The sequence below is a fragment of the Balaenoptera borealis genome (assembly GCF_965194805.1).
Source record: "Balaenoptera borealis genome assembly, chromosome: 7".
Taxonomy (NCBI): Eukaryota; Metazoa; Chordata; class Mammalia; order Artiodactyla; family Balaenopteridae; genus Balaenoptera; species Balaenoptera borealis.
In genome coordinates, this window is record NC_138864.1 from 81,061,793 (window position 1) to 81,205,971 (window position 144,179).

The window sequence follows — 144,179 nt, forward strand, 5'->3', positions numbered from 1 at the left end:
CACAAACAGGATCAGAAATTACGTTACAGAGGCTGGAGAAATAAGACATTCAGACTGCAAAGTCGCAAGCACAAAAATATTTAACCTGGAGACACTATGACTCCTACAACTCAGAAGAAGAAAGTGGTTCTGCGAAACAGCACATTAGGGCGTAACTGCACAATAAAATATATTCTTAATGAACGTTTGTACTGTTATCTATAACATGGTACACGTATTTGTGTGCAGAGGCACAGAATACAAAGACTCTCTCCTTCTCGAGCAGTTTGCTTTATCTTTCATTCCTGGGTAGTGTCTGTCTCCTGACTGGCTTGTTAACTGTTTGCATCTCCTTTGTCTAAAATATGGACTTTTCATCTCTGAGACAAAGGGTCAATTCTAGGCAAAAGTAAAAGCCAAATAAATGAGTTAGGAGTTAACTAGTAGAGCATACTTATATTAGCACAAATAAGCTATCAGGTCTCCCCTGGTCATCTTGGCTCATTAAAGGGACAAAACTAAATCAAGCAAGGAGAATGAATCATGTTTGGCACTTATAGAGAGCAGGCTTGGGGTCAGGGTTAAGGTCATTAAGAGGAGAGAGGGATTAAAGCTACATTTGCTCTTAGGGTCTCTGAGATTGGAACGCTAATGTGAAATTTCTGGAGAAAGGCTTCAAATTGTCTAAAATTACCATAGACTATTTCAAGTTCTATCCATAAATGGAATGAAAATTAAGTTCAACAGGCATAAAACAAATGTAAAAGAATAGCGAAATTGATATCATCTGAGCTCTGCTCAGAGGGGCTGAGAAGCTCCATCTGGAGGTGAGTTAACCCTTTCAGGGCACAAAGCTATCTCTTCTTGGAGTCAGGAGGAGTAATCCACCTCCAAAAGGGCCAGACCGTACATTTTTATAAGAAGAACTGGTGACAATTATGCCCAATTTCCTATGATTTAAAGGGAAAATAATGAAGGATTTTTTATTTTCTGATTTGACAATGTCAGTGAGAAGTTTTCTACTGTAGGATAGCGTTTGGTCCTGAAACAATATTTGTTCTAACCTACAATAATCCCAACTCTCAAGCATTTTAGGCATTTATCATTTTTAATGACTATAGCAAATGCCAAATTTTGTCCTTTTGAAGATAAAATGCTACACTCAAAAAGTCATGGGATTTGCATATACAGCCAAGGCTGAGAAACACACCCCAAACCTGCCCTTTGATTTTATGAGTCTGGCTGTGAGGAAGGTTTCCATAGTCTCTTCCTCTGCCAATGTCATTATTTTACAGAGAGGCCTGCCAAAATGCAGCTCGGAGCTAAGCGTGTGTGTCAGGTTTATTCAAGTGGCTCATTCTAGATGAGCTCTCTTGCCATCTCTTTACCAGGCATGACGGACTATCATTAATAAAAATGTATTGATCTCTGAATCTATTCCCAGCTATATAAAAAAAAAAAACCCTAATACATGAAATGGCTATATGAGCAATAAATAATCCCTAACCAGACAGAGTCCAAAAACTGTCAGAAGCACATGCCTCACATTTTCTTAAACCCTTAACTAAGAGGAATAAGAATTTTAAGCTAAAACAAACCTCGGAGATCAGTGCAATGTCCTCATTTTAAACAGAAGGAAACTGACCCATGATATTGGACAGGTGAGTGCTGACCCAGGGCTAGAACACAGGTCTCCTGTCTCCCAGTCAGGGGCAACTCTGGGAACCAAGACACTTGAAGTCACTCCCTACAGGCTGCTTGCAAAGTGCTTCACCTTTACTGTATTTTCCTATTAACATTCTGAGAGAGTCAAATTCTAGTCTGAATGAAGAAGTCTTCATCCCTTTTAGGTATTCTTGAATTATTAAATGATGAATACAATTAAATAGTAAAAGGTCATCTTCAATCTCTCTGCCACCGACGAGAGACGATTCCCCGTGCACATCGGCGCGATGGACGTGCTGGTTTATGGGCCTGACACCTTGCACGGAACGTTACAAATCCCTATGATGTCCTTAAGCTCCCTCTTCAATTGAACTGAAAGATGGCTAAAAACCCTACTCAGGCAGATGACTCCCCATTGGCTGGCCATCTGAGAATGCTCAAGGGGGCAGTTACTGCAGCTGAGGCTGGTGGTAACCTGTGCGCTTTTCCTGAGCAGCAGCAGGCTTCTGACAGTAGCCTGGGTAGGATTTATGCACCTGGATAACACCACCCCCCATTCTCTGCCCGGGTTTGCCTTTCTCTCCCACCCCACCCCCACCCCCCACAGGAAGCAGACAGATCGCACACATTTCTGAGTGCTTAGAAAACAAGTCAAGATCAAAATCCCTGCAATGAGAAGAATGGCCAAAGAGCAGCCCCAAACCATTTGGGGTTCACTTAAATATGGACCCAGCTGTGCCTGAGCATATGCTCCATCAACATGGTGTCAGATCACTAGGATAGCAAAAGAGTCTCTCAAACACCGAACTATTCACAGAACCCCTTGAATAAATCAAACTTGTGTTATTATGAAATTTACCTTATGCCTCAAGGCCTAGGCAGCACGGTATAAAAGATCCCATTCGGAACTGCTGTGGTCCTTAAAGGGGAAAATGTGTGCTTTATCTGCATGCAAGTTGACGTTTAAAGTACATAAAAACATGAGACTACAGCTTGCTATCAAAAATGCATATTTTCACCCCGCAAGTTTCTTCAAACAGCATAAGCTAACCTTTTGACTAAGAAACCTTTGTAAAAGATCCACACTCTGCAAGACTTCTGTGTCTAGCAAACTGCATCATTTATAACCCAAAGGAAAATAAACTTGATCTGCTAAGGAAGAATCTTTCAGGGAAAAGTTCATGCAGTTTGTAGTTGACCTAACACAAATGCAATGCCGCCGCTTCCACTCACTTGGTCGTTTATTGAGCTCTTATTCAATGCCAGGTGCTGTCCTCAACAGGGGGGACTCAAAGCTGAATAAGACACATTCCGTGCCCTCAAAGAGCTCACGGTCTGTTGTAGAAGACAGATGAACATAATGCAAACATAATGTAAGAAGTCCTATGATGCAGGCTGTATCAACAAAGAGCTATGGAAACATAGGGGAAGTGACTCAGCCTGAGGTGGCCGAAGAAGGCCTTTCAGATGATATGGTGCCTGAGCCAGTCGGCCCGGAGTGGAGGAGAAGGGCATTTCAGGTGAAGGAAGCAGCATGTGCAAAGGTCCTGAGGTGTGAGAAGCATGGCATGCTTGGGAAGTGGCAAGTGCTGTGATTCACAACCTGTTGCCCACAGGGTACCATAGAGGAAGCAAAGGGCGACAGCGTTGGTGAAGTAAAATAGGAGCCAGAGCATGAAACTGAGGGGTTCACACTGCACCCAAGGCTAAACAGTTTCATGCAGGTGAATTTCAGCCTTCCACTTCCCTTGCAGTGGGGTGAAAAATGAATTGCGGAAGAACCAGATTGGTGCCCAAGAAGCAGCTGCGAATCTACAGAGGCAGAAAGATCAGTGGTTGCCTGTAGCTTCGGGGTTGGGGGAGGGAGAGAATGCGAGTGACTAAATGAGACTTTTCAGGGAGGGGGTGGCAGTGATGGAAAACTGGATTGTGGTGATGACTGAAAGTCACTAAATCATACATTTAAAACAAGCAAATTTTACTGTATGTAAAACTATACCTCAGCGCAGCTCTTAGGAAAAAAAGAGAAGCAACAACAAAGAGACAGAAGTATTCTAGACAGGAATCCATGAGGGTGTGAAGTAGGCACCAGAGATTTAGAATTCGCTTTGGAGAGCGGGTGGAGGAGAGAGCGGAGTCAGGGATGGCTCCTGGGAACCTGGATGGGACAGGGACCAGGAGAAGCAGGTCTGCTGGGGAGGATGCAGAGCCTGGGTTCTGATACACTGAGTTTGAGATACTTGTGGAATATACACCTGAGCAAGGTTTCTCAAACTCCCTGTTATTGACATCTGGGGCAGGATTATTCTGATTGAGGGGGCCCGTCGTGTGCACTGTAGAATGTTTAGCTGCATCCCTGGCTTCTACCCACTAGATGCCAGTAGAATCCCCTCCCCCAATGTCTCCAGACATTGCTGTATGTCACCCAGGGCAAAACCTGGTTGAGAACCACTTATCAATAGAGAAGGATCTTAACTCATGACTTTTCCTTAGCTTTTCTTTTTCAAAGCTATTTCACACACCATAAAACTCACCATTTAAAGTGTACAATTCCATGGTTTTCAATGCATTCGCTAAGTTGTGCAACCATCACTACTAATTCCAGAACATTTTCATCACCCCAGAAACCCCATACCTAGTAGCAGTCACTTACATTTCCCCCTCTCCCCTAGTCCCTGGAAACCACTAATCTACTTTGTCCCTGCAGATTTGCCTTTTCCCGACAGTTCATATAGAATCACTGTGTGTGGCCTTTTGTGACTGGCTTCTTTCACTTGGCATCTGTTTTCACAGTTGATCCATGTTGTAGCGTGTATCAGTACTTCAACAGATTTATTTATCTATTTATTTTATTTTTGGCTGTGTTGGGCCTTTGTTGCTGAGCGTGGGCTTTCTCTAGTTGTGGTGAGCGGGGGCTACTCTTCGTTGCAGTGTATGGGCTTCTCATTGTGGTGGCTTCTCTTGTTGAGGAGCATGGGCTCTAGGCTAGCGGGCTTCAGTAGTTGTGGCACGCGGGCTTAGTAGTTGTGGCGCATGGGCTTAGTTGCTCCACGGCATGTGGGATCTTCCCAGACCAGGGCTCGAACCTGTGTCCCCTGCACTGGCAGGCGGATTCTTAACCACTGCGCCACCAGGGAAGTCCCTTCATTCCTTTTTATGGCCAACCTTCCATTGTATGGATATACCACAGTTTGTTTATGCAATCGTCAGTTGAGGGATGTTTGGATTGGTTTCCACTTTTTGGCTATTTTGAATAATGCTGCTATAAAAATTCATGTACAAGTTTTTGTGCAGATGTATATTTTCATTTTTCTTGAGCACTTTCTAGGAGCAGGACTGCCGGATCATATGGTAACTCCATGTTTAACCTTTCGACGAACTGCCAAACTATTTTCCAAAGTGGATGCACCGTTTTACATTCCTGGCAGCAATGTATGAGGGTTCCACTTTCTCCACATGCTTGCCAACACCTGTGATTGTCTTTGACTCATGTTTTGTTTCAAGTTTCCAAAAGAGCACTTAATATTAGGCTACACTGTTTATGATAACTTTATAGATGAGAAAACTAATGGTCAGGAGGGTGACTTACAGGGGTAAGGCTTAGAGGTCAGTAAAGTACTTTCCAGCACTAAGATTTATTATTCTCTGTTGAAAAACTGTATAATTAATTACAATACTACTCTATCCTTCATATAAGATGCTGGCAGCTTGACACATGATGTCTGTGCTGGGTTTTAGTTTTTAAAGCTCCATCCATGCTTCTACCCTTCCTCTCTCAACTACTCAAAGATACCACTTAGCAAGTATCCTCTATGTGCATCATTACTTTTTCCCTCTATGTGATCATTCCACCTCCATCAGCATAACCCCATAACATCTCCCATCCTAAAAATATAATTAAACTTCCCTTGACCCCAGGTTCCCTACCAGTATCTATCCCATTTGTCTGTTTTTTTTTTTTTTACAGCAAAACTTGAAATTTGTCTCTCTTCTCGTCTTCCAATTTCTCTCCTCCCATTCCCAATCTCATTTCTAACACTCCACCAAAGCACCTGTCAGAGTCAACGACTTCTATTTTGCCAAATCCAAATGACTAATTCTCAGCCCTTATATTACTCATCAGTAGCTTTTGATACAAATTTGCATTCCCTCCTTAAAGAGTGTCTTCATTTGGCTTCTAGGACACTGTTCCCATTTTTTTACCTACCTAACTGGTCACTGAGTCTCATCTGCTGGTTCTGCCTCATGTTCCCAACCATTAAAAGCTAGAGTAACACAGGGCTTGGTCCCTGGACCTGTTTTTCTCTACTCACATGTCTATTAGGCACCTCAAATAAACGCCTGATTTTTTTCTCCTATACCTCCCCCAATCCTCCCTCAATTCTTCTCCTACAATCTTGCTCTCACAGAAGATGGTCACGCCTTTCTTCCACCTTCTCCACCAACCTTGGAGTCATCCTTGACTCCTCCTTTTCTCTCTCTCCCCATCCATCAGTTAGTGGCTCTATTTTTTATGTTCAGAATCTGATGACTTCTTGCCTCCCCCATCTTTATCATTCTGGTCCCAGTCACCATCACGTCTCACCTAGATTATTATAACTGCCTCCTACCTGGCCTCCTTGCTTCCACCCTTGCCCCAGGGTCTATTCGCCACACCACAGCCAGAGTGATCCCTCTAAAAAGTAGCTCAGAGCACATCAATCCTCTGAACAAAATCTTCCATGGGTTGGCTGTGATATTACGGTGTTTGCAAAATGGCCCCCCTACTGCCCCTCTCTGTCCACACTCTTACGTAGTCCCTGTCCCATGCTAACTCTGGGCTTGGCTAGGTGACTTACTTTGACCAATGGGACAATACAGCCATAAAGCAAGCAGAGGCTTAAAAGCCGCTTGTTCATTTGGTCTTGTCCTATGTTGCTGCTGGGAACCTTCTGTCACCAGGTCAGCAAACTTGGGTTAGCTTCCTGAAGGATGGGTGACCATGTGGACAGAAGCCCCAACCATTCCAGCTGTCCCTGCTGAGTGAGGCCAAACTAGACCCCCCAGCTCCACATGAGTTAGCCCAGTCAGATGAATAACATAGCCCACCTTGAGAATCTTGAAAAATAATAAACATTTGTTATTTTAAACCACCAAACTTGGGGGTGGTGCTGTATCAGTTAGCTTTTGCTTTTGGTAACTGACACACTACCTGTTTCACTCAGAATAAAAGCCAACATCCTAACATGGCCTCCCTCATTTTATGACACTTCACTTACAGCCTCGTTAGTCCTCATGTCTGGTGTTATCCTACCTCAGTGCCTTTGTACTTTCTGTTCCCTATGCCTACAATGTTCTTTCCCCAGGTATCTACATGGCTTGTTCCCTCACTTCCTTCCTATCTCTGCTCAAATGCCACCTTACAAAGATAACATCCCTTACCACCCTAATAAAATACCCCAGGACTCCCCATCCATCTCCCTTACCCTGCTTTATTTCTCCTTTTAGTCCTTATTATCACCTGACATACACATTAAACATTTCTTTCTTGTGTGTCACACCTCCTCACATACACACATACGAGACACCAGAATTTATGGTCTACAAGGGCAGGATTTTATCTGTTTTGCTTATCACTGCAGCCCCAGCACTTATAATAATGCCTGGAATTTTTGATCATCAGGAAAATGATGGACGTAGCAGTCCTTCTGCTAAATCTGGTATCTAGGCCTATCGCCTGAAGTATTTCTAGGGGCTGTGGTGGGGAAAGTGGCAACTATGCTCCCTACTGGGACATACTTCATTTTTTGCAGGCCAAATTCCTATAGCACCCACAACCCAGAAAACACTCAAACAAATTCTTGTTAAGGATGCAGGCAGAGCAGCAGGATGAGGGCTGGCCACCGGTCAGTTCACACTCAGTTCCTCTTGACCTCCCCTCCCTTCCCTTTCTTCTCATCCTTTCCCCATTAGTCTGCAGCACCCGTTTGTCAGATCATTTGACTGTTCTCCAAATGGTTAGGAAGACACAAAAACTCCAAGAAAGTATTATCAGCATAGAAATTTATTTGAATTCAAAATAATATGGTTATATTTAGGATAATGTAATAATTATCTAAAGCACATATCATCGTAGGCTCTGAAACAGTTCTAAAGATGTCATTCTTTTGAAGTCAAAAAATATGTAGTAAGAATGTACAAGGAAGCAAAAATATAAAAAATAAGTTTGCTGAGTATTGGGAATTGTTACAAGAGGGGCACATCAAGGTAATGTAACAGAGTCCAAATTACACAGCATGCAGCAAGGAGTTCTCTTGCTTTATCAAGTCCTGGAAAATAAACCGGTGACCTCAGAATGCAAGAATACCACCACTGGGTTAACAGGACAAACTTTCTGAGGGACACAGGGAGTAATTCACTATACTTCCCCCTTCTCTAACTCCTTTCCTCACACCGATTTCTTTTCTTTCCTCCAGGATAGGTTTTATCCTGTGGAAAAAAAAATTTGGTTTTATTTGTGAAGTGGAGTAAATAATATCCTGATTGAAGTAGGCAATGTTTTAGCTAATGATGCTCAGGAATGAAACTTTTGAAAAAGGTCAATCAGCTAGCTACTAGCAGAGACCATCAGTGGCTTGCAGAAAAAAAAAAAAATCAGATAATATGTGTTTGCTAAATAGATAAAAAGAATAAGCAGTTAAAAATGGGTGAAAAATCCCAGGGTTTATTGTGAACTAGACAAACAAAAGCAGACAGGTGACCTTTGATTCAGCCCATTTACTTGTGGAGTGAGCTATAGGAGGCTCCAAGATAGAGTTTGGTTCCCAACAGTGTCCACAGCCAAAGGGCAAACTCAGAATGTCTCCTCCTCTCGTAGAAACTGGAACACGGACGAGAAGTCTTTTTTGGAGTAGCCCTTCGCACACATAATCCTGTAGATCTGATGGGCCTGACTGCCCAGAAGGATTGGGCTCTTCGTGCTGGTAGCAGAGTCTTGTGCTAATCCCAGATCCTAAATCAAACAAGGGCGGAGGGGATACATTGAGGTTGGTAGTTAAGGCTCGCTTCAGGACTGTGGCTCCTAATGCTTGGGTTTCAAAGAAGAAAAAATGAAGCCTGAAAAAATAAGATACTTACGAGCGCGATGTTAAGTTATATATATATATTTTATATGTGCTTTCTTATTGCTGCAAAACTGCTCCAGAGAGAAACCTTGATTTCTGAGTGGCCTCTCCACTCCTCCACAAAACCTATTTGTTTTGTTTTGACTTCGGCCAGGTGTTCCTATCCAGGTGAGATCACACAGAGAAATGCTTTTTCAAATCTACAGAAGCCTGTAAGCCTAAGACAAACCCCATTATGAAATTAAGCATGATGAAATTATCAGTGATGAAAATATCCATTCAATCTCTTAGTCAACACATATTTAACAACTGCTGTATGCTGGGCACTGTTCTAAGTCCTGGTGATACGCAGTCATGATAATAAAACCAAGTCACTGTTCTCAGGAACTTACTATCCAGTGTGGAAGACAGACAGTAAAACAAATACTAAACTTCCAGACAATGACAAGTGCTCTGAAGAAAAATAAAGCAGGGTAAGGGGTCAGAAAGTCATACATAGCAAGGGGTGGGGTAGAAGGAAGAGAGTTCTGAGAGTTCTGATTGATGGGAAGACCTCCCGAGGCAAAGACACTTGACCGAAGATCTGAATGTGAGGGGGCACTGAGTTCTTTGGAGAGCTGGGGGAAGAGAGTTTCAGGCAGGTGGAAGAGCAAGGGAAAGGCCCCCTGGTGGGGGGGCATGGCTTGGATGCTCAAGGAACAGTAAGAAGGCCAATGAGGCTGAACTAGAGTAAGCAAGGGGCTGGGGAGGGAAATGAGACTGGGGATGGGCAGAGGTGGAACACGGAAGCTTTATGATGTCTGGAGAGGAAGTTGGATTTTCTTTCAAGTGCAACAGACAATCAGCTTCACAACAACACTTTAACATCTCTGAGAGCTAACGTTTCATTCAGAGAGTTTTGGAAAACTTATGGTTGTTTAAAAATAGACAAAAGTTAACATTATAAATCTTTTATAGTTAAACTGTAGTTAATGGTATCCTCTACTATAAGAATGGAATCTTGTCCAACCTTGAAATATCTGGGGGTAGATGGAAGACAATGAAGGCATGGTTAACTGAAACAATATTCCCCACATTTCATTTTATATGTGATTAAATAAGTGCTGCAAACAAGTGGCAAAACCAAGACTTCCTTCTTACCATTACCATCTTCATTTCCTCCATCAATGGAAAAGCCAACAAGCAATGAAAGAGGAAGACAAGAAGCGAGAAGAGGACTATTTGTATTCTTTGAGGAACACCCTTGATAACGGAGCAGTTATTGATACCATCCACTCAAAGAAGGAAATGATTCAAGGAAAAAATAAGCAAAGTTTAAAGAATGGATTAAATCTCTAGCCTCTTGGATATCTATGATGCTATAGGTGTTAAGAGTATTTTGTGCTTACTTGTATAATTTTCACATGTAAACCCACAGATTTGGAAAATCTACTTAACCTTAAAGTCTTCTATAGCTTCCACTAAAAAGCAGGTTGAATTATTACCCACACACTTCACAAATGTGGACAGCTACATTATTGCTTATACCCAGACAAGAAGATAAGCCTCTTTTGTCAACATCATTTTGCTGCACATCTGCAAGATGCATTTATTTAAAAACGACAGAAAATCTACATAGAAAGACTGCCTATAATTTTTAACCTAGTAGTATAACTAGAATATAAGAACTTAGAGTAAACACAACATATCGAGGAGAAGACAACACTATTGAGAAGAAAAGGCTATTAGAGGTTTTTCAAAGGGGCAAGTAAATATCCCAAATAAGAGCTAATAAAACCAAAAAGGGGAAGCTAAAATAGCTTTGGTGGCTGCTACCTTAAATGGTGGACATTCTAAAAAGAGAAAGGTGATTTAGTCTATAAAATCCTAAGTGGCTTGTCAATCCTGAAATGTTAGAAAAGAAGGTATCATTTGAAGCTTGTAACATATAATTTAAAATAAACAAACACCCCACTTCACTAATCAAATACAAATATTTATGAATTCATGAGCTCAGTGGGTGGTTCAGGAAGAAAATATAAAACAATTGCAAAAGGTTTCAACAAATTAATGGAGGACCAAATCGTTACATATTACAAGGACACAGGTACGTTGGGTGAGTAATAAGAGTGGTCATAATTTTCCATAATTTGTTCCTTAGTGGCCTTCAGAAACAGACTTCTAGGTTGGGGGGTTTAGAAGAATGATCTAGTTTTTGTATTGATTATGTTCTGATTATATACACAAAATATATTAGAATTTTATGATGTTAAGACCTAGAAATAAATGTACAAGCCTCTACTTCAAGGACACATTAACATCATCTCCCCCAACACAATGAGATCTAATGGCAGTTGAGCAAAATATCTCCTAGTAAGTAAAGGCCTGATCTGCCCAAGCAGGTATGATTGCTTTAATCAATGTGGCACTGATGGGGACTTCTTTAATCTCTATCAATTTCTCTACACAAGTCTAATTAGTTATGGTGGGTTTTGCTAACAGCTATCTGAGGTGATAAAAGCATTTTTTAAAAGTTCCTTTCTAAATGCTTTCATTTTAAGCAAAATTCAGAAATCTTGCTCTTTATAAAGGAAATGACAACTTATAAAGAGCAAAAGAGAACAGGAATGTCCGTATGTTTTACTACTGTACTGTCTTATGCTATCTTTTATTACCAAGAAAATAATTTTAAGGGACCTCAACAGGAGCAGATTCTTCCTGGGCAGGGACACTGGAGAAAATGATGGAAGTAAAGGTGTGACGTAGAAGAGAGTCCCCAAATAAAGCCAGCACTGCTTACAGGTTACTTCTTAGCTGCTTCCTCTGTTGGAGCCATAAGCAGCATTTTAGGAACCAAATAAGCTAACAGATCACAACCCACTTCATACATGTACATAAAGCAAACTGGGCATAAACGCGATTCTTTCACTCTTCTGTGTGCCCTAATAAACGACCCTGCAGCTTTGTGAAAACAATCCACTCAAGGAGCTACTTTCTGTTTCCAATAAGAGCAACACAGCACAACTATAAAAGCCTGTGTGGAGGATATGCAAACCTAAATATAAGGTACAGATTGGCATTAAAATAAATATTTTCTTAAATGAAACACGAGGAGAAATAAAACTACAAAATAAGAAACATAGTTTCAAACATTGCTTCATCCAATAAATATTTAAAGTGAGCCAACCATGTGCCAGGGGCCCGGCTGGAGAGGCAAGGAAGAATGAGGCAGGCTGAGGGAAGAGCGGGCGTGGAGGGCTGCCAGGGAGAGGGAACAAGAGGCCGAAACGAGTTTGGTGTGGCTGAAGCAAAGGAGGGGGTAGGAAGGCAGAAATGAGCTGGTGAGGAGAGCAAAGGCCTTTAAGACAATGTGCAGAGATGGACTTTAATCTACAAGTAACTGGAAACCATGAAAGAGACTTAATAGGAGAGATGACATAATCAGGTTTTTACATTTTAGGAAGTCCACTCTTAACCACAGAAAATGAACTGGAGAAGATGATGAGAATGAAAGGCAAGGAGATCAGTTAAGGGCAGATGTGGTAGAATCTAAACAAGGTTCAGCCAAGGTACTGGTAGTGGTAGAGAGGGCAAGTGGGTGAATTCAAGGCACAGTCGAGAAGTAGAATGGACGAAACATCATGGGAATGAAGGAGAGTAAGCTGAATACGGTATACAACTGTACATAATGTTACTTTTGTCAAAAAGTAAAGGGCAGGGGTGTGGGGAGTGGGGTAGGGAACAAGCGCTACACAAGAATCTGAAAGTCTGTTTGTCTAAAAAGTATTTTCTAACGTTGAGATCGCAAATGAGAGGAGGCCAACAATTTGCTTTTCAAATGACTTTATACATAAATATATATATATATATATATATCCTTAAAGTAGTAAGATGTATTTAGAAATCTAGCATCATGCGAAAGGTCCTCTCTTCTTTTGTGACATGTATATCCAATGTCATTATATTATTAACCGTCAGAAAATGCTTGTTACTGCTTTCATTCTAAGGGCTTGGTAAATTAATGTCAATTTATGATGAAGAACAACATTTTACCGGCTCACATTACAAACAAACCCAAGCACAAAAGAAAAATCCCAGCCTATTCTTCTCATCTGAAAGGCCAGGATTAAAAGTGAACAAGATAAAAGGTTTTTATCCAAGCTAAGTTTTAAATAATTTCCAGTGACTGGGTCACTATTTTAGTAACCTTGCCTTCTAGGATAGACGTATGCTTTGTTACGAGAGGAGAGAAGTGGGAGTGGGGTGAGGTGGGGGGAGAGAGAGAAGGGAGGGAAGGAGAAGAATGAGACTAAACATTTCCCCCCCGCTCTCTTGGGTAGTCTCTGCATTTACCATACCTTAGCCATGAGTGTTGTTCCGAATCCACCCTGATAGTTATTAGCCGAGGGAACTCCATCCATCACCCCAGGTACAGGATTATAGGTGTCACTTGACCAACATCGTCCTGAGCTCATGTTTAGGATTTTAGCCAAGAGTTTTGGGTCAAGCCCTAACCTGTCAAAGAAGGTCAAAGAAAAGAAGTGTTAAATGTCAAGATGTACAAGCCACGCATGACTTATTTACGTGTGAGGATGCTCCATCTTCTCTCTCCATTTATGACATGTCTTCAAATATCTAAGCAGCCTGAGGGTGAAGAATCCAATCTTAAATTATAGGGTATTAAAAGCTAGTGATTAAACATTTCTGAGCCAGGACATTCTGCACTGAGAGAAAACCTTCTGCACTACCTTGCTTTTAAGAAATAACATACGACTGCATAAAAGTATTGTTGGTTTATCACACACATGGGTTTTCTAGTCTCCTGGACATTATTGCATTTATGTGTCGCATAAGAACCTTAAGCCAAGATGATCATCTAAATTCTACAGTCTTTACTCACAAGTGATGTATTTCAGAAAGAAATATTGACAGTTAAATTATGTACCATGGGAGTCCATGTGGATGCATTTATATGTATGTTTATTCCTTTAGCTCTTATGAGAGAATAAATGCAAGAGATGAGCCACGAGCAGTAAAACGAGCTTAAGGGAAGTTATCATTATAAAAGAAGACATTTCTTGCTGTAAACTTTTCCTTATTTATTAAATCTTCATTAGACATTCTTGCTTATGAAGCAAGTCTGCACAGAGTTGTGACATATGCTATCTATTCAGAGACATGCATTATAGTTCTGGGTCAACTGCTGATAAGGTTACTGATCCTGATAAAACAAAGCTTGCCCAAGCGGAAACATCATTTGTTCTATCACTGAGCTGATGGCATAAACGGCTGTTCAGTGTGGACCCAGAAAAAAAGTAGAATTAAAATGCTCTATTACTTTATTCCAAGTATCTTAGTGCAGCCTGGGAAGCACAGTTTTGCTATGTATCTTTGAATCAAGTTTCAAATAAAACTTTCTGCTTTTTCTTAAAACCAATCCCTTCCAGAATTAAAAAAAAAAGATTAAACAGAGACACATGTAAATATTAAATGAACTGTGCATTTTGGGGTGCTGCTTATTACTTGTGTGTTCAAAATTGTCTGTCTATTTCCAGATCAGAATATAATGACCAGTAAAACCTTTTTCCAATGCTCCAGCAGGGTCTAGGGCTAACAGCCAGGATGTGTACGGACTTACCACATAATACAAATGTTATGTAATCAGGCTTTCAAGGAGCAGCTGTGGTTCAAGGAATACTATATGGCATGCCATGAAGATGAACTCACATGGTAGCCTGTGTTATAATGAGCAGTTTTTACTAAAGATTATAACAGATAAAGATTCCATCTAAATCAGATGTCATACATTCTGTTCAATTGTACACTGCTGGAAAGAAACCTGATGGTTTCATTCATTCTTTTATAAAGATCCAAGTTTGTTACACGTATAATTTGCTACTGATGCTTCCTTTCCCCTTTCAAATATAATTAGGCTATCAGGATGCTACGGTTAACAGATGACGTAGGAAAAGATAAAGCCAATGCACTTAGGGAAAAATTGTGAAAAGTAAAATCACAAATGAACAACTAGTTAATCTGCTATAACTGCAAATATATTGTCTAAGCACAGATATGCAAGAATGTATATGTCTAATGTGCTCTATGAGCAGGGGATATTTTTAAAGACCCCAAAACACTGTCTTAACCTTCCATTTGGAATATAATTCAGGCTTCCTAATTTAGATTTTCTTTTAAAATGGCTCATCACATTCAAAGAAGCAGAGATACTCCCCCTCCTTATAACCTACCAGGTTAGACTCAACAGTGCCTCACAACACTCTTTATTGCTAAAGAACTTCATACTCTGTCTATAATACCAAAATGGGAGCAAAGCTTATTATCCTTTGTAAAATCCTACATTTCATTTTTCTTGAATGTTCAAGGAAAAATACTGGGGCTGATTTATGGAACCCTTTTTGGTGAACATATTACTATTTAGAAGCATCCTGAGGGGCACACACAAAAATGAGGTGGCAGTTGTTATGTGCTCACTTTTCAAATCTGATGCTTCCCCACCATGCTGATTCTCTTTAGGAGATAGCTACTCCCTCTCCAGTCCTCCCCAACCCCCCAACAGCAAAGTGTATCATTAAAAAGAGCAAGTTAGAAGTGTTTTGCATTTCATCTTTCTGAGGATTCTTTCACTGGCATATATATAACTGACAGTTAAAATTAGACATGATATTAAAATCAGTTACTGAAGTCCTCTGTCTTCCACTGTGCCCAAGGCTTGTAATGGTCTGAAACCAGCTAGAATACACAGTAATTGTCATTCAGGGAGTCTATCCTAGAACGTCATGCTTCACTGGAGAAGACTGAGTTTCATTTAAAATCAGCAAATTAATCCAAGACAGGTATCTGAAAGGGCAAGTTTAATAGGAAGCAGCTACTGGGCTCTCAACCATGATAAAATGTTATTGCTGTTTCCCTGTAAATTGGCTGGGAACATATGATACTTTCTGCATAAGAGCCCCATTGCTGTTCAGGAGATATACAGCTCAAGCCATCAAAAGGATGACAGTCTGTCAGTCCCCATAATAACTTGCCACTGGATGTGGTTCGAGAGTGTGCGCATGCATGCATGTGGCTTTACAATTGCTGGAATGTTCTCTGATATAAACAGAATGAATTCATTGCTCTGACCGCATATATAATACAATTCAAATAAACGTCACTGTGTCAAATCTACTCACCTTTAAAACACAAGAATTTTAAATGAACTTTTGCTTTTGGGAGAAGTAAAAATGATGCATAAACTATAAGAAAAATTAAAGAGAAGCCAAGTGTTTGCCTTCACTGTAACCAAGGCTTTTAAGGGCCAAAAAAGTATGTTCACTTTATAGTCTCTGTAAGTATCTATACTGTCTGGTTTTATGTAAGAACAAAGCAAACAATGTCCCTAAACTGAGATGTTTGTATCACAGGAACCAATCTGGAAATGAAACATCTAAGACTATGTCCACTTAAATCAATCATTCCGTTATTCACCAATGTTTACGCAGACCTGCCATCTAAGAAGAGGCTGTGCCTGCCCTCCAGCAGTGGGCCAGTTAAGGCACCGCCCAGTAACGTTTACCTGAGGCAGGGGAAGAGCCCCCCGGGCTCCCACCTCATTCGTCTGACAAATCTTCATTGAGTGCCTACTACGTGCCAGGGATGTTCTTAAGATACAGTAGTGAGGGACTTCCCTGGTGGCGCAGTGGTTAAGAATCCACCTGCCAATGCAGGGGACATGGGTTCGAGACCTGGTCCGGGAAGATCCCACATGCCATGGAGCAACTAAGCCCATGCACCACAACTACTGAGCCTGCGCTCTAGAGCCCGTGTGCCACAACTACTGAAGCCCGCACACCTAGAGCCTGTGCTCCGCAACACGAGAAGCCACCACAGTGAGAAACCTGAACACCTCAACGAAGAGCAGCCCCCATTCTCCGCAACTAGAGAAAGCCCGCGTGCAGCAAAGAAGAAGACCCAATGCAGCCAAAAATAAATAAATAAATTTATTTATTTAAAAAAAAAAAGATACAGTGGTGAGCAGACAAAGCTCATAGAGCCTGTATTCTAGTTGGGAAGACAGACAATAAACAAATAAATATATAATGTTAGCCAGTGAGAAGTGTTATAAAGAAAAAAACATTAACGTACAATTCAATTCAAATACAAACCACCACCACCATCACATCAATAACTACCATGTACTGAGCACCTACTATGTATCAGGCACTGTTTTAAAAGATTTACATAGATGACTTAATTTACTCTTCACAACAGATACTACTGCTACTGTGGATAGATACTATTATTTTTGTCATTTTACAGATGAGAAAAGCTTAAGTCTGTGGCAGAGCTGGGATGTGGTCATCAAGAGACACCCACACTCACTGCCCTGAGACTCACTGGGTCATATGGGTAGTCACTTAATCAGCCAACATGATGGCATCCTATCAGTTTAATAAGAAATTTGGCCAAACCTTTAGCCATATGTTATATCTATCAGGGTATACAACTAAGAGGTTTCAGTCATCACCTAAATGAAATGACAACACCTTCTTAGGGAAGTAACCAGGAAGCTAAAATTATGCTTGTGGGAAAGTTCTCATCTTGAACGGCCTTCCAGAAGTTTGACTGTTTTAAGCTTCTTTTGATGGAAGGAGACAATATGGCTATTGCTAGAGGGGCCTGGGCCCTGTTGGCAATGCAAATAACTTGTTATACCACCCATATTGAAAAAAAAAGCAAACAAAACAAAAAACATAATTTCCGGCAGAACAAAAATGAATACAAAAAAAACAAAACTCACATTACCAATGTTATTCTTATGTGGTGCATGGGAATAAAACCTCTCTAATGGGGCTTCCCTGGTGGTGCAGTGGTTGAGAATCCGCCTGCCAATGCAGGGAACACGGGTTCGAGCCCTGGTCTGGGAAGATCCCACATGCCGCGGAGCAACTGGGCCCGTGAGCCACAACTACTGAGCCTGCGCGTCTGGAGCCTGTGCTCCGCAACAAGAGAGGCCGCGCACCGCGATGAAGAGTGGCCCGCACTTGCCACAACTAAAGAAAGCCCTCGCACAGAAACGAAGACCCAACACAGCCATAAATAAATAATAAATAAATAAATAAATAAAGGGAAAAAGATGGTTCAATTAAAAAAAAAAAACCCTAACGCAAGTAAGGCCCTTTCAGTACCATAAAACTATGTTCTGAGTCCTAAATAGATCCCAATTAGAAGGCAGAAAGGTCTAGTAAAAAAGAATTTCCAAACATGTTATATACCAATATTTTTTATGCTTTACTTTTTTATAGCATTTAAAAATCTCACTAACATCCATACACACTCATTGTAAAAGATCATAGGGTCAACAGGAGTTTAAAACTATAAGGTTTTATTCTTCTATTTAAAAAAAGGGAAACGTCAGTGCTCAAGAAAAGACACTGACTTATGAGACTGAAATTAATCAGAAATGGTCACTTCATAGGAATAGGTAACTCAATTTGTAAATGTTGACATTAATTCTCTAAAAAAATTTTTACTTCAGAGTGAACAGAATATAAATGTGGCTGAACCACTTTGATGCTATACTACTTTGTGGGAATTTACTACTTGGGAATTTATGCTTGCTGATGCCAATTTTCTCTTTCACCTTGCAATGCTCAATAAATCGTGGCTGCTCTCTATATTCTATTAGAGAACATTCCTGTCATTTTAAACCATGTCTGTAAACCATGGAGAAAAGACAATAGCAGAAGCAATCATTTTTAGGACTTTCAAACCACTGAGAATCTCTGTAAGATAAACCGATAAAATCCTAATGTCATGAAAATAAGCAATTCATTAGTACAATGTAGAGCACCACAAACTTACAAATTATTGTAACAGTTAAGTAAAAACAATGAGCTCCTGCTTTGTGTTCAGACATATATATATATATATATATATATATATATATATATGTGTGTGTGTGTGTGTGTGTAAATATTTCATTTACACACATATACATCAGTAACAGTAATATATAGAGTTTTGGAAAAATTAAACATTGAAAGTTTCATATTTCTAAATATTGTTTTTGCCATAGTGGATCAAGGCCAACAATAAGGGAAAATCTATTTATTGCTTCTGCTCTTAATATTGCTGTTTGGAATTTTATCACTTTCTTTTCTCTTTGATAATAAACTTACTCTAGCAGCCAATGTATACATTTCATTGTATACATTTTATTCATTTGATTCAACTGATTCTCATACTATTCTTTATTAGCTGGCTTTTGGAGTTAGACTTCCATAAGCACTTATTGTATAAAAACTTCATTTTAGAATGATCTAATAAGACTTTTGCTAGGAAAATTATTTGAGGAATGCTAGAGGATGCCTAAGGAACATTCTGATCCAGTGACGTTTAAAGTAAGAAGCAGAATATAAAATAAACTGGCAATATAGAGGGAAATTTCAGTATAGTATAACCTAGGCTTTTACTTTTTTTATTATATACTCATTTATATCCAGAAAAATGAAAATAAAATTCTAAAGATGCAAATGCATACTAATGCTCTAATCCTACTGTCAACACCAATTAATTTTGTATGCAATTTTGGTTCCAGAAATTTACATTCTCCTCCTCCATAAAATTAATCTAGAGGATGAACATAAAAACAAGTTACATAAAAACAAGTTACTAGTAACCAGTTTTTCAATTATGATAAGTGACCCATAGCCTAAACTGGCTACAATACAGACATAACACTCTGAACAGCTTCTTATATACCATCAGTTTTATTAAGGCTTTGTACAAATATGCCTTACCATCTTACAGACATTCAATTTTAAAATGTAAATGGTACAGGATATTGATAAACCAATTAGCGCTGATGCAAAGCAAATTCCTCTTTTGTCTCAATTACAACATGACAACTTAATAGGTCAAGACAGTTTAACATCTGAGACAAGGGCAATTCAATAAAACAACAGCATCTTGATATGGTAATTAAGAGGAAATGTGAATCCATTACTGTGTTTTAAAAAATATCTCAAGCACTTTGGCTCTTTTTATTGCTTTCATCAAAAGCTATGGTATGAAACACTACTCTGATTTGTGATATATTTGGCAAGCAGTTTGGGGACGTGTGAAGAACACACCTCAGTAAAAGCATCTTTCTCATTAAGCATTTTCTAAAGTAAGAAATGTATGTTTATTATATTCATGAAATGCAAAACATCCAAAAAATTAATTAGGTGATTAATCATATGTAGCATTCCTAACCCAAAAGATTAAACGCTAAAATTAAGACATTAACCTTAAGCATTCTAAAGGATGATCACCATCGTAGGAAAAACTGAATTCCTGAATCACTTTCAGCAAAGTATGAATGCCATTTTATTTCAATGAAAAGATATATCCTTAATGTAAAGTAACAGAACCCTAGGGAAGTTAAAATGAAAAGAGTTATGCATACGAGTTGCAGCTTTATGAATGCCATCCAGTTTATCCTGAGAATAAACAACCAAGAACCCTTTTAGTGTAGATTTTGGGGACTATATTTAAAATAGATACATAAAACCAGTCACATGGTAGCATAACACCTGAATTCATTATACATTAAAACTGTATTTTATACAAATTTGTCCTACACTGCCAGAGATTGTTTAAATTTTATAGTAATAGTGTCTCTTGCATTTCGACACAACAGAAGAAATGGAGCTCCCATATAAAAAGGATAATGTAACTTCAAATATAAAGCACAATACATTTTATGGCTTATGGCAGAGAGCATTCATGCCCTCCAGGGTCCTATTGGTCATCCAATAAGCAAAGTCTATTAAAGTTCAATAACGAAATACTTTCAAAATGTTCCTGGATCAACTGATTTATCTCTCATGAACATTTGTTTTCAACATCAGAAAATCAAAACGGAAAGCTCATAAAAACTGTTAGTATATGAAAATGTACTGTTCAACAAACCTGATTCCCAGATTCATAGCTTCAGCAGTTCCAATCATACTAATAGCTAACAGCAAGTTGTTGCAGATCTTCGCAGCCTGAAAATAAATTGAGTACATATTAAATATCTTTATTTTCAAGCTATAACTCACAGGAAGATTTCTTCACCCTATTCCACGTTTCTAAAAGTAAGAGCATTCAACTGTTGATTCTTTCAAAGGAGGAAAGGCACTTGGTGCTGCAAGCCTCCCTCTGAGCCTAACACAAGATCCCAGAGCAGACTGGGAGGGGGTCCTCTTCCCCTAGGGAAGAGCTCTGCAGTGTGGCGACTGAGCTACTCTTATGGGCGCAAGCACAACAGGGAATACTGATTGATGTGGCACAACTGCTCCTTCAGGAATGAGGCTGACATTCTAACTGGGGAAACAGGAGTAACACACCAAATGAAAAGGCAGTGAACAAGCAAACACAACTAAGTGGTAAACTGTATGGTAGAAACTGTAAGACAGAGACAGTAGGAGTTCAGAGAAACCAGATCACTGAGGGCAGGTGCAGAGAGGAAGCAGAACCTGAAACCATCTCTCAGAAGGCCAGGCAGGACTTAAATAGGCGAGAGAGGGAAAGAAGGAGAGCAGGGAAAAAAATAAATACACAAGGGCATGAGATATTCCTGAGAACAGTAAGAAAATGGACTCAAGTGCAGTGGTTTTAAGGAATGAGGAGAAGTTTGATAGTTAAGACTGGGTCAAGAGCCACGGAAGCTAGTGTCCAAATTTGACGTGGTAGGAAATAGGAATCTATGCAAAGTGTCAGAACTGGGAAACCTATGATGATACAAGCATCTTGATGTAGTTGGTTTTGGTTACAGTGTTGGCAAAGTGGTAAACCTGGTATCCAGAGATCTACTAGGCCCTGTGAGCAGTAAACAAGGTGTGAGATAATGAAAGACTGAACCAGGTAATGCGTGGAATGAACAAGATAGCCAACAATGAGAGCCACTGAAGCAAAAATCAATAGAACCTGGAGACTGACTGGACAAGGGAATGGAGACAACAGATATATCTAAGATCATACCAAAGTCCTGAATAAGATAAAGCTGGTACCAGTGACCAGGACAAAGCATGAAGAGGAGTGAGTGATAGTGTGTGTGTTGGGTGGGAGGGGGACAACCAGTTTGATTTCAGAGTTCATTGTAGTCATTCACCTCTACCTGATTAGAGAATCGATATAACACATTTCTTAATGAAAATGATCTGGTTTTTTAAGGAAAAGATTAAAGTGCATAGGTTACTTCTACCTGACAGTACTACAAATAGAGCTGTGGCGAGCAGTTACAAAATTAGAGGGAAGATAACAGCAAATCAGATAACACGAGCACTTCATATAGAAGCCGTTTTAAGGATAATTTCTGTGGTCACTGGGATAAATATGTCAAAGTCTGAAATGATGGAACTTTTGATGTCTTTTTAAATTATTGGCTTATCTCTGCTTACTTCCAACAGGAATGATGGAAAACTAACTCATTTCAAATTAATTTAAGAAAATCTGAGCAAACAAAGAATCCATAGATTGAACAGAGTAAGGAGGAATCAAATTGTGGTCAGAAAAGAAAAATGAACATTAGCTGATTCTACATCATCAAGTCAGTGTCACTGCTGTGCAAACATTACCTGCCCAGTCCCGACGGCTCCACAGTGCACCACATTGGAGCCCATGCACCCCAGAAGCTCTTGGGCAGCAGCAAATTCTTCTTCGACTCCTCCCACCATAAACGTGAGGTTCCCAGACCGAGCAGCTCCCACACCTGAATAGTTTGGGGGGGTAAAGGGATAGAAGAAGAGGGATACATTTCTTCAAGTGTTTAAGTATATTATAAAATTAGAGAAAATCCTCAAACCAAATGAAAACACCTTGCCTCCAAGTTATATTTATATCAGGCATAAGCCTCTCTTGGAATATGTTAATTGTCAAGTATCATGCAGGTTACTTATAAGCCAAAGGGGACATACAGATTCAGTCAAACTCTGCATTCATCTCAAATATTTTGGCACGATCATGGAGTACCATGGGGATTTAAAATGTGAATTTTATTATTCCCATGCATCTCTTATTCTCTTGAGAAACCTATTCAGTAATAGAAAGTATATGAAAAAGATGACCTGTGCCCTGACCAGCATGGGAGCAGCCAGAGGGGTCAGCTGCCCGAGTCTGGATCTGGGGTCTGTGGCTCACTCGCTCGCTCTCTGCACACTATGTACAGATGAGATCTACAAAGAGAGGGACTTGCCTCTTTCTCCCATAAACAAGTAGGCATTTCAGATGGAAAGATTCTTTGTAGGTAAAGATTCTTTAAGGTAAAGAAAACAGTTGCTTAGCTAGACTGATTATTCTGATGTGCACTTTCTAATATTGTTTGATTTTTCTTTTCCCTCCTGCTATAAAGGCATGCATAGCTTGAAGATTTTGTGGGGTCAGTTCCAGACCACCCCCATAAGGTGAATACTGCAATAAGGTGAGAGTCACATGCATATTGTAGTCTATTACATGGGCAATAGCATTATGTCTATAAAAACAATGTACACACCTTAATTTAAAAATTCTTTACTGCTAAAAATGCTAAGCATCATCTGACACCTCAAGGTTACCACAATATTTGTCTTTTTAAAATAAATTATTGAAGTATAGTTGATTTACAATGTCATGTTAATTTCCGCTGTATAGCAAAGTGATTCAGTTATACATATATACATTCTTTTTAAAATTCTTTTCCATTATGGTTTATCACAGGATATTAAATATAGTTCCCTGTGCATTAAATATAGTCCCCTGTGCTATACAGTAGGACCTTGTTGTTTATCCATTCTATATACAATATAATGGAAAAACCCAATATTTGTGAAGAGCAATAAAATGAGGTATGCCTGTACACCTTTTGGGCAATTCATTCTTAGTGATATGTCAGGAAGAAGAAATAAACTTTAACATTGGTTTGGCCACTCCTTAGCAAAGGTTTGATGTATGTTCACTAACGGAAATGATTGGAGAAGCAACTTCTACTTCAGCACAGAAAATATGGCCTAGACTTGTCTTAAAAAGGAAGTGGGGGGTAACTTCACTCATCTAAATTTTTATTAACTATAAAACAAAACCGAGAGCATTATTACTACTTTTAGCATTAGAGAAATCTTCATTCATAATTTTCAAGTTAGGTTTTGTTGTTCACACCAGGAAAGTATGTGGAAGAGCTATGTAACTACAATTTTTGCCTTTACAACTTATTTATAGTACAGCTAGGAATAAAGAAACCATAATTGTACTATGTATCAAACCTGGCCATTCGAATATAGACAGCTGCAAGTAATGGCCTACTTTTGAATTTAATTTATTCAATGAAATACTCAATTTTTAATACATAAAAAGCCAAATGAGGAGATCCTTATTTCATTCAAATTGTGAATATTTTGCTACTGCCAAACCAAGTAGCCTTTCTATTTTACAGTTCATGCTATTTTGAACTAATTATTAAAAGCAAAAGAAGTCAGCATTATGTTAGCCGAACAGTGTTGGTAGAGGAAGTGCCCACATGTTATGAAAGCCTGAGATGCTTACATATGGTTAAATCACATTATTTCACAATATCTTCAGACACTGTGGAACTGATTATGTACAAAAACCCAATTATAAGAAATGCTTTTAATTAACTCATCTGTGTCATTTGAACATTCTGATAATGTTGACGTTTAAGTGACTGTCATTTCGTTAGTTTCTAATTTACTTCACCAAGATGGTGGGATCACTAATGTTTTACAATTATTTTTGCTCAGTTTCTATGGCCATTTTAATTCGAACCACATAACCAACCTTACTCTAAATCCTGTTGCTCTGACCTGGAGAAATTACGTAGACGATGTAAGTCAAAGCTTGCAAACAAATCCAGCACTATCCATCATAGGTTAATAGCTTTGTATCTAGATTACAGGCTGCCAAACAGCTTCAGAGCGTCATTTACTAAAGGAAGATTAATGCTGACAATGGTTCTCAGCTGGTTAATCTCTTGACAGGTGTACCTTCTCACGTGTTCAAACATGTACTTCAAAAAGAAGAAATAAGTTACTTAAGAGAAAGACCACAAAAGAAAGAATAATTCATCTTTTAATTCAGAAGTCTGTGGTATTTCCACTCCTTCCTCCTCTCATTACGGTGGTGTAATTATTTCCAACTTTATCATAATCTACATTCAAATGTAAGGGTCTGACTCAACTGGGTAATTCTAAAGTTTTGGCATTCCCTGGGACCAAATTCTAACTTTCCATGCATATTCAACCATATGACACTATCAAGGCTAGTCCCATTGCAAAGGCAAAATTAAGACCTAAGTTATCCCAAGATAAATGCAACAATTTTGAGTCTTGAAATAACATATAGAAAGCTAGAACTCTAAAGCTGTGTAAGACATCTCATGGATTTCAGAAGACAATGTATATAAATATTTTGATGTCTATGAATAAGAAACAATAAATTACATTGCCATGCCATTTTAATTCAGGTCCACTCCCCAAAACAGGAAAATATGGAATATATAATTAGGCAGCTGAAAGAATATTGGGAGAAGTACTTATTTTACCTTATATTTTAGTAATTGTACATACAAAACCAAATATGTGCTTAATTTTATTACAACATTTATACACCTTATTAAATTAAAATCTTTGACTTTCTTACCCAATTCCTGTGTGACACCATAAAGCACTCACAAGGTGAGCACTGGGTCGTGTTTATGTCAGCATTCCCTTATCTGTCACAGTGCGTGATACATTCAATAAATAGTTGTTCAGTAAATTAATTTATGAGCATGGAACAAACAGTAAAGGATCTGGAGATGAAATATCTGGTCTTGGGATGTGCTGGCTATGTTATTTGTTATTATAAACAAATTATATTATAAACAAATTACATAACTTCTCTGAGTTTCGGTGCATAAAATAGGAAAAGCATTAATAACTTCTTCATAGAGTGGCTGTGAATATATGATGCTGTAAAATATAAAATGCTATTTAAATGTAAGGCCTTACTACTTTATAACCTGAATCTGCAAAGTGGGAGTTTTATCCTCACCTATATAATGCCTTGAGTCCTTTTCTATTTGGTTACCTAAGCCACTTGTCTTTTCTAGGATAATTTCAGCCTCTCTGGCTAAACATTGGCTGGCTTGAGCCAATCCTATAAATAATGGAAGCAGGCTGGTCCAGATTAAGAAATACGGGACTTCCCTGGTGGCGCAGTGGTTAAGAATCCGCCTGCCAATGAAGGGGACATGGGTTCTAGCCCTGGTCCGGAAGGATCCCACATGCCGCGGAGCAACTAAGCCCGTGCACCACAACTACTGAGCCTGCGCTCTAGAGCCCACGAGCCACATCTACTGAGCTCGCGTGCCATAACTACTGAAGCTCACATGCCTAGAGCCCGTGCTCCGAAACAAGAGAAGCCACTGTAATGAGAAGCCCGCACACCACAACAAAGAGTAGACCCCGCTCAACACAACTAGAGAAAGCCTGAGTGCAGCAGTGAAGACCCAGTGCAGCCAAAAATAAATAAATAAATCTTAAAAAAAAAAAAGAAATACTAAAGTGGTCCATAGCCAGTGGTATTAAGATTACAGTGAAGACCTCTTGTAAAACCTTTCAAAAGCATCACAGCGTGGGAAAATGACAAGAATGCTGCATTTGTTTGGTTTTATTCATTCAGCAAAATTAATCTGCTAAGAATCAAGCCCATGGTAAGCCCTAGGGTTACAGATGAATAACATATGTCCCTGATCCTTAAGTTACACATCTGTGATCCAGCCCCTTCTCTCCTTAGCCATCACTACCACCTGGGCTGAGCCATCACCATCTCTCACCTGAATTACTGCAATAGCCTCCTACCTGATCTCCCTTTAGCTCTTGCCTCCAAAGTCTATTCTCCATACAGCAGCCAGAAGGATCCTTTTAAAATACAGCTGACCCTTGAACAATGCAAGGGTGAGGGGCACTGACCCCCCACACACACACAGGTGAAAATCTGAGTCTATTTATGGTCAGCCCTCTGCAGCTGCAGATTCAACCAACCATGGATCGTGTAGTACAGTAATATTTACTATTGAAAAAAATCTGCACGTAAGTGGATCTCCTGTTGTTCAAGGGTCAACTGTATAAATCATGTTCCTTCCCTACTCTCCAGACTCCAAAGTGTCCCATCACTCTCATATAAAATCCAAAGCCCTACACAGCGGTGCATGATGTGGCCCTTGGCTACCTCTCCTATCTCATTTCATACTATTCTCTTCATTGCTCTCTGCTTTCCAGCCACCCTGGCCTCCTTGCTGTTCCTGAAACAGGTCAAGTAAGTTCCCATCTCAAAGCCTTGCACTTGCTATTCCTTCTGCCTGGAATGTTCTTCTCCTAGATATTTATGACTTGTTTCCTTTATTTCATTCAGGTTTCTTCTCAGAATTCACCTCTTTAGAGAGGCCTTCCCTGACCCCTCAACCTAACAATCTAAAATGGCATCCTGCCACTCTCTATCCCCTTTTCCTGATTTAATTTTATTCACAGCATTGATTACCACCTGTTTATATTAACACCTCTATTTATTTGTTTCTGGTCTGTACTCCCTACATGAAAATTAGCTCCATGAGAGCAGTGACTCTGGCTTATTCACCCCATATTCCCAGTGTCAGGTACATAAGAGATGCTCAGTAAATACAGTATGCATTCCAAGAGAGAAGAGGAGGCAATGGTGAAGGGAAGAGCAAGGAAATGAGTGACTGCAGTATGTGCGAGAGCTGCTCTCCTAGAGACACGAACAAAGCATTTGTCGTTCTAGCAAGTTTTTTCACCTATAAAGTGAGATGATTAGACAAGATTATCACTGAGCTACTTTTAACCTTTTGAAATTCTGTAATTTGGGATTCTCAAGTTCACATACATACACTTTCCCACATCATATTAATACACAAAACTGCAGCATGTTTCATTTTATGCAAATAATATATATAAAAAGTTCCAGATTAGAGAAAAGAGATAGAAAATGAATTTTCTCATATAACGACGGTAATTAAATCTGACAAGCCTAAAGACTTGTGGTTGCCTTTAATGTTTTATCTAACACTTTCCTGTGATGATGTCTCCTGTGTTTCTCTCCCATGACCCTAGAATCAGAAAAACTGAACTCATTTGTACAGACAAGTGAAAAGGCAAATGCCCAAACCATTCAAAATGGGTGGCGGACTACCCTGCTTTTAAAGTGATAGACAACTATCACTTCCCTTGGTAGCAGTTTGATTTCAATCAACCTTACAGTGGAGAAGCACTTTAAATCTAATCCAAGTCTCTAAGTCTCTCCTCCCCTTTATAGAAAAGATATCACAGGGAGCCTCCATTATCTAAACTACCTTCCTTCTTTCTTTCCCACCACTCCTACTAATAGTTGACATAAAAAATGTTGACCATTCGAAATCCATTCCTTAGTGGTTCTCAACCCTGAGAATGACAAAGAAACAGTCCTTGCCCTCAAGGACGTTGACAACTAGTGTTTGTGGTGGTGGCAGTGTGTGGGTGTGTGGGTGTGTGTGTATGGAGATGGGAAAAGAGATAAGGAAAACACACAAATATGATGAATAATAAAAGACTGTTAATGCATGCTACAGGAGAGGTATATACATAGTTGTAAGGAGGTTCAAAGAAGAAAATAGCAGCAGCAAGTATCTACTCAGTGCCTTTAACAACCTGCTAGATCTTTGTGCTAGGTACAATGATTCAGGGGATAAGCATATTTTCTAAATCAAAAATTAGGACCTGTTTTCTGGTATTAGGAGACTATCTGAAATACAACTATTCCAGAAAGTCCAAAATGTAAGGTCATGATAGGTATAAAACATAGTCTTTGCCCTCAAAAAGTCTAACATATAATTAGGAAAAAGAGACATATACTCAGAAATAAATGCCAAAAGGTAGTGTCGTATACCAAGTGTCAGGTGGATGAGGACAATCACCACCATATCTCGATTCCCCCTTTCCTTCTATTTTTCAAACTCTACATCAAAAGAATAATGATTTTCAGAAAGAGAAAGGGTGAAGAAGCAAATAAGAAATTGTTCTCAGACAGTAATGGTCTTCCTGTTAACTGTCGGTAGGTTTGTGAAAACTTTGATAAGAATACAGGTATTATGAATCCACTTGTAAATTGTGTTCACAGCAGTTTCAAATAACATGAACTGAGCAAATAATTTTGTCTATTTATACAGACACTGAGTTCTGCCTGTTATCTAAATGTACATAATACCCTACCTCTCTTTACAACAGATTTGAGTTTGCTTACTAGAACAAAACAATCAGAAAACTGAAAATCAGAATTAAGAACAAATACCAAAATGAAACCATAAGATTTCACAATGAATTTCAAATACAGATCTCAGTTTTTTGGCAAAGCCTATTTGGGAGAGAAATAAAGCAGTCTCAAGGAAAACATAACTTATCCTTGAACTAAATTACATGCTTAAAATATTATTTGGAACTTTATGCAGGAGATAGTAAATGAAGTAATGGACAACGTTCTTCATATTTTTACATCAAAAGCAGTGATAATTTTTTCAAGTTAAACTGAGCTAAAACTCAGTTCCCACTTTACATCATTTTCTAGCTAATCTTAGCCTTGTACCTGTAATATAAGTCAATATTAATATTAATAATCTCATTCTAATATTTATGTTTTTCCTAATCTTTGGCATTTTTATTTGACAGAAGAACCAAAACAGGCCTAAGTCTTAAGTTATGCATTAACATGACTGTAACCAGCTGCTGAAGACATTATTCATTATTCCTCACCATTTCTATATAGTCTCACAGTTTCTATTTTTTCCATTAAGTAAAAGTTATTTTTTCTGAACTATTTAAATGTTTATGTTCGGCAAAAAAGAGAACTACATAATTCACTGTATCTTCCCCCCTTTTCTTGAGTTGCAGGAAGCAATAACTTTCTCTTCTTTTTCCTTAAATGGTTTCTGATATTTTCATTTTTAATATTGTTCTCAATGAACTCCAACCACTTCTCTGGTTTCCTCATCTACCCCCTGCAACAAAACCCACTATGCAACACATACTGGAAACCCTTTACAGTGGCTGTCATGTGCAATGACTTTTCATGCATCCATGCCTTTCCTGGGCTGTTCCCTTGTAAGAAATTCCCTTCCCCTTCTTCTTTGCCTAACTCCTGCTTATCTTTCAAGACTCAACTCACGTCAACTCTGAGAAGCAGTGCATGACCATGACCCCCTTCTTCTATTCTTATAACATTCCTAGTGATATCTCTAATAAAGCACTGATACTAATCAATGATTTTTCTGGTGTCTTGATAAGATCCTTATAGGCATGAGCTGTTTGAATCTTAGCATCCAGCATGTGTCTGATAAACATTCATTGTCTTCTTAGGAGGTAGGCAGAGAAGAAATCAATGATTAATAAAATGACCAAGAATAGTAAGACAATGTTTTCTAGCTTATCAAAAAAGCTCAACTTTGGAGCAACATGATTCTCTACATGTGATAACGGCATTTTCACTTATTGCTGAATAAACATGCATGAGCATAAGTGCACATGTATGGAGACATTATCATGAAGACTTAAAAAATGAACTTGCGATCTGAGTTAAGTGACCTGGAGTGAAGGTCACACCACTTGGACCAGTTACAACACCTCTCAATCTTGGTTGCTCCATCTGAAAATGGTGATATAAAAACACTTGCCATACTTCATTTGAAGCTCAAATGAAAGAATACATTGGAAAGATACTTTACACAGTTATTACCCTGGTGTTATAAAAAACTTAAATATAACAAAAAGTAGATCTACTCAGCTTGAACATGTCGAAGTCTTTAGCCTAGCAGTAGCAAAGAACTGAAATATGGAATTTAGCCTTACTGAGAAGCTGAACCAAGGGTTTTGACAGAAAAACTATTATGCAAGTGCAGGTAACTTAGAATAACCATTTATAAGTCACAAATAAGGAGATCATTTTTGATCCTATGACTCTTGAAAGAAGTCTTCAAATCCAGAGAAGGAAGAGATGGAAATCTGAAAAGTACAATCGAGTTAGATTTGTCTTTAATACTGTAAAATTCCTGCCACCAAAGCACTCTCATTGATATATAGCAAAACGTAGTAAATCACTTAATTTACTCAAAAGAACTTAAATGTTTTAACCAGTCTGCCATCAAAAGAGATCAAGAAGAGGGCCAATGGGACTTGGGCTGCAATGTGAGCCGTCTTTAAAATGCAATTGTTCTAATCATTTTCTACAGATGCAGCCTCACAAGGGGCTGCTGTCACAGGGACCATTTACGACTTGTTATGGTGTCTCTATTGTTTACCAGCGACATTCGCTGAAAAAGGCGACAGCTGGGACAGAAAGCTGCTACTCAACGAACAATATAATCCCGTGAAAGTAATCAACAAATTTAAGGGTGTTAATTAACTTTACACTTTATCATGTTCAATTAGTTGTCCTTTCTAGAAAAGATTGCCGTGCACAATCAGTTTAGAGCGTGCCATGTTTGATTTGTAAGTGATCACTGTTTCTGTTTCAGAGTCCATGTCAGATGTTCTCTTGGGTTTTGGTGACACAGATGAATGGCTCTGCACATGTTAGGGGGTGATCTGGTTTAACATAAGCCAGCATAACATAACCCCTTGTTAACACTATTTCTGGCATTATCCAAGCTGGAAACAGAAAAGCAAAAACGTTCACTGCACTATTCTGGAGCCAGATAAACAAAGTTCAGTTAGTTTTTCCTGAAATAAACATGGACACAAATACATGGAGAAACAATCAATTTTTCATCATTATTTTTCAAAATAAGACTTCTTTCGGGGGCATGTTTGAGATCATTTCCTCTCAGCAAGATCTCGAAGCTCTGCTGCATTATGCACAAAGCACCACTGTATCCTCAGCCTTTACATAATGCAGATAGCCTTTTCCATGGCAGGTGAACAAATGCTAGGGATGTGTTGTTAAGTACTAGCTGGTGTTAAATTCTAGAATGTGACTTTTAAATCCAGATGCTCTATTTTATAAGTGTGGGAAATCTGCAAGGGAGTATATTAATCTATGAATGCAATGTGTTTTTCTCTTACCTTTAATACACCTGTTCCTACTTGCTAATAGCATAAGGAAAAGTTCATGATGCAGTGACAATATATTCAGTACTGCATTTTAATGAAAGTCACTGCAGTTCCTCTGAACTGATAAATAGAGCTTTGTATCAAAATATTTCATAAGTCACTGATGCAGTGAACAAAACCCAAATCTGAGGTTTGGCAAAAGGTGTCCATCTATAAGAAAACAGAAGCAACGGACATGCATCTATCTCCTTAAAAAGAAACAAAACACCCATCTACATAGGATGTTGAAACATCTTCATAAAGCTGCACTTTGCTCTTTCAGGCTAGCTGTTTCCCACATAATACAAATTAAATGCATACACATAAACTACAGCTGGTTAGCTAGTTATAGCACACACAAGGACAAAGCTGAACTTCTTCAAAATAGAAAAGTTGTTAACTCTGAAAGCTAATAATGTCCTAAGTTAAATATTAAAGAAGGAAATTATAGGCTCTATCTGAAACAGCTGAAACCACAATACACAGCAGCAGAAAACATTAGTTTTCTGCAGAAGATCTGCAGGGAGAAGGGAAGTGGTCGATAGATCCTTAAATTGGAAGCAATAGCCATTCTTCTATCCCAAGTTGGCAGCTGCTACATTTGCAGACCTGGTTCATTATTTACCCATAATGACCATCAAGCTGCAGTCAAAGTCAGATCACAACAACTGTCAGCAGCTCTTTTAATTAGCCTTGTTTGAATTCAGATAAATATCACAATAGACCTGCTTATGCTGAAAGAGCAACAGAATGTTCCGCATGGAGCTGGGCTGGTTTGAGAAGGACCAGCGCAGAAGAGAAACCATCAGAGTGGGGTTTTTAAAGGGTGGGGTAAATCAGAGAATGAAACGGTTTGCTTTTATTTTGAAAATCACTTTAGAAACCAATTCTCTGACATCCACCCCAGATCAAGATGGTACATAACATTGGATTTGCTATGAAACTCTAGCCTCCTAAAAGCTACATATCTGGAGCCCAAGGAGAAAGTTAATGATGTCTTGGGAGAATGTAATTTTTAAAACTCCATCTTGCAGATAATGTATCTTTCAGCTGTAAAAAAATCATTTTTAAAAGCCAAATAAGAAATCTGGTATTAAACAGCTTGCAGCCCTTACGTCCTTCTATTTTACTTTCTTTACCAGTTGCATAATTTGCAACATTTTTCTGTGATAGGAGTCAGATACTTCCCTGTACATTTTCCATACATTCCTTGCATTCAACATTAACAATCACAAAGTAGAGCAAGGCTAATAAACCAAATTGAGTAATCCAGTCACTGCCATATTCCACAAACCTCTGGGGTTCCCCTCCATCTCCAGTTTGTTTGAGAAGAACATAAGCATAATGATCATCCGCCCTCTATTTTATAGAGAACTGATTGTTCACATGAGTTCTGTTATAACTTTGGGGGAAGGTAAAAGAAGTGATGGCTGACAAAGAAGGGAGGGTAGACAATAAGGAGGAATAAGCAAAAGGCCAGGTGATAACCTGGTAGCAAATCAGAGTAAACTCAGGATAGCAAGAAACTAAAGATTATGAAGGCTGTGCTAACAAGCTACACTCAGCTAACTGGGAATTATCATCTCCAAAACCCACTGGGGAATCCCTTGAGAATCTGGACTCTGGAATTGTGGGGCAGGCATAGTTGAAGAGGTGGCACTTCCAAATGTAAGCCAGACTTAGTCCACTCTGCCATTCTTTCCAGCCCCTTAGTTATTCAGTACCCTTTTGCCACCATTTCTATGTTGCATGATATCATATTAAGAAAGGGTAATTATCAGATCTGCACGAGGATCAAGGACACATTACTGTTTATACAGAGTTTAGATCTCACTTACTATTTCCTTTTTGAGTAGAGAAACAATCCTATAGGAAGTAATAAAAAATTATTATATTTGTGGTCAACTTCAAGTACTAAAACCTACAGAACAAAACTTTTACTGAATGCTGTGAGACCAAATATGTGGTAAAGGCAACTACTGAATGTTGACGATGTAAGTGGTATGAGAACTCTTCACCTGGTTTCATGAGAATGAATCATGGCAGAAAGGAATGTTTCTTGCCCTACCTTTTTTTTCCCTGAAAGTAAAGAATAAGCCATATACATCATCCTATCACAGATGACAGCCTTCTCCCTCCTCACCTCTTAATACAAACTACCTCCTGACTACACTCACAGCCAGCAGCTTCATTTTGTTCAGGATGCTGAGTACAAAGTCAACTTGTCAGTTCCAAGTCTGGCTCAGTGTACTTGAACCAGGATCTATCTATTCTGTAATAATACCAAAGAAAACCTCACATCCGTTAGGATGGCAACTCTAAAACAAAACAGAAATATAACAAGCAATGGCAAGAATGTGAGAAATTAGAACCCCTATGCATTGTTGGTGGGTATGTAAAATGGTGCAGAAGTACAATGGAGTATTATTCAGCCTTAAAAAGGAAAGAAATTCTAACACATGCTACAACATGGATGAAACTTGAGGACATTGTGCTAAGTGAAATAGGCCAGTCCCCAAAAGACAAATGCTGTATGAGGTACCCAGAGTAGTCAAATTCATACAGACAGAAAGTAGATGGGCTTTCCAGGGGAGAGGGGAAGAGGGAAATAGGGAGCTACTGTTTAATGGGTACAGAGTTCCAGTTTTGCAAGATGAAAAGAGTTCTGGAGATCGATGATGGTTTAGTATTTGCAACCACTGTACGTTTAAATTAAATAAGTAAATTAATTAGAATACCAAAGAAAATTAAGTTTTTAATTGGTGGCATTCTGATTCTCACATACTCCAAAAGATCAGAGTATTTCAATGAGATGCTATTAACTTCAATATAATGAATTTTACAAATCATTAATGCAGTTAGGTAGAGAAAATTGAAGACTAGACTTTTATAACCTCCATTTAAAAAATACATAACAGTTAACGGGAAATAAGTAAGTGTACGCAGTTGAGCCAAATGGCTCAAAACTAGGATCCTCTAATTTTCAATATTACGCTCATTCCACTAGGCCAAGTTGCCTCCCCAAAGAAAAATGCACAAATTCTGATGAGAGGTCAGCTAGGAGTTAAGGTGTAAAAGGAGACTGATCAAAGCACAAGGTCTAGGATCAAGAACTAGTTAAACTAAAAGCATAGGCTAAAGAGAGAAGCAAATGATTTTAAGTCCATGCAGATTGGTACTTAAATTTAAACCACAAACATGGGAGCAGGGGGAAAAATCCCAATATGTTCCACATGCCATCATACATAAAAATAACACCTAGTGGCTTGACATAGTTGGGGTGAAGGGCAGGCATGTGGAACACGAGAAAATATAAAACAAAGTGAAATGGCTTCAAGATTCAAGAGAAGGCAATAATCCCAAGATAATACTACTTGGAAACAGAGTGACGGTTGTCTGATTTGCCTAATTATGAAGCCAGATTTAGGCCAATGGGTTAGGGTTATTTAATCTTCTTCTAACCCAAAGGCATGAGACATGATGGTGCCTTTGTGTGAACTGTAAAAAGGTACCCTTCAGGGCAGATGACCCAGAAAAAGGCAGCCCCTTTGGGTGACCAAATCAGAAAAAAGGCTTTACCTTAAACAGACAGAAGAAGGTGAGAACACCAAGTCTGGCATTTGGAGAGTAAACTGAATTTCACCCCCAATTCAGGTCTCCTCAGCGGGGCACAACCTGCAGAGCGTCACACCTTGAGAAGGCACACCAGACCTATGTTCTGGCTCCAGTCCTGACAGGGCAGTGTTATTTTGGGCAAATCAACTGCTTTGAGCCTTAGAGCCCTCTCCTATACAATGAATCTCATCGCCAACTGTACTAATCTGTGGAAACGACAAGTTAATCACAGGTGATCCACACGTCCATTCAGCATTACTGAAACTCCTACTACGCTACGCAGCACTAGGCTAGGCAACTTCAAGACAGGGTTAGGGTCCCTTGGCCCCCAAATCTTCCAATCCAAAAATGTCCAATCTAACGAGCTCAGCACGTTTTGTCCTCCCAACCCTCCTCTCACACAGACCCCCAACTGGTTCTTCCTTCTGCACATCTTTTCTCAGTTAAGACATTACTACTACCCGCATACACTAGAAACCCCACGGCAACATTTCTCAAGGCCAGTTCCTCAGAACACTACTTCTACAGGATGTTCTTGGATGTTTACAGTGATGTGGTAGCTGTGTTTTGTTTGTTTCTGGCCAGTAAGGTTTCCCATTCTCCTTCTGCTAACGAATCCTGCCTCTCTGGCCAAAGGGTTGCACTCACAGACAATAAGGGTACCCCATCCACAGGAAAACAGCACCTAGTCCATGGGGCCAAGGAAATCCAACAAAACCAAGAGTTCTGTCCTGGGTTGCTAAGCTAAGGTGAACAGTGTCTGCAGTAAAAGATAATGAGGTTGACAAGCAAAAGCACAGCAGAAACTAGCAGATAATAAAGACAAAAAAAGAGTGTTTTAGCAGCATCAGGTGCTCAATTCTAGTCACTAAAACCCTGGTTCTTGAAGCTCTTCTTTCAATTTGAGAGCAACCCCAGTAATTTCCTACCCTCCTGCCCCCAGTCTGTCAAACTGATTAAAGGTTCTGTGGTCAAATACATACTGGGTTAAACAAAGTTAAACAGATATCTAAGAATTTAAGGGCTTACTTTAATATGCAAATATGCACTTTGAATAGTTCCAAAAGGGGGATAAAGAATGCATCATTTCTCAAATTTATTTGGATACAAAAAAAGAAACCTCCTCAGAATTAGTTTTCTCAGGAGCTATGTCTCAGGAAATGCTACTTCAGTCATCTGACTTCTTTTTAACTGTCTATATCCAGCTACTAATCTGTAGATTCTGATCTGAAATTTCTATTTTGGTTAATATTTTCTCAGTGTGCTTTCTCTCCCCTTATGTTTAATCTTTTTGTGTAGCTTTTTCTTCTTACTTTCTTTCCTTTTTTTTTTTTTTGGCCACGCAGCACAGCTTACGGGATCTTAGTTCTCCGACCAGGGACTGAACCTGGGCCCTTGGCAGTGAGAGCACGGATTCCTGACCACTGGACGCCAGGGAATTACCTCTTTTCTTTTCTTAAAAGATGTTTGTTTGGTACATGACTCTTTTTGAATTATGGTTTTCTCAGGGTATATGCCCAGTAGTGGGATTGCTGGGTCGTATGGTAGTTCTATTTTTAGTTATGTAAGGAACCTCCATACTGTTCTCCATAGTGGCTGTATCAATTTACATTCCCACCAACAGTGCAAGAGGGTTTCCTTTTCTCCACACCCTCTCCAGCATTTATTGTTTTTAGATTTTTTGATGATGGCCATTCTGACTGGTATGAGATGATATCTCATTGTAGTTTTGATTTGCATTTCTCTAATGATTAATGATGTTGAGCATTCTTTCATGTGTTTGCTGCCAATCTGTATATCTTCTTTGGAGAAATGTCTATTTAGGTCTTCTGCCCATTTTTGGATTGGGTTGTTTGTTTTTTTTTTGATGTTGAGCTGCACGAGCTGTTTGTAAATTTTGGAGATTAATCCTTTGTCAGTTGCTTCATTTGCAAAATGTTCATTGCAGCTCTATTTACAATAGCCAGGACATGGAAGCAACCTAAGTGTCCATCAACAGATGAATGGATAAAGAAGATGTGGCACGTATATACAATGGAATATTCCTCAGCCATAAAAAGAAATGAAATTGAGTTATTTGTAGTGAGGTGGATGGACCTAGAGTCTGTCATACAGAGTGAAGTAAGTCAGAAAGAGAAAAATAAATACCGTATGCTAACACATATATATGGAATCTAAAAAAAAAAAAAGGCATGAAGAACCTAGGGGCAAGACAGGAATAAAGACACAGACCTACTAGAGAGTGGACTTGAGGATATGGGGAGGGGGAAGGGTAAGCTAGGACAAAGGGTAAGCTGGGACTGTTTGCTTACACTACCAAACATAAAATAGATAGCTAGTGGGAAGCAGCCGCATAGCATGGGAGCATGGGAGATCAGCTCCGGTGCTTTGTGACCACCTAGAGGGGTGGGATAGGGAGGGTGGGAGGGAGGGAGATGCAAGAGGGAAGAGATATGGGGACATATGTATAACTGATTCACTTTGTTATAAAGCAGAAACTAACACACCATTGTAAAGCAATTATACTCCAGTAACGATGTTAAAAAAAAAAAAAGATGTTTTGGTATGTCTCTTATAGGGGGTAGATAGCTGAATTTTTAAATTACAATCTCATGAGAAATGAATTTGCTTATATTTATTGTAATTAGATTTATTCCTAACACATTTTTTGTATTCACTTTCATTTCTCCTTAAGTTTTTTTTTCCTCTTCTCTTCCCTTCTGTTGGATTGAAAAATGTTTTCTAAGATCCTTTTCTTCCCCCCTGTGGGGTTTGGAAGCTATGAATCACTTTTCTATTCTTCTGATGATAGTCCTCAAAAATTTTACAGATACAAAAGTAACTATAAAATTTTCTAATAATATCTGAAGGTTTTCAGTGTTTCTATTCTCTTCTCAATTGTGAACCTTAGCATGCTTTAAGCCAGAGGACACCACTGTACTCCCCCACCACACTCATGCCTCAAATCTTAGTGTTGTCCAGTTTTAGTTTTATCTTTTTTTTAACACACAAAAACAGGTTTTTTAAAGTCAGTACTTAAAGTTTGTGATTCGATTTATAAAATCATTTCGTGTTCATGGTTGTTTCTTTTTTTAAAATTAATTTTTATTGGAGTATAGTTGCTTTACAATGTTGTGTTAGTTTCTGCTGCACAGCAACGTGAATCAGCTATACGTATACATACATCCTTATATCCCCTCTTTTTTGGATTTCCTTCCCATTTAGGTCACCACAGAGCACTGAGTAGGGTTCCCTGTACTATACAGTAGGTTCTTGTTAGTTACCTATTTTATAGATAGTGGTGTATACATGTCAATCCCAATCTCCCAATTCACCCCACCCCCAACCCTTCCATCTCTGGTATCCATACGTCCATTCTCTATGTCTGTGTCTCTATTCCTGCTCTGTAAATAAGTTCATCTGTATCATTTTTCTAGATTCCACATATAAGCGATATTATACGATATTTGTTTTTCTCTTTCTGACGTACTTCATTCTGTATGACAGTCTCTAGGTCCAATCCACGTCTCTGAAAATTGCAGCTTCGTTCCTTTTTATGGCTGAGGGTTGTTTCTTATATTTTGTGCCTTTCTCCTTAGATTCATTTTTAATTCTTACTGAAGAATATTTAAAAATAATTTCTTAGGTAAGGTTATTATTATTTTTTTTCTTTCTTTACATGTGTAGAATTCCACTTTGCAGGCTCACAAGAATGAGAGCTTTTTGTTTAATCCCTACTCCCCACCCTCCCACCTCTCCCTCTGGCCATCTGTGCTCACTTCTCCCTGTATATTTTATAGTTGACTCTTTTGGCCTCCCAGGCCCCCAGTTTAAGACCAGTTCTTACACAGATGGGGGTTGGAGCTCCTGCTCTATGGGATATTAGGGACATTCCAGAACCAGGCATGGAGTCAGCAGGTAGCTTGGTTCAGTGCCTGGGCTTACCATTGTCATTGTGTCTTCCCATGTCCTAGGTTCAGAACTTGCTTCTGGACTCAGAGCTTAGCTGGCTGACGGCTTTAGTGCCCCCTCAATGCACTATATTTCCACTCTATTTTTGGTCCATGGAGACATGTATCTTATCTTAAAGCACAACTATGTCTTACTGACTTTCTCATATATTTGATTACAGTATTCTATTATTTTCATGCACTTAGAACTGGTACATCAAAACATGAAGTTATTCTACCATATTAACAAAATACATTTTATTTTTCTCTAATTGCTCTTTTCTTTCCATTATCATCTACTACGCTGGCTATGACTCTGTTCATCTCTCACCTAGAATATTGCAAAACTTAGCTGGTCTTCCTCGGTCTGCAAACACTCCCTTGAACCCAATTCTCACCAATTCCGTGAGAACCATTCATCTTATTTGTCTCCTTGAAATCTTTCAATCTCTCTAACTTACCTCAAAATTGGAGTTTTCTTAGCATGGCATGCTAGCTCCTTCAAGGTCTGGTCTCGCTCACCTTTCTAGATTAATTTCTCAGCCTCTGACACCCAACGCCTGACACTCTAGCCAAACCAGATGACTCTTTCTTTTCCCCACTAGAAAAGATGAACATCTTTCTTGCCTCCCACACTCATGCTGTCTCCTCTTCCTGGTATGTTGTATCCACATGCACTCCCTAATCCAGCACCCATCTCAGGTTCTGCTTAGCCAGCAAAACTCTACTTACTCCTCAAGTTCAGCTCAAGGGCCATATCCAACCACCATCCCCTAAAGTACTCAGTAAGCCTGTCTATGCATCCTCCCCAAGCGCTTTATTCATCCCTCTGTTCTCAATCACATCACTCTGTTATACTTGTTTACCTGTTTGCTTGCCCTAGACCATGAGCTCTTTACATAATGGCCGCTTAACAAACTGACAGAAATTTTCAGCAAAGAGAGGTAGAGGAGGCCTTATAATGTAGAAAATAATGACTAAGAGAAATAATGAAGAGCATTTTATTAAAAATTTTTTTTCTTGATTTGTCAATGAAAACAGAAGGTGAGGAAAGCCATGGAAATCTGTATGATACAATGTATAAAATACTATTGAGTTCTGGTCACTGTAATATCAGAAAGAAAGTCATTACATTACTTAAAAAGAATAAAAAAAGAGGGTTTGCTCTAGCACTGTTGGTGGGAATGTAAATTGATACAGCCACTATGGAGAACAGTATGGAGGTTCCTTAAAAAACTAAAAATAGAACTACCATACGACCCAGCAATCCCACTACTGGGCAGATACCCTGAGAAAACCATAATTCAAAAAAATCATGTGCCACAATGTTCATTGCAGCTCTATTTACAGTAGCCAGGACATGGAAGCAACCTAAGTGTCCATCGACAGATGAATGGATAAAGAAGATGTGGCACATATATACAATGGAATATTACTCAGCCATAAAAAGAAACGAAATTGAGTTATTCGTAGTGAGGTGGATGGACCTAGAGTCTGTCATACGGAGTGAAGTAAGTCAGAAAGAGAAAAACAAATACTGTATGCTAACACATATATATGGAATCTAAAAAAAAAAAAAAAAAAGGTTATGAAGAACCTAGGGGCAGGACAGGAATAAAGACGAAGACATAGAGAATGGACTTGAGGACACAGGGAGGGGGAAGGGTAAACTGGGATAAAGTGAGAAAGTGGCATGGACCTAAATATACTACCAAATGTAAAACAGATAGCTAGTGGGAAGCAGTCGCATAGCACAGGGAGATCAGCTCAGTGCTTTGTGACCACCTAGAGGGGTGGGATAGGGAGGGTGGGAGGGAGACACAAGAGGGAGGAGATATGGGGGTATATGTATATGTATAACTGATTCACTTTGTTATAAAGCAGAAACTAACACACCATTGTAAAGCAATTATACTACAATAAAGATGTTTAAAAAAAAAAAAGAGGGTTTGGTGTTCAAAAACCAACAAACAGAATTTAACTGAATAAATTTTAAAGAACTTATTGGATTTATCCAATGCTTCATCAATCAGACAGCAACCAATCTAAAAGACAAAAAGGAGTTCTAAGGAGCTATACAAAATGAAAGACTTTTACAGAAGGAAGGGAGTGGGAACAAGGAACTTATACTAGACAAAACAGCACATTGGTTTTTGGAAGGTCATTTTCCTTTAGGTGATATCAGGGGTGTACTGGGCAGATTACCTAACTAGTGCTGATTAGGCAATTCCTGATGGACTGGTTTAAGATTACATTTCTGGGAGAGCTGAAACTGTAATTAAGGTAAGCCTCAGTTTGGAGATGTGGGGCTTCGCATAAGTGACTCCATTTTTGGGCCTGTTGTCTTGTTTTTAACAATTGTTAATCGAAGGATTAAAAAAAAATAAAGAAAAAAAAATTTTACTGACTAAATTTAAAAATACATACACACACACACAAACACACATATATAAATATATACAACAAGAATTAAGTACACTGTTCAGGAAAATATTTTTTACCAAAGAAAAATGATAAAGAAGCCATATGTCATAAAATAATCAATTGCATGACTCCCCATCAAGCTTCCAGAAACAAAAACAAACAAACAAACAAAACACTGGATCATCAACTGAAAGGCAATTCAATAAATATTATATACCAGGAAGTATCCACTATGCCCAAATCTAGAGACTAGATTTAAGCAGTATTCACCAAAATAAAATATAAATACATCCTTGCAAAACTCATGTTTATCTTCTCAAGTCAAATACATGTGTGTATGTGTTTGTATGTCTTGAAAGCTTGACTAGAGGGTGATACCAAGAGTCACATGATCAAAGGTGTAAACTGCATTTCTTTCCTTGCCCTCTTCAGGGACTATACTAAATTAACACCAAAAATGTATTCTGAAAATAAAATTTATATTAAAGATAATCATAAATTAGAGAATATATAGTTTCAATTCAATGGAGAAAACAGTCCACTCTCCTTCTATAAGCTGCAGTATTGGAAGAAATGTCCATCAGTAAGTTAGTTCACTAATCCTAAGACTCAGTTTTCTCTTTTGTTTCTTTTTTTTTTAATTGGAGTATAGTTGATTTACAATGTTTTTACTTTCTGCTATACAGCAAAGTGAATCAGTTATATATATATATATATATATATATACATATACATATACATATATATATATATATATATATATATATATATATATACACATACATACACACACACATATACATATATCCACTCTTTTTTACATTCTTTTTGCATATAGGTTATTACAGAGTATTAAGTAGGGTTCCCTGTGCTATACATAGGTTCTTATTAGTTATCTATTTTATATATAGTAGTGTGTATATGTCAATCCCAATCTCCCACTAACACTTGTCATTTTGTTTTGTTTTTTCCATAGTAGCCATTATAATGAGTGTGAAGTGGTATCTCATTGTGATTTTTATTTGTATTTCCCTAATGATTAGTGATGTTGAGCATCTTTTCATGTGCTTATTGGCAATTTGTATACCTTCTTTGGAGAAATGTCCACTCAAGTCCTTTGCCCAATTTTAAATTGGGTTGTTTTCTATTATTGTTGTTGACTTTATTTTTCAAAATGTGTTTTATTTTTGTTTTGAAAATTAAAAAAGAATTTAGGAGCTCTTTCCTATACTCAGCTTGCTTCCTTATAATCTACTTTCAAAATCTATTCAAAATTTGCATTTGCATTCTCCCAGAAGTCTTACTTTAGCTGCATCCCAGTTGAATATGTATTTTTTCCATTATTGTTGAGTACTATTCTTTTTCTCTCACATGACTTCTTTGAGTAAAGAATATGAACTCTTTAGAAATGTGATTTTAAATTTCAAATGTATAGAAGGTTGTAATTGTAATTAAATTGCATTGTTGTTAGACAATGCAGTCTATAAGATATAGATTCTTTGGAGTTAGAGACTTGCTTTATAGCCCACTACGTGGTCACTTTTTAGTACTTTTTCCATATGTCTTGAGAAATACATTTCTTCTTCAATTTCTGGGTATGAGGTTCTATACACGTCCTCCAGATCAAGCTTGTTAATTGTGTTACTCAAGTCTATTGCATCTTTTTTTTTTAATTGATCATCAATTGCTTAAGAGAGGTATACTGAAATCCACTCTTATGGTGGACTTTTACCAATTTCTCCCTGTGGTTCTATTCTTTTTTGCTTCATAAATTTTGGACGTTATTTTATTACGTGCAGTACATAATGTTTTTAAAGTAGGTCTGCTGGAGATAAATTCTTAGTTTTCCTTTAGCTGAGAATGTCTCTATTTCATCTTCATTCATGAAGGATATTTTGCCATATATAGAATTCTGGTTTCAGCACTCTAAAAATGTTGTTCTACTGCCTTCTGGGCTTCATGGTTTCTCTGAAGTCATTCAAATCATTGTTCCTCTGTAATGCATCATTTTTCTCTGGCTGCTTTCAAGATAATTTTCTTTTTCTCTGATTTTCGGCAGTTTGTTTATGATATATCTGGGCATGAATCTCTTTGAGTTTCTTCTGTTTCAGGCTCACTGAGCTTACTGGATTTATAAGTTTGTCTTTTGTCAAATTGGGCGCACTTTCAGTCATTTTTTCAGTCATTTTTTTCTTCAAATATTTTTTTCTGCACCACACTCTCTCATCTCCTTCTGGAACACCAATGGCAAAAACATTAGACCTTTTGATGTTATTTCACAGGATCCTGAGGCTCTGTTCATTGTTTTAAAGTCTTTTTTCTCTCTGTTGTTCAGAACAAATAATTTGTATTCGTGTCATTTCTATCTTTGAATTCACTGACTCTTACCTTTGTCATATCCACTCTGCTTTTGAACACTTAGTGATTTTTTTCAAATTTCTAGTTACTGGTTTTTTCAGTTATAAAATTTCAATTTGGTTCTTTTTTATACCTTCTATTTCTTTACTTCTTGGAACATGGTTATGATAGCTATTTTTAAGTCACTGCTTGATATGAAACATCTGGGTAATCTCAGAGTTGGCATCTTGATTGTCTTTTCACTTGAGAATTTATCAGACTTCCCTGGTTCTTTCCATGTCATGTAATTTTTCATCATATCACAGACATTTGGAATATTATATGCTATGGGACTTTGGGTCTTGCTCAAATTCTATGAATACTGTGTTTTGGTTTTTGTCTGTCTGTTTGCTTTACCAGACAATTGGCCAGGTTAGGGTCAAGATGCAAACTGCAAACCTTTTGTGGGTTGTAGTTTCAATGTCAGTTCAGCTTTCAAAGTCTCAGTGGTGCTATCTGAATTGTACTACATATGCATTAGCAGGAGCCAGTCTGATACTTAGGAGACTGTCTACTCCACAGTTAAGTTCTTAAAGCTTTTGGTATGTTGTTTAGGGTGAGATCCATGCTGTATGGCTCTGGGATGGACCCAACAGAACAGAAAGGTAGAGATTCTTGGCAGAGAAATATAGACTATTAAAAAGGACTAAAAGGGGGGCTTCCCTGGTGGCACAGTGGTTGAGAATCCGCCTGCCAATGCGGAGGACACGGGTTCGAGCCCTGGTCTGGGAAGATCCCACATGCTGTGGAGCAACTAAGCCCATGCACCACATCTACTGAGCCTGTGCTCTAGAGCCTGCGAGCCACAACTACTGAGCCCATGTGCCACAACTACTGAACCTCATGCGCCTAGAGCCCGTGCTCTGCAACAAGAGAAGCCACCGCAATGAGAAGCCCGCGCACCACAACGAAGAGTAGCCCCTGCTCACCGCAACTAGAGAAAGCCCGTGCACAGCAACAAAGACCTAACGCAGCGAGAAAAAAAAAAAAATTCCACATATAAGTGAGATCATATGGTATTTGTCTTTCTGTCTGACTTATTTCACTTATGATACTGCCCTCAAGGTCCATCCATGTTGTCACAATGGCAAGATTTCCTTCTTTTCTTCAGCTGAATAGTATTCCACTGTATGTATGTATGTGTGTATGTACATATGATTAGATAGATAGATGACAGATAGAGAGAGAGAGAGAGAGAGAGATCTCCACATCTACTTAATCCATTCATCCATCCATGGACACTTAGGTTACTTCCATATCTTGGTTATTGAAAATACTGTTGAAATGAACACAGGGGTACATGTATCTTTTTGAATTAGTGTTTTCATTTTCTCTGGATAAATACCCAGGAGTGGAACTGCTAAGTCATACAGGAGTTCTATTTTTAACTTTCTGAAGAACCTCCGTACTGCTCTCCATAGTGGCTGAACCAACTTACATTCCCACCAGCAGTGCACGAGGGTTCCCTTTCTCCACACCCTCCCCAACACTTGTTATTTCTTGTCTTTTTTACATTAGCCATACTAACAGGCATGAAGTGATGTTCTTGTGGTTTTGATTTCCATTTCCCTGATGATTAGTGATGTTCAGCATCTTTTTATTTGCCTGTTGGCCATCTGTATGTCTTCTTTGGGAAAATGTCTATTCAGATCCTCTGCCTACTTTTTAATAGGACTGTTTGGTTTTTTTGCTACTGAGGTATGTGAGTTCTTTATATATATTGCATATTAGCCCCTTATTAGATATATGATTTATAAATATTTTCTCCCATTCAGTAGGTTGCCTTTTCATTTTGTTGATGATTTCCTTCGCTGTGAAGAAACTTTTTAGTTTGATGTAGTCCCACTTATTTATTTTTACTTTCATTGCCTTTGCTTTTGGAGTCAGATCCAGAAAATCACCAAGACCAATGTCAAGGAGCTTACCGCCTGTGTTTTCTTCTAGGAATTTTATGGTTTCAGATCTTATATTCAAGCCTTTGATCCATTTTGAGTTGATTTTTGTGTATGGCGTAAGACAGTAGTCTAGTTTCATTCTTATGCATGTGGCTGTACAGTTCTCAACACCATTTATTGAAGAGACTGTCCTTTCCCCATTGTATATTCTTGCCTCCTTTGTCATATATTAATTGACCATGGGTTTATTTCTGGGCTCTCTATTCTGTTCCATGGATCTAAGTGTCTGTTTTTATGCCAATACCATACTGTTTCGATTACTGTGGCTTTGTAATAGTTTGAAATCAGGGAGTGTGATGTCTCCAGCTTTGTTCTTCTCAAGATTGCTGTCGCTATTTGGGGTCTTCTGTGGTTCCATACAAGTTTTAAGATTATTTGTTCTATTTCTGTGGAAAATGCCGTTGGAATTTTGACTGGAATTGAACTTAATCTATAGATTGCTTTGGGTAATATGGATATTTTAACAATATTAATTCTTGCAATCCATGAACATGAAATATTGTTGCATTTATTTGTATCTTCTTCAATTTCTTTCATTAATGCGTTAATAGTTTTCAGTGTACAGGTCTTTCACCTCCTTGATTAAATTTATTCATAGGTATTTTATTCTTTTCAAAACAATTTTAAATGGGATTGTTTTCTTAATGTGCTTTAGGTGTAAAATGAACACCAGATTTTAAAGACTTAATACTTCCATAATTTTTATATTGATTACATGTTAAAATGATAATATTTTAGGTACACTGGGTTAAATATTATTAAATTATGTTCCCATGTTTTTAATGTGACTACTAGAAAAATTTTAATTACCTATATGGCTTGCATTATATTTCTGTTGGACAGTGCTGTTCTCAGAGTTTAAACCTAAAAGTTAAAAAATTTGAAACTGTAGCACACTATAAATAGAGAATCAAGAGGAAGAACTTGTTTTATAGAAAAGATGAGCTTGACTGAGAAAATGAGTTTAATTTAAGGAGTCCAATAGATTAAAATGCAGGTCTAGAAAGTAAAAAATCTGTGATGGAAATATAGAATTAGGAAACACTTCAGAGATGAGCTACTTAAACTTTGGAAGAGTAAATAAATGCTCATAGGAAAATTTAGAGCCCACAGCTTAGAAAGAAGAGGAAGAAGCAGTAGGTAGATTTTCTCAAAGAACAGGAAGGGCTGGCATCCTGGCTGGCATTCCAAGCTGGATCTCTGAAATCACTTCCCACAGAAACATGATACTAATCGTAACTTAGGAATATTCTGTGTTGACTACATTTGAGGTAGAAAATAGGGACCTAAATATATTAGAAAATGTTTCCAAAGAAAAGTATATTCCAAATTCAAACGGGTAACACTTTACCTTTTTATAAATACTCTGCAAGTTAGTGTCTATCATAATAAAGTACATACTTTATTCCTCTAATAATATGGAATTTACATATGTATTCAGTCACTGGAAATAATAATTGAAAAGAGCTGGAGAATACAGTTCAAGTTCAAAATGCACATATCCTCCAACTTTTTAAAATTTTGATAAAAACACAAGAAATTTGTAGCTGTTATAAGCAAGAGGTTATGTTTAACTAAACTCTCAATCTCTTTATAAATAGAGCTATGCAAATATGAGAAACATCATTTCAAAGAATAAAATACATTTTCCTCTCCCCTAGGTGATTTAATAAATAACTATTTGTACTTAATAAGAACTATTTGTATTTTAGTACTTTTTATTTATTTGCCAAGAATCCTTGGACTCAATGGATCTGCAGTGTAGTTGAGGAGAGAACACAGGTACACAAGCCATTACAATGCAAGATGGGATAGTAAGTGCCCTATTATGTTATGGTGGTTCACAGGAAGGGTGACCTCTACCTAAGGAGAGTATCACAGGAGGTGGCATCTATGTTGGGCTTAGAATTTGACAGATAGGAAATGAGGAAGAGATTAAAATCCCAGTAAAGGAAAAGTATAAACAAGAACCCGAGACTTGAGTAAATGAAGTATACATTTAAGAAATAGTGAAGGGTCCAGTTTGGCTAGAAGTTAAGGCATGTGAAGAGAAGTAGTAAGAAACAAGCGTAGAAGAGTTAGTTGGCTCCAGACTGTGGAGGACCTTGAATGGCAGGCTGAGAAGACTGGGCTGGCCTGGGTGAACAATGTATCAGGTGCAGACAGAAGCAACCCTGACAACACTGAGTGGATACAGGTGGCACCTCCTACCTGTGAATGCGGAAACTCGGGTACCGAGGACCGACTGTTCCATGCCTTTTATATGAGACTTGGGCACAGGTGGATTATGGTAACCTCAGGGGGTCCTGGAACAAATCCCCTGTGGATACTGAGGGCTGACTGTATAAGCACCCAGCAGTTGCCTAGGAGCAGGGATAGTAAAGGCAACAAGAAGCAGAGGAAGTCTGAGCAGCAAAGCGCTGAGGTACCTGCTTTCTGAGCAGAATGCACAGAATTGTTTTCAAGAAAAGGAAACACGTGTGCACGTGTTCCGTTTTCTTCCCTGTGATTAGGAGGCCTCCTCTTGGGCAACCAGCCTAGTCTTTAAGGAAGAAAACAAATTTTTATCACATGAGCAGGGAAATCTGCCTTTTCCTTAATGGATTCCGAGCTGGACAGGCTGAGGAGAGACATCTGCTTGGAGCAGCGGCGGCGGTGGCGGCGGCAGCAGCAACACAGCACACTTGCTCACACGCATACAGTCTTCCCTTTGCTGGTTGGCTCAGTCCAAGTCGCCCACCCTGGGATGCCTTTAACATATGCAGTAAGAGTCGCATTCTACTACTCACTGAATCAAGGCTGGAAAGCTTGAGGATAAACAGTCACTGAGTAAATAAACCAGCTGATTCATATTAAAGTAGAAAAGGAGCCCAAAGGAGGGAAGAAAGAAACCAGGTGAGACAAAACAGAGAGCAGAGATGGGATCAAGAGAAACCAAGAATGAAGCATGAAGATTTGAGACAGGGGAAAGAGGGTGGAATGGATCAGAACCACTACATCTATGATCACATAAAGGGATCTTTCATTTACAGAGAAACTTTAAGTTCAAAAGAACTTTTGGTCCATGAAAGGGCTGAAGGTGATAACAAAGTTAATTACATCTCATAATTAGTAATTAAGACTAGATAACAAAGCCTTTGGCAATACTACTCTAATGATGGAGGACCAGCATCTCAGAAATAGTATATTAGCATAAGCACATATGCAAAATACATAGAATCACTGCCACAGTTAACTTGTCATTGAATGATTAAATATGAATTCATAATTAGAAAAACCCACACTGTAATTTATTGGCTTTCCTGACTGTTCTGGTTCATTAAACGTTGATTACTAAACAGTGACCTCTAGTGGCCTGTAATTTTCTAACGCTGTGTTTCTCTTTGAGTCAGCATAGTTTCCAAGAACGTATTTATTCTAAATAAGGCTGTTACTTTAAAGATGTTAATATTCCTTTTCCCTATAAAGGGAAATATTTCTTTTACCGTCCCTCCTTAAAATACATTCTGTGTGACAAATACAAAGTGCTAAATAACTTTTTCTGCTTCTGCCCAAGTGTCACATATTCATTAACAAATCGTTACTGAGCACCCATCTATATATGACCCTGAGCTGGGTGTTTGGGGTATTTTATTAATACTTGGAAACTGACTTCATTCATTCTATACTGTCCAATCAGAAACTAAATCAACATTAATACAATAGTAATGCTACTATTCATTGCCTATACACACATGGGACATGCTGAAAACACATTTTAATTTAAAACTCAAAGAGACTAGTAACTTCAGATTCACTGCATACTGAACTACTGAAGTTTATCTTAAAAGGTAGTTGATTAGCAGCTGTTCTTTAAAAATCTAGCCCATTTCTTAAGATTTTCTTTAAAAAGAGGTTTTTCTATCAATGACACTTCTCAAGAAATCTACTTCCATAGTACATAAGTGAACTTTCCAAGTATCATCTCTCCCTTAAAATGAATACATCTTTTAAAAATATCCATATGCCTAAAATTTAAAATTAAACCCAACTAACAAGACTGTAAACATACTTGCTTTTATTAGTTGCTACCCAGGTATACTCATTCTTCAGACAAGTTTTCAGAAAGGTTCACAATATGAAGAGAAGACTTTGGGTATGTTATTAAAAGAATTCTACATCCCTTTGTCCCCTCAGATCAAAGTATTGATCCCAGTTCTCTAAAGTAGTGGCAATGCTGCAGCTTCTTTAGAGAACATGATTAAGCCTCCAATAAATTTAAGATGTATCAATAAACAAAAGAAATACATACTTCCTCATCTACTATTTCTACAGAACACATTGGTGTGGGATACCAGTTGTTTTCCATGATGATTTAATATAGTAGCTGGATAATGAGTTGTACCTTCTGCAACAACCGAATCACCATTTAATGCTATTATCAACAGTTCATGACCCACCAGCAAGAAATGTCAACCTGATTAATCTAAACACTGCTGACCTCAATAAAAAAAAAAAAAGGAAAAAAACTTACTCCCCACTGTTATTAACATCTACTGTTCCTCAGTATGAAAATACAGAAAACAAATCTTTAGACGAAAATAGTATTTTTAGAGAATGTGGTATGCAAGTTTTGCTAAGTGAAAGTTAATAAGAGTTCTGAAAAGGTAGAGCTGAAGACAATACTTAAATATAAACATTTGTTACAACTAAGGGAACTATTTTTTTGGAGATACCTGTTTTTATAAGTTCAATATGTTATTTAAAATATTTGCTTTACTTTCTTTAAACAGAGAACATCATAAACCAGGGTTAGAGTAAGATGTCATTTTGGTTTTAAAGTTCACTGTTTAACTCTTACTTCTTATACACAAGTTTCAAAATTAACCAGAGATAAACTCAGAATAATCTAAAAACACCGATTTTGGAATGCCATTTGCTCCCATGAGCATAAGGTATAAGAGTGCTGGTATGAAATACTCATTTTCTTGGTATTATTGTAGTATATCCGCTTGCATTTCAGCCTGTTTGTTTTACACAATGGGCATTTTTGATGGGATGTAAACCTGAAAAGCTTGCATTTCAGAAGAATTTAATGCTGCTGTTTTAAGATTTCTATGAGGTAACAGAAAAGTACACACCCTACCATGAGGTTTCAGAAAGGCTCATTAGATCACAAATTGGACAGCTGATTTTTGCTTAAAAAAAAAAAAAAACTTTCTTCTTTACAGTATGCCAGGTTTTCAGTATCTACAAAAAAACAAATTCAACTGCTGCTTCCTTGTACCTGATTAAGACTCTAAGGAAAGCATCTGAGAACAGGCAGAACAAGTCAAGATTCTCTACAATTGAATGCCAACTTTTTTTTTTTCAAATCAAGCTCTGTATGGTAACTAAAAAGGTTTAACCTGAAACCAATAATAAAGAAATAATCAGACAAATCCAGAATGAGAAAAATTTCCATAAGATGACTTATCTGGACTCCAAAAATGTCATCATGAACGTTTTTTTAAAGGAAGAATATGGGAACTGTTCTAGATTAAAGAAGGCTGACGAAACATGACAATCAAATGTAATACATGAACCTTTATTAGAAAGTGGATCACAGAAAAGGAAAAGCCAAGTTATTTGCGGGAGTAATTGAGAAAATTTGAATATGGGCTACATATTAGATGACACTGAATCAATGTTAAATTTCTTGGATATGATAGCAGTCTTGGATTTATACAGGAGAATGTCCTCATTCTCAGGAGATTTATGCTAATGGTTTTTAGATGGGAGTGAATGCTTCAGCCAAAAAGAACAAAGTATGGAGGGAAGAGTCTACAAATTGAAATTAAAAACAACAAACACAACGTCGTAAATCAACTATACTCCAATAAAATAAAAAAACTGAACAATAGCACCGATCCACATATAAATGGCATCTCTGTATACCTATAATTTAGAAATGTTTCACAAATTCTACTTTTACTGTGTCTTTTAAAAAGGCAGGGGGTGAAGGAGGAAAAATTCTGACCGAAAGACCAATGGAGGTAAATACTTGCATCTTGATTTACAAAAGATACCTTCCTAAAACATCTGAGTCAAATTTCTACAAATGGAGTAATTCTTCATTAATTTACATTATTATATTGCTGAGTTACTCTGTATCTCCATTTTTACAATCAGGTTTACATATGTGCTTTCTGTCCCTAGTAGCTCTGAGTCTGCCCTGGCAATAGCTTCCCAAGTAAATGACTAACCACACTAATGGTATTTGTTCTAGGCTATCTACCATGGCATACATATAGAAATTACCTGAGTTCCATTTTATGTTTGTTTTACAAATAAAAATTCAACTGCCAAAAAACAAGCTAGTATCTTTATCCTAATATTATCTGACTGACATCAGTAAGTAAACAGGGCTCAGGGGCGATTTCTGTAACATAGTGCCATGCTGTTGAATTACAGTCCGTGAAAATCCATAATGCTTACTTCTGTACTAAACCACACACATGTACATTGCACATGTACATTTTCAAAATACACAGAAGTCCGAATAGCCACATTTCTATAAATTAGGATTTAGGGAAAAGAGATATAGAACAAATTGAAATATGTGTGGCTGTTTTTCCTATGACTTTTCATGAAACAGAGGTGTCAGGAAAATAAACACTCTTCTTCTGATTTAAATCAAAGAAATTCAATCAATTAGATTATGGCCACAATAGAATCTGCCTCCTTAACAGGAGAGAAAAAGGATGGAGCAGGCATTTGAACCCAGGTCTTCTGAGCAGCAGATTTATACAGATCCACTCATTTGTGAAACTGCCACCAATGAAATCCATTTGAAAAGGCTTGAGCACTTAGTTATCAGAAAAACCTCAGCTCTCAGTAACCAAAAAATATCCAAATAACTAGAATTATCTGCAAACAAATTCTAGGAAAAAATTTCAGATAAGCATATTTGTAGGAACTCAGTAGAAAACTCTTTAAAACAATTATTTTTTGGTGAACAGATCTGAACTTCTAATTATAAAACATAGGGAAAGACCATTTATTAGGTATGTATGTTTTGTCCTTTTCAGAGCTTATAATTTATCTTTTTTCTTTCTAGAAAGATTCATTCATTCACTCATTTATCCATTCAACACAAGTCTGGGTGCATAACTATTATGTGTTATGTACTGTTATAAGCACTGAACAGAACTGAACAAATCTCTGCTCTCATGGAGCTTATATTCTAATAGAGTAGTTCTTAACTGCAACTGCAAAGAACAACTGCTCGAGATTCTGATTTAATTGGGGAGAAAGCAAGAGGGGGAGAAATCAGAGCAGAAGTACAGAGGTAAACTTTAGATAGAGCCCTCAAGGTCCATCCACTGCGACAGGAGGGAAGGCAGAATATATGCATAATATGTATGTAGGTTAGTAGACGTGGTGCTGGGATCACGTGGAAGTTCTTTCAGGATTGTCTATTTTCTCAGTGAAAGTTAAGAAGGAAGCTCACGAGCTGACACTGGGGAAGGCTCCCAGAAGTCTGAAGAGAGAAGAGAAGGTATGAAAGAATTGTTTAGGTAATGGAAAGGGTGGATGAACTAAGGAAATGAAGAACTGTCAAGCAGCCTTAAGGGCCCACTTGAGATTAGTGATAATTACTCAATAATTTAAAAGTGAAACCAGGCCAACATGGGTATCCATTTACTCCAACCATGTTCAGCTCCTCAAGGGCAAGTGAAGGGCAGAACAGTTGGATTTGGCCAGGGATGGGGTAAATTCAACAGAGGGAAAGAGGAGCAAGGGAGCTGATTGTGTAAAATGTATCATGGCACATGAACTGAGTAGGAAAAGAAGTGAGACTTGAGGAGGACAGGGATAAAGAATAGGCTGTTTGGGCTTCCCTGGGGGCGCAGTGGTTAAGAATCCGCCTGCCAATGCAGGGGACACGGGTTCGAGCCCTGGTCTGGGAGGATCCCACATGCCACGGAGCAACTAAGCCCACGCGCCACAACTACTGACGCTGGAGCCCGCGAGCCACAACTACTGAAGCCCACGCGCCTAGAGCCTGTGCTCCGCAACAAGAGAGGCCACTGCAATGAGAAGCCCACGCACTGCAACGAGGAGTCGTCCCCACTCGCTGCAACTAGAGAAAGTCCACGCACAGCAATGAAGACTCAACACAGCCAAAAATAAATAAATAAAATAAATTTAAAGAATAGGCTGTTTTACTATTCTGCTTCAGTTCTTGGTTCCACCAGGCACAGCCAGCAACTATATTGTTGTCTTCTCAACATCTGAAACTCCCTTCTTTTAAAATTACTCAACTCTTTTTCTTTTACAAAAGGTAAATTTCTTGAATACTACTGTTCAGGAATAACCAAACATAGCCTATAATCTTAGTCTTTTTTACAGTTCAGGAGAATTTAGTATTTGCAGGTCTTTCAGTATTTAAAGACCAAGACACAGAATATCATTCTTCCATTCTCACCAAAAAAAGACAGAGGGAGACATTTTTTTAAGGGAGACATTCTTTTAATCATCCCAGTGTGGAAAAGGTCTTTCCAACTATGACACAAAACCCAGAAGCCACAAAAATTTATTTTACTACACTAAAAAATCTGCATAGCAAAGTTAAAATGATAAACCAAAGAAAATACTTACAATTTACATCTTGAAAGGCTATTTTTCCTTATATGTGAGTCAGGTATCAAAAATGAAATGGGGGCTTCCCTGGTGGCGCAGTGGTTAAGAAGCTGCCTGCCAATGCAGGGGACACGGGTTCGAGCCCTGGTCCGGGAAGATCCCACATGCCACGGAGCAACTAAGCCCATGAGCCACAACTGCTGAGCCTGCGCTCTAGAGCCCGCGAGCCACAACTACTGAAGCCTGCGTGCCTAGAGCCCGTGCTCCGCAACAAGAGAAGCCACCACAATGAGAAGCCCACACACCACAAAGAAGAGTAGCCCCTGCTCACCGCAACTAGAGAAAGCCCGCGCATAGCAACCGACCCAATGCAACCAAAAATAATTAATTAATTTTTTTAAAAAAATGAAATGGGCAAAGACAAGGACAGTTCACAAAAGAAGACAAAGAGCTCTTAAACGTATGAAACAATGCTTGAGCTCTTTTGAAAGAAAAAGAAATACAAATTAAGCCTTCACCAAGACACCATTTTCTACTTAGCAGTTTGGCAAACATAAAACAATCTGGTACCTCACTGATTGGTGAGTGTTCTGGAGAACAGCCTTCACATGCCCTGCGGGAGGTTGGGGGGAAGGGCAGTACAGGCATAGCCCCAACAGAGGGACATTTGTCAAAGTTCCTCAAGATGACAATTTTGACTTGACCTTTCTTTGGCTGAACAATTCTTCTAGGAATTCACTCTGCAGGTATCTTTTCATATTTGCATAATGCTGTTCTTACAAAGTCTTAGTGACTCTCTGTAGCACTGTTTGGAATAGCAGAAGTGTGGAAACAAATGCCAATCAATAAGAAAAAAGATACATTATAGTACATCCACACAGAGAAATACCATACAGCTGTCAAAAGGAATGTGCAGACAAGGAACCATGGGGGGGAGAGGGGGAGGGAGAGAGGGGGGAGGGAGAGGGGGTAGGGAGAGAGAGAGGGAGAGAGAGATTCTATTATAAGAAGAAATCTGGGGCTTCCCTGGTGGTGCAGTGGTTGAGAATCTGCCTGCCAATGCAGGGGACACGGGTTCGAGCCCTGGTCTGGGAGGATCCCACATGCCGCGGAGCAACTAGGCCCGTGAACCACAATTACTGAGCCTGCGCGTCTGGAGCCTGTGCTCTGCAACAAGAGAGGCCGCGATAATGACAGGCCCGCGCACCGCGATGAAGAGTGGCCCCCACTTGCCGCAACAAGAGAAAGCCCTCGCACAGAAACGAAGACCCAACACAGCCATAAATAAAATAAATAAATAAATAAATAAACCCAAAGTTAAAAAAAAAAAAAAAAAGCCAAATATTTAAAAAAAAAAAAAAAAGAAGAAATCTGGAAAGAAGAGACCAATCCAAATGGGTTTGGTTTCTTGTGGTCTTTTGATAAAGGCAGATCCTCTACATGAAATACTGTACTTGAAGCATATTTATATGAGAGAAGATAAAAGAAGTGGTGTTTGTTTTCTTCTCTTTGGATACAACTAGTATCTGAGATTAGGGGCAAAAAAGACTTACTGCCTTTGACTTAAGATGTAGGGTCTCTTTTGAACAGAACAACCACTTGACTGTTGCTCAGTTGGTAAGGAAATCTATGCTTCTTTATTCTCCTTGAAACATTATATTGTATGCTTTGAGTCCACAATCCCATCCCTACAACTCTGTTCTACAAAACCTCTAAAAGCAAAAGGTTTTTTCTTCACTCATTTGACAGCAAAACTTTACCTGAACTGACGTGAGGTTATTTATATATTTATAGTCTTTATTTATATCTCTATATATTAATGGCACATATTATGCTTAGTGTGAATATTCATATATTTCACTGCAGAAATAATTAATGTGTTTGATTACAGAGGGTGGCCCTGCCCTGCTAGGGATGTTACGTAATATATGGTTAAGTATATAGTATTATCTTCCTAAAAATTTTAAAACAAAACTCACGGTTCCAAGAGTTTCAAGTAAGGGATTATGAACTTAAAGTGATATTATTTTCTTTTCCTATTTTATGACCAGGAACCCAAATTCTGGCTTGGCCATGGAGTTATATCAATAATAATTCACTTCCATTTACTGAATGATTATTATGTACCAGGCACTGTGTTTTATCTATGTTATTTTAATTTAATTGAACACTGGGGAATAAGTCTTTAAGACCCAGAGATCTTGAAGTTTATGAACCTTAATCCAGGTTCTCCCCACCTCAGAATCTCCCAGAGTGAGGAGCTAGGCTAGCTGTTGCTTGTGTTCATCCGGTGGTTTTCATTTCTCTTTTATCAGAGGCAGCATATTATAGGGTTCAAAGCACAAACCTTATAGGTCTGAATTTACTCCACCTCCACAAACGACTGAAGACATGTTCTGTAACTTCTTTGTTCGACCATTTCCACATCAGTAAAATGGGGGTAACAACAGTCCTTACTTCACAGAGTTGTCGTGAGGATTAAATGTGATAATGTCTGTAAAGCATCCGGCTATTTTACAAAAAAGTACCTGGCTGAGGACTTACGTAACTGCAGCTCATTAAATACTAGTTTCACTTACCTATCTTTACCAAAGGCATGTGTATGATGCTATTATAGCTATTAGTCCACAGGGTTTTTTTCCCACAAAAATAAGATGACAGTCACCTGATATGCTCTTCTTGTTTTCAAAGGACCCTTATTTTGACTTCAAAGGAAGATTTACTTGCCACTGAATGTCACAGATACGCTGCTGGCATACAGAATTTTAGAGCTCAGAGAAATGTTAGAGGGAAGTAAATACATGGGACAACTATCATATACCAGGCATTATTACCTCACTTAATTCTTTCAACAAACTTGAGAGGTAGCTATTATTGTCCTGATTTTTAAAATAAGGGGAAAAAATTTCAGGTTAGGTAACTTGGTCAGTAAAGAACAAGATGTTTTCATCAAAAGCCAGGAGGAGGGCTTCCCTGGTGGCGCAGTGGTTGAGAATCTGCCTGCCAATGCAGGGGACACGGGTTGGAGCCCTGGTCTGGGAGGATCCCACATGCCGCGGAGCAACTAGGCCCGTGTGCCACAACTACTGAGCCTGCGCGTCTGGAGCCTGTGCTCTGCGACAAGAGAGGCCGCGATAGTGAGAGGCCTGCGCACCGCGATGAAGAGTGGCCCCCGCTTGCCGCAACTAGAGAAAGCCCTCGTACAGAAACGGAGACCCAACACAGCCATAAATAAATAAATAAAATAAAATATGTATGTTATCTCTTAAAATAAATAAATAAATAAATGGAGAGCAACAATAAATGTTAAAAAAAAAAAAAAAAAAGCCAGGAGGAAACAGTATCTCATGATGCAGCCTAACATTCTTACAACTTTTTTAGACTTTTTCTACCTTCTTTCAACTGCTTAATACGTTAGTGTTACAGAATACATTTGAAATAAACATATTATATATTCATAATAATTTTTAAATGGAATATTGTATACATTGTTTTATAGCCTGCTTTTCTTACCTAACAAAATACTGTAACATTTTTTCATGTCAAATATTTAACATTTTGATTCATATTATGTAATCTCATCAATTCTCCCCTACTGGACATCTGGGTTATTTCCAAGTAATCATTATTTTAAACCAGTGATTCTTAAACTTTCTGGCCTTAAATATTATTGAGGACCCCAAAGCTTTTGCTTACGTGGATTATATCTATCAGTATTTACTACATTAGAAATTAAAATTGAGAAAATTTAAAAATATTTATTCCTTAATTCACTTAAAAACAATAAACCCATTACATGTTAACTATTTTTATGAAAAATAACAAGACTTTCTAAAGCAAACAGTGAGAAGAGTAGCACCATTTTACAATTTTGCAAATTTCTTTAAATCTGCCTTATTAGAAAGCAGCTGAATTTTCATACCAGATTGAATGCAGAAGCATACATATGTTGTTTTGGTTGATGAATATAAAGAAAAGTGGGTTTCATATAGGTATGAAGTTAAAAAAGGGAGGAGTATTTTAAGAACCTTGTCAGATAATTGTGGACATTTTTCTTTGATAGTAAACCAAAACTTTGAAAAACATTGGCAACAAATACTTGAAGTAACAGGCTCACTTTGTTCTTTTTCTGTAAAATGTCTTATCAGTCATTCTTTTAAATAAAAACGATATTCCATGGAAAAACAGATAGTTCAGCTGGCAACTCAATCACAAAAGTACTTTTCCTTAAGACAATCACAGTACCTATAATAGCAGAAGTGTTTTATATATGCTTTCCATTTTATCACATGGAATATTAAAAAAAACACATGTATTCAAAGATCAAGATTTAACAAAATTAATAATTTGTATTGCTTCATCAAGGCCATTCTTATGTGAAATTGCATGCAGGTGGCAGCGAAGAACATAATGCCAGTGTCTCGATTCATGCTGAGGGCCAGTACTTCTACCCACCATTCCTTTTGCACTGTAATATTAGTATTACTACGAAAATAATTTTGACCTCATGGGCCCCCTTGGGGTCCACGGATGGCACAATGGGAACCAGTGTTCTGAACAACACTAAACGTGCATTCTCACAGCTAAATCTTTACATACATTCTGAATTCAGGGGGATATATTCTTAGAAGCAGAATAACTAGATAAATTACTTTACATAATTTTTTTAAGCTTTTGATGCATCCAGGCAAACTGTTCTCAGAATTGGTTGAAATAATTCACATCCCCAGTAGCAGTCAGTGAGGCTACATATTTCCCCTGTCTTAGCTAAGAACAGACTTTTCTATCTTTGCTAATTTGAAGGTTAAAATGGTAACCTTCTGGACTGTTTTTACTGCCATAAAGTCCAAGTTGCTCCAGTATGAACTGTGTTGTTTCACTAGAATTCGGTTGTACTGAAAGTAAATGAACTTGGGGCTAGTAACAGCAAAGTTCTCATTTTACTGAAAAATGCTTCTAAGTAGAGCTTTCCTGCCCTTAAAAAAAAAATTGTATTGTCTAGTTACATGATTTTTTAGAGCAGAAGTGTTATAAGACGGCAAAATTCTCAACTTAAGAACACAGATGTAAGCTTTATTAACAGCAAGCACAGAGCTGGCCTTCCTCCATGCTTGTTCTAATCTGAGAAGACGGGTGGTTATATACTTCTCCCACATAAATGCAGTCCACCTGGACACAGGACGGGGGGGTGGTGTGAACAAACTAACTTCATACCAGTTCACTCACTCTCTCTGCAGCTTATTCTTGAAACATATGGTTTTTTCCTATGAGCAATAAATCCAAGATAAATCATTAAAGTATCACCAATTTCCCCCCAAACAAATATGCCCTTGTTGCAAGTATGCAAAGACAGAGGGAAAACATAAAAAATCATATTTTCTTCCATCTCAACTGACAGTCAACACGTGCTCCCAGGAAGGTGGCCAACTTGGTTTCAAGGTTTTAAGAATACAACATAATCCAGAATGACTGCAGTCTAGAGCAAATGTGTTTTTTAAAAAAGCCTGTCCTCTTTGAAAAGGAGGGGAATCGCCCTGGGAGGCGTTAGCTTTGTGGCTGCGATGGTGACCACCTCTACTTCCCTGGGACAGATTTCTTCCGCTTAACAACCCTCACTGGTGACTTGTGTGTGACATTCTCCTGCCAGTCCCTGCAGGTCCCGTACCCTGACAGGCCATTATGAAAAGGCTCTCTAACAGGGCCACTGGCTGTCAGAAGCCACCAGCTGGCCTGCCACAGCCCTGCAGTCGCCAGGGTCCAGCTGCCAGTCTGGGCGGTGCTGTCCATGCTGAGCAGCGTGCCGCCCAGCTGCCGCGTGGTCACGTCCATCTGGAGCTCGCTAGCTAGACAAATCTCTATGCCTGTCAGATCTCCTCCGCAAGCCTTATTATGCAAATTCAATTACTCAAGTGTGCCCTATTACTGCTGGCTAACTGCTCCTAGAACCAAGCTCACACTGACAGTCAGTTCACATTTTTTGCTCACCAGAAAGTACCTCATTTATTCTTGCTTTGCTATTCCCTTGTATCATTAAAGCTGAACAGCCAAAGTCCACAGTATTCTAACCTCTCTGCAGTGGGCTACCGTTCTCCACAAAAAGCTCAGAGGAAAATTAATTACAAAAGGAAACCTTCTAATCAGACATGAAGTGGTGTTAAAGCTATAGCCTCCCTACGCTTGACAAGGATGATTTTACTACTAGAAATGTGAAATTTAAATCTTAACGACCGAAAGAAAAATCTAGTATAACAAGTTATACTGGGCCAAAAAAAAAAAAAGAATTATTAGGAGAAAAATGTTGTAGTAGTACTTTTACTAATATCCACTTTCAAATAAAAAGGAAAGAAGTGACAAGAAATTTCATCAGGTATAGTTCATGTTGATGGCTCACTGCCTTGTCTGCATTCCTCCCTCCCCAGCCAGGCACCCCCCAGACATGCACACCCTCCCTCCTTTGCCTGCACCCTCTTCACCTCCCCTTTCAATTAGGTTTCTTTCTCTTTTAACAGCTCTTTTTAACCAACCAATAATTTGAAGATCATTTGGGATGTGAGTATTCAAGGGCATTTAACTATTTCTAACCCTTTCAAAAAGCACCTGAGAAAATATTCCACCAGGCTAAAGCTATAGTTCAAAGAGTCTCACCCAAGTAATGTCATGATAAAATTAGACATTTTAAACAAGTGAGAAGCTAAGAGGAAAAGATGAGTGTATCAAGTAGTTGTACTTCCAAACTAGTGGTTTCTATGCTCTGAGTATAGCAGTTTAGGAGGCAGAGGGTCTAAGTAAATGTTTGTTCATGAATCATTCAATGGTACAAATACCAACAGAAACTTAGCTAAAACAGATATTGCAGAGAGACAGAATGATATTTGGACCTCAGTCCCCAAGGAATGTTTCTGGTACAGGAATGTTTAGGGTCTTTACTCTGAAAATAACAATTTACTGTTGACTGCAAAACTGAAAGAATGAAGACACTGCTGGCCAGGCACAAGCCACATTTAAAACGTATTTCAGGTTTAAAGCCTAAAGACAAGGGAGGGAGGGTTACTGGTTTTTTTTTTTTTGATTTTGGGTGGGGTTTTTGCTTCATTTTCTAGCTAAGTAAGGAAATAAGGAAAGATAGTCCAAGATAAATGCAAGGCAATATTTTGGTAACTATTGATACATATATAGTATTTTTAATATCAGTTATACAGTATTTTTACATCGGTATATACATTATTTTAAATATATATAATAAAATATATAGTACTTTAAAATATATCTCAAAACTATCTTGTTATCTGATAAGATGATTTAATTCATAATACTCTAGTTTTGCTTCTAGAAATTACTAACATTTCCTTAATTATATCTGAAGAATAAACACTCTGAAAGCATATAATAGGGAATTCCCTGGTGGTCCAGTGGTTAGTCCTCCTCGCTTTCACTGCCAAGGGCCCGGGTTCAATCCTGGCTAGGAAAACTAATTCCGCAAGCCATGTGGCATGGTCAAAAAATAAAAAAAAATTTTAAATTAAAAAATAAAAGCATATTATATTCTCTAATTATTTTTACTGCTTTACCTGTTCTTGATCAAATGGGGAAAGCACAGTGCCTATATGCTTGGCCTTAAACCCCTAAAAATGTACTGCTTAAGAATCGCTTCTCAAATGCTTCATTTGTCATGATTTTAAAAATCAAGTATCTTTTAACTTTTGAGAGACAAATTTCAAAAGAAATTTACACAAGTTAAAATTGAAATGGAAAACAAATGATTTCACTGAAGTATATAAAAGTATAAATATATTATGTATGCAAATTAGAAACCATTTGTATTTGTAAGAACAAATAGCTATCCCATAGTCATGACGTTAAAAATAAACACTGTAATGGCAATATTAGGAAATAAAGGTAATACTGAAAATGTGTATTTTTATCTTATGAAATGTTTTTAACAACATGCTATATTTCTACTTATAAATTCAAATTAATAAAAAAGGGTAAGTGTATTTCTGTTATATTTAGAAATCATTAAAATGTATATACTTTGATTAGGAGAAACCTAAGATTTATTTTAGTTGTTTTAATTTTTATGGTGGTGATGGGATTCGGAACACGCTATCCCAAAATATGGCACCTTGACACACTGAATATTTTAAACTGGAGGAATATGAGAACAGCAGGTATAGGAAGGACTCTCTGACCTTCCCTCTTCCCTAAAACAGATTGTAAGACCCTCATGTGAGAGGTGCCCTCCCTATATCCAGAGGAAAGGAGCATCCTCATCTCCAAAGACAAAGACACAGAGGAAACAGAGCGAACAGGCTTTGCTACATTTACCCCAGCTTACTATCCTTAACTCACACCCTTGTGTCCTATCATGTTTCTCTACGATTTTCCACTCTTCATGAAACTTAGTATAAAAACAATCAGGTTTAAACACTTCTTCAGGTCTTCATTTCCTTATGAAGGTTCTCTATTTCACAAAACTGATATTAAAGAAATGTTTGGGACTTCCCTGGTGGCCCTGTGGTTAAGAACCCACCTTCCAATGCAGGGGACGTGGGTTCGATCCCTGGCTGGGGAACCAAGATCCCACATGCCACGGGGCAACTAAGCCCGTGTGCCACAACTAGAGAGAAGTCCGCGCACTGCAACGAAGAGCCCACGCACCTCATCGAAAGATCCCACGTGCCACAACTAAGAACGGAGACAGCCAAAATAAGTAAATAAATATTTTTTAAAACAAATAAAGAAAGAAATGCTTATGTTTTTCTCTTGCTAATCTGTCTTCTTCAGTCTCATTTACAGGGCCCCAGCCAGAAAACCTAGGAGGGTAAAAGGGGAAAAAAAGACATTTTTTCCCTCCTCTATAAAACCATTTCCCCCAAATCTTTGTATACAAAGTAGAAAATCAGTAACTTGGATTCACCCTTAAACTACTCTGCTCAAATTCTTATTGACTAAATGAGAACTTCACCTTTTTCTCCTTAATACAGAAAGTTCCCAGCTTAGTATGGTCCGACTTAATATTTTTCAACTTTACGATGGTGTGAAAGCAATATGCATTCAGTAGAAATCATACTTCAAATTTTGAATTTCTATCTTCTCCCTGGCTAGCGATATGCAGTATAACACTCTCGTGGTGCTGGGCAGGGCAGCAAGCCACAGCTCCCAGTGAGCCACTCGATCACGAAGGTACCCAAACCACAACTGTTTTTTTACTTTTGGTATAGTATTCAATAAATTACATGAGATATCCAACACCTTATTATAAAATAGATGATTCTGCCAACTGTAGGCTAATGTAAGTGTTCTGGGGACATTTAAGGTAGGCAAGGCTAAGCCATGATGTTGGGTAGGTTAGGTGTATTAAATGCATTTCAACTTATACTTTCAACTTACAATGGGTTTAACGGGATGTAACTCCATGTAAGAAAGATGTGTGAAAGATCTATAATTCCAATGTGATTTTAATGATAATAGGAGTAACTAACACTATTGAGCGCAACTATGGACCAGGCACCTTTCTCTAGAAGCAACCCTATGTGGTAGGTATTATTTACAACATCCATTTTATACACGAAGAAACCGAGGCACAGAGATATTAAATAACTTGCTCAAGGTCATATGGCTAGTCCGCAGCAGAGAAACTGACCCTAAACTTCACTGCCTCCAATTTATTGTAGAAACTAAGAGAAAAACAGAAATCAACCACTTGGTGTAAGACAATCCTAAAAACGTGATCTGGGGAAATACTCCTCAGCACATAAATTAAATTGAAAACAGTTATGTTCTCTGAGCAGTTTTCTCTATGGCAGAGATTCTATGGTTCACTTCTGGAAATGTGTGAACTTGAAGTCCAGACATCTAGTAAGCAACCTGAACTTGAATCCTGAATCCAAATCCCATGAAATTTCCATCGCACCATGCTCCCTCTTCTCAAAGCTCTAGAAGTCCTGTTTTGTGAATCGGAGTCAGATATCTGATTTAGGATACAACACACCCAAATAAATAGTAATGTGTATCCTTCCTTCCACTCTGATTACATTAGAACATTCTGGTAAACTTGACCCTGAAGTTGGAGTTTTGGTGAGGAAAAAAAAAGGAAAGATTTTTATATATACCCAGAAAAGCCGAGGCTCAGAGAAGTCAAGTTATTTTCCCAAAGCTACACTACAGGTGGTGGAAACAATGGAACTTAAACCTGTCTTCAGATTCCTCCTAATATGTGTTCTTTTCACTATACCCAACTCGCTTTCATACTGTATGTAATTAAATACTCTGCCGCCCCACTATAGTAAATCAGAATTTCCTTTCTATGCAAATCTGTCTACTTTACAAAGCAAAAATACTGGTCTGCAATCATCTGAATAGTTTCTTCTGATTCTTTCATAAGCATAAAGGTTTCCCATAGAATCAAGTCAGCAAAAAACAAGCACCATTCTTAACAGACCTCTGGTTTGAAGATTTTAAAAGGAACATCTGCTATTACTTAACTACCACCCATCTGATCCCTTTAGAGCTTTACCTCTATCTATACCTCAGTTGTAGAGCATTCTGAAAGTATCTGTTAATTCCTTCAGAGTCCTAGATAAGGATCTCACTTAATTCTGTAAACTAACAATATCACTTTCCTCAAAGTCTGGGCATAATACTAGCACCTGGAATTAGAAAAGTATTTTCTTATCACATTTAGAAGATACTACCAGAAACAGTTAAGTGAACTTATATTTCCAGCCTTTCAGTGAAGCGCTCTGCTAGTATCAGTGCTTGAAGAGCTCTTTCAAGGAACAGAGAAATGGTTAACAGGAGAAAATAGCTCAGGAAAAGTGCTAATACTGCAAGAGAACTGCCTTAGTTTTCCTTTTCATAAGTGACGTACATGATAACACCATCATATTTTGGTATCAAATGGTCTCATCTAAGGTTAAATTTTTTTTTTATAAGCTTAGCTTTCATCTTTTCTGAATAGAGGCATTATCCAATTCGATTAACTGAGTAGAGTCAAAATTATCATTTAAAAGACTCTCCACAAACCTCAAGTCTCTCCAGGCCCTGAGCCCTCTCAGCTCACTCAGATATCCCTGAGCCCACTGCAAGTTCTGACTGTGTCCAGTCAACGACACAGGCACTCTCATTATTTAGTTTTATTACCTGCAAGCATATATAGTTAACACAGCATAAGGCATTTACAAAGATGATATTTTCTACAAAATACAACGAAATGTGCCTTCTTGAAACTCAGTTTAACAACTTACTTGTTAACTAAGTAAAAAGACATTTTTAAAAATGAAATCATGAGCTTCTAAAAACAAAATATTTTGTTATGTTAATTTCTCAGCTAGCCTTTTCTACTCCCCAGTCAACACAAATGCTTTTCTGAATGCAGTGATTCTGGAAGAACCTTCAGGGTGAATGTCTTGTCAATCCGGCCCATTTCATCTCTTGCCAATTCCCCCTCCATTTACAACCAGAAATGCCCAAATCCAGAAATATCAAACTGCCATATTTCAGTAAAAACACTGTGCTATTTCAAGTTTCTGTGTCCTTGCACATGCTATATTTCCTTTGCCTGTTCTCCCCTGGCAAATTTCTATTTATCTTTCAAAATGTAATTTAGACCTCACCTATTCCAAAAAGCCAACCATGAGATCCTCCCCCCCGAAAAGGATCAATAACTTCATTTTGCATGTTTTATGTTACATTTAGTACAATGTGTTGTTTTATGAATATGCATCTGCCTCATCTAATACATTATGATGACTCTGAGGGCCCACTCATCTCTTTTCCCAGCACCCAGCAGAGAACACAGCACATGAGGTGCTCAATAAATGTTTGCCGGATGAAGAATGCTGAAGAATAAAGGAGAGAAATCTGATGAAAAGAGACTGGATTTTCAAGTCAGGAAACAAAAAGAGTAAAGATGAGAAGCAATAGAAGACAAGGATAGCAACAAAACAAACCACTGGGATGAACATGGATATTTTTTATTCAAAAGCTGCACCTCCACCTGGCTTCCCCCATCCTGAGTTATTCTTGGTGAATTTTATACACTGACTTCTTGTAATGCCTAAATCTAAGATACTTTTAGGAATGCAACCAAATAAACAATCAATTAGCTTACCATTTTCTCTAACTCCACAACCACAACTCTAGCTCAAACTGCAATCCCCCTGTGCCTGGCCTATTGCAACAGCCTCCCAATTAGTCTCCCAGCTTTTACCCTCACCCTGCCTCTAAAATATTTTCCACACTGTAGCTATTGTGATCCTTTAGAAATCCAAATCCGATCGTGCTGCCTCCCTGCTTAAAACTTTCAATGGGAAAACTTTCCCATTCTCCTTAGCATAGAGAACAAAATGAGTAGCATGACTGAAAAGGTCTTGATAGTCCAACCTAACTCCTCTCTTCAGCAGTGTCCAACACCATGCTTCCTTGCAAATGTGCCACCCTCTGCTTGTAATGTTCTTCCCCTATGCCTAGTTAATTCATTCCCTTATCGAAGATCACAAATCAGTGGCTACTTTCTCCAACAAGAAAATCTCCCTATTTATATAGTCCTATAGCCCAATGTATCCCCACTGCACCACAGGAGTAAAAATACTGTACAGCTTTTTGTGATCATATGACTAACATTCGACTCCCCTCAACTAGATTATAAATTTCGTGAGGGCAGGAACTGTGCCTATCTGACTGCTTACTTTCCAGTACCAACGTACTATCTGACCCACACTAGAAACATAATAAATATCTGTTGAGGAAATGAATAACAAAAGCACACATTAAAATAAGAATAATGGAATACTTCCCTAACATAAGTTTTTCAATCTCCCTCAAACCAAAAGCTACCATTGTATTTACGATCAAATCCATAAAAGCATTCTCATTAACGTCAGAAACATGACAAGGGCACCTGTTACCACTACTGTTATTCAAAACTGTTCTGGAAGTATTAACCACTGTAATTAGTCAAGAAAGAAATAAGAGATCTGAAATTTGGAAAAGAAGCAAAATTATTATTTTAGAATTGGAAAACCCAAAAGAACCAACTGAAAAACCACTAGAAACAGTAAGAGAATTCAAAAGGGAAGTGGAATTCAAATTAATATATAGAAATCAATACTTCTCATATTTATAAACAAGTTAGAATTATACAAAAAGAAAGGGCTCCATGTTTGCCAACAATAACAAAGATAAAAAGACTTTGGAGGGACTTCCCTGGTGGTGCAGTGGTCAAGAATCCGCCTGCCAATGCAGGGGACACAGGTTTGAGCCCAGGTCCGGGAAGATCCCACATGCCGTGGAGCAACTAAGCCCGTGTGCCACAACTACTGAGCCTGCGCTCTAGAGCCCGCGCCTAGAGCCCGTGCTCTGCAACTATTGAGCCTGCTCTCTAGAGCCCGTGCTCCGCAACTATTGAGCCTGCTCTCTAGAGCCCGTGCTCCGCAACAAGAGAAGCCACCGCAATGAGAAGCCCGCGCACCGCAATGACGAGTAGCCCCCGCTCACCACAACTAAAGAAAGCCCGCTCGCAGCAACGAAGACCCAACGCAGTGAGAAAAATAAAAAAAGACTTTGGAATAAACTGTACGAGAAACATTTGGTGCACAAATAGAAAACTTTAAAATCCTAATAAGAGACATAAAAGAAGAAATCAATAATGTGTAAATCTTACTCTTCAATAGTTTTGTAACTATGTCAATTTTTCATAAATTCATCCATAAACTCAGCGCAATCCCAATCAAAATATTAACAGAATGTTTTGGGAGGAACATGATAAAATGCCTCTCATGTCTATTTGGAACAATAAACAGGCAAAAGTAGTCTGGAAAATTCTGAGAGGGGGAAAAAAAAGACTAATGAAAGAAGACTAACCTCCTAGACAGGAAAATAAAGCAACAGAAAGTTAAAATGTCCTACCTAGGAAAGAATCAACAATAAGGTATCAACAGAAGAGTACAGAGAGCTCGGAATAGACTCAAATACATATGGGAATTTAGTGCATGAAATTAAGAGTATTTGAAATTAATAGGGAAAGATGGATTTTTCATTAAGTGAATTAAAAAAAAAAAGTAATTTGGATCTCTACCCTCATTCCCTCCACCATAAATTCCAAATGAATCACAGATTTAAATTTTTTTAAAATGAAATCATAAAATAACTAAAAGAAAAATGTGAAATTTTAAAAAAAATTTTATAATCTTGGAGAGGGTAAGGCTTTTTTAAATAGGACATAGGGAATTCCCTGGCAGTCCAGTGGTTAGGACTCCACACTTTCACTGCCAAGGGCCCGGGTTCAATCCCTGGTCGGGGAACTAAGATCCCACAAGTCACGCAGTGCAGCCAAGAGAAAAGAAAAAAGAAAAAGAAAAAGAACTAGGACATAAAACTCAGAAGCCATAAAAGGTAAGACTGACAAATTCAACTACATATAAATTCAAAACTTCCATATTTCAAAAAGTACTATAAACAAAATGAATAAAGAAAGGACAAACTGGCAGAAGATATTTGCAGAATATGTATCTCCCTACACATATTCACACTCATTAAAAATATAGCCTAAGAGCATGTGTGTGTGCACACGCATGTGTGTGTGCACACGCATGTGTGTGTTTTCTCATTTATGTATTCCCAGGCCTGGACTAGTACTTAATATATGGTAGATGGTCAATAAACATTTGCTGAATAAATGACTGAGCATCTGACATTCATACGTATCAATTAGAAAAGATCAATGCCTAGCACAGTGCCCCACACCCTCTAAGTACTCAACAAATAGCTGCTGAAGGAATGAATCCAATAAAAACATGCCTAAAGGACAGGAAGAAGCAATTACTGGAAAAAAGAAAAACAAATAAATGGTCAATAAACATTCTTAAAATGCTCAAACAAACTCATAATTAAAAAAAAAAAGAAGAAAGAAAATCAAGGCCACACTATGACATTTTTAAACAGATTAAAACAGAAATGTAAAGCTAGTGTCGACAAGAGTGTGAATAAATACTTTCCTACATTGTTGGTGGAAGTACAAACTTTGGTGGAAAAACTGGCAATGTCTGGCAAAATTGAAAAGACACATACTCTTTGACCTAGCTATTCCATTTCTTAGAATTTCTCTGATAAATTTGCATATACAGGAAAAGACCTATGTTCAAGAATATTCAGAGTAGCTTTTTTGTAATAGGAGAAGTCTGTCCACGTAATAGAATACTTTGTAGTAATTAAAGTGTAAAATAAATCTATTACATATTAAAAGATATTAAATTACATTAAATAAAAAAAATAAGTTGCAAAAAAAGAATCCCATTTTTGTTTTTTTAACAAGTGTGCATATGCATATACATGCACTAAAATATTTTTAAAATATTAAGATGCAGTCTTCAATTACAATATACAGAAGCTTTAAGAAGAAACGGGAGAGAGCCTTCACTTTGTTTTAAAAAACTGAGGGGTAGGGGATTAGGAGGTACAAACTATTATGTATAAAATAAACTGTAAGGATAAATTGTACAACACAGGAAATACAGCCAATATTTCATAATAACTGTAAATGGAGTATAACTTTCAAAAATTGTGGGTCACTGCATTGTATACCTATAACCTATATAATACTGTACATCAACTATATAACTCAGTAAAAAAAAGAATAAGAAAAATAAACATTTTAATTTCACCTTTAAATAAATAAATAAATAAATAAATAAATAAATAAATAAATAAATAAATAACTGAAGAACAAAATAAGCAAAAACTAGAAAAGAGGGCAGGAATAAAAGTACACAGAGGAAGATTTTAAAAAGGGAGTGAGAGAAGTGATAAGAAAGCCTTATGGCCCCGAGTCCACATTTATGACTCATATCCTTACTTCCAAAAAAGATTTTGAGATAGTTGATAAAATGACACAAACACATAGATCATAAGTACTAAGAGTAGGGAAAGCAGGTCTCTCATGTTCACCATTGTATTCCCAGCGCCTAGCAGCACACAGTACGGACTAAATAAATAAATATGCATTAAGCTAAAGCTACAAGTGAGAATGGAAACCATACGGAAGAAGGGAACATTGGGGAAAATAATGATTACTACTGGGTACCTTAGCTCTGAGTCTCCTAGCAACCTCAGTAAAAGGAAAAATATGCTGCTGCGTGTCAATAATCTTCCAACAGGTACATCACGGTGGGAAGTACTGCCAGGATCCCCCAAACCAGACTCTTTTGCATCCTATACCTCAGATGCAGTAACCATAGTCAAAGACCTGTGTGCACTCCAGACACCACTGAGACCACCTAGTATTCTTATTCTTTCCCCCAATACCAGCAAAAAGAGGGGCTTAAGACTGTGGACACCCTTACTATTATGCTTTGATATGTTGCTCCGGACTATTGAAGCTATCAATACGTTAAGAGGTAGAACATGAAAGATAAAGGAGCTGTAAGAGGGAGTTTCAGATCAAAAACTACAATCTATTTTTAACTTCCTATATTAATGTAAGGAAGGAAGTATTAATGCAAATAACTGAAATGTGAAGATAATAAAAATTTGCAAATTGCCCCCACAGACTCAGTTCAGGCTCCAACTTTACTCCCAGATGTGTCACAGCCGATCTAGAGTAAGAATCACCCAAGAAAGAAATAAGCTGTCTTCATTTTTTTTTTTTTTTTTGGCCAGGCCACACAGCTTGAGGGATCTTAGTTCCTGACCAGGGATCTAACTCGTGCCCTTGGCAGTGAAACTGTCTTCAAATGCCAGGTAACTTGGTTAGAATCGCCTATGTGTTTTTAGTTACAAGTTTATTTGTAAGGAGGATTCAATCAATCAAAATTTACTTCAATACAGTAGCTAGGTGGTAGACAATATCTTTCAATTCCAGTGTAGATAAACCACAGATTTGCATAAAAGCTAGAACTACACAATTTCTAAAAATACTACTAGTCTAATTAACCAGAATTAAACTAAAAAAGTTGTGGCCAAAGAGGGAAATAAATGCCTCTTAGAATATTAGAAACATGCACCAGGAAGTCTTTTTAGCCATAAAACTAAGGATAGCTATGCTATAAAGACTTCAACACTGTGTCCCATGAATAAACTTTCTGTGAACACAAGAGAACTGCATAACTGCTTTGCATTCATTCTTCTTTTATAAAACAGGGACATTCCTTCATTACAGCCATCTCTCCCTGTAGGCTCTGAGAAAAAAGGTTTGACTATTTTTACCACTTATTTTACTTCAGACAAAACTGATCATCATGTCTAGCTTTTATTCCTAAACCTTCTTTTTTAAAGGAGGGGGAAAAGTCACAAGCATCAATGAGAAGTACACATTATTACTGTTGATCTGCTGATGGGCTTGTTTGCTCAAGAGTTTGAATACTCTGATTCCATTTTCTTCAGGAAACTGAAAGAAATAGTAATCTTTCCAGATCAAACTTCCACCAAGCGGTTTTAGTACAACATTTATCATACCTAGCAAAACCACCAGAGGACAACTCCATCTGCTACAACAAAACAGAGAAAGATAAAGGTCTCCCAACACTTAATAGCACTTTCCAAAAAAAGGGCCATAAACCTAACACCACTGAAAGAGAAATGCAATCTGCACTTTGCAGACCTAGACAGGAATTGCTTCAATACTATCTTTTTCCCTCTTCCTCACCATAAAAACTACCCACCCCTAGTTGTGATGTACAAATCTACATCCCAAGGCTTTTAGGAGATTAGGAACCCGCAAGCACCAACAAAGACAGGAAACAAGGACTTCTTTCCCACACAAGCTTTATCACCATTTCATTTCAATAATTACGTAGAGTGAACATTGACAAGAAAAGCAAAAACTATGCCCACTTAGAAGCATAGCCAAGACAAAGTGGGTACAACTCAAACTGGACATACAACATAATCACCCCTGTCAAACAAAGGTTAGATGCAGAACACCTTAAGAGAATATGAGATTGATCCCATCCAGTTTAGATCATTACTGAGAAGGAATCATTAAGGAGCCCTTCAGAATCCAAACACTGTATCAAAGATGTGTGTTCAGATATGAGTATATATACACCAATAAGTCAATGTTTGGGGTCCAGAGGAAAAAAGTTAATGAAATACCTTCCTTGGGTTTAATTTAAAGCACAGTTAAAAGGAAGGAAGTTTAAGAAATTTCAGTAGAAAACACAGAAAAAAACAGATGCAATTAGATAAATTTTTCATCCTAAACTTTATTTTGAATCCTTTACATTTACACTTTTAATTAGTTTTTTAAATTATGATTAAAATTAAGCAGGAGAAAGGATAATAATGCAAATAAAATTAAATAGCAATGACTCAAAAGATCAGGTGTTTTTTTTGGGTTTTTTTAGGGAAGGTTTTAGAAAAGTTTTTCCTCAAAAAAGGTTTGCATGAAAAACTCATACATAAAAAAAACAAAAACAAAAACATACATAGATGCTTGTTCCTTTCTTTGTAATTGTGTACATTGTGGTATCATCATACAAAAAAATTCAAGAACATTTAAAATTCAGACATAAGTAAAAGGAAGGTATATCACCTTCATTTTTGTTGCCAAGGGGAAAATATTCAGAGTTTAAGTTACTAAAAGATGTGGAGGACATAACAGAGAAAAATAACCTCTTATTTCTTGGACATTAGGAAATAATGTCTTAATTGTATTTTTTTGGCCAGATAGGGGAGAAGAACCAGATGAAGATGCACATCCACACAGATGCACATCTATGATTCTCAATGGAAAGTAAGTGGGAAACAGTAAATGGTTAGGGCGTGAAACCACAAACAGCTCATTTTCACAGTACCTTTTCCCGAAACTCATTCCCCAGTTGTGACTCTCATATCCACATGACACATACTACAAATTAAAAGTCAACAACTCCTTATTTTGGAATTTATTTGAAGTTTATTCTGGTGTTCAACTGTACTGCAAATATACTTAATAAGAGGCAGACATCAAAGTTACCATTACAAAGCTGTTTTTCTCCTACTGTTAACTTTACATCTACATATAATTGATAATATATACAAATTCCCTAGTTCTCTCCCTTCAACAACAAAACAGAATAGGTATTGTTCTTTTAGGTTCCATATTATTCTTTACCTCATTACTAGAGTTTTCCCATATCACCTCCCTTTCATGAAAACACTGTCATATGTTCACATTAGCATACTTCCTGAAATATCACAGTTCACTCTTTTAAAGTCACAACCTCCATCTTCAAAAAACACATCACCACTTAAAACTGATGCATAGATAAAAAACAAGAATTCCTCATTTTTTTTCCATGAAGAATCTCATTATCATAGGCCGCTTTGGTTAGAAAACATAACATCACTGAAGTCAGGCAAAGCTAATCTTGACCTTACCATGATCAGATGATCCACTAAAGGTCCCTTCCAATACAACCAACAACAGGAAAAGAGAGCAAAACCACACAAAAGTTACATTTGACTAACTTCCAGTTTTCATCACTATCCAGTTGGACAATTTTCTGACCAGCAATAATCATTATTCCCTGGAACTTCAGCCCAGTAAAGATCAGGGTCAAAATATCCTTAAGAAAAAATTTTTTCCAGAGATTTCTTGCCAGTATTCTCTACTCTGCCTTTTCTATCCTTGCTTTTCACAGCAATCCATCTAGTATGCATTTCTGGAGACAACTGGGTAATCCTTAGAATAAGAACAAACTGAAATGAGAGAAGCTTCCCATATGGCTTCCAAAATAACCTGGGAGCTGGTACAAGGCTCTCTTTAGTGTTCTGAGCTACAGTAACAAGAATGGTGGTTTGTTTTTTCCCTGTTTAACACACCAATATAAGGGGAAGAAGGGCCTACTCATCACTCTTCCTTCCAAACTACTGCCAATCATGCTTGAAGCTAGAAATCTATGCGGATGAAACCAGACATATCACACTTGAAATTCTCACTCTTAGCATATGCAAAGTAAGAGGTTAGGCGAGGTTCAGTTTGTTTTCCAAATATATACTACCATTTCACACTTCAGCACACTTGATCTTTACAAAATTCAGAGAAAAACTGGCAAAGCAAAATGTCATAAACATCGTATTTTCTTATGGTTTTCAATGAAACCTATGTTTTATACTCAAGCTATGAGGAGTACGGGTTTGTTCATTTTTTTTTTAAACTAATCTGAATTAGGTATAGAGTTAACTTTAGAATAAAACTATCAAAAGACACAGACAAACACACACCCGACACTAATCCTAAAGGCCTTCTATAAAAGCTGTTGGGACAGATTTCTTTTAATAATATGACTGAAGAATTGTGCATATTGAGAGGGGTTAAAAATATGACAAGATAAAAACCATTAACTCCCGATACGTTATAACTCTTTCAGTAAAACACATAATGATAGTCATAATGTCAAATCAGACTAAATACTGTACTTTATTATTATTGAGCAATAAACTTTGATACACTGTTAGTCATTAAGTCTTAATGTTGAATAATATAAACATACTAAAAAAAAGTATACATGAACACTGAAACTCATTTTTGTAAAGGCCAATATTTGGTATTTAAAAAGTTGTAAAAGTGCATTTAAATAATTTATTTTTGAAAATAAAAAATTTTAAACACAAGTTAAAAGAGTAAACATATGTGAAACTCTCCTGTGTACTCATACTTCAACTACATAGCTAAAAAGATACCCTCTGGCTCCTTTTAATCTTCCAAGGAAGTTATTTTAGAGGGTTTATAACTTCTGGTTTTCACTTCTGGTTCTGCATTTTCTTGTCCCTTTTATTCTTGTGTTGACTAGATTCAAAGCATACAAGACCAAAATCAAAATTGGTTTAAATTACCTAAGTTGGGGCTTCCCTGGTGGCGCAGTGGTTGAGAGTCTGCCTGCCAATGCAGGGGACATGGGTTCGAGCCCTGGTCTGGGAAGATCCCACATGCCACGGAGCAGCTGGGCCCGTGAGCCACAACTACTGAGCCTGCGCGTCTGGAGCCTGTGCTCCGCAACAAGAGAGGCCGCGGTAATGAGAGGCCCGCGCACTGCGATGAAGAGTGGCCCCCGCTTGCCACAACTAGAGAAAGCCCTCGCACAGAAACGAAGACCCAACACAGCCAAAAATAAAATAAATAAATAAATTACCTAAGTTGACTTTTCAGTTGGTTAATGATTCCTCCTATATTTGGGGAGGTGGTGGTGGGGGTCACTGAATGGTGATAGCAATGGAGCATGAAAAAGTATTTCTGTTGATTTTGTTTTTAAATTACAAAAAAAAAGAAGAAAAAAATTCAAAGCCTTCGTTATTCTAGCAACCAAAGAAATTCCAAACTTGAAGGTACTGCTCCTTTCATAATATCTTAAAATCCTCTACCTAAAATGTTTTCTTTTTTGCTACGTATCAGGCTAATTCTTATAATAATTCCATGTTGTCATATCGTCCCTTCCTAAATGAGCCTCAACTTCCACACTAAAAAAATGAGGACAATCTGCATTTCATGAAGTTGCTATAAGGATTAAATGGTTTAAAATACACAAATCACCTAGCATGACAGCCTGACACACCAAAGGTACTTAATAAATATTAGTTGCCTTCTTCTAAAAATTTCTGTACTATGAATTTTAAGGTGATTAAAGATATTTTGAATCCACTTATGGATAAGGCTATGGGCACTTTTATGCCTTCCACTCCATTAAGATTGTCAGGTTTTTTCTAAGGAAGGGGAGGAGGGGAAGCAGCAGACAAAAACTGAAACAGAAAAACAACACAGATGTTGCTGCCCTTACTTTCATTCTCATTTATTTATAAACTTGACTTTTTATCCCTCTTGTCTATTTTTTCAAGAAATAAAATTTTTCTTTGTCTTTTTGTTAAGAAATCAAGTCTACAACTAAGCTGACATTCTATGTCAAAAGTACACCTAAAAGTGAGCATGGTATATCTTGGTTGCTGAACATTTTATACTGTAAGGGCCTCATGCAGTCTCTTTAAAAAAAAAGGACACTGAAGATTACTGACGACTAAGCATTCTCTCACAGTTATGAATTATTTCACACCACTTGAAGGTTTCAGTTGATTAATTTTATATGAAACATACTTCCTCCTTCTTTACTCTCAATCCCGTTGTTTTTTAAGCCACAGAATCCACTGATGACTAAACTCTTTGCATTCCAGTTCATTTCTCAACACCCACCCGCCCCAGGAGATGCCAGCATTGTTTGTGAGGAGTTGGAAACAATACACTTCCACTGCTGGTTAATTTACATCAGATTCAGCCAGGCCTGGGGAGCAGTGTGCGGTCTTTTCCCCCTCTTCCTCCTCCCGTTCCCCCCTTCTTTTTTTTAAATTTAAATTACTCTTTTTAATTTAAAAACTTCCGGATGTTTTACTACCTTGGCAGCTTTACTTTCTCTCTGGATAGACTAAAAAGGTAAGCTTAAACAGTTTTTGTCAGGTTAATGTCTTTTCTTTTTTTTACACATGTATCTGACATCCAGAATCCGTAGTGTATAAAAATGCGATAATGATGTTGCATTTTCCACACTAACTCATGTTTGGCACAATTTCATTGGTTTTTATAACATAAATATCAGCAGCCTCTTTTTCAGCAGCTACACATGTGCTCCTAAAGGATATAAAAGGATCTGATGCTTGCTTTTGCTATTTTCATTCTTTATTTTAGAAAACCATACAATATTATACATGCAAATACAGTAAGTCATTGTTTCCTTGACCAATATTTATAGAAAAGTACAAACTTCTTTGATTTTAAAAATCTAATATTAGAAATACTATGAAGTCTAAAAGCCAGCTTTTCTTTGAAAGCCACATTAACTGTCTCCTTGTCAGCAAAGTTACGGTTTTAAAAAAATTTTTTTTCAGATATCTGGAAAAAAATTATGTTAAACTCTTTAATAAAATTTATAATTAAAGCCATCTCAGAGACTGAAATCCTAACTTTCCAACCAAAAAATTCCACTGAATTAAATATTTTGTCTAAAATCAAGTAAGTTAAACATGTTCCATCAACACAGTTTAAAAATAAGGTATGCAAAGACTCCCCAACATATGCAAATGATACAAATAATTAAGAATCACATTTCATCCATTTAAATTTTAAAATACTTCCACCTATGAGACTCCAAAAGTATGAGTACATGGCTTTAACTCTTAATATTTACTTTCTGCACTACTTTCTCTTCCCTTCTCATCCTAGCTCCCCCTAAACCCCCAGCACATACAGAAAATAGATCATTTAGGCCAGTGGTATTTGAGTACATTGCCCCTCCTCCTCTACTTAGACAGTCTTGCCTTTTATATCTATGTGGAGGTTCCCATGGCAACACTCACTTACACCAATACTATTTCCAACTGAAATGAGAGAAGCCAAAATCTTAATGCTTCATTACTAAATTACACACACCCTAACTAGCGAGGATTTTTTTTCTATTATTTTTAATAAAAAAGCAGATTTCTAGAATTTCAGCAAAAAAAGTCATTTAATATTTTAGAAATAAGTAGAAAAATAGTCACTGTAGGCAATTACAAATATATATGTATATTATTACATGAGATTTGCATGTGCTTATTCTTATTACATAAAAGCTGACTCAATTATAATTATAAATGGTAAGTATAATTTTTACTAATCCAGCCTACTCTATCAAATTCTTTTTTTTTCCCCTTAATGTTGGCTACATAGCTCACAAAAACCCTGGTGAGAAATTCTAACAAAAAAAGCCAAGAAGCAATTCATGGACAGCAGGAGGCAATTCCAGAACACAGGCACAATCTTTAAAGAAAAACCACTACAGCTTTTTGATGTTAAATAAGTAGAAATATCAGCATACAACAAAGCTAAGAAGCAGACTGTTGTATCAAGTTTAAAAGTAAAATATTCAGTGTCAAATGTCACGAGCACCTTTGTCTAGACTACTTTCAAATGTGAAATTTTCCTAATTTTTAAAATGAAGTTTTCTTTGTAATACCAAAGGTTCGAATGTATTTAGTTTTAGTACAACACACATTACAATCGAGTTATTAAAAATATAGGGAAGGGGAGGGTCCTGCGTCTGTGTGTACAAAAGCGGGAACAACAAGGTGGGAGGTCAAACAGTTACTTTGAAAACATATACATTTCTTAATCAGGTTGTACACACAAAGAAGCCTCAGAGGAAGAGGTGAGAGTATAAAATGAGCAACATTTCATAAAGCTTTTTGATAAATAATCAAAGCTAATCAAAGCTAAGCATTAAACATCTCTCTGTACAGTGAACACATTTTTTAAAAGGATAAAAATCAATAGAATGTACACTGAACCTTATTTATTCTGACAAATACTGCAGCACCTGAATACTTGTATTAAACAATTTTTTCTGTACAGAGTTTATTAACTTATATATGAGTTCATAAAATAGAACATTAATATGTATTTTAATGAAAAAAATCTTTTTTATTAAAATTTATAATGAGCCTTTTTTTCCTGCTTTTACATTATCACTTTCTTAAAATGAGCTGATTCAAAAGACTATAAAGACTTCCTCAAAACCAGTACAGGAAACTGCAAGAATTTACTTTCCCAAAAACAGCTTTTAAGACATGAACATGAATTGCCTAATGAATCTCATAGTTAGGCTTGTGAAAAGGACCAACTTGCACCTTTCAGAGCTCTTTCCCTCTTTTTAAAAATTCCCATACAGTGAAACCTGCTGACACTTTTTTTTATAAGGACTGGGGCGGGTGTCGAGGGGAGTAGGGCAGTGATTTGCTGCACTGGGGAGTTTCTGCAACATTTGTGAGGGCTTTATAGGCAGGATCCTCTCTCGAGTGTTTAGACAAGTAACACAAAACCAAAAAAATAACCAACTGTTAAATGTTCATTTTATTTAAAAAAAAAAAAAAAAAAGGCAATCCTCTGCAAATGTTTCAATATTTTAATTTACTTTCATTTCAGTATTAACCACCTAAAAGCAAACACTTGCAGAGTTCAGAAATCTTTTCCAGCTCTTTGGAGAGAGACATTTAATCAACCTTGATATTAGATGTATTTTTAAGCTAACTTCAAAAGCAAAAATCTAGAAAAAGTATTATGACCTCTCCTGAACAAAAAAAGAATGTATTTTAAAATCCTCCCTTTATCACAAGCAGGTTTGGATGCAATGCCACCTGGTGGCACAGAAAAAACAAATTTTAACAAGGCGTCGGTTTGTAGAAACTGAGCTGTTCTATGAAACACGAACCACCCCTTTTGACTACTCTGCCTTCCTCCTCAACAAGTTATTCATCCGGTAGTTTAACAATAACAGCTAATTTTTATTTTAAAACTTTAAAAATTTTAAGCAATTAACTGCATGCGACAATTTCCTTAGTGTTTAAATATCATAAAGGAAGCAAAACATTTTTTTCAAAGACCTAAATTGTACGAAAGCTTTAATTTTTAAAAGATGAAATGCTTAAGAATTGGGGATATAGGGATGGAGTAACCGAACTGCTTTGTAAAATTACACTGTATAATTAATTCCATGGTAAGAACGTTTTTATGGTGTGTTTTGGTGACCTTTTATTACCATCAAGTTCACAATGCTGGTGGGCTGCCTTTTAATCCCCCGGCAGACAAAGACCCTAAATAAACACAGATCCCTTCCTGGGAAAAAGTCCACTCTGGTTAAATGGTAAGGAAATGAGTAAATCATTAGTAATCTTTAAAGCCAAAGCTATAAACTCAAGTTACCTTAAGTTGAAATGAAAGTGTCCTGCAAGAGTTTCAAAGTTCTGTCACAGATAGAAATCTCCAGCTCTTGACTCCAGACTAGGCGCCAGCTGATAAACAAACAATTTAAGTCAAGAGCTGGAGAATTCCCAGCTTTTTCATTTAATGGCTTTGGCCCAGAGTATTTACTGCCTCCAGTTTTATTCTCACTTAGCTCTAAGAGGAAATTTAAACTCATCATTATCTTAAAGCCCCATATGGGTAGCAGTCAGCTCACCTGATAGAGCTCCTCTTACTCAGAAGAAGTTTGAGTCTCAACTAGAAGTGATGTCATAATGTAAACTAATTAACTAGAGTTTTAGGTTGACTTTTTAACAGGCTAAATAAATTTTGTTCAATATAGTTTATATTCCCACTTGGGGTAGTAACAATTCCAAAAAATTTAATTCTGCAGTTTTAATCCAAACTACCAGCTAAAATGGAGGACAGTGTAATGGCTCTCTCACTCCCCGACAGGCGCCCACCCTGCCTCCCTCTACCGCCACTCTCACCCTTGTCCACTAGCCCTTGAGTATTATATAAAGCAACTTTTCTGCATAAAATATAGACTATTCCTATTAACTTCAAAATACCCGGTGTTGTTGGGTGTATTTCCTAACAGAGCAGTGTGTAAGATTTAAGATGTAAATGCTCGATCATGAAAAGCTGTTGATTTTATACGAGTACTAATAAGAATATAAAAGTACAGCCCAATTAAAGCCCATGAGATACCATCAAATATTTCTAAATGCTGTTTTTAAAAGTTTGCTACTAAAGATTATAGATCTCAAAGTCAGAACTATACTGTTGCTCCTATTCCTTTCTCAAAATTATCATTTACTTTTAGAGAAAAATCTCATCTCTACTCAGGATTTTATGTCAAAATAATTCTTTCGGCTATCTGAGTGTTTGCAGATATTTGACAATTACAATAAATCAACTATCCTTCCGCTAGCTGCTTATCTAAAGAAAAAATGCTGCAAGAAAATTTTTATAGCCTAAGGTAAAGGGTTAATGTGGCATTAATGCAAAGAAAAATTCTTTCCCTCTTCTTAATTTTCAGAAAGTTTTATAAACCTATCTTGGCTGGAAAAGCAAATTAACTATTTCAGTGTCTGCCAAGACTATTTTTCTACTCTTTAATATATGTACATAGTACATTAACAATGTTGGCTACTTGAGAACAAGTATTACCCTCACACATAAGACTTAGTGGAAATGAAATATAATTAATGATAAAATCACTTGTATGCCTGGCCTCATAGTATATTTCACTTTATAAAAACTCCTTAAGAACAATGCTATCTTAGAGACTGTAGTGGATAAACATTCTGATGACCACAACTAATAGTCAATAACTCAATAAAAAAAGATGTCAGATACAAATCTTAAAATTCTTAATACTCTTCTAAAAGAGTCCACATTTCTCCATCGCTGGAGGTAACCTGAGCTAAATACAAAACAATAACAAAAACCCTCTACCTTCAGGTCAAGTTAAATTACTTAAGGCAGAAGGGAGATGGTGAGTCGGTTATCATACCTTCATTGGCCATGTGGGGAGGATAGCTGCTATGAAATGTGCACGTATATTTAAGTTTTTCACAACTAAAACACCCCAAGTAAAATAGAATTGTATGGCAAATATACACAGAGAAGGACCTAACCTCAACATACTTTTCAACTGCTAACATTATCAAACTTTCTTTAAGAAAATCAGACATCTAAAACTCTGCAAGTAAGTCTGATAATGGTTTGATTGTGATGACAAGGCCCTTGTCAAATGCTTAATTCCACTGCATCCTCCCACTTCACCCCCAATAGCTATCCAGGGATCACAAACAAAACACAATAAAGACAAGGGATACTGGAACTAATTTCACACTGCTTAGGAATCAATAGATGTTAATGAAAAATAAATTATACACAATTAATCTACTTCACCTTTATATAAATACTGCTAGGCAGTCCTGAACTATGTGACCAGACCCAGTTGTGTCTGGTCTGACTTACATCCTGAATGGCAATTAAAGGACATTAAAAATACCCTGGGATTACTTGAGGCAGGACCCCTGCCTTATCCACGCACTTTCCAACAGACCCACGTGAGGAGAACCCTCCACCACAGGACAGAGCCTGGCAAGAGCAACTCTGCTAATGGTTACTTGACTGGAAATTGCAATGCAGTTAAAATCTGGCCTGCAGATTTGGAGATGAGGGAATCGCAAACTGCAAGAGAGTAAATTCTTAGAAATAAACTAGGTTCTTGTTAGCAATAATAATTATTACTAACAATAATTGATAGCAATAATACAAACACTGAGTGAAGTGATCACTTTGCCTTCTCTAACCCACTCTTCTACTATTTTCTGAGGAGACAAATTATTAAAGCTGCCTCAACCATGGTATCTTGGGCAGTGAGTCAGCAGTCTTCTCTAAACATGCTAAGAACTCATTAACACCTTACATAGGGACTCTTGTCCCTGACAACTGTTGTAAGGGAGTCTCAGGCACGCCAAAGAATGTAAAAAGAGGTTTTTATGAGCACCTCTTCTTTGGGACTAATTTCAAAGAAATCCTTGGAATTTATTTACCAAACTTTTCTGAACCACTTTGTGCAAACTGGAGAAAATCCCAGGTGAAAATGTATTCTCCAGAGACAGAAAGGATACTTAATGGATCAGGGTGATAAGTAAAATTATGGTTAAATGTAAGTGGATATCATAACTAACCCATTTCTGGGTGTACTGGTACTGATGAAATCTTATGTCATTTCTGAGGAAATGGATTTGTCCATTAAATTAAGTTAAAGAAAATTTTAATTACTTGAGCTACTAACGCTTTAAATACCACAAATCAGACCAAGCAGAAGCTCACTTTAATATTTTTCAAGATAGAATAATCCAAGTCTCTGAGACAGAAGTCAATGCCACAAAGTACTTTTAAATTTTATAATAAATAATAGAATTGATCATTTTAAAAGAACTAAAAAGCATCATAGTAGTACAATTCTTTAAAGGGAAGAACCCATGAAAATGAATTATCTTAATCATGTTAAATCAACTTATTTCAAAACATTAAAAAAAATAAAATGTTACTGAGGTAAGACTAAACTCTAAGAATAAATACTGCACACAATACTACTGTGTAATCAAACAGCTTGTGAGAGCATCAAAGACCTATGGTGATAGCCCTTTCCCCTCCACACATTCTAAACTATGGCAAATTCAGTTATATGAAATTTGATAAAAGAATCTGCTTTTGGACAGAACTAGCAATGTTTCAGCCCAAAGCTAAGTAAAATTGCCAAGTTATAAACCTCTCTAAGAAAATGTTTTAATGGAAATGCCAACAGACCTTTAACCATAATGGTGTTAGGTGCCAAAATATAAATAATTGTTGTTTTTGTGCTCCCTTTACCATAAATTAGGTACAGGTCAAGTGGAAAAACAGTAGGTATCCAGTTCCAGTTCAGGTATCCAGCAGTAAAGGCCAAGACTTGCACACTTGATTTTAAAAACTATAATGGAGTCTATATGAGACTTTCATTGAAGAATTTAGCAAGCAAGTCTAGCTCTCTAAGAGAAACTCCTTAATAGGTTTTGTGCTTACTATTCCATATTCTAAGAATACCTCAAACAAATTACTAAAACTTAACCCAGCCAAGTAAGTAGAGTATTAAATCTGGTTTCCTGGTAGGGAACTGTTATACAAACACATAACACAACTTCAATTATTTAATTTTGACATTAATCCCTAACCAGAGCAATATTTTAGCAAATCTATGAGGCTTGCCAGCACAGGAAGCCTTGGGCTAACTACAAGGGCCACTTCAGAGTCTCTTCAGCTCAAGGTTTCTATGCAAACCTACAGACATACTAGGCAATCAGTGAGTTTATTCTTCAATTATTCAAGCACAGTTAAGTGCTGTAATTATGCCCTTGGAGCAGACTGAACAGTACTTAGTCATTAGTCGCAAACAATAGTTTTTAATTTGCTTTATGTCTAGCATTCATTATACAAGAGAGCTAATCAAATTGGAACTAATACTGTGGTAGCAGACCCATTCCATACTAAAAAAAATGCACGTGTCCAAATTGGTGTGACTAAACAACATTTCACATTAAAGGATTACAACTTTCATAAAGATGTGATTTACACAAGACAGATAAACAGATTAGGGCATCATACTTATGAGGCCAGTGTCATGGGCTACTAGAGAGCCTGGTTAGCTTTAGTTTGATAACCACAAACGGTTAAACAAAGGCACGGTATTAGACATATGGGGAGTCAGTGTAAAGATCATTCAGTTTAACTAACTCTGAGTGAAACTACCTGCTAAATCCTAGGGATAGGAAGATAAATGTTCCACAAACATACCAAGCTTGTTCATGCCTCAGAGCCCTCACAGAGCACCTCCCTCTACTGAGAACACTCTTTCCCTTGACCTGCACATTCAGATCTCTGCTTAAATGTCACTTCCCCAGAGAAGGCATCCTGTCCACTCTATGTAAAAGGGCCCTCCCCTTAGTCTCTGTCTCCTTAACTGTTTACTCTGTGTTTTTTCCTTCATAGTACTTATCATTGAAATTATTCTTGTTCACTTGTTTATTCTCTCTATTCCTACCAAATCATAAGCTCCATGAGGCAAAAGATGTTGACTATCTTTAAAGCTCTAACTCTAGTACCTAGAACATACCTAGTATTTAAGTACTCAATAAATGTTTATTATATGAAATCAGCAATCAAGGTGCTGTCAGCGTAATAGGATTAGAATGTATAATCAGAAAACAGTATATAATCTTGTAAGAATTATATAAATACAAAAATTTAAGTATAAGACATTTCATTAAAGAAAAAATGAAGACCTTCATTTTTAGAGTTACTTTTAAAGTTCCAGGCTCTCCCTAATATCCAAGTAAACTTCTTTTAACTTATTAACAGAAGTACAGCAGAAAATGAAACTAAAGGTGGTAGGAGAATTATAGGAACTAACCAATTTCATTTCTTCCTTGCATAAAGAATATTTACTAAAGAACCATCAAATCTAATTCCAAATTCCATTGGTTCCCCCTCGGATATAATCGGGAATCATCTATAAGTTTTCTAGTTGATCTTCAAGGTAAATTTTCCATTTCTAGAACTAAAAATCCTTCTCTAGCCCTAGAATCAGCTGTATAAATCAGATCTGGTGTTACTCTCTCTCTTTAAATATCCATAGAGGTGAATATAAGATAAAAGTCAAATTAAGTATTAATAGAGTAGAAGAAACACACAAGGTAACAGTAAGGCTCTATTTCTTAAACTGGGAGGAGAGTACACATGGGCCTGATGTATATTTATACTTGGTACCTTTATAATTTTATAAATATTTTGTATATAAATTCAATATTTAACAAAAATTGAAAGAAAAAAGTGTTACTCCCTGTACTCAAAAAGCTTAAACTCTACAGGAGGAAGTGAATCAATGCCTATAAATATAATGTAATGAGGGCTTTGATAAAAGCATGTACAGTTTGACAGCTTCAAAAGGAAGCACCAAATCGGTTGAGGCATGCCAAAGTACTTTATAAAGTAATATCTATGCTACAAAGTGTTAACTCTGCAAGTATAAAAGTTACATTGGTTTTGGATGATAATTATAGCAGTTTAAGCATCACTTGCTTTTGATTTTTTTAAAAAGTCACATGGAACTTAAATAAAATTATATTATTTGTAATAAGGATGATGTATAAAAAAGCTGCAATAATGCAACCTGAGGAAAACCTTCAATATATTACTCCATAGGCTGGTAAAATGATACAGTAAAGATTCTTTTCATTGCATTCACCAGAATAAAAGTTAGCAGAAAGCAGAGGAAGGGGCTGGACTAAAGAAATGAATCACTATCTCAAAAATCTATATAACTTCAAATTCATCTAGGTTAAAAACAAGCTTCTCTTTAAAATGCTAACCACAGAATAAGGAGTATAATATGTTCCTATTTTAATTTTTAGAATACTACTGTATTTGTAGGTAATAGCTCTATATAAATACACAAAAATGCATTTTTTTAAGTCTAAGATAAGGAACAAACAAGGGGTGAGGGAAAAGGGATAAACATGGGGGAAATTTTTTAAGGTTTTATTCAAATTACCTCAAATAATCCATGTTTAAGACTGACAAATATAGAACCTCTATAAAATTGTGGTCCCATCTTGGGTATCTAACTTGGGTATCTATGCTTTTTCCAGGTCCCTTTTCCTTAATTTTATTTAGTTAAAATATAATGATTTTTAAACCAGCCAACTCTAACTTACAGAAAGTTTCCTCTATTTTATTTTAACTGAGGAAGTGGAGACATTTTTAATCCATCATATTAAAAATAGAAAGATAATAACTATGAGAAGACAAACATAAGCTTCTATTATATACTGGCTAATCTCATAATGATCATGTCAACCAATAAATTATCACAAACCATCTCTACTCAAAGCTTCCAGTCTATACTATAGCACAGATTCAAGTGTATTCACTATTACAAATTAACATTTTTGCATTCTTAAACTACAAAAGTGGGTTTAAAAACAGCTTGGTAAGAACAAGGAGTAATTTCAAAGTTTTATCCCAGGGGCTTCCCTGATGGCGCAGTGGTTAGGAATCCGCCTGCCAATGCAGGGGACACGGGTTCGTGCCCCGGGCCGGGAAGATCCCACATGCCGCGGAGCAACTGGGCCCGTGAGCCACAACTACTGAGCCTGCGCGTCTGGAGCCTGTGCTCCGCAACGGGAGAGGCCGCGACAGTGAGAGTCCCGCGCGCTGCGATGAAGAGTGGCCCCTGCTTGCCACAACTGGAGAAAGCCCTCGCACAGAAACGAAGACCCAACACAGCCAAAAATAAATAAATAAATAAATAAATTTATAAAAAAAAAAAAAAAGTTTTATCCCAAAGAAGACTATATTATTTTTAAAAGTTAAAATAACACTTAAAAATCAAGTTGGTATTCTTCATTATCAAATGATAATTTCAGGCTATACTCTTGAAGCAAAAGAACATCAACCAACAGCAAGATCTTATGTACCAAGTATCAATTCTTTAATTAAATCACAGAACCACTCAAAGAAGAAAGAATTGTTCAGTTTATTAAATCCATTCTATAAAAAAAATACCAACACCAAGCTTAAAACTGCTTATTAGTATTTTATGATCAAAGATACCACATTATAAATCTTTACACCCAAAATCCTACTTAACCAAGTCAATATAACAATTATAGGGGCTAAAAATTATTTATACCTCCACCTATACTCAAAAGTGGTTTGGGATATAAGATACCTTTACAAGACCATTAGGTTCTTTATGAAAAAAAGAAACTGATTTAAATTATTATATTTTATTATTTTTTAATCCCAAAGCCAACAATCAAGTTTAATATAATAGGAATAAAATTGCTACTCCATTGTCTATTGCTATATTGCTGTAATTACATATGTATGTATGTGTATATGTATGCAAATACATATGTGTGTATGTGCATGTATATTATATTCGATTACACAGTAATGCTGGAAAATTTGGAAATTATGGAAAGTCATAATACCCATAATCCTGCCATTCCAAAATACCCAGATACCCGCTATTAGTATTTTATATACTATTAAGCTTTTAGAATTTTATTAGTGGGTCTCCTTGTCCTCTGATTGAGATGATGATGATTTCTAAGTATGTCAATGTGGTGAATTTTATTTATTTATAGACCTTCTAATATAAAGCCATCTGTACATACATGAGATAAACCAAACTTGGTTGTAGTGTTTGATCTCTTTCATACGCAGTTGGATTTAGTTTGCTAATATACTTCATAAAGTTTTTACTTCTATATTCATGACTGATGTAGACCTACAGTTTTTCTCTCTCATAATGTTTCCGTCTGGTTTAATTATCAGAGTTATACACATCTTACAGAATGAGTTGGGGAAGCATTTCCTCTTTTTGTATTGTCTGGAAAAGTTTGTATAAAATTGAGATGGGGACTTCCCTGGTGGCACAGTGGTTAAGAATCCGCCTGCCAATGCAGGGGTCACAACTTCGAGCCCTGGTCCGGGGAGATCCCACATGCTGCGGAGCAACTAAGCCCATGCGCCACATCTACTGAGCCTGCGCTCTAGAGCCCGTGAGCCACAACTACTGACCCTGCGTGCCACAACTACTGAAGCCTGAGCGCCTAGAGCCAGTGCTCCGCAACAAGAGAAGCCACTGCAATGAGAAGCCCATGCGCTGCAACGAAGAGTAGCCCCCGCTTGCCACAACTAGAGAAAGCCCACGCACAGCAACGAAGACCCCATGCAGCCAAAAATAAATAAATTAAAAAACAAAAATTGAGACCATCTGCTCCTTGAAATTCTGGTAACACTCACCTGTAAAATCACCTGGGCCTAATGTTTCCTGTATGAAATTATTTTTTCTTTTGTGCCACTTCTTCAGTTTCTTTAATAGTTACAAGATTATTCAGGCTAATTATTTCTTGAATCTGTTCTGAAAAGTTAAAATTTTCTTGGAATTGATCTATCCCTACCCACAGTAATTTGGACCAAAAATTCATAGCTCTTCAAAGTTGTAACATCCTATTATCTGAATTTAGAAAAAGCATTGTATTTTGAGAGTACTAAATAACATAAGTCAGTTTTGCTTTGTTTTTATTTTTAATGAGGAAATTGAGAATCTGCAATAGCTCTAAAAATATCTGGATATATCTTGGGTACCACAAAATCATAACTGTTACTTATGACAAACAGAATAGATGTGCATATATTTTAGCTACCACTTACCACCAGAAACAGGGGCATCCATGAAAACTGCTCCCATTTTCTCAACTTCTTTCGCCAATTCTTTTGAAACCATAGGATCAATAGTACTGGAATCTATTAATAGTGAGCCTTTCTTCACTTTTCTAAGTAAATGAACAGAAATATAGTTTTAAAAAACTATAGTTTTATAATTTAAAAAATATAGTTTACAACTCTGAATAAGCATTTCATGCAACTACCTATATCAGAATCTGCTAAAATTCACCAGATATCAAGGAGGTCTTTGGTTTAATATTAAAAACATTATTAGAACTGGTTCAAAATCTCAAATGCATTTTCAGATCAATTATAGTTCAAAGTAAACTCGAACTATTTCAAAGAAATCAAAATAATCTAATAATCTATATGGTATAAATTCTGGTTTCAGGTGAAATACACACAAACCATAATAATATAGGTAGGCTAAGATGTAAGCAATTTAAAACACCTATTAACTTTAAAAGGGCTATTTAGTAGGATTTAAATTTTTGTTTGTAAAGTAGCTGGGTCTCTTTAAAAAGTAATTTACTTGTCTTTAACAAGCCATATTGCAAATTTCACATATCCATTTCATTTCCACTAGGTAGAATAAACATAAGCAGTTAAAATTTAGCCATTTGCTTTAGGATGGCATATTCTTTAATAATTGCAACTTTGTAAAGACAAAATAAAACATCAAACAGGCAGAAAGGAAAATACAGGAATGGACCTATAAATCTCACAGAGACTTTTTGTTCTTTACGGTAAATTTATATACAAACATTGGTAAAAGGGGGAAGCAGTCTTTTCATATATCATATTTTACATCAATATTTAAATGGCATTCTTAAAGTAAAACAGTTCTGTTTGCACTGTAAGTGCAGACTATATACCTATATAGTTCCCTTACAGTCTATAATCTATGCCTATCTTCACTGGCTTGGAAACCGACCTAAATTACAATTTAGTTAAAGGGCTATGGCTAACCTTGAATTCAAACTTCCCAAAATTCTTACTACAGATAAACTAACCCAGAGGACATTTAATCATAACCATGATTGGAAAGTTAGAACTGAATAAATTAAAATATTGAAGGGGAAATAGAAAATCATTGCTAAAAACTATAAAAAAGAAATTTTTTTCTACAGAAAAAAACAGCATGCAAAATGCTTTAAACAACAATTTTAGACATATGAATTGATCTGGTCCAAATGCAACAGCTGGGTATGTTCCATAGAAAAGAAATGGCACACTCTGTTATAGATCACCTCAGTATGTGGAATTCCACTTTACATACCCTAAAATATAAGAATTAAGTTTACCAGTCTTCTGTGATATTAATATTTTTAAGATCTTAAAGCTTTAAGCAAATGGGAAATGGTCTCAAAAATTATACATGCACAGGGTGTGGGGAAATGATCCTGACCCAGAAGAAAATAAAGAACTACCCATGAGAAGCAAATTACAGTTCAATGTAAAGCCAAAATCTTTCAAAGCACTCCCTAAACAAAACTGCCCTGGTTGCTGGCCACCGTATTCCTAGTAAAGGATATTAATAAACGTAGGATTTTGTCTCCACAAAGTTTTTAGTAACTTTTCCTTCAGAGGTAAAACAGGGCCATAATTGGAACAGACTAGGTAATGAGACAGCTAGGTCACCTCAGGACCACACACACACCGTGGGCCTGAGGGCTCCATCCAAAATGAGAGTCTTTCAACTTTCCCTGAAATCTAAACATTTATCTTATCAGTTTTCTGCCTAACATTCAAGTGTCTGTTGCTTCTAAGTTTGCTAGTTTTCCAAAGCAATTCAATTTCCCAAAACCTCAAATTTCATGTATTACAGCTTCATGAAATTAAACCCTTTCTTTTAGCCCTTCATGTGTCTACAAAGCCTACCAGTTTGCTCTAGCTCTCTGCTGAACTTCAACAACAAAACAAGTTAGGAACAGGAATCAGTAAGACCAGCAAACTAAATTCAACCACTGTCATCCTAATGTAACCACAAGGGTTTGGCAATAGGTAGCAATTAACCAAAAGGTTCTCAAAGCCAGGGAAGCTAGTTACTGGGTAGGAAACTCTGACCTAAATTATATATTATTTAAAGAGCTACTGCTAATCTTTAATTCCACCTTCTCAAAGTTCTTACTATAGATGTACCAACCCAAAGGACATACAATAACTTTTTATTTTATAATAAATTTTAAATAATGGTGTTCTTTCCAACGCTTCGTTTTATTTTTCATAGAAATCTTTTCCTGAATTTCTATAAACCGTAAGAAAATTATGCTTGTAACATTTGTACAGTTTAAAATGCAAGCTTTAAAAATCTCTTAAACAGGTTACCAATGTAAGTTTAATGCAAGATTAAAGGAAAGAAACAGAAAGCAAAAAAAATTTATTCCCAAAAGTCACATACTTGACTTCAGCGAAAAAATAAACCCTTTACAATGAGAGAAACCACACCATTCACTTTTAAGACATAAGAAAACAGTACAAGAAGGTTTAACAAACATAATTGTAATTTCACAATAGTTCTAACAAATGTGAAATTCATAAACTATCATAACAAGAACATATCTACAGTTGAGAAATACATACTTTAGAATTCCATTTGCTCCAGAATAAGCTTCTATTGCATTGATGCTGGTGGGCAACATTGTAATAATTCTGTCAGCTTTTTCAGCTACATCTGCTGGGGAAGACACTACCTTTAAAAAAAAAATTGCAAAGGCACATTATTTAAATTAAATGCAAGCAGCTTCTACAGTACAAGTAGTATCCACTTTTTATGCATGCCCATAATAGTGACAGTGAATAAAAACTAATCCTTGTTTTCAAATGACAAAAACAAAAAACAAAAAACGAGCAAAAAAACCCTTACTGCCTAAAATAGAGTCCATTCCTTCACACATACAGATGCAGTTTCTATGGAATCACATCCACTGTTTACTTTAAAAAGTGTGAAGTGAGTTGAGGGGGAAAAGGGCAAAACCCAACAGTCCTGGGAACAGACACACTTCTCATGGATTCCTCTAAGTTGGATTCTTAAACAGCATACTTTTTGGGAGATGCTTTAAGAAAAACATTCTAGTATATCAGACTTGGTAGCTGAACTACAGGATACACCAATTATTTTATGGGCAGCAAAATCCACAAGTAAATTCTCAAGCCCCCGTTACCTCTATCTTTCAGCCTCTATTTTCAAGGAAAAAAAAAAAATTAAGCCTGTTTCATAAAAAGTCAGGACAAGGACATAAGCATGTACTGCACTGAATGTGAGTACCACCATGAAACCTGAGAGCATGAGCTGTCAGGACTCCTGTGGAAACCATATATACAACAACGACATACGAACAGGCATCAAGGTACGCCCTCTCTGCAACCCTGACTTCTGCTTTAATGATGACCATGAACATACTGTACGGGAAAGCTGCTCTGCCCATCCTCTGTACATATGTTTACAAGTATGGGTGTACATACCCTCACTCACATTTCCCCCACCTCCTGCTCTCTCGAATATAGACACCATGATACACCTGGCCAGCTGGTCAGCAACCAAAGAGGCCAGAAGAGACCAGGAGATCACTTCTTGACTGAAACTCTCCTTTAACAAAAAGAATCTATCACCCCAATTATCACGAAAGCTCCTTTCCAAAGCCTTTTCTCTCTTTAAAGAAAAGACAAAGAACTATCAGGAGGATAATCAAAAATTTCTCCATAGGAATATTTACATATGTATTAGAAACTGACATCTTTTCTACTAGGAAATGTGAACTGGCACATAAGCATCTTAGGAATGGGAATGGCTCTGCTTTTCATGTGGTGGAAGTATACGAAACATTTTCTTTCTGTCTTTGATGTACAGCTGATGAAAGAATGAGAAACCAAACACAGTGTGCAATCTAAATATTATGAGCTAGAAGCAATTACATTTCATTCTTCCATAAGAGACTACCAGCTTCTAAATCAAATTCTACATAAAGGCAGTTTTAACATAATTTCTTAAGTTGTATTCTAAAATTTCAGATAATCAAGTATCCTGGCACTTTGTATACTTAGTGATAATATTAAACACCTCAGACTCTAAAGCCAAAAAAAAAAAAAAAAAAAGACAGTCTCTCTCATCTAAAGGCAATACAGCATTTTAGAGCCTACAATGTGTCACATTCAACAACATGTATATTTTGATATATAATGGGGATCAGCCACAAATAATCCTGGAAAAAATTTTTTTTCCATCAAATTACAAAGCAATACTTAAGTTAGGTGAAAACCTTTCCTACACTCAAACAAATACTGAGATTTGAAAAGAGGCAACTATTTCCTGGCAAACAATTCAAGTTTCCTCAAGAAAAAAAACAGCTCAGTAAGATGAGAAGAAAAGGAAAGGCTATAGGAGTCATAATTCTCTACTCTTGGACTGTGTCAAGAATATGGGTTACATAGAGAGCCCCATCTGTTCATCCTATTTAAATGAAGTAATAAAGGCATGCAAAATGGTGGCATACCTTTCAGTTGCCTTTCCTTCTATCTCAGCTCCATCTCTCTTGATCTTTCAGGGACTGTAGTAAGGCAGCCCTGAGGTCTAAGAGTCAACTTCAGACTTTCTCTTAGGAATTGAGAGTCTCTTCCACTGAAGGAAATTCAATTCCAACTAGATAACTCCTTGAGACATGCCCTCAGGGGCACCAACAATTAGCTCACAGATCTAGGAATACTTCACACCTCCAAGCTTCTTGTGCCCATGAATTGGCAGTGCCAATTCATGCAACTGCCAGGTGCATGGGGTGGCCAATCAGCCCCCTGCATCCCTAGCATCTGCTTCTTGCGATGCCTGAGTTGCCAGAGTGCTGCTAACCCCTCAAATATATAGGAAAGTAGTGTCAAAGCTCACAGGTCCGGAAAAAAACACACAATGATAGTGATAGCTGGAATGTCACCACTGTACTGGCCACAACTGCTCCATATGTAACAACTATATACATTTGGTACATTATAATAACAGTCTCTAATTTGCACTACAGAAGGCATGTTTATTAGACAGACACGTGTGTCCAGTTATTCAAATCATCTTGCCTTCCATGTGATGACTTCAAGACTCTGAAATAACTGACTAACAAAATTTGGCCACGACTCAAAAGCTGGCAGGAAAAAAACAAACCTTATTGCCAGTCTGACACTCACCACAAAAGCCTTTAGGAGCCAACCTAATTAGAGGCCCTTCAGTTACATTTGCTAATTGAATGGATAAGCAAAGACAGCATGGATCAGGGAAAGGAACACTAATTTGGGAAGTCAGAGACCAGGTTTAGCTCAGACACTAAATCATCTGTGCTTTTGTGCAAATCACTTAACCTCTCTGGCTTCAGTTTACGAATCTACAAAATAAGAATACTGATTTGGATTATCTTTAAGTGTTTCTATCTCCAAAGTAGAAAGGAAACTTAGGCAAGGGAATTTTTCACATTTAGTAACCTTAAATTCTAGGAAGGTACAGACTCTGTGAAAAAGGGCTGACGGTATAGGAAGCATCTGCAATGACTCAGTACAAATGTAAAGCATTAGCAGGACTCTTCTACACCTCCACAGGTGTGAACGGTCACTGACCTGGCTGACTCTGGACCATGGCTCTGCTCTGATTGTCATGGCCATCCCAGAAAAATCTCTTGATAATTCCAACTGCCTCATTCTTACACCACTGTGAATTAAGGTGACCCTACTTTTCCATTATTTTAATTTTGATTACAGGAGATTGGTTCCCTTCACAATATCTACAGTCTTTAAGAATTTCTGCAAGAAATTAGATTCTGCAATGAAACTAGATTCATCTGTATGCTAGTAAGCACCAATGGCAGGTGTACAATATAAAGATTAGACAACTGGACAGATTAAAGACAAAATCTGCTTTGCTGGGTGGGTGGCGGAAGGAATGATGGGGGCATCAGGGCCCACAGTAATCTGAAGTAACTGCACTTCCTTTTTACGTATCCAATGGAAGGAGACAACAGTTAACCTAGTTGTTTTACATAAAGAGAAAAATCTCGCTGTCTCTGCGAGACAAAACAGTCACATAAGTGAAGCTCAGCATTGCTTCCACACAAACCAAATGGGTAAGAGAAACTTGCAAAGAAACAAGATGAACATGACCTTGGTTAAATCTGCCACTCAGTGTATTTTAATCTTTCCAAGTAGAAAAGCATACTGTTGCTTCAAAATTGCACTACCCTTAAAAAACTGACCAAAACGGTTTTTGCCTACATCTTGAAACATTTGGTCAACAATGATGAAGCCCACTCAGCAAGAGACTTTTAAAGTTCTCATCTAACAAAACCTGAGTGGATGCCAGATTAGATCTCAATAGAATTACTTAACCAAACATCTTCAGCCTTATAACCCAGGAACAACAAGAGGTTCCCTTTTTAGAGAGAAAACAAGAGAATCCAATTAAGCCTAGTTCAACCAGAAAACTCACACAGAAATGGTGCATAAGTCAAGACTTTTGGCACCAATCAGAGGCATCTCCAAGGAAATTCCCAGACAATGAAAATGAAAACGAAGCACAAGTCACATGCCCTTGATGCTACCGCTTAAAAAGAGAAATTGGTATCTTCTGTAAAACAAAAGGAGGACACAAGGGACTCTGGAGAATATATTCTTAAGCAGGGATGCAGTCAAATCACTTTATCTCCTAATTTGGTTTTAACTTTTATCATCATTCTTTCATTTAAAAATATGTCTACAATTCTATTCCAAACAACTCTGGACTCAGTGACTCAGCCAACACAGTGGTGCGTTTATATGTGTGGTGTTGGGGAATGAAGATTTGGGAGAAATATGGTATAGATACTAAAGGAACAACCATAACAGTAGTAACAGTAGTGGTAGTAGTAACAGCACTTTCTATGTGCCAGGTTCTCTAGGACTAAGAGGAAGGTACTATTACTACTGCCATTTTATAAGATGAGAAAATTTAAGTAGAAAGAAGTTAAATAATCTGTCTAAACGTCACACGGCCAGCACATGACAGAGCTGAGATCTGAGCCCAGGCAGCCAGGTTCCTCCTGGGTTTATGCTTTTAAACCACTACATTCAAAATTTATTGATTCATGATTTCTAATACCCAAAGTCCTGATAATGATCATGGGTTACATTCTTAGAATAGATGCTAGAAGTTGAAATGATGCATTGTATGTTAAACCCGAGTTTCCAACAGAAATAAATAATAAATAATAAAGGGATACGGAGAGAGGAAATCGTAAATTTTTTATGGGAATGACCACAAGTAACATATTAAACCAATTATAAATGCCCTAATAGAATTGGTTAACGTGTAAAGGTATAAATAAGTTCATTAAATACAGTCAGGCACGTGAAGCATTTTAACATGTCCAAGTTTTTATTTCCTTCATAACCCATGTAGTATTTTTTACTACTAGGTACAGCTGGAAGGAAAACCTCCAGGGTGGTAACATCCTAAAGCACTTCACCTGGAACTGCAGGTGGACCTTGCACCTTGAGGGGAGGGAAGAGCCGGCCGGTGGAAAGCAGAGCCAAAAAGCAGACAGAAACGGATCTAATTACACCTGTGCCCAAAATTCGGCTGTGCCTGGGTTCAGGCCACTCCCCAACTCTTCAGTTACATGAAACAATAAATCCCCAGTTTTTGCTTTTAAAAAAACGAAAAAGCACTTCTTCAAGGAGATGTCCAAAGATCTTTAGAACTAGCTGATTGCTTTTTGATCCAGATATGTCTAGTTTGGTACTCTCTCTCCCTGCAAATTTCCCACTAAAAGCACAGTTGACATTTGAAATCAACTAGCCATGTTTTCTGCAAACTTTGAGGGGAAAAAATTCTGCTTTCTTTGGCTGCCATCTCATCGACTTCACTTAAGATAGTAACATTAGGGAAAGGAAGGGACACCTGTCCTTAAAATGTAAGCGTCAACTCAAAAATACTCTGAATTTTTGAACGCTTAATCCATTCACTGCACTATTGTGCACAATGGCAAGAAGTTTCAAAGTCTTCACCTATATTTTTCCATCTCATCCTAAGTCTTCTCTGTCTTTTAGTAGTAAAATGAAACTCACTCTTTCCTTTATCAAACATTTTAAAACTAAATATAGCTATGAATTAGTACTACTGACATTTTAACACATCAGAAGTCACACGTCCAAATTAACATTACCTTTTAAAGTAGGGGTCTTAGGAAATTACACTTGTTCAAATGACACTGCCGCTGTTCAAAACGGTTTTTAAGCTGCCAGCATAAATCATTTATCAACAAATGTTTTCATTTTATTATGACAGAATATTTCCCCTCAGGCCCAAAGCTTTTTTACCCTTTACCCTTCTCCTGTCATTTATCTCAATTTCACATTCTCCTGCCCTCCACTGCTGTTATAATCAATACTCAGAGGACCTCTTAGAGTCAAGACTCTGAGAGGAAGCAGAGCTGTGAGGGAGATGGGACGTGGGAAAAGAGGATTCTGCCTTCCAGGCTTTGCCGTCCCAGTGTGAACCACCCACACAACTTTCCCACCGTGTGCTGGGAGTCGGGCAGGGCTGGGAGCTGCGGGCAGAAGCTAAGAGAGTCTCACGCTTCACTAATCTGGGACGGGCAGCCACCCAGAACCCATCCTCTTTCCTTCCCCACACCCACTTACGTATCTCAAGGAAGAAGAAAAGAAGGAAAATCTAATAACTGAGTCTGTGTCCTAGAACCCTCTGATTTCTATCCAGGAATCCAAGAGATCTCGTCTCCATGACTTTCATTTCAGGCTACAACATTTCTGTTTGTAGTTGAGTGAAGATTAAGCACAATATTTATGTAGCTCTCTATCAGAAATGAAATGACTCTTAAGAGTTACTTATTATTTTTCCCCTCAAAACCTGCTTCAGCACTTTATTACTGTCAAAATACAATTTTAATAAAAACTCCCTTCTATTTAGTCTCGCCCCCTGAGACACATCTACTACATTGCCACATCCAACTCAACCTGCTTTATTCTCCACAGCACTAGGTGGACTGCTAGACACATGGGAGGTACTCAACCTGTACCGGTCGACCTAAAGTAGAAATCTCTAGAAACCGGGAGAGAGAGGCTTCCACTTTTAAGGAAAATTGCTCCTTTGTCCCCACTCTTCACCTGGATAAACCCTGCTTATTCTTGTGCTATCTACCTAAACGTCTAGTCTTCAGAGAACAACCCTAACTGCCCTCTCAGCCAACGTAATGCAGATTTTACTGAAAACTGAGGAGACTCTACTTTTTCTTTCCACATCACAATGTGGAATCACATATTTGTGTGATTTGATAATCTAACACCTCCTGTTGGTCCCCAAAGACAAAGACTGTAACTGTTTTGTTCTGGGCTATATTCCCAGTACCTAGCACATAGAAAGTACTCAATAAACATCAGTCAAATTAGTAAATTAATGAATGTCCTATCCCTTGTTTTGCTAAGAGATTCTAAGGTAGCCTTAACCCACAGTGATCAAAACAATAAAAAGTAACTTTTCTTCACTAAGAAGTGAGAGACTCTGACACTGTCATGTGAATAGAAAGCATTAGAAAAGGAGTAACAGCTCTGTAGAGCAAAGGTGAAACCAAGACTTATGGGAACTTACTTAGAGCTAACACACACACTCCTTACTGTGCCAAACACGATTTTAAGTTCTTTACACATATGAATTCATTTAATCCTCGTAACAACTCCCTGAGAAAGGTTATTATTATTATCCTTATTTCACACATGAGGAAACAGATATAGAGACACTAAATAACTTGCCTGAGATTGCAGATACTAAGTGGAAAGGGCAGGTTCTAAACCCATTTTGTAGATTCTTGCTGTACTGGTTTCCAGTGGCTGCCGCAATGTTACCCCAAGCATGGTGGCTTAAAACACAGAAATGTATTCTCACAGCTCTGGGGGCCACAAGTATGAAAGCAAGGTGTAGGCAGCACCACGCTGCCTCCAAAGGAAGATCCTCCTTTGCCTCTACTAGCTTCTGGTTGCCCCGGTGTTCCTTGGCTTGCCACAGTATAACTCTGAAGTCTGCCTACGACTTCCCACGGCCTTCCCCTTGTGGCTCTCTGTAAGGACACTCATCATTGCCTTTAGGGCCCACCTGAAATCCAGGATGACCTCATCTCAAGATCTTAAACCTAATTACATCTGCCAAGACCCTGTTTCCAAATAAGGTCACTTTCACAAGGGTAAGAACTTGCACATTTATCTTTTTTTTAAATAGCTTTATTGAGATATAATTCACATAACATATAATTTGCCCACCTAAAGTATATAATTTGATGGTTTTTAGTGTATTCACAGATATGTGCAACCATCACAATTGTAGAACTTTTCATCACTTCAAGAAAAAAATCCCATATCCATTAGCTATCTCTCCCCTATGCCTGCCTCCCTCTTTCCCCTCCTCTCCCAGCCAGCACTAAACAGCCACTAATCTACTTTCTGTCTCTACAGATTTCTCTGTTCTGGGCTTTCATGTGTGAGTGCTTCATTCCTTTTTATGGCTGAATAATATACCACTGTATGGATATACCACATTTTGCTTACCAATGATGGGACATTTAGGTTGTTTCTATCTTTTGGCTATAATGAATAATGCTGCCATTTATATACAAGTTTCTGTGTGGGTATGTGTTTTCATTTCTCTTTCATACATACCTAGGAGTAGAATTACAATCTCATCAGCAGTGTGTGATAGTTCAATTTCTCCATACTTCTTATTATCTGACTTTGTAATTCTACCCAACCCAGTGGGTGTGGAAATCTCATTGTGGTTTTGATTGCATTTATCTGATAACTAATGATATTGGCATCTTTTCATGTGTTTATAGGTCATTTGTACCTTCTTTGGAGAAATGTCTATTCAGATCCTTTGTCCATTTAATTGAGTCACTTGTCTTTCTGTTTGAATTGTATGACTTCTTTATACATGCTAGATACAAGTCCTTATCAGATATATGATTTGCAAATATTTTATCCCGTTCTGTGGGTTACCTTTTCACTTTCTTGCTGGTGTTCTTTGGAGCACAAAAGTTTTCAATTTTGATGAAGTCTTATTTTTAATTTTGTTGCTCATGATCTTGGGTGTCATATTTAAGAATCCTTTGCCAAATTCAAGGTCATGAAGATTTACCCCTATGTTTTCTTCTAAGAATTTTGTAGGACATCTTTTGGGGGGCCACTATTCAACCCACTGTATACCCACTCACTATACAATCCATCATAATAGATAACTATTATTTAATTCCAACAAATTTCATTGGTGCAGAACAACATATTAAATAAGGGTGTGGTATATAATCATTACTGGCCTGACATTAACTGATCCAAGAGAAATCTAGGCACTTTATTTTCTAGTAGTCTAGTTTATAAATAGGTAACAGGTAGCTACATTTCAGAATCATCAAGGAAGATGCCACACATACACTTAAAAATGTCTCATACATAAATTTCATTAATTAGTGACTACACATCATGTAATTAAAAGAGCTAGGGCTTCCCTGGTGGCGCAGTGGTTGGGGGTCCGCTTGCCAATGCGGGGGACGCGGGTTCAGGCCCTGGTCCGGGAGGATCCCACATGCCGTGGAGCAGCTGGGCCCGTGCGCTACGGCTGCTGAGCCCGCGCTCTAGAGCCCACAAACCACAACTGCTGAGCCCGCGCTCTAGAGCCCATGAGCCACAGCTGCTGAGCCCACGTGCTGCAACTGCTGAGGCCCGTGTGCCTAGAGCCCGTGCTCCGCAACAAGAGAGGCCACTGCAATGAGAAGCCCGTGCACTGCAACGAGGACCCACGCAGCCAAAGATAAAAAATAAAATTAAAAAAAAAAAAAAAAAAAAAAAAAAAAAAAAAAAAAGAGCTAAAGTTCCAAAGTCAAAGACAGACCTTTGTTCAGATCCTGGCTCTTGCCATTCACTCACTGTGTAACCTTGGGGATGTTATTTAACTTCTCCAAGCATCAGTTCCCTGAAAATACTTCTGTTACAAAGATAAAATTAGATAATATGTACAAAATATTTAGTAAAAGACCTGACACGTAGTAGGTACTCATTAAATATTAGTTTCTTTTCTGTCTCTTTTAAAATGTAAATGTCTCCTTCACTCATGTATAAGTCTTATTCTTAAGGTAGCCTTCCTTCACACCTACCTAAAATTAGCAACACTAAAAAAATAAGAATTTTGTTGGGAAATGGAGGTAAAAGGATAACTTCAGAGTATGAGGCAATTCAGGCAGAGCATCAGAAAGCTCCAGAAATCTGGCAAGCAGCAGAAAAGAGATTCACAAAGGGGTGATGACCATTTCAGTTCTCCATAGGCAAGTTGTTAAGTGCTACAGGAATAGAGGGAAGAGTAATGGCTTTGGTCACAATTTGAAAGGCCCTAAGCTTCTGCTTTGCCAGTCCAGGGTAAATCAGTTTCCATTCAATTTCCACCTCTGTATTACTAGAAGGGATAGAAAGAGGAAGAGAAATTCATGTGATCTTTCATAAACACACACACACATGAAAACTTCGGGAACATTCTTCTCCAAAATGCCAGAAGAATATGCTGTTATTACTTTGATTGAATTCTGTATTTAATTGAAGATATTTCCTCTGTTTAGAGACCAAGTACCATTGTTACTCTTACAAATAAATATATAAACCATTGTAAAGTGCCAACATCAAATAGATGTGTTATCCCAAAAAGTAATATCTTTCTCCTCAAAAAAAACAATTCAAGCCAGACTGAATATCAACTTGGAACTCCTTACCATCCTTGAAGATGGTAAAGCCACCTTTCCCAGAACAAAGAACTGATCAAACCTCTCCAACAAGTCGAAGTCCCTAAGCTACTTACGGTCATCGGTAAACCTGCTGCACTGGTGGTACAGTGTCAATATTCAGAGACTATATGGGCATAAGCAGTCACAACCCTACCCTGAAAAGTTCCAAGATTATACTCACACATCCTCAAACAACACTGCTGCCACGCCCAGATGGCACACAAACCATGATGCAGAAGGAGATGGAGGATATCCAGGTCTGCAAGTAGCCTCTAAGTTGCTTAAACCTGTTCTTTATGTACGCATTGCATTTTCTCAGTATTTATTTCAAGTCTATTATCTAGAAGTTGACTATTCATTTGTTCTCTAACCTTTTTCTATATTTCTCAGGAATTTTTTAGTATTCACCCAGTTCTGGGATTACATTCAGCCCTCAGTTACCACTCTACAACTTGTACAAGAAGAATTTCCTTCATATCTTGAAAAAAAACTCTAAATTCAGTTACTAGTACATGGTCTCGTGTGTGTGTGTGTGTGTGTATACATATTTTACATTTCATATAATATATACATATATAATATTACATATAGAGAAATAAAATTAACAAGTTAACTTTACAAATCCATTGTGTATACTTCTAAGAAGATGTCACTCATTTGAATGTGGAACATCAAAATCTAAAAAACATTTTTAAACATCAAAATCTAAAAAAATCTTAAGAAAAGGTCTTACCTGTTCACCTGCATCTAGAAACTCTTTGCATGCATCAGGGAACACATCATAAATAATGAGTGGATAGCCATGTTTCATGAGATTTTTTGCCATTGGATTCCCCATGTTGCCTACTCCAATGAATCCAACTGGAGTCTTAGAAGCCATTGACCTAGAACACACTGATTTCAATACATTATTTTTAACAGGAGCAGATAACATGTTTTATTGTAAATATTCACTCAATATTAAGAAGTCATTGTTATTTTGATATTTTCTATTTAAAAAAAAACTTTTTAAAGATTAGTTTTAAACTAATGATCATTTAAAGATATCAACAATGTATAGGCAGACTAACTTCTGAGTATATAGTTCTCCAGGAAGCAATCATAAAATTTTAAGCATTCTCTCTTCTGCTTTCTATCTCTATAACATCCCTTTACTATTTTTAACAATAAACTTAATGTTATCATTTATTAAATACCTATTATATACTTTACCTGTTAAGTGAAGTATCCTAGATTCTCTTATCTATATTACCTTCTTTAATAATGTGTATTAAAAACTGGAAGTATTCAATAAAAACCTGTATCTTGGACAAGGTCCAAGAATGGGAAAACGTTTTACCTTCCCACTTCCACATTTATAGAAACCATCCCCTCCAATGGTATAAAAAACAATCTTAATAAAAATGTTAAACCCAGAAGAATGTATTTCAACCAAAAGTCACCAGTTTATATAAATGGGGTCCTAGGAGAGAGCAGGGGGACACTTCCATGGGCTTTCCATGGCCAGGGTAACAGTCTCAGGACCCTAAGATAACAACTCCGTGCACTTTCAGAGAAGAGGCATCTCCATTTACAGAAAAAGAAAATTGTTCTTAAAAAGCTGTATGCAGGGCTTCCCTGGTGGCACAGTGGTTAAGAATCCGCCTGCCAATGCAGGGGACATGGGTTCAAGCCCCGGTCCGGGAAGATCCCACATGCCTGCCGCAGAGCAACTAAGCCCATGAGCCACAACTACTGAGCCTGCGCTCTAGAGCCCGCAAGCCACAACTACTGAAGCCCGCATGCCTAGAGCTCGTGCTCCGCAACAAGAGAAGCCACCACAATGAGAAGCCCACGCACTGCAATGAAGAGTAGTCCCCGCTTGCCGCAACTAGAGAAAGCCCACGCACAGCAACAAAGAACCAACACAGCCAAAAAAAATAAATAAATTCACACACACACACACACACAAAAAGCTGTATGCAGGTTCTGTTTGATTTTCTTCCTTTTTACAAAAGGCTTTTTGAAATCACACTGGGGCATACAATTCAAGGTAATGCTTTTTGCAAGAGAGCAGACAGCATTCGCATCACCATGAAAATAATATTAGACACGATTTCTCTATTTCTAGATTTAGAACTCCACTCAAGTATTTACTGCATGAAGTACTATGACACAAGCAAGACGTGGTCCTTGCCCTCCAAAAGTTCACAGTCTAGTGAGAGAACAAAGAGAAATAACTCCACTTGCCCTTTTCCCTATCATTTCCCAGCTTTATTTTTCCTTTTTCTTTCAAGGACTCCAGTTTTAAAACTGTGTAGTGCACCAACTAATCACAGTCACCCTTTTTCAGATCCTCTCAACTAACGGATCCCTGCTCTTCCTTCAACTTAATCTCAGTGTAATGAGATTTCCTAAAAGCAAATTATTTGAAGCCCTAATGCTTAAGCAATAGAGGTCTTCTTGGGTCAGAAGCACATTTAATTCCTATGAACTCCATGACTGTCTCTAACATTTAAAGATGGGTGTCATTCCTGTGCATCATCGCCTTACCAGTGCTGAGTTTAACATGCTGGGTATGATAGGAGTCCTGCACCTAACTTTCTGGTTCACAAGGGGTTTAATGACAGAGAAATGACACCTCACTGAATTTTTATTTTGATATTAAGCAGAATGAGAAGTATACTTTGTAAGAGAACTCTAATACTAACAACTGGTGTGCCTGACTACTGTGTTAAGCTTGAAAAGGTATAATTTAACTAAGAACATTAGAAACTAGGAATATCATTATTTAAATGCAGTTAATTTTAACAGGCAACTCACTCTAAGTCAAACACTTAATAACTATAGCAAGGTAGAACCATAATTCATTCACACATTCAACAAACATGAAGCAACTATCATATGTACCATGGCAGATGCCATTAAAGACACAAATGACATACAGTCCTTGCTTTCAACCAGCTTAAAACACAAGAGGACAACTATGTACACAGACACTAAAACATGAAAGTAAAGGATAGGGGCTTCCCTGGTGGCGCAGTGGTTGAGAATCTGCCTGCCAATGCAGGGAACACGGGTTCGAGCCCTGGTCTGGGAAGATCCCACATGCCGCGGAGCAACTAGGCCCGTGAGCCACAACTACTGAGCCTGCACGTCTGGAGCCTGTGCTCCGCAACAAGAGAGGCCACGATAGTGAGAGGCCCGCGCACCGCGATGAAGAGCGGCCCCCGCTTGCCGCAACTAGAGAAAGCCCTCGCACAGAAATGAAGGCCCAACACAGCCAAATAAATAAATAAATAAATAAATAAATAATTAAAAAAAAAAAAAAGAAAGTAAAGGATAAAGTATGAAAAATAATGCTGATACTAAAGAACTCATCTGATTTGGGAACTTGAAAAAGCTAGCATTTGACCTGAGTATTCTAGGATGGGTAGGCTTTCAAATGGAATTAGAGTAGGAACAAAGGGAGCTCCATATAGAAAAGGAATGAGTATGCACATGAGCATATGCAAGGAAATAGGAAAGCCAAGAAAAAATGAATAATAATAAAAGTTAATATTTGTGGCAATTTTACTACATGCCAGACACTATACTCAGTACTTTATAAATAGCACTGTCATCCCATCCCATCATTAAGCCTATCTTCCAGCTCAGGTCCCTGACACTTGGTTAGTTTAAATAAAATGCCCAAGACTTTATAAGGTTGTAATGCCAAAATTCATATTCAGCCAATCTGACTCTAGGTTCTTCATTTTTAACTGCCCTCCACTCTTCCTACAGGACGCACAAAGAAACAAAACAGCAAGATTAAGATTGAAAGAAAAAATGCAACCATAATGTGGAAGGCTGGGAAGTATGCTCTAAACAACTTGAGTGTATTTTGTAAGCAAGTGGTGGTACCACAGACCGAATGTTTGGTTCTCCCAAAATTTCTATGTTGAAAAAATAATTCCCAGTGTGAGGGTATCTGGAGGTGGGGCCTTTGGGCAGTGATTAGATCATGAGGGGAGAACCCTCACGAACAGGACTAATGCCTTTACAAAAGAGGCCGCAGAGAGCTCCCTCATCCCCTTCTACCATGTGAGGACACAGTGAAAAGACGGCCGTCTTTGAACCAAGAAGTAGGCCCTCACCTGACACTAAATATGCCAGTACCTTTATTTTCGAACTCCCAGCCTCCAGAACTGTGAGAAATAGTTCTCTGTTGTTTATAAGCCACCCAGTCTATGGTATTTTGTTATAGCAGCCCAAACAGACTAAGACAGGTAGTTACTGAAAGGTTTGGGCAAGAGAAATGACTTGACCAAACCCATGCTTTAGGACAGAAATGAGGCAGCAGTGTACAATGGATGAACTAAAGGAAGAGCCTGGAGGCAAAAAGATCAACATAAAAGTGACTGTCTAGGTCTGTCTTAGTCCATTCCAGCTGCTATAACAAATATACCATAGTATATTTGTTATGATGACTTAAACAACAAGCATTTATTTCTTACAGTTCCGGAGGCTGGGAAGACCAAGATCAAGTAGGCAACAGATCCAGTATCTGGTGAGGGCCCACTTCCTGGCTTGTAGATGACCATCTTCTTGTATCTCTGGAGAGCAGAGAGAGAGGACAAGCTCTCCTTCCTGTTTTTAGGCCACTAATCCCATTCATGAGGGCTCCACCCTCATAACCCAATTATTCCCAAAGGCCCCACCTCCTAATACTACCACAGTGGGAATTAGGATTTCAACACATGAATTTTGGAGGGTTACAAACATTCAGTCCACAGTAAGGGCAGAGTTAATAAAGAGTGGTGGCTATAGAAAAGACAGATATGGAAAATATTTCAAATACAGTAGTAAAAGGACACAGCAATAGGTTGGATTATAATATAATTACAGAAGAAAAGGATAGTGACCTTAAAAACAAAGCAACAGAAACTATCCAAAACAAACCACAGAAAAAAGAATTTAAAAAATAAAAAGAACATTAGTGAGCAGTGAGACAGCTTCAACCAGCCAAATACATAGCAAAATTGGAGTCCTCAAATGAGAGGAGAGCAAAGTGGGGACAAGAAAAATATGTGAAGAACTAATGGGAAAAACTTCCAAATTTGATGAAAACCATAAACCCCATGCATCCAAGCTCAATGAACCCCAACACAAGAAACATGAAGAAAACTATACCAAGACACATCATAATCAAAATGCTCAAAAGCAACCGGCAGAAAAAAGACATATGTACAGAGGAACAAAGATAAGATTGAAGGCAGATTTCCTGTCAGAAACAAAGCCAGTGAGAAAACAGGAGAGCATCACCTTTAAAGAACTGAAACAAAAAACAACTGTCAAGATATCAAGATAGGAATCTATCTAGCCAGTGGAACTGTACAATTATAGATGTATGAGTATGTAGAGAGGCATGAGGAAACTGATGGGGGAGGGGTGAATGGGTACATTCACTGTCTCGATTGTGATGATGGTTTGATGGTTTCACAGGTATATACACATCAAAACTCATCAAACTGTACATGTTAAACAGGTGCAGTTTATTGTAAGTCAACTATATTGCAATAAAGTTGTTTTTAAAGAGTCAACATGTTTACAGAAAAAACAAACAAGAGAAGACATTTCTCAATCTAAAGATACTAAAGTGATATATCAACCGAATGCAACGTGTGAAGTCTGAATGGATCTGGATTTGGGGGGGAAAAAGTCTTAAGACATTCTAAGGAAAATTATGAAATTTTAAATACGAGCTGTATATTAGGATGATACCAGGGAAGTGCTAATTGTCTTAGGTAAATGGTAATTTGGTTAGGTAGGAGACAGTCCTTCTTAGGAGATTCACGCTGAATCATTTAGGGTTGAAAGTGTCATAGTGTCTGCATTTTAATTTCAAATGATACAGGTGGGATATGAATATACTTGGAAAGAAATAAAGCAAATATGGCAAAAGGTTGGTTAACAACCGTTGACACCGAGCAAAGAGTACACAGATGTTCATGGCATTATTCTTTCAATACTTTGTTTGAAATTGTTCATAATAAAACAAGGGGGAAAAACTTAGCACATCTCAAAAAAAAATCACAAACATGACAAAATACAAATAACTAGGAAGATTACTTGCAACACACAATAGAAATAGGGCTACTTTACTGTATATGCAAATAACTTTAAAATCTGGAAGAAAAATGTAAATAATCCATTGTTTTAAAGTACGCCAAAATCACAAAATGACAGTTAACAGAAAATATTAAAAAAAAACTTTGAAAAAATGCTCAACTTCTGTCATAACTAGAGTAATGAAAAACAAAGCAATGTAATACCATTTTCACCTATCAGCTGGACAAATGTGTTTCTTTGATAAAACTCACACCTGGTTAGAAAGGACTGATAAAACATATACTCTCATACACTGTAGAACTGTATTTTATGTCATCCTTTTAGACAGCAATCTGAAAAAAGATCTACATTTGAATTTTATTATAAAATTTAAATTTAAAATGTACATACTCTTTGACCCAGTAATTCCATTTCCAGGAATTTATACTATACGTAAGGGGTCAGCACACTTTTTCTTAAAGGGTGAGGGGGTAAACAATTTCAGTTTGGGGCCATGAGGCCTCTGTCACAACTATTCAACTCATCCACTATAGTTTTAAAACAGCCATACACAATATAAAAACAAGTGGCTGTGCTTGTTTTCCAATATAATTTTATTTACAAAAACAGGGACCCAGCTATTGGGCCACAGTTTGCTGACCTCTACTATATATAAACTCTGAACGACACAAAAATATAGTTTACTATAGGAATGTTTGTAACAACAGAAACATTATAAATAACTAAATACACATTAACAGGGCACTTAATTTATAATAACTAAATATACATTAACAAGGTACTTGATATTTCATAGAAAATCAATACAATGAAATAGTATGTAATGTTCAAAAGAATGTGATAGGGCTTCCCTGGTGGCGCAGTGGTTGAGAATCTGCCTGCCAATGCAGGAGACACGGGTTCGAGCCCTGGTCTGGGAAGATCCCACATGCCGTGGAGCAACTAGGCCTGTGAGCCACAATTACTGAGCCTGCGCATCTGGAGCCTGTGCTCCGCAACAAGAGAGGCCACGATAGTGAGAGGCCCGCGCACCGCGATGAAGAGTGGTCCCCACTTGCTGCAACTGGAGAAAGCCCTCGCACAGAAACGAAGACCCAACACAGCCAGAAATATAAAAATAAATAAATAAAAGAATGTGATATATCTATCTAAAAGTATAAGGAAAAAAATCTCCAGGACATGTTATTAAGTGAAAAAAAGCAAGATGCAGAGCATTATATATAGTAACATACAGTATATGAGAAAAAAGAATACATATGCATTAAATGTTTTCAAATTTCTGTAAGATGCTTAAGAAACAGCAGTTACAGCTAGAAAGTTGGACTGATGAGTCAGAGTTAGAGAAAAGACTCTTTTACTTTTCATTTTATAAACTTTTGAGTTTTTACCATGTGCATGTAACTTTTATAACTACTTTTATAATGAAATGAAATAAATAAATTGGCACACAGTGAGTGTTTAATAACGTTATATGAATGAATTACTAACTAGAGAGAGTTTTCATCAAATGAGGATAAAAGTCAGTGCTGAAGCAAGAGTAAAGATAGTGATAAAGTGGATCCAGCAAAGATAATCTATATTGCAGCAACCATTAAGCAAACGCTGCAGGTTGACTCTCCAATATCCTTTCCTCCCAGACCTATGGTCAAGTTCCAAATTACCTAAACCAATTATGGTACCTCCATCTCTCTGCAGATGACTGTTCACAGATTGGCAGCCCTAAGTAAAAGATTTAGGAATAGCTGTGAAAAATCGGAGTATGTAATAGGAAATGAACTAGAGATTAAAGAAAAGATTGTATCTAATCAGCAAACTCCTGTGACTCTCAGTAGCACTACTTAAGCAGCAGCCAGGAGGAGGAAGAAACTAGCCAGAAAATTTGGCAAAGTTAGTTTCTAAATTTATAGATGTAAATTTACAGATTATGACCTTTTTCTCCAATGGGACATGGACAAAGTTATCCATATCTTGGTAACATGAAGTGCCACCAAAAATCAGGCGACTCTTAAGTTTCAAAATGCAAAAATTGGTAATAGGTTATTTTACATTTCTAAAAGTTTTTTTCTCTCATCAGAGTAATTCATTGTAGAAAACTGAAAAATACGGAAAAGTATAAAGTCATAAGGGAAAAAGTTAATCTCACTACACAAAAATAATCAGTTAGCATTTTGTATAGCCCTTCTAGTCTTCTGAATGCATTTTTTCATTATGAGACTCTATATTGTATATACAACTTTGTGTCCTACTTTATCACATATTACGTCATAAGCATTCTTTTTGCTTTAATGCTAAGAGTTACTAAACTAAGGGTAGTGACTTACTCTATAAAGGCCTTTATTATTTGGGTCAAGTTATTTTAGAAATACAGTTGACCCTTGAACAATGAGTGGGGTTGGGGCACTGACGCTCCTCACAAAATCCAAGTATAATTTACAGTTGGCCCTCCACACCCATGACTCCAAATCTGCAGGTTAAACCAACTGTAGTACAAATTTATTGAAAAAAATCCACGCATAAGCTGACCCATGCAGTTCAAACCCATTTTGTTCAAAGGTCAACTGTATTCTCCTTATGCAATTTCACAAGTTTAAGGTCAACTTTTGGTCCCCAGGGTCATGTGCAGCTTTTCAGAGTTTCATGTGCAACCCTAGAAGCTAATGTAAAGAGGAAAAAAATGGCATTATATATTTTATTTATACAACGAGTTATGCTGTTTTGAAGGCAGATTTCGTACACACACAAAGAGCCAATAATAAAAAAGAACTGTATTCCCATTTCTGTCTATAATGCTGGCTAATTTTCCCATTCCACTTTTGGTCAGATGGTCGCTTTAAGATGATCTGCTACAAATTATTTTTCCTTGTACTTGTTAGTGAATCAAATGACTGTAGAGGGTCAACATCTGTCATTTTTTTGGCTGTACAAAGAAGTCTGAAACTAAATTTAATTATCTTTTAAGATAAAACATAAAACTTACTTTTATTAAATGGTGATGAAATAGTAATGTATGAAAAAATAGTAATGTATGTCTAGTTTAATATTTCTCATTTTTCTATTTCCTTTTCTATGCTTTAAATATTTTAAAAGTAAGGCATGCTATTACCAGCAACTTTTAGATTTCATTTTTTTCAAACTGTAAATAACTGTATAGATCTTTATAATATTACCCTCCATATGATATAAACATCTTAAACATACCATGGAGACAAACATCCCACAGAATTCAGAACACTAAATAATGTTACTATTTGAACACAGTTCTTTTTCTTAATGTCCCTAGACTCCAAACTGGCACATAATTTTTCTTTTAAGACTCCAACATCAAAAAAGTTAACACTTTTGTAGTAAATTAAAATTAACAAAAATGTTTAAAACAATTCCACAGAGTAAAAACAATTACTGAAGCATTTTAAACAATCATCTCACACACACACACACACACAAATTCTTAACTTGTCATAAATCTATATTCTTACAATGTCTTTGGGTCAAAGAACAAGATTATATGCCAAAGTAGTCTACCAGCATTTCAAGGTAGGCCTTTCCAGTCTACAGAAGCATTTATTATAGTCACAGGCCTCAGACTCTTCTTCCATGAATTTTAAGAACTTTCCTGTAACTCTAAAAGGTACTTCAAGGGTTCATTAAAATACGGTTAGAACACCTTGTAAAACCACTAAACAGCACGTATGTCTTCCTTGACTAATCAAAACTGAAAGAATTGTGCATTCATGTGAAAACTGGTGCTACATTTACTACTGCAGAAGAGTGATCTTTTTTTTTTAAGTATCTCCAATGTAGGAGGCATTTTTTGTAGTTCAATACATGTAGCTCAAACAGTGGTTACACTCAAGTTTGGCAATTTCTGTGAGTTTGTATCTCATTTCTGTGATTCTGTATCAGACATCTGTTCTCTCCCATCATATGAAGCTTTCCCTTTTCAAGCCAGAGGAAATTCACTCTTCTGCTTAGATTTTTACTGAGGGGGAGGAAGGAAGGCTGTTAAGAACTCAATTCCCAGCCTTTTTTTTTTTTTTTAAGTAAAGATCAGAAAAAATTAATACCAAGGCTTTTTCAATCTCCCAAGTATGAGAGTGCTAAATAGTGCATTTTCAAAACTAAAAATTTTACAGGAAGACAATGGCAGTTTCCCCACAAATCAACCAATTTTTCAATTGAAGAGGAATCCTGCTGTAGAAGAACAGTGCAGGAATCATAAAGAATCAAGGACCACTTTCTAGATCCTGCTGTAATATCCTAATTCACTTATCCAAGGAGCTTTAGGTTCTTCCATCTGTAAAATGAAAGATTAGTTCTCTGTGGGTCTAAAAACTGCCTCTTCCTAAATCGATGGTTAGCTTCCATAACTTATAATGATATGAGGGGTGGGAGGGGACGGAAGCAGGATAGGTTCAGGCCACAATTTTGAGAACGTTGAAAGTATTCTGGTTAATAATTTGACAGAAGTGCCATCTTCAGGTAGCACAGTTACAGAGAAGCGGTGGAAGCCCGCCTGGCCGGTCAAGGGTGACTTAAAACTGCTGGAAAGACTGATCACCTGATTTGTAAGACTTCACTTGTGTAAAAACATCAGAAACAATTAAGGTGATTAAAACAAAAATCAGGGCTGCGGCCGGAGAGCGCGCCCACCCGGGGCGCTGCAAGGCCAGGGGTCGCTGGGGTGGGTAGGGGGTAGCCCCTGGGGCTGGGCCCTCCAATTGTCCTCAAAGCCCTAACTCCAAAGAAGCACGACTCGGACCCAAATACTCCTCTCTCTACCCCAAGCTCTTCCCATTCCTTCCTAAGTCCCAAAAGGACGCCAAACCCCATTCATCTAGATCTGGGTGGGGAGAATGGGGGGAAGCACTAGTGGCGCGAGCCCAGAAGAGGCCAGGCCTTGGAACCAGTCAAAATGTTGGGTTTTAAGCCCCGATCCAACCGCAGCGCCTCCGGTGAAAAGACCTCTTCAGCAGTCAGGGCACGCGAAGCGGGCGGCCGGAGGAGGGACGGGGGAAGAAGGCGCGAGGTCCTTACCCGCTGCAAGGCTGGCCACTGCCGGTTGCTGCCGGCGGCTCCAGTACCGGAGGCCGGAGGCGGCTCCACGGAGCCGTAAGGAGGCTGCCATGCTGCCCCCGCCCCGCCTCCCCACAGTGACCTCCGCGGCTCCCAGCTCACCCACTGACTGCTAGGGTGCGTGGTGCGGCGGGCGGGATCGGCTGCGGCGTAGGGCCGCAAGCGCACGCGCTCTGCTGCTCGGGGCGGGCACCTACCCGCGAGGGGAGGAGCGCGGAGCCGAGAGGCGCGGCCCGGTGGGACATGGGACGTCAATCCCCTTACGGACAGGGAAGCAGACCAATCAGAATTCCCATATCCTTCTCCCTTTGCGAACCACGAATAGGAGGCCTTCTCGTACTAGCACATCCGGAGCCCTGGCCCCGCCCCCAAGCTCCTCCCTCATTTGCAGACTGCGGGCTGGAGTCTCCTTGTTTACCAAAACGCCAAGGGTGTGTGGGAGGCGGCGGCTGTCACTCACGACCGCCTCCTTGGAGCATCTGACCCTCAGAACCGCCCCCTTGGAGTGTTGTAACTGCATGTGTTGCTTCCTTGCAGTCAAGGGCATAACTTTGACTCGCGGCAGCTGCTGCAATAGTTAAGCAAGAGCAGAAATTCCCAGTCTTTCCAAGTACAGGGATCCACTTTTAACCTCAATAAAACGTGGGTCTCTTGATGTTAGCATTTGTATTTTTAGTGTCTGTTCGTTGAGAAACATTCACAGAAATCTACCATGAATGCAATAACTGTTTAAAATTATTTGATTTTATTTTACCCAACGGTTTCTCCATAAACTTGAAAAATTGTAGGAAAACAACTTAATATTGTTTTCTTTGAAGGATAGAATTGCTAGAAACTTGCACTCTCTATTCCAGTATATATTTCTCTAATGTTTGAAAATCCTGCATCCATTTCATAAGTAAAAACTAAAGGTAAATGAAAATGCAGAAGGTAATGTATATGTATGTGTGTCAGAGAGAAGGAGATTTATTCATTTCTTGTATCTGTGCTTGGTGTACATATTTGAATCTTTGAACCCTTGGGCGATAATTAGCAGGGTTCTCATCCTCTCTGAGCTCATGAAAGGGTTGGGAGCCATGGGCACACCAAAGAAAGACTTGCAGGTTTTACGGAAAGGTAGTACAGGAGGAAAGAGTGAGGAGTGGCTAGGGCAATAGGAACCACTCCCCTGAATTCATTTTATTTATTCACGTGCCTAGGTTGTTCTTAACCTTTTAATCTGAGTAGCAGAATCAACAGAGTTGACTTTAACCTTTTTTAACCTCTGCCCAGTCACTCACAGGTGTTGAAAGTACCTTAAGGAATTGGATAATTTCCAAGGAGCCTCTCTCAGTGTTCTTGACATGCTAGCAATGTTTCCAAAAACTGGTACAGAGTGCAAGATCCACATTTGTAACTGATAGAGAAACAATTCCCGTCTTTGCCTTTCTCTCCACCCTAATCCTCTACTCCACACAAACCAAAACCCGAGGAAAGGAGGAAGACAACGAAGAAAAAATTATTTCAGCTATTGGGGACAGTCTCCTAGGTTTGGGTCCCCGCCCAAATCTATTTATTGCTTTCTGGAGCATTTCCTACCTGATCCTCTCTTCCTGGTTTATTGGGTTTTAGCTGGAATAGACCTCCTGCAACCAATAAATGTAGCCCTACAGGTTTCTATAATTAACTGCTGAAATGCTGTCTGCCTTTCAACTATGTGAACCTACATAGCAGAGCTATTTACAACACAGGCCGACATACCAATTAATCTCCCAGCTCCTAAGGTTTATATCCCTATCCTCTTGAGATTTTATATCCAATCAGATGGTTTTTGTCATTTTTATTGTGAGCTACTGTTTTTGTTTCTCTAGGTTGTTTATAGGGCTCTCCTCTCGAAAATGAATATTTCTTTACAAAATCTGCCTCTAATGGACAGCATTCTCCTAGGACTGGAAGGGGAGAGAAGAAGGAACTCAGAAAGAAGAGGAAGCAGAGATAAAGCTGCACATGAGGCCTTTTTAATTTGCTTTTTTAAAAAAACAAAACGGATGTGCTGGCTTTGAAAAGGGAGTGAGCAGCATTGAAAGTTTGATGATTTTGGCTCAACTAGGACCAGGGGATAAGTTACAATTTCTCCATACTCCTACATCATGTGTTTTAAATATCTCCTCGTGGTAGCCCTATATTGATTCATAAATTAAGGCTCTAAGATTTTCATAGAAGTTTTCTCATAAGCATTATGATTTTTTTAAGTAACTGTTACTATTTGAAGATGCTTACAGATCTTATTGGACCTGAAAAGGCAGTTACTCCTTATGGCTGGCTTTATTTGATTGCCTTCCTGATGTCTTTGTTGGAAAGACCCTGTAACTTCTCCCGAAGTCACTGCCAAGTAGTTTTGCTTGAAATTGTGTTTCAGTGCATTATAGGCTCTTCACTTCTGCTTCTGGGAAGATGTAGTGGATATATTTTTCTCTGTTCCTCCCACTAAGTACAACTGAAAACTCTGGACATTATATCTAAAATAAACATAATGAAACCGAGTCCCTCTAAAACCAAATTACCTTAGTAAGTCTATGATTAATCTCTCTACCCAAAACTTTATTCCCTTTCTTGCCCCACCCCTGTACCCCTCAAGATTGAGGAGTATCAAAGAAAAAAGGGGGGTTGAAACTGATCAGGACCCTGAGGGGCCTTCCCAGGTACAAAAGCCCCTCTATGTCTTCCATTTCTTGTTTGTAGGAAAAAAAGACTTTAGTATCCTAGGCTTTTCCTGTGTTCCAAAGAGCAGGCTCAAGCAGTTAATGATTAGGACTGTAGAATCACAGGACTCCCTCCTAAAGGGATATAGATAACAATCTGATGCATATATTTTTTAAAATAAATTTATTTATTTTATTTATTTATTTTTGGCTGCGTTGGGTCTTCGTTGCTGCATGCTGGCTTTCTCTAGTTGTGGCGAGCGGGGGCTACTCTTCGTTGCGGTGCACGGGCTTCTCATGGCGGTGGCTTCTCTTGTTGCAGAGCACGGGCTCTAGGCATGCAGGCTTCAGTAGTTGTGGCACACGGGCTCAGTAGTTGTGTCTCGCGGGCTCTAGAGCGCAGGCTCAGTAGTTGTGGCGCACAGGCTTCATTGCTCCATGGCATGTGGGATCTTCCCGGACCAGGGCTCGAACCCGTGTCCCCTGCATTGGCAGGCGGATTCTTAACCACTGCGCCACCAGGGAAGCCCCTGATGCATATCTTTAAGTTGCTCTACAGACACTAAGACCTTCACCCAGCTGGAGGATGGTGACTACAGGCTGACGGCAAGCAGGTAGACCCCAGACTGGTTGGGATCCGAAAGTTGAGATTCCCAAAACATCATCTTGTTATTTCACCACCAACTGATCAGAAGAAGCTGATCATGCATTCTACAGCCCTCTACCCTAACTGTCTTTAAAAACCCTTGCCTGAAAGCCATCGAGAAGCTCAAGTCTTTCTGAGCATGAGCTGCCCGTTCTACTTGCTTGGCACACTGCAAATAAACCCTTACTTTTGCTGCAAACACCCACCCAAGTCAGAGTTTGGCTTTCCACGCTGTGGGCACACAAGCCCTTGCTCTGTAACTGTAAGAAGATTCTGAAAGGTGGAGAAAAGAAGGCATACCAGCTAGAGACCACAGGGTCCAAAGAGGAACACAGAGGTAAGTTCTTGGGTTTTCATTTAGCCTTTTATATCACATACTAGGTACTGGAGAACCCCAAAACCATAAACCCAAAATTGCTAAGAGGCACAAACCAAAATGCCCCAGTAAAAGGCTACTCTCTTTAGCCAAAGGACCAAAAAGGGGGCAGCCTAGCAAGACAGATAACCTTTAGAAAATAATCACACTACTGTAGACAAACACCGCATAATAAAAACCTGTGGCCGGGACTTCCCTGGTGGCACAGCGGTTAAGAATCCGCCTGCCAATGCAGGGGACACGGGTTCGAGCCCTGGTTCGGGAAGATCCCACATGCCACAGAGCAACTAAGCCTGTGCACTGCAACTACTGAGCCTGCGCTCTAGAGCCCGCGAGCCACAACTACTGAGCCCACATGCCACAACTACTGAAGCCCACGCGCCTAGAGCCCGTGCTCTGCAACAAGAGAAGCCACCGCAATGAGAAGCCCGCGCACCACAAGGAAGAGTAGCCCCCTCTCGCCGCAACTAGAGAAAGCCCGTGCACAGCAGTGAAGACCCAATGCAGCCAAAAATAAATAAAATAAAATAAATTAATTAAAAAAAAAAAAACCTATGGCCCCACTCCCACCCATGCCGGCAAAGGCCAGGTGAGGAGCCCCCTTCCACACGCTAAAGGCCATAATGAGACACCTCAACATTCTAACGTCCTAACGCCTCAGTCCCCCTACACCTCAGTCCCACTGGTGTGGTGTCAGAGAAGGCCATGTAAAGAGCCAGGACTTTTCCCATTTCTGGATGGTAACAAGTACCTATCCACACATACTCCCCCCACCCCTGTCCCCAAGGTGTCACTGGAGACCACATGGGGAGCCTGGACTTCCACCCCCAACTGACAGTAATGAGGCACCCCTCCCTCTCCTGGCTAGGGTGGAGTCAGAGTGGCCTAGCGGAGAGGCTGGACTTCCTCCACTACCCTCCCCACCGTGGTGTCAGTGGAGGCCACATGGGGAATGCTCCTACCCCTCTTAGCTAGGGATGCATCAGTGGAAGCCCAGTGGGGAGTTGAAACTGCCACTCCCACCCACCAGTAATGAGGAGGCCCACCCCCACCCCATAGGTGTAAAAAGAGGCAAAATAGGGAGCCTAGACTTCTATCCCCACCTGACATTAACAAAGACAATGCCCTGGGACTTCCCTGGTGGTCCAGTGAGTAAGACTCCACTCTGCCAATGCAGGGGGCCCAGGTTCGATCCCTGGTCGGGGAACTAGATGCCTCATGCGTGCCGCAACTAAGAGTCCACAGGCTGCAACTAAGAAGTCTGCGTGCAGCAACTAAGAAGCCCGCATGCCGCAGCTAAAGATCCCACATGCCGCAACTAAGACCCAGTGCAGCCTAAATAAATAAATAAATAAAGACAATGCCCTCCTCCATGCTCTTGCCAGAGCAGTGTCAGAAAAAGCCAGCTAAAAGAGGAGATTAAAATAAGATCCAGGGACTTCCCTGGTGGTGCAGTGGTTAAGAATCCGCCTGCCAATGCAGGGGACATGGGTTCGAGCCCTGGTCCGGGAAGATTCCACATGCCACGGAACAACTAAGCCCGTGTGGCACAACTACTGAGGCTGCGCTCTAGAGCCCGCAAACCACAGCTACTGAGCCCGCGTGCCACAATTACTGAAGCCCGCGTGCCTAGAGCCTGCACTCCGCAACAAGAGAAGCCACCTCAACGAGAAGCCTGTGCACTGCAATGAAGACCCAACACAGACAAATAAATAAATACATAATTAAATTTAAAAAATAAATAAATAAAATAAAATAAGATCCAGAGTGCCATAATATCTAAAACATCCAGGTTTCAATCAAAATCATTTATCATACCAAGAACCAGGAATTGTGTAAACTAATGAAAAGGAAAATGTCAATACAAAGGTGACAGAAAAGTTAAAATTATCTGACAAATATTTTAAAGCAGCCATCAGAAAAATATTGTGATGAGCGGTTAGAACACACTTAAAACAAATGGAAAAAAAAATAGTCTCAGCAAAGAAATAGAGGACATAACAAAGAAATAAATGGAAATTTTAGAATTGAAGAATGTAATAACTGAAAAAAAAAAAAAACCCTCGAAGAATGAGCTCTACAGCAGAATGGAGGAAAGAACCAGTGAACAGGAAGCTAGAACAATAGAAATTACCCAATCTCAACAACAGAGAGAAAATAGACTAAAAAAAACCAACAAAACAAAACAAACAAAAAACATGGCCTCAGGGGTGCACATGACAACAAAAGATCTAACATTCATGTCCTCAGAATCTGGGAAAGAGAGAAAGAAAGACTTTGTCAACAAAGCCCATGCTATCTAATCATTTTTACATCTGTCCCCAAGCTATTATTCTTTTTCACTCACCTCCACGATAAAATGATACTATCTCCCTTGCCAGATCGCTCTGAACTCCCAGGTTCTCTCTCTCTCTCTCTTTCTCTCCCTTTCTTTTCCACCACAAGTTCTGATATCCATTCTCTACCCCCTACTCTTTAGGACTCAGTTCTAAATGACTTTTCTCGTACAAACTCCCAGTTATAAAATATTTCACAGGTATGAAATGTGCAGTGTGGGGAATATAGTCAATAACAGACCTTATGGGGACAGATGGTAACTAGATTTATCATGGTGATCATTTTGAAATGTATAGAAACATAGGATCACCATACTGTGCACCAGAAACTAACATAGTGTTGTAGGTCAATTACGCTTCTCAAACAAAGTCATAGAAAAAAAGATCAGATTCGTGGTTACCAGAGGCAGGGGTGGGGGGTCAGGGGAACTGGATGAAGGTAGTCAAAGGCACAAACTTCCAGTTATAAGATAAATAAATGCTAGGGATGTAATGCACATCTTGATAACTATAATTAACCCTGCTGTATGATATATATGAAAGTTATTGAGAGTTAATCCTGAGTTCTCCTCACAAGGAAAAAAAATTTTTTTCTTTTTCTTTTATTTTGTATCTATATTAGATGATGGATGTTCACTAAACTTACTGTGGTCATCATTTCATGATTTATATAAGTCAAATCATTATGCTGTACACCTTAACCTTATACAGTGCTGTATGTCAATTATATCTCAATAAAACTGGAAGGAAAAAAATAAACAAATGACCTTATTCAAGAAATTTTTTTTGGGGGGGTGGGGGAACGGACAATAAACAAGCAGTCAAGAAAATGATCAAGGGACTTCCCTGGTGGTCCAGTGGTTAAGAATCCATCTTGCAATGCAGGGGACGCAGGTTTAATCCCTGGTCAGGGAACTACGATCCCACATGCCTTGGGGCAACTAAGCCCTCGGGACACAACTACTGAGCTCCTGCGCCACAACTAGAGAGAAGCCCATGCACCACAAGGAAGAGCCCACATGCCGCAACAAAAAGATCCCGTGTGCCGCAACTAAGACCCGATGCAGCCAAAAAATAAAATAAACATTAAAAGAAAAAGAAAATGATAAAGTTTGCTTAAGAAACTATATCTAAAGGTACTTTCAAAAATTGTACCGGTTAGCATCAGGTTTAGCTGAATGAAACAGAAAGGCAAATGATAGCAGCATGGTTTATCGTCACATAAAAGAAGTCTACATGTAGACAAACCAGGGTCATTACGGCAGCTCTGAGTTATCAAAAACCCAGGCTCCTCTTTTTGTTTTACTATCTAGCACTGGTTTCTAGCTTCATGATTACTTCACCATCCAAGGTGGCTGCTGGTGATCACAGATAACAGAAAAGGAGGAGAAAAGGTAAAGGAAAGGGATATACCAGTGGACTGTCCTCATTTTCAGAATTCTTCCTTGTAAGTCCCACCCAACAATTTCCCTTCCCCACTGGCCAGAACTTAGTCACTTAGCCATTCTTAGCTGCAAAGAAAGATTAGAAATGTAGTCTTTTAGCTGAGTGGCGCAGGGCAGGGGGTCGGGGGTGGAGGGAGGTGGAAGGAGAATGGATTTGGAAAGACAATGACCAATCTTTGCCACAGGCAGTTTCAAAAATATTTTGGAATATAAAACATTGATAAAATAATCGAATTGTGTCCCAAATTGAGAGCATATCTAAGTACATACTGTTACATTTGTTTAAATGGATTAGAGGGGCTTCCCTGGTGGCGCAATGGTTAAGAATCCTCCTGCCAATGCAGGGGACATGGGTTCCATCCCTGGTCTGGGAAGATCCCACATGCCACGGAGCAACTAAGCCCGTGCACCACAACTACTGAGCCTGCGCTCTAGAGCCCGGGAGCCACAACTACTGAAGCCCGCGTGCCTAGAGCCCGTACTCCACAACAAGAGAAGCCACTGCAATTAGGGGCCCGCGCACCGCAACAAAGAGTAACCCCTGCTCACCACAGCTAGAGAAAACCTGTGTGCAGCAGTAGAGACCCAATGCAGCCAAAAATAAATAAATTTATAAAAAATAAATAAGTAAATAAATGGATTAGGGTTTGTTACATATATACATATTTATCAATATGTATATATATACACAGGTTAGTACATATATATATATAACTCCTTGCTCTGGCATCTGAGAAGGCCTAGAAACAATGATATTCCAGTAGCAAAGAGCATACCTAGTATTTTGTGTTTTCCAGCTACATGTCTACCTTTGACTGTGGTGGTCAATAACTATCAAACCTTATAAATATGGACTACACAAGGTTATTGAATAAATTTAATTATAAAGGTAGGTACTATTTTTTTTTTAACCCAAAGAAGGATGAAAAGCTACAGAGTAACAACAATGTCTGTCAACCTCAGACAGTGACCGAGCAAATTAATACATGAACACCACTCTAGACAAGTTATTAAACTGCAGCTCCAAGCAAAATATGGTCCCTAAAATGTACTACAGTGCTTTTTTTTTTTAATTTAGTTTTTAAATGAAGTATAGTTGATTTACAATTTTGTGTTAATTTCTGCTGTACAGCATAGTGACTCAGTTATACACATATATACATTCTTTTTTATATTCTTTTCCATTATGGTTTACCCCAGGATATTGAATATAGTTCCCTGTGCTACCAGTAGGACCTTGCTGTTTATCCATTCTATGTGTAATAGTTTGCATCTACTAACCCCAAACTCCCAGTCCATCCCTCCCCCACACCCCTCCCCCTTGGCAACCACAAGTCTGTTCTCTATGTCTGTGAGTCTGATTCTGTACAGTGCTTTTAAAAACTGGCATCAGAATGCCTTTGAACAAGTCATGCATTCGCCAATATTCACGTCATATGCTTATATAACCTATTGGCCCTTTTGTGATTGAGGATGCAGCGCATCACCTTTGTTCTGTATCCAATATATCAATTATAACAAAAATAACAGAGGTTTTTGGTTTTACTTTTATTTAGTTTTGCTTAAGGCTATAATTACCAGAGACCCATGACATAATTTTGGTAGCCTTGGGTCACTCTGTTTCCTAGTCAGATTATTTCTGTATGGTCCAATTCATCTACAAAGATCATAAAGCCATGGTTTGGAGTCCCAAATGCATGTTAGAACTTTTCCAAAATACCAAAGCCCAGGCCTCACCCGAAAGCAATTTCTGGGGTGAGTCATTGGGCAATTGGATCTAGTTTTTTAATTTTCTCAAATAATTCTGCTGCAGAATGAGTAGTGAGAGTGGCTGCCATATAAGGTAAAACTATCTTAAGACATGAGAGATGCTCAGGAACTAGTCATGCTGGCAATGACAGTGGGCATACAGAGAAAGAGACAGGTAGGAGACATATCTGGGAGGCAAAATTGATAGTACCAGTTACTTCTGGAAGCTGAAGGAGACTTGAAAGAGAAGAAATAATCGATGTAGACTCCTAGGTTTTTGGCTTGGGTGACTGGGTAGATGAAAGTGTCATTTCCCAAAACAGAGAACTGGGTTATGTTGAGTTTGAAATGGACGTGTCTGGGGCAGTTGGCCAGATGGAGAGTTGAAGTTAGGCATATATATTTGGAAGTCATGGGCTAATAGATGATAATGAAAGTCATGGGTGTAGATGGGGTCCCTCCGAACATTTCTACAGTGGATAAAACTCCAGAGAACACTCTAGGGTATGGGTGGAAGAATTAGAGCATATAAAGACCAAGAGGGAGAGTCCAGAGAAGGAGGGAAATGAGGACAGAGTGATGTCAGAGAAGTTAAAGCAGGAGAACAGTTCAAAGAAGGAATATTTCCAGTGCCAGTTCTTATCAAGTGAGGGGTATGATAAGCACAGAAAAGTCTTTGAAGGCTTTTGCAACTAAGAATTACTGTTGCCTTTAGTAAAGGAGAGCAGTTGCAGTGAAATGGTGGGACCAGATCACAATAGATCGAGGAGAGAATGACAAATGGCAAAATGGACAAACAGAGACAATGAATATTGTCTTTTTTTTTCCCCCCCCAGGAAACTTGGCCTGTGAAGGAAAGGAGAAATTAGCAGGAAGTAAATTCAAGGGAGTTTTTAATTTGTTTTCATTTTTTTTCTTTTATTGAAGTATAGTTGCTGTACAATATTATATAAGTTTCAGGTATACAACATAGTGATTTACAATTTTTACAGGTTATACTCCATTTATAGTTATTATAAAATATTGGCTATATTCCCTGTGTTATATGATATATCCTTGTAGCTTATTTTAGACCTAGTAGTTTGTATCTCGTGATTCCCTACCCTTAAAATGGCCCTCCCCCCTTCCCTCACCCCACTGGTAACCACTAGTTTGTTCTCTATATCTGTGAGTCTGCTTTTTTGTTATATTCACTAGTGTGTTGCATTTTTTAGATTCCACATATAAGTGATATCATAACGTTTTGTCTTTCTCCGTCTGACTTAGCATAATGCCCTCCAAAGCCATCCATGTTGCTGCAAATGGCAAACTTTCGTTCTTTTATATGGCTGTGTTTTTGGTTTCATTTTAAAGAGAAAAGAGATTTGAGTATATTTAAATGCTAAGGGGGAAGTCAATAGTGAGGCTGAGTTGAAGGAGGGGAGCTGAAGCAAGACAGCTTTGGGGGTTATTACTGAATAATCCCCAGGATTCTTCCTCCTTAATTCATTTAACTTAAAAGAAAAATACTTCCCCATTTAGTTTGTACATGTAAGACCTATAATCAGAGAGAAAGCACATAGAGAGCCTCAGTTAATAAAGCTGTGGGTTTTCTTTCCAGCAACCACACAAATTTGGAGTGATACCAAAATATAAGCATAGTTACATATAATAATTTTTAAAGTACAGATCAAGGCAGGAACACACAAACATCCAAGGTGACTATTTGGCAGCAAGAATTTTAGAGAAAGAAAGTTGCTGTAACCTTTTCTCTTATTATTGAGTCAGACTTCCTCTGTATATGGGTTAACAGTTCACTTATAGTTCGAATCAGAGGGAGAAACTAGTTAATAGGTCTTGTTATCTCATGGTTCCCCTTTTCTAGTACCAGATGATATGGAAATAACCAGTAAGTGCAACTGAAGCCCTGGATTAATTAATGACCTTCTGCTCCAAGTACTCATCCCTTAGAGAAATGAATCTTGACGTGCAGTAGCATTCTGTGTGCTCTTAAGCATGTTTCTTCTTCAGATCTCTGTATAACTTTGATCAAAGCACATATTGAGAATATATTTATCCATTGCTCCAATTTTTTTGAAAAGCACTTTGAAAAACTTTTTAAAAAACCACACCCTTTGACCCAAAGGATACAACCCTAAAAATCGATCAAAAAGAAATAATGGTAGATATAGAGAGAGGTGTTCACAGAAGTGCTATGCATAAAAGAGGAGAATAATTCAAATGTACAAAAGGAAGGACTAGATTAATGCATTCTGTTACCTATACACTGCAGAACACTGGCCCCCAATGTCTCTTCTTCCCTTCTTCCAGAATAATAGAATTTCTAGCTAAAAATATGGTTAGTCAGCATAAAAACTAAATTGCCCAGCTTCTTTTGCAGTTAAGTGTGGCAATACAACTAAGTTCTGGACATTGGGACATAAGCAGAATAGAAGCCACCTTTAGTAGGCACTTGGCATACACTCTGTCCCTTCTTCCTTCATCCCGCTAATTGAAACTTTGATGTGACGGCTGGCATGCTATCCTAGACTATGAGCACAGGCCTATGACAAGGAATAGCAGAGCAAAGAGATAAAAGGAGTGCCCAAGTATACCCAAGTACTGCATGGAGAAGAGCTCGCATACCAGCCTGAGTTGCCCACATCCAGATTTATACAGGAGAGAGAAATGAACTACTATCTTTTTTTAAATAGAACTATAGTTTATTTATAATATTCTGTTAGTTTCACGTGTACAGCATAGTGATTCAATTTTTTTTCAGATTATATTCCATTATAGGTTATTACAAGATATTGAAAATAATTCCCTGTCCTATACAGTATATCCTCGTTGCTTATCTATTTTATCTATAGTAGTTTGTATCTGTTAATCCCACACTCCTAATTTGTCCCCTCTTTCTCTTCCTCTCCCCTTCGGTAACCATAAGTTTGTTTTCTACATCTGTGAGTCTGTTTCTATTTTGTATATAGAATCATTTGTATTATTTTTTAGATTCCACATATAAGTGATAACACAAAGCGTTTGACTAGTTTCACTAAGCATAATATTCTCTAGGTCCATCCATGTTGCTGCAACTTCTGTCTTTTTCAAAGTCACTGTTATTTTGAGATTTGGGTCGCTCACAGACAAACCTAATTCTAACTAGAATAACATCTAGTGATAACTAGAATACATCTATGAATGTTTATGAAAACATTTAAAATATTGTTTCCTAAGAATTTTTAGTAGTATAGTATAAGAAAAGTCTCATAATATAATGTTAAGTGAAAAAATCAGGACACAAAACTGTTATTGCAATATTTTATAATTTTGTATTTTATTAAATGTATACATATATGCATAGGGGAAAAAAAGTAGGATTATAGATATTTTTTCTTCTCTCTGCTTTTCTTCACCTTCTCTACCTCATTGTACACAAAACTCAATTCCAGACAAACCAAAGGCTTATATATGGAAGGCAAAACTTTAAAGTTATTAGAAGAAAATATGAAGGAGTTCCCTGGTTGTCTAGTGGTTAGGGCTCTGTGCTTTCAGCACGGCCATAAAGAAAAAACAAGAAAATATGGAAGGATATCTTTGTGACTTTGGGATAAGGAAGAATTTTTAAACAAGTCACAGAAGCACAAACAATAAAGAAAAGTATTAATATACTCAACAGCATTATAATTAAGAACATCTGTTCATCAAAAGATACCAGAAAGAAAATGAAAAAACAAGCCACTGGGAAAAGATATTTGCAACATGTAAAACCATCAAAATACATTTTTAGAAATCCCACAAGGCAACATGAAACATAAGCAACCAATAGAACAGAAAAAGGTGAAAATTATAAACAGGCATTTTATTAATAATCATGGAATGCATATTAAATCATAATGAAGAGAGGAACAACAGGAACTTTCTTACACAGCTAGAAGGAGTGTAAATTAGTCAATGACATTGGAAAATTATTTGATATTACTTAGTAAAGTTGCACAAACTCGGTACTTCCACTCTTAAATATTTAGTTTAGAGAAAAGCATTTATATGTTCATTAGGAGCCCTCCTAAGACCACAGCACCATTGTTCCAAATGGCAAAAAACTGGAAACAACCCAACAGAACAGGTAAATATACTGTGGTCTGGGCATAAAATGGAAAGTCATTACAGCGGTGAGATAGCTGTTCTTGTCAACATGCGTGACCCTCAAAAGCAATGTTGAGAGAGTCACAAAAGAATAAATAACTTTATAAAGAGCTCAAAACAGGCAGAACAAAAAGTGTTTCTTTTTATGAATATATACACAGGTAGTAAAACTATATGAAAGCAAAAGAATGATTAACACAGATTTCAGGGTAGAGGTTACCTCTGATTGGGAGGAAGGGGAGGCAGAGGTGACTGGGAGGAGGTACACATGGACTGGCCAAACTATTAGCAAAGTTCTATTTATTAAGATTCATGACAGGGCTTCCCTGGTGGTGCAGTGGTTGAGAATCTGCCTGCCAATGCAGGGGACACGGGTTCGAGCCCTGGTCTGGGAAGATCCCACATGCCGCGGAGCAACTAGGCCCGTGAGCCACAATTACTGAGCCTGAGCGTCTGGAGCCTGTGCTGCGCAACAAGAGAGGCCGTGATAATGAGAGGCCCGCGCACCGCGATGAAGAGTGGCCCCCGCTCGCCACAACTAGAGAAAGCCCTCGCACAGAAACGAAGACCCAACACAGCCAAAAATAAATTAATTAATTAATTAAAAAAAAAGATAAAGGCATTCTCATATTCTCTTGGTGGAATACAAACTAGTACAATCTTAAAAAAAAAAAAAAAAAAGGAACAACTTGAAGTTAATTTTTAAAAACTAAGCCACAAGCCCATAGTGTGTCCCAGCAATGTAAATTTTTAACAAATTAACAGGTAGGACACATTTCACAGGGATCATTTACAGATTCTGACAAATTATTCAAAGAAATCAAAGTGTTTTGTATGTTTTTGGTCACAGGGCATAAACCTGAGCAGAACATTCTCAGTCCCGTTTGCAGCCATTTATGGCTGTGTAACTAAATTGGGGCCAACAGGATACGAGTGCAAGTGACATGTGCATTTCTAGGGGCTTTCCTTAAAGTTGTAGTCCTTTGCCCTGGACGTTTTCTTTCTCATTTCCTCAGACATGGAGGGGGCTGGTTTCCACCATGCAGATAAAGACAAACTGCCAAGGGGATGGTGAAATGGTAAGATGGAATGAACCTGGGTCTCTACATGAAACCTGGGCCTCTGCTGTCGTGGAGCAGGACCACGAGGCCAGCCCTGGACTTCTTACCCTAGACTATTGAAGTGACTATATTCTGGAATGTCTTTATTGCAGCAGCTTAGTTTGTACCTTGACTCATAAATCCCCTGTCATTCTTTACGTGCTCCTTGTAAACATCAGTAAAGAGACATGACTCTGAAAATGGAACAGTAATATATGGTATTATCTACAAGAAAACCAGATGCCTCCACAGCCTAGAAATTTCCTTTTCTCAGTGTCTAGCAGTGATCAGGCCCTGAGACACTGGGACAAGTCTAAAATGCACAAGAGACCAAAGTAGACACCTGAATGCAAATTTATTAATTTACTGGGAGAAATAAAACAGCAATAGCCCTGTAAGCATAATTAACACATTCTCTCCCCTGTGATGAAACTTCATAGAAATCCAAGTTATCAGAAGCCATTTCAGTGGCTTGCCAGAAATGTTTAAACTTCACGGAATCAACTCATTCTCTCTCCGTAGGCAGACCTACATGGAACTTAGAAGGTTGCTTTATGAGCATGAAATCAAAACAAGGAGAAACCAACAAATCAAATGTATAGTGAATGTCCTTTCAACTTTGTGACCATAGTGACAGGAAGTACTCAAAATCAGATGCCTAAGTCTCCTATATTTACCTTCGCATTAGAAACGGTGTTGCGGACTTCCCTGGTGGCGCAGTGGTTAAGAATCTGCCTGCCAATGCAGGGAACACGGGTTCGAGCCCTGGTCTGGGAAGATTCCACATGCCACAGAGCAACTAAGCCCGTGCGCCACAACTACTGAGCCCATGTGCCACAACTACTGATTCCCGCGCGCCTGGAGCCCATGCTCTGCAACAAGAGAAGCCACCACAATGAGAAGCCCACACACCACAACGAAGAGTAGCCCCTGCTCGCCACAACTAGAGAAAGCCCGCACGCAGCAACAAAGACCCAACGCAGCCAAAAATTAATTAATTAATTAATTAATTTAAAAAAAAAAAAAAAGAAATGGTGTTGCAACTGGGACAAGGAAAAGGTCAGAGACTATCAGTAAGGCTTCCTTTTCCCTGGAGAACAGGCACTACCAATGTTTCCCTCTGTGATCCTTCTTTTCTTATCCCAAGGGCTGGTCCAAGAGAGTGTTGCTTGTCTTTAATGAGATTTTCACCTGTTTTGGAAGAAAAGAAAAAAATATCTCCCTGGATTAGTGGACTTTCTGGGAACAATCATGTTAGTTCTGAGAATATGGTATTTATTAATTTTTGGTGATAAACTTCTTTTCTTTTATGCCATGATGGTGGCAGCAGACTGGTGGATCTTTTTCATGCCTGTCTTTCGTAAATTGAAAAGTTGGCAGCACTTCATCAGATCCTCCTTTTTTTTTAAAACTGAGTCATAAAGCCTAAAGGCCTGGAACTACTGTTCTATCCTCCCACAGATGAACAAACACTTTTTTTGACTGACACATTCTTAAGATATGGTAATGACTTCAAACTGGTTATACTGAAATTTTCTGAGCCTTCAAGCTATCCTTCGGGTGATTCATTTTTTATTCATTTTATGGCTCTAAATTCTTAGAGGTTTTATTTTATCTCATTTACAAGTTAGCAGGGCGTATCTTTATAGCCCTCAAGTATTTAGAACATCCTATAAACTCACTTTCTAAGAGCACAAGAAGTATGTCGTATTACAATAATAACATCTACCATTTCTTGAGCATATACTATATGCCAGGCCCTGTGAATTCTTTTCTTCATATGGATTAATTTAAGTAACCCTTTCACAACACTATGAAGTAATTATAATTATTACTTGCATTTTAAGATGAGATGATTAGGGCGTAAAGAGTTTATTAATCTGTCCAAGATCACAGAGCTAGCAGCAAGACCTAGAACTAAAAACAGGCTTCTGATTCCAAAGTCCATTTTCATATTATGTCTCTCAAAAAATCAGGGTCCACCTTCTCATTAGGAAATTAAACCTTGGTTTCCTGTGAGATAGTAAAACTAATGAGGCCTAGTATATTTTCGAATATTTGATAATTTAAAAATATTCAGTGCTAAACCTAATTCACCCTATTCATAGAAATACATAAACAACTTGCATTTTCTAGGGAAAAAAATGAAAATACTTCTTAATAACTCCCTCTATCCTTTTTTAATCTTCTATTTGTGAACATTTTGTCCCTAAAATAACTTCTGACTGCAGCTTTACCAAGAACAGTATTTCTTTTTTCTTTTTTATAAATTTATTTATTTATTTATTTATTTATTTATGGCTGCATTTGGGTCTTCATTGCTGCTCATGGGCTACTCTTCGTTGCGGTGTGCGGGCTTCTTATTGCGGTGGCTTCTCTTGTTGTGGAGCATGGGCGCTAGGCACGTGGGCTTCAGTAGTTGTAGCACACAGGCTTAGTAGCTGTGGCTCGCAGGCTCTGGAGCGCAGGCTCAATAGTTGTGGTGCATGGGCTTAGTTGCTCTGCGGCATGTGGGATCTTCCTGGACGAGGGCTCGAACCCGTGTCCCCTGTATTGGCAGGCGGATTCTTAACCACTGCGCCACCAGCAAAGTCCCAAGAACAGTATTTCTTAAGAAAGAAGTTTTTCCTTGTGCTGATACTAGTTTTTTGTTTTGTTTTGTTTCAACAGAATTCCTGGTTTTAACCTACTCTGTCATTGTGACTGGGACAAGACCAGCCCTTGTCCCTCTATTTCCTTTTCTAGGACATGGCCTTGGATTCTGTTCAAGGAGGGTCCTGCCTCTGATTTGTGTGTCTTTCTGCCATGCTGAATCCTCCAAAACTTCCTTGGCCTTCCTCCACTGACCTCTCTTGAGTGTACCTTTCCTAGCAGGTGTATTTTGAGAAGTTTACATCATCTGCCAATTTTCAACATACTGTTAGTCTCAGTTTTAGTGCTTTGGGTCTCCCAACCACATTCTGAAATGTTAGGTGTATCGAAGAGTTCCAACTTCTAACTCTTTTTTTCTTTTTTTTTATAATCTTCTTTTTCTTATTTTTGAATTTTATTTTATTTATTTTTTATACAGCAGGTTCTTATTAGTTATCTATTTTATACATATTAGTGTATATATGCCAATCCCAATCTCCCAATTCATCACACCACCACCCTCCCTCCCTGCCACTTTCCCCTCTTGGTGTCCATACGTTTGTTCTCTACATCTGTGTCCCTACCAACTTCTAACTCTTTAAGAGAGAAAATCAAACCAAAAATCATTTACATTCAAGTCTTCCTCTAGTGGGTTCAGTATATTACCTCATGTGTCAAGGGATCTCCAAAACCACCTCTAGGTTTAGGGATTCGCTAGAAGGACAGGACTAAACATACAGTCATACTCATGGCTATGATTCATTTCTGCAAAAAAGATACAAAGCAAAATAGCAAGAGTAAAAGGCACATGGGGCAAAGTCCAGAGGAAACCAAGAACAAGCTTCTAAGAATCCTCTGCTGGTAGAGTTGCATAGGCCATGCTTAATTCCCCAGCATTTAACACATATAGAATGTTATCTACCAGGGATGCTCATTAGAGACTCTGTGCCCAGAGTTTTCATTGGGAGCTGGTCACAAAGGTGCTCTCTGCCTAACATAAAATTCCAGACTCTAGAAGGTGTTCAACATAAACTACATTGTTCGGCTTCCCTGGTGGTGCAGTAGTTAAGAATCTGCCTGCCAATGCAGGGGACACGGGTTCAAGCCCTGGTCCCAGAAGATCCCACACGCCATGGAGCAACTTAGTCTGTGTGCCACAACTACTGAGCCCACATGCCACAAATACTGAAGCTCACGTGCCTAAAGCCCGTGCTCCGCAACAAAAGAAGCCACCACAATGAGAAGTCCGCGCACCGCAACAAAGAGTAGCCCCCGCTCGCCGCAACTAGAGAAAGCCTGCGCACAGCAACGAAGACCCAACGCTGCCAAAAATAAATAAATAAATAGATAAATAAATAAAATTTAAAAAAATAAACAAATAAATAACTGATGACATACAAATAAAGGAGATCTGGTAGAACAGGTCTAAGGCAAAGTCCTTGAGGGAGAGCCAAGAGCCTGAAGCTGGAGCTTCCAGACATAATTGTCAAGTCCAAAGGTCTACGCTGGACAGTGAATGAGAAGGAAAACCAGAAATGGGAAACCAAGCTGGAACCTGATTGAAGTAAAGTCCACTGAGGGTTTTGATCCGAGGTGATTGATCCCAAATGCTGCCGGTCGCCCAAGGGTACCCCTCCTGGTCCATAGCTGAATTAAATGCTTGAAGATACAGAGCCAAGGCTGGCAAGTGCTCTCCAGATGCCCCCACAGCATGGCAAGGATATTTCAGGGAAGAAAGGCTGAGACTGGTCATTGAAGTGTGTGCTTGTCTTGGAAAGCCGGTGCCATGACAGTTTTCTGGGCCTCACTTTAGCCATTACCCCAGCTTCTTTGGTGCCAGCCAAAGTCTAATGTCTCCTAAGTGACTGACACAGACCCAAGCAACCTTTCAGAAGTGCATCTGTGGCTGAGGCTGGCTTCTGTGGATAGGGTTCCCATGACACACAGCCAGCTGTTCTTGAAGAAGGGCCCCCTCCTCAATTCAAATCAGACTGTCGGTGTCCCATGCTCCTTGGGAAGAATGAGACCGTATTTCAGGAATTCTGTGACTGCACACAGTGACCATAGGGCACCTTTATCCACTAACCTCCTTCTCAGCCAGTATTAATGGGCCCCGAAAGGCTCATCGGAGAGTTGGATCTCCAAGGAGGATAGAGCCTTGGGCATGTCTCTCATGCCCAAATAAAAACATTTTTCCAAACCCAATTCAAGCTGTTTGAGTACTGGTTACAAATATTACTACTGTTTTCTTGCATTAATTAAGAATATGTTTACGACTCTCTGGATTAATAAACTTCTTTGCTCCCTGGATCTTGCCTCGCATGAGCTGTGGTGCTGAAATTCCTGGAATGAAATGGAGGCAGAATATTCATCTCTGGGCCATTCCTGAGAAATTCACTTGTAGATGCCTTGAATGCCGAGAGAACGTCCTCAGACATGAGAAAGAGTCATAGATTTCAGATTTTCTAGGCTCTGGACACACTTTCAATAGTCTAACCATCTCCCTGACTTTCCTCAAGAGCAGTACCATGCAAAAGAAATATGATGTGAGCCACATGTCATTGTAAATTTTCTAGGAGCCACATTTTAAAAGAGTAAAAGAAACAAGTGAAATTAATTTTAATAATAAATGTTATATAACCAATATTAAAAATCATTTCCTCATAGAATCAATATTAAAAAATATTAATGAGATATTTCCATTCTTTTTTCATGCAAAATCATTGAAATTTGGGGTCTATTTTAAACTTACAGCACATCTCAGTTTGGATCAGTCTCATTTTAAGTGCTCAATAGCCACACATGACAAGGACCTACTGGATAGCACAGGGATCTATACTCAATATCTTGTAATAACCTATAATGGAAAAGAATCTAAAAAAAAAAAAGAATCACTTTACTGCATACCTGAAACTAACACAACATTGTAAATCAATGATATTTCAATAAAAATTTTTAAAAAATTAGCCACGTGTGGCCAGTGGCTACTGTATTGGACAGTGCAACTCAAGAGAAAGGCCAAGAGGTCACTCAGAATCTAGCTACTGCCAGAACAGTCAGGAGGCTGGAGATACTGTAATGTACTCTACCCCTTGGTAGGGGTAATAGAGACTGATGCTTCCAATGCCGCTGTCCCAGGAAAATGCCTGGGCAGGTGCCCGGATATATGTTCAGTACTTTCACACAGTCTAATGCCACGTGAACTTAATTACTAGGATAGAAAAGTAGCTCCTCACCTTGAAGTTCACCTTTAACCCCTAAAGACATACTTCATGTTAGTATGTTAGAATGACATACTTAGTAAGTTCAGAATGAAACCCTGAACAGCTATTGCCCTTAGAAATTAAGGGCAAGGCTTAATTCTTCCAATGGTTAATTTTAGGTTTGAATGTGCTTTGAGACCAAGAAGTCAGAAAGCTATCCCATCCCAGATCAGCCATTCAAAAACCTCTGTAGTCCTGAGAACTCAAAAGGACTGGCAAACCTCATCCAGTGCCACCAAAAGAAAATTCCTACATCTGTCCATGCTCGGCAGGACTCTGGGAACACCCTGACAGTTAGCACTGTGAACTGGGGATAAGGAAGGCCTCCTGTGCGACTACAGCCAGTTACATGTCCCAGCAGACAAGCTTGGATCCAGGCCTTTCTTCTCTGCCAGGATGCAAACTGATAGGGCCACTGGGGACTTTTCAAGAGAACTAATTTGACTCATTAGGGACTCTAATAGTCCCATATGCAACATAACTTCTTTCGTTAATCAGACAAATGCAAAGGATACTCTCAGCCAAAAGATAAGTCAGTGATCCCCAAGGAGCTATTTTGTTTCTTTTCCTGCCCCCTAAGCCTGTTAGTCATGCAATTTAATCGTAAACCTTCCTTTTTCGCTGTGCCCATCTCAGGGTGATGGGGCTATTGGTGAAGAGAGTTTATATATCACCTGTGTCTGTTCACACAGCCCTGGACACTCAACCATGTGCCTGCAAGATGCCCCTGCATCACGCACCTGCAAAATGTGGTGGAACAGTACAGACTACCAAATACACTCCTTTTCTACAGAACCCTTGGGGGGCACCAGACTTGTAACCCCTCCATAGGCATTTCAAATACAGGTCCAAGTCTACTTCTCATCACCTCTAAACTCATGGCCAAGAATCCATGAACCAAATACCAGACTATTTCAGATTTAGGCCATCTTATTAATAGGGCAGTTATCCCTAATAGAGCAGCCTTCACACTATGGAATTTTTCTATGACTCTGTTTAACCAGTATTTAAATATCCACTACAGTTATGGGTTTCACTCATTATTCACTTCAATTACCTCTCCAGCAACCTACCTATAAGAATTCCATGCAGTTCTGGAGAAACTTCAGGCTTTTTGAGACCTACACAATTGGACTCTGAAGTCTGAAATATGGCAAAACAATAACTGTTTTGTAGATGGTGCCCATGAAATTTTCAGCTTTACTTGCACTCTGCAGTCATTCAGGAATATCATCTTTTGCTAGGCATACTATGAGAAACAGATAAGCCAGAATGTTCAGGATTGCTGTTCCTTCCCTTGAGAATACCAATATTTACTCTAAATTGGTTTAGATCTGGAAGAAACAGAATGTCCATAGTATTTTAACTTGATTCTATTATTAGCAAGGAAATATTCTGTTGCTTATTTGTCAGGCTTTTTGTGGGTTTCTTACTGTAACTTTTACATTGTTTCTTTTCAGCCAATCATTAGTGAGGGAAAGTTAAGCCTAATGAATTCCACTTTGGGGTTTATAAATATTGTACATACATCATGATGAGCATTATTCTATATTCTCTCCAAGCCTGACATTCTTGAAGGATATAGTCCTATTCTCCCGAGGATTGTATTCTAACTAATAGGATAATCTAACAAATGACCTATTCTATATCAAATGGGAGAGCTTCCTATAAATTACATCTTTTTTTTTTTTTTTTTTGGCCATGCAGCATGTGGAACTTCCCCAACCAGGGATTGAACCCATGCCCGCTGCTTGAAAGCATGGAGTCTTAACCACTGGACCAGCAGGGAAGTCCTAAATTATATCTTTTCAAAGGATATATCATGATCATTATGGCCAGGCTTTACTGCATTGCTGTAGAAGACTAATTTATTTTCCTTGACAATAATTTTATGAGTTAGAATAATTTTGGGAAGGCAATAGTAAAAAGGCTTTTGTGATAGCACTGAGGAAGATTAGGGTGGGAGTAATGGTCATTGTTGTTTTCCTGCAAGACACCCATTTCCATTTCCTTCTCTCCCCTTCCTAACAGCATCCTAATTTGGGTACCAGTACAACAATTTTCATGTACGTCAGGGGAAACCGTCACACCCAACTCCAGAGAAAAACTGTTTTGAATTAAGGATAATACTATGTCCCTTGTTATAGTTACTAGTAGTGGAACCCAGGCCTAAGCTGATCTGCACATGGCATACCTCTGGCCCCAGGGACTGGTTCAGGAAGAACATAGTAAACCTGTTTGGGCTGATAAGAAATGAGAAGAGACATGCAGAAACTTCTGAGAAAGAGTTTTCCTTGTTCTTGCAAGAGAAGCACAGGAAAAAATACTCTTTCTTTGGACATTGAGGAGAGCATATGTGAAGGCAGCATTTTGCCATAAGAAAAGCCAGTGTGGGGCTTCCCTGGTGGCGCAGTGGTTGAGAGTCTGCCTGCCGATGCAGGGGACACGGGTTTGAGCCCTGGTCTCGGAGGATCCCACATGCCGCGCAGCAACTAGGCCCGTGAGCCACAATTACTGAGCCTGCGCTCCGCAACAAGAGAGGCCGCGATAGTGAGAGGCCCGCGCACCGCGATGAAGAGCGGGCCCCGCTTGCCGCAACTAGAGAAAGCCCTCGCACAGAAACGAAGACCCAACACAGCCATAAATAAATAAATAAATAATTAAAAAAAAAAAAAAAGAAAAGCCAGTGTGAAGATGAATCCGACAAACAGTCCTAACAGGCTGAACATGAAGCCCACCCTTCTCCAGACTTCCATTATGTGAACCAATGAATTCCCAGTTACATGAGCCAATAAAAACTAAGTGGAATCTGGTTTTCTGTTACTTTTGGGCAAAAGTATCCTAAGTGAAAAGGTGAGTTAGTTTTAATTTTGTTTCACTTTCCAAATGTTTTAAAGCTCAAAAACAATTTTTACAAGCAAGCATATGGCAAAATTCAAGCAGTGTAAAAAGACAAAGAAAATGTCCATCTCGTTTCAGACATCATTCAACCTCTCCAGAGTCAACCACAGAATAAGTTTCACGGATGTAAATGTGTGTGTGTTCTTGTTTCTACTCAAGCAGAAGCACAATGTACACATTTTTCTAACATCTTGTTTTTTGTACTTTCTATATCTTGGAGATTATTTCAAATCATACTTATAGATTTACCTCATTCTTCGTAAAGCCTGTGTGGTATTCTATTGTATAGATGTACCACAATTCCTTTAACCAATTCTAATTTTTTGCCACTATAAATAATGATGAAATGAACATCTATAAATTTAACTATTTGAACAAAGATATGAATATAAATCTGAGGATAAATTCCTAGAGTGGAATACCTGGGTCAAAAAGTGTATACATTTTATATCTTAATAGTTATTGCCAAAATTGATAGAACCTCTTTAGAAGGGATTTTGGTAATAGCTATTAAAATATAAAGTGCATACACATTTGTATAGTCAAATATATTTTTTTCCCTTGTACTCTACCAATTGCTCAAAATTATAGTGCGTTTTTTTTTTTTTATAGTGCATTTTAGATTGATTACTATTTGGACCACAACTATTTGTTTTCTCTATTTTTCTGGAGTTTTTAATTGCCTTTATTTTCTCTTGGGAAAAGGAACATGCCTTCTTCACCATATCCAAATAACTTCCAACACCTTATTTATTCTATCTATAGCATGGAATTTATTCTTTTCGTATTACAGACATTCTTTTTGGTCCCCACTGAGTTCTTGTTCTAATTTGGAAAGACATTTCTAGGCCTTCAGTGCTAGCAGTCATTTGGGATTTCTGTTCATTGAACCCTGGGTTAGGTCTGTGTTTTCTGTACTCCAGGTCATTTTCTTTCTAATTTCCCTCGCTCCTGTTTTTTCTCAAGTACATCAAGTAACTTCCTAAGAAAAGTTTCTGAGTCCTTCAATTTCTTTACAGTGGGCCCTCCCTATCCGTGGTTTTGGCATCCACCATTATGGGGGGCCAACTGTAAGGGACTTGAGCATCTGTGGATTTGGTATCCATGGGGGTCCTGGAATGAATTCTCTGAAAACCGAGGGATGACTGTATCTTGTTCTATTGCTTACTTGACAGTTTGACTCCAAGTTTCCAACCTCAGAAAATCTCTGAGGTTTTACTGGACAGATTCACTCCTACTGCCACTGCAGCCCCTCCTGATTTTATCTGGGTTGTGGCTTCTTTCTCTCTGTTTAATCCATCACATGATTCCATCTCTTTTCTGACTTCCATAAAATTTTAAAAATCTTTCATCTCTTGGTGATTCTCTTCCTATTCTCTTCATTCATGTAATTTTATTTCCTTTTTTTGATTTTTGTTCCTCTAGTATCATTTTAATTGCATCCAGACCAAATACATGTGTACAATTTGCCATTCAAGTGGGAAGCCTCTCCCTAGTCCTTCTTATTTTTCAGAGTCTCAAAATAATTTTGCTGGTTGTCATCATACATAAGAATTTACCTGTCTACTTTTTCCATGAAAAAGGAAAAAGTAGCTCATGATAAGATCTAATCTCTTATATAATTGTATAAATTTGAACTTCCAGAAATATTAGTCACTTAGAACTTCAGGATGGTTTTAAAGTAGCACCATAGATGTCATAGGAATTCACTTGTCTCTTTACCAACAAAGTACTTAAGGAAACAACTGAATGGGTGGGTATTCCTATTAAGTATTGGTAACAGCCTGAACTTTTTTGTAGCATTGATGGAGTATGACTCAGGATGGAATCGTATTGCTCTGGAACTAAGTGGGTGTGAGTGGGATGATGTGATGCATTATTTATATTTTGTGATTATTAGCAATTCATTATAAACACATAACCTATAAGCAGTAGTGTGCTAGTAAATAATAGTCAACTCTTCAGGGAAAAAGAGTGTGCATATATATATGTGTGTTTATTGTAAATTTTTATAAAATAAAGAATGTGTAGCATAAATTTACAAATAATAATAAAAGATACAATACTTTTCTTGTAACTGCCACATAGCCAATGGATTCTTACACACTGCTTTTGCCAAACTTTTGTATCTGTGGCCAAAATACCATTGCAATTGAATTACGATTTGACAAATGGAGTTGCATCCTAGTCTGCTAACTCTTTTCTTGATAAACCTATTGTCATTAAATCTGACATATGTAGTCAATTTTTCACGACATTTTTGCTTAACAACGAGCTTGCAAAATTCCTAAAAATTTAATAATCAGCTCTGGCAAACTGGCACAAGCAAACTCCAGGACATCTATAAACTCCCCTTCGGGGGATCAAAATGAGGACCCACCTATTTTTGTTATCCAAACAATACTTCTCTGATATCGTGAAAACATCCTTCTTCTCAGTAATCCCCACTCTCTAACCATTCCTCATCTCCCACCATATGAAATCCATACACCTCAGTGACTGAGAGGTTAGCCCTACTTAGGTCACCTATGGAAGAGGAAACTAGAAATTCAGCTGTTCAACCAAGGTGGCATATTAGGCTGGGGCTAGGCTGTTGCTGGTGTCACAGCCACATGGTGGCACTATTGAAACACAGGTATTGCAGCTGCCTCAGTACCCCTCCACACACCACCCCCACCTCAGCTTGCTCCCAGTTATGCAAAGCTTTACAGCGCGCCAGCCTACACCTCCTCTGAAAACCTAGCATCCCTCTCCCCTTTCACACACAGCTCCTTTCATGCAGGAAATTCCATCAATGCAAACAAGCTGATGCACATTCTGCTTGTTAAAAGTTATATAACAGGATCTTCTGGTGGCATCTGTCCCAGCAAGTTCTACTTGTTGACCTCTGGTTTTTAGACCCTGTCATCCATATGTCACTGGGAGCCGCCCTGTCTCAGATTTACCCGTGATGCAGGTAAATGTTTGAATACCAGTTCAGGGCCTGGGGAAGCCCAAGCCCTTTTTATAATGTATCTGTCCTTAACTTATTTGTGTCTTTCTGTCTTTTGCTGTCCACTGTATCTACATGGCCTGCTAGGTTTCATTCCACATTAAACCCCAATGGAAAAGCTCCATTATTTATCATCTTCCATAAGAAATTCAACAAAACTCAGCATTTTTGTGTTTGGGCAAATTGCCCCCAATTTCATGTAAATATCCCAGGGAGGGACTCTAATTGGCCCAGCTTGAGTCATGTGCCTACCACTGGGCCAGTGTATGGTCAGGAGGTTGGGATAGTATGACCGACCAGACCTGTATCACATGCCAGCTTCTATGATGGGGCCAGTATGAGTGGCAGCCCAGAACTGCATGGAATGAAGAAAGGAGAACACTCCAAAGGAAATGGAGAAATCTTACCTGAAGATGAAAGACAGAAATGCTGAAAGAACAAAAGCAACAAACATCCACTCCTGGTAGAGGTTCGACCCTTCCTCGTGGCTAGTTTTTCCTTTTTGGGGTGTTTTAACAATTCCTAGAGAAAAACAGGGAAAGGTATTCTTTGTAGGAAACAATTGTAAAATGAAAACATATTTAACACAAAGGATGAAGGATGTCCTTTGAAGCATTCCTTTGAAATATTAGCTTATCTATTATGAAGTTTAGATTTTTATATTATTGGTGTTCTCACAGTGGGGCACAAGTTTGCATGCTTTCCAACTCTCTGATGTGTGGAATTACTTTAAATTTTCACTTAATGTGACACAATAATTTGGAACCTTCAGTGGTAACATTAAGTCAGAAGATGCCTTATGCTACTTAGGCAGAGGCAAAAAAGGCAAATAATCTCACTGCTATTTACTCACCACGATTCTAGTTTTATGATTTTGTATCTTATAGGCTTTTTCATCTCTTAAATGTTCTGTATTAAAATATGATTGTATTCTGTATCAAAATATGATTGGAATGTGAGCTGTTCTGATGATAGGAAGCATTAACAAAGTAGTTCCCTTTGTCCTACTGAGTTTCTGGTATGCCTGCTGCCGTCGGAGTGTCTCACCATTGGAAGGCTATCTTGTATCTTGAATCTTTGTACCACATGTGCTCTTCCAAATAGGGTTTAGAGCAGCCAACTTCAAACTGGGTACTCATGCTCCTAGGGTATGAGAAGACTTTCCCGAAACACATGGTGATTTGATAGTTTTAATGCAACCAATTTCCTAGTTCTCAATTTCCACAGGTCCCTTTCCTGAGAGTCCCCTCCCTAGGCCTGCCAATGTCTCCTTTTACACATTCACCCTTCACCCCCCTCAGAGAAGACGGACACATCTCTCTCCCTACCTGAATCTTACCTTGCTGCATTGCTCCTTGCTGCATTGGTGCATTGCTCCAGGCTACAAAAATTTCGAAGGCAACTCAAAAGGGGAAAATTAGGCATGCTCTGCACTTGAGGGGGCATCCTCCCATTCCCTACCTTCCCCCCCAAAAAAGCAAAGAAAGCCTCAGTAAAAAGTACTAAAGTCTTATTTTATCTAGGTAACAACTCTTGGCAAGTCTTCATGCCTTCTCTATCTCCTGTCTCTGTTACGTGGAATTAGGCTTCAGAAGGATATCATCTCAACTGTTTAAATTTTAAAATGATAGACAGTAAGGCTGATTTAACTGATTGGTTTGACAATGAAGACTGGCTTCAAAAGTGTTATATTCATATATTGGACTTATTCTATAACCTGAATGAGCTAAACCTACAACTCCAAGGATTTGATAAAAACAAAGTTAAAATATATGTTCAAATTACAATACACCTGAAAGTACGTTCTTTGCAATGATTTAAACTTAAGATATTATAAAACATTTTTAGATGTCAATGTAAAATGTTCAAGGGGCCTTATGTTTTTCAAAATTCTTTCAGGATTACATATGCAAAGAATTTTGAAGATCCCCATGTAAGAACCGACAAACCACCTCAAGCAAATTAAACTCTTCATTAGGGAAACACAACTATACATACAACTTACAGCTATAATTAACTATGAAAAACATCCCATTTAAAAGAAGGTTGTAAAAGAACATAACATCTTAGTAAAAATTCATACTTAACTGAACTAACATTTTTCTTCTGTTGATTTAATTACTCTTGAGTCTAATCAACTGTGGGTTTCTCCCTGTTAAATATAGAATTTGGCCTGAGGGCATACTAAAGCTTTCCATCCCGGTCTTTCAGCTTGTTTGTTTATGTTGAAGGTGGGAAGAGGTTGGTGTTTAAACTCCATTTTTCCCATATTTAAGCCAATGAAGTCTATATTTGCATCCCCACAAGACCAAAACTTTCTGATTACATTTCTTCTGGTGGTGGTTTTTCCCTCCTCCACTAAATATCAAAGAAGAAAGTAGCCATTTTTCCAGACTCTGGTGGATCCCATGACTGTTTCAACTCTATGAAAAACAAAATTACAAAAGCACTACTAACTCTTACCTTCCACCTCTGCTGCTTAGATATCTTTAGGGTCTTTTACCACGATAAGATGCAAAATTCATTACTAAGGTTTGATTCTATTAAATTGCCAGACAGGTTTACTGACCCAGAGCCAAACTGGTTTTTCTGCTACCAAAATTTTCCTCCCTGTTTCTAATAACTGAAAAATCTCGAAACATATAAAGAAGTTGTAAATACTTAGAACCACAGTTTTCTCCACAGACGTACCCTCTTACTCATTAATTAGCTGCCAACTGAGAGCAAAATTTAGCCAGGGACAGAGAGACCCCTGAGAGCAAGAGGGAAAGAGAAGAGGTGGCCACCAAGGGCAAAGGGAGCTGTTTGGAGAGTGTACCAGTGACAAACTTCCTATTGCACAAGCTTGCCTCTGGCCAGCCCAGTCATTGAGGACAAGGTCCTCTTTAGTCACCACATTTAGCCTGGCATAGCCTTGGCTTGGAGAGAAATAGTAATTTCTTGATATGCATTTGGAGAGAAATAGTAATTTCTTGATATGCATTTGGAATAGAGGGTTCATTTTAATTTCATTTTTCTGTGCTGAATTTTTTTTTTTTAAAGTTTTAATTTATTGATTGCTTGATTGCTTGATTGCTATGTTGGGTCTTCGTTTCTGTGCTAGGGCTTTCTCTAGCTGCGGCAAGTGGGGGCCACTCTTAATCGCGGTGCGCGGGCCTCTCACTATCGTGGCCTCTCTTGTTGCGGAGCACAGGCTCCAGACGCGCAGGCTCAGTAGTTGTGGCTCACGGGTCTAGTTGCTCCGCGGCATGTGGGATCTTCCCAGACCAGGGCGCGAACCCGTGTCCCCTGCATTAGCAGGCAGGTTCTCAACCACTGCGCCACCAGGGAAGCCCCTGAATTTTTATTTTCTATCTGCATTGTGGGCACAGCCCTTAAAATAACAAAGTGGCCCAACTATATCTTTGGGTAAAAAAAAAAAAAAATCTAGCTTTCAAAAAAATACTAGAGCTATAGATTTTGAGGGGTTTCTCTTACTTTCTCTTGTTTTCATAGTATTTTCAATGTTATGGTTGTTTCATCTATATTTTGCATTTATATCCTGTAAAGATTTTTTCTATCCAATGTTTGGGGAGTAAAAACTCCACCAATTTTATTTTTCAGAAAATAATCCCCAAAGGGTAATTATGTGTTCCCTGTGGTGATAGGAACATTTTCTAGTCTCATCAGCAGGCACTGCAGAGCAAGTCAGAGAACAGTGAATAATTGTTAATGATGAGAAAGCCATAAATAAGCAAAATCAAGAAGCTGTGAATTTATTATCAATAGATGATTGCAGTTGTGAACTTGTTACCAAGAAGAAAAGACTTAATTATTTATGTAATATATTTAAAAAATTTTAACAAACCATTGGTTTATAGAGTAACTCTTGGCCAGCTCAGATTAAATGAAGATTTAAGTGCAGGTAAGCACATGCACATGCACTTGAGAACAGACAGAATCTTCTTTGAACTCTCTCATACTAATAAGTACACTGAGGTCACTGAGAATTCACCAAGACTTTGTCTACCCAAAGTCCCAAACTGGTCAGTTTTGAGACAATGCCTTGCAAGTCTGTTTTGTAGGAATGACCTTAAATTTTAATATCAACACAGTCTATTTTGTAATTCTTTTCCAGCCCTAAAAAAATTCCCTCAGTTCCTCAGTGGGTACTGCTAGATTGAAAACTTCTGGTTTGCCTAGGCTTCTAAGGTTAAACTAATAAATATTAAATTATAAATTGTCTTACTTCTTCAAGGCACAAAATCTAGTTTCCCTCTAAAGAGTAAGAAGAGGATGCATCAAAAAGCAAATTGCAAACCAGGGAACTGACTGAACATTGTAGTATGATACAAGATGAAATATGGAATGCGAAAGTAGAGGCAAGGAGATAACATATCGAAATACGATAATATAACGTAATACAATAACATCGGATTTCAATAACATATTGAAATACCATAATATAACATATTTCGTTTGGAAACACAAATTTATTTCATGAACTTCTGATCAAGACTGGCAGAGGGAATTCACTGAGAAGCAATATCCCACCCACCCAACCACCTCCTGCCTCCACAGCATTATAGACAGAATGTTGAAGAAATTACATTTAAAAGACACCTCCATGCTCCAAAATGAAATGGGTAAAATGTGTCTCCATGTATGCATGGAGA

At 38.1% G+C, this 144,179-nt stretch overlaps 1 protein-coding gene across 4 annotated transcripts; it reads right to left on the bottom strand.

The window, feature by feature from the left end:
• Nucleotides 1–7,669: 7,669 nt before the first annotated feature.
• HIBADH (3-hydroxyisobutyrate dehydrogenase) lies at nucleotides 7,670–113,444 on the bottom strand. 4 transcript variants are annotated; one of them, XM_082398016.1, is made up of 8 exons: nucleotides 113,241–113,440; nucleotides 102,850–103,010; nucleotides 91,921–92,030; nucleotides 89,323–89,444; nucleotides 22,334–22,467; nucleotides 20,685–20,761; nucleotides 13,085–13,241; nucleotides 7,670–8,635 (listed from the first exon to the last, which is right to left on the bottom strand). In XM_082398016.1, the coding sequence occupies exons 1-8, from the start codon at nucleotides 113,329–113,331 to the stop codon at nucleotides 8,477–8,479; spliced, it is 1,011 nt and encodes a 336-aa protein (XP_082254142.1). In that variant the 5' UTR covers nucleotides 113,332–113,440; the 3' UTR covers nucleotides 7,670–8,476. The 4 variants fall into 4 exon arrangements, with proteins under 4 accessions (XP_082254142.1, XP_082254144.1, XP_082254143.1 ...); XM_082398018.1 differs by having other exon boundaries at nucleotides 102,850–103,000; nucleotides 113,241–113,385; XM_082398017.1 differs by lacking the exon at nucleotides 7,670–8,635 and adding an exon at nucleotides 8,690–8,907 and having other exon boundaries at nucleotides 113,241–113,444.
• Nucleotides 113,445–144,179: the final 30,735 nt, after the last annotated feature.

Bases quoted from the DNA above. Each gene is read 5' to 3' on its own strand.
- HIBADH (XM_082398016.1), bottom strand. From the start codon at position 113,331: ATGGCAGCCTCCTTACGGCTCCGTGGAGCCGCCTCCGGCCTCCGGTAC. The intron at 89,445-91,920 runs GTATGTATTTCT...TCATTTACTTAG, and splicing joins GGAGCAAATGGAATTCTAAA to AAAAGTGAAGAAAGGCTCAC. The intron at 22,468-89,322 runs GTAAGTGGTAGC...CAAACTATTCAG, and splicing joins GGATGCCCCTGTTTCTGGTG to GTGTGGGAGCTGCTCGGTCT.